The sequence below is a fragment of the Mustela nivalis genome (assembly GCF_964662115.1).
Source record: "Mustela nivalis genome assembly, chromosome: 3".
Lineage (NCBI taxonomy): Eukaryota > Metazoa > Chordata > Mammalia > Carnivora > Mustelidae > Mustela > Mustela nivalis.
The window spans coordinates 75678303-75799489 of NC_139022.1; the positions used below are offsets into that span (position 1 = coordinate 75678303).

Below are 121187 nucleotides of genomic sequence, written 5' to 3' on the forward strand. Positions count from 1 at the left end.
GAGGGGCGCCTGGGTGGCTCAGTGGATTAAGCCGCTGCCTTCGGCTCGGGTCATGATCTCAGGGTCCTGAGATCGAGTCCCGCATCGGGCTCTCTGCTCGGCAGGGAGCCTGCTTCCCTCTCTCTCTCTGCCTGCCTCTCCATCTACTTGTGATTTCTCTCTGTCAGATAAATAAATAAAATCTTTAAAAAAAAAAAAAAAAAAAAAAAATGGTGCAATGATTCCTATGACCTACAAGAAAAGAAGCAAACTGCTTGGCGAGAAAATCAATCTGGTCTCTGCATAAATGCCCAGCCTCAGCATGGTGCTTTCATATACTTTTTAAACCGATCAGTCTCTTTCCCAATTAGAGTTCCTTTGCTCTTATGTATCTGTCTGAAAGGTCCTTCCTCCTCTTGGTCTACCCGGTGAATCTTACTCATCACTCAAGACACAACTTACATGTTTTCTCTTAATCTGAGCAAAATGCTGTCACTGCAACCTGGTGTATAGCTCCATCACGGGGGTTATGGCAAATATCCAACTTACTGTTTATGGGTCTCTCTCCCCCACCTAGACTGTAAGATCCTTCTGGTAGAAATCATTTCTGAATTATCTGAATTATCAGCCTCGGCACATCAGACATCCATTAAGTGCCTGTCCCCTTCCCTCCTGCAGTACGCCCCAGTGAGCCCTGAAGACACAAATGACTAGACAAATGACAGTCCCTGGATGGTAGGTACAAAGAAGAGAGAGGAGCAGTCACAGTCATGAGTAAAAGAATGACACCGATGGGGAACACTAGACACTAGAACAAAGACCCTGAGCTCCTGCTGCTAAAGTCCCAAGAACTCCTCGATCCTGCCCCGCTTCTTCCAAGTGGTTATCAAAACTTCATGGTTTCACTCATTCATTATACTCCCATATTCTAGATAAAAACAGTTCTTTAGTACTACTGTCTTCATCCTTCTATCATTCAACTATTTTCCTTGCCTTGATTCATGAATTTATGATTATTAGCAGAATATAGGCTTCTACTAGGCATGCTCATATCTTAAATTTCAAGGACAAAGATAGGGCATTTTTTATATATTTACTAGGAAATTATTTTTTATAATTAGAAGGAAAAAAATCTAAGACCCTAACTCCAACAAACAAGCAAATAAACAATCTGTTCTCAATAATTTTTAGCAATTTCCCCCCTCGATAGATGAGTACATATTTGACTAAATATAGTTACATCAATTTTATAGGGCCATAAACTACTGTACTTTATAAAGCTGATTTTTTGAAAAATTGGATCTCGTACCAAAGTCTCTTCTAGGACCAGGATTATTCTGCCAGGCGTGGGAAATAGCCCTTGGATGCTATGAGTTTTCAACACCAATACATTAGACTTGAGAACCTGGAGGGGAAAAATAGGTTATACTTATTTTGTGTCTGGGAACTTCTTCCCAAATATTTTTCTATGTATACAAATGCACATAAAGACATATAATTTTACATAAATAGTATGATACCAGATATTTGTTTTGCTGCCTGCAATATAACACCTTTTCATATTAATAAATGTAGATTCTCAGTGTTTATATGCTATTGTATTGCATTCTTACACATTAAGACCTTTATATCATTATTATTTATTAACCAAGTTATGAAGTATCTGTTTTTTTGCCTATTTTTGTCTGGGTTATTTAGCTTCTTTTCAAAAATCAATTTATAGGAGTTCTCCATAGATTCTGAGTATGAACCCTTTGTCAAATATGTGTTAATGGTGTCTTTTGATGAGAGGAGTTGAATTTTGATAAAACCCATTAATCAATTTTTTTCTTTTATGATTAGTGTTCTGTTATAGGAAATCATTGCCAGGGCACCTGGGTGGCTCAGTTGGTTAAGCATCAGACTCTTGATTTTGGCTCATGTCATGATTTCAGGGTTGTGAGATCCAGAGTCCTGGATTGAGCTCCACACCAGATGTGGAGCCTGCTTAAGATTCTCTCTTTCCCTCTCCTCTGCACTTCTTCCCACAGCGCACCCCCCCAATTTTTTTTTTTTTTAAATCATTGCCTTGGGTATGGAAATAGGGAAAAATTGGAAACACCTTACACTTTCATATGTCAATTATACTCCTATAAAGCTGAAATTTAAAAAAGAAATTATTGCCTACTCTCAAGTCATGAAAATATTCTCCTGTATTTTCTTCTAAATGCTTTAATGTTGGGTTTTGTTGTTGTTGTTGTTTTAAGATTTTATTCATTTATTTGACAGAGAGAGACACAGAGCAAGAGGAAACACAAGCAGGGGGAGTGGAAGAGGGAGAAGCAGGCTTCCTGCTGAGCTAAAGGCAGATGTTTAATGACCGAGCCACCCAGGCATCCCTCTTCTAAATGCTTTAGTTTTATCTTTCACATTTGGGCCCAAGATCCAACTCCAATTATCATTTGCATATGCTGTGAAGTAGAGATCAGTTATTTTTTTCCATGTGATTATCCATTAAAAATTTATTTTTCATTAGAATACATTTTACAATTCCCTTATATATTTTTGTTCCCAAGAATGACTTATTTTTTTTTTTAAGTTTTTATTTATTCATTTGAAAGACAGAGATCACAAGTAGGCAGAGAGGCAGACAGAGAGGGGAGGGGGAAGCAGGCTCCCCACAGAGCAGAGAGCCCGATGTGGGGCTCGATCCCAGGATCCTGGAATCATGACCCGAGCCAAAGGCAGAGGCCTTAACCCACTGAGCCACGCAGGCGCCCCGACCCAAGAATGATTTAAAATACACCTCTAAATCTTAACCTAAGTAATAATCAACTGATAAATTTCTTTTTTTTTTCTTTTTAAAGATTTTATTTATTTATTTATTTATTTATTTTTTAAAGATTTTATTTATTTATCAGAGAGAGAGAGGGGAGAGAGCGAGCACAGGCAGACAGAATGGCAGGCAGAGGCAGAGGGAGAAGCAGGCTCCCCACCGAGCAAGGAGCCCGATGTGGGACTCGATCCCAGGACACTGGGACCACGACCCGAGCCGAAGGCAGCTGCCCAACCAACTGAGCCACCCAGGCATCCCTATTTATTTATTTGACAGAGAGAAATCACAGGTAAGCAGAGAGGCAGGAAGAGAGAGGAGGAAGCAGGCTTCTCACGGAGCAGAGAGCCCGATGCGGGGCTCGATCCCAGGACCCTGGGATCATGACCTGAGCCGAAAGCAGAGGCTTCAACCCACTGAGCCACCCAGGCGCCCCTCAACTGATAAATTTCTTAATATAAAAGCATTTTTCCTAAAGATTAGTATTTTAAAAAATATTATCAAGGGTCATGTGTTCCCTGGATGACTCAGTTGGTTAAGCATTTGACTCTTGATTTCATCTCAGTTTGTGATTTCACGGTCATGAGATTGAGCCCTGTGTCTGGCTCCACACTAGGCATACAGCCTGCTTAAAAGTCTCTCTCTTGGGGTGCCTGGGTGGCTCAGTGGGTTAAAGCCTCTGCCTTGAGCTCAGGTTATGATCCCAGGGTCTTGATATCGAGCCCCGCATCAGGCACTATGCTCAGCAGGGAGCCTGCTTCCTCCTCTCTGCCTGCTTCTCTTCCTACTTGTGATCTCTGTCAAATAAATAAATAAAATCTTAAAAAAAAGAAGTCTCTCTTTCTTCCTCTCCTTCTGCACCTCTACCTCCCTCTAAAATATATATATGTGTGTGTGTATGTGTGTGTGTATATATATATATACATATACATACACACAAATATATATGTGTGTGTGTATTATCAAGGGCCAGACAATCAGGTAGCAAAAGTAATCTTCTGGACAAATCAGTTTTATTTAAAACTTCATTAAAAGGCAGTTCATTCATAAATTCAACTCTATAATATAAAGAGTGGTAATTTTAGAAAATTCATAAAGTAAACATTAATTTTTACTATAATTTTAAGAGTTATTCTTTGTTGCTATTGTTAAAATTTTATAATTATAAAATTGCATTTTTCCTTTTGGCAAACAACCATAGAAAGTGAAGTTTTAGGTGTTATTTGATAAATAGCACTGCATTTAGTGGAGCTAAAATTTTAAGTGGAAATATAATTGTCTTCTTTAAATATATGTCTATAGTGTTTCATGTTATACCCCTTACTTCTCTATCTACAATGGACATGATCACATGACAGGTCTAGAAGAAGAGAACTGACTTTGTTGAGTACCTTCTGTGTATGAAGCATTGAGCTAGATGCCTCTATTCCGTGAATCTCAATCTTCGTAACAACTCTTCAAAAGAATCCTCATTTTCCCTCCATTTTTTAGGTAAGGAAACCAAGACTCAGTGGGGTTAAATATTTCCCAAAATCTATAGCTAGGAAGGTTAAGAAGTGGGGTTGTAAGGGAGGTTTATCTGAATTCAAAACCCAAGCTCTTTTCTCTATACACTACTATTTTCTGGGAGAAAAAGTTGATAAACAAAGACAAATTATGTATCTTAGGACATTCATTGGTAAGTTTCTTTTCAATAATGAAAGAAGTAACGTGTTTTTCTGAGTACCTTGCTTAATATTATGGCACACACTATAAAGGACAGTTAAGAACGTTCACTTACCCTGAAGGACTTTATATAACCTAGCTGAGCAGATAAAACTAACATGTATGACATAATTAGTGAATAATATCAAATAGTTACAATTAACTTGTTAAAGTAAGATCTGGAGGCCATTGTTATTGCAGGCATTTTTGAAATGATGACCATGCTGAAGGTCACTGAAGTAATGTTTAGAGTGGACTACATTATGAAAGATCTTGAAAGAGTTAAACTTAATAAAGTGACATTTAAGAGACCCTTGGAGCTTTCTGATCTGGCAAGAGGTGCTTACAAAAGTTTTCTTCAGCAGAAATACTCAGCATATTTCTGAGTAGAATGTGAACAATGAAGTCATGAAGAACTTTTTAAAATTCTCGCAGTAAAACAAGGGCCTGAACTAAGGTGGTCCTGGTGATAAACTTGAAAATCAAATGTTATGTTACTAGGATTAAAATTCTGCTCTTCAGTAGTATTGTACTTACTATAGATAAAATACTACAATTGAAACAAAGAATATAAAAAAACATATATAGTTGTCAGCATGCTCTCAACAATATGGAAATTCTAGATCCATCTAATTTAATCTATATTGTTTTCAGTAAATGGATTTTATTCTGTTACGACAAAGCTGCTCACCTCTGTGAAAATTAGAACATTTTTAAAGCCCTCTTACTCTTCCTTAGTCTTGGAAATAACCAGTTTTTCAGGAAAAAAGAAAGAAGGTACCATAAATTAGTAGAATCTCTGTAATGCAAGGACAACCAAAATGTGATTTATACCTGTATCTCATGGAATATGATTATAGGTTATGACATGTAAATTCTTTCAATTACCTTCAATATATCAAAATTACATTTTATAAAGGGGTTTAAAACATAATCGTCCTAAATTATTATTAGACCAGGCCCACTGAAATCTTTTCTTTCCAAATCTTTTAAATACATACAGTATCATAAGGATATAAGCCTAATAAAATAAGCACTAAGTGTTTTTTGATTAGATGAATTAGAGCATATCATCATCACAATTTATATGGTAATTAATTCAGACCAAAGCAGAGGGTTATGAAACCAAAACATGAAATAATTTAGAAGAATCTTCTTAGAGATTAACTTTGACTCCAATGGCTTGTTTAAATTCATGGTTTTGTGGTTCCAAGATATCATAGAAAACTTGTTTTTTGTCAAAATAGTCTCTAATGCAAAGCAAATCTTCAATGGAATAGTTATCATTTTTTCCAGTCCAAATAGTCAGGCTGTACCTGTGTTAAAATAAAACAGAATTTTATAGTGAAAAGTAAAGATAAGAAACAGTGATGAGGAATTCCAATAAGCCTAAAAATAGTTACTCTCATTTATCTTTAACCCAAATTCACACAGACAAAAAAAAATTAATTAGCAGTGCTGGAACATATAGTTCCTGTTTCATTCCTTCATAAACATCAAAAGAACTAGAGAGAAAAAAATTCACATTGCTATCATCTAAATTAGGTAACTGCTATATCTGAATTATAGGATTGTGAAATGGCTTTGGAAACCCAGACTGGTAACCCTGAAAATGGGCCAAATTTTGGACAAAAAAACTGAAGAGATTATAATGCTGAATAAGGAATTTGTTCCCTACACAAAACCTACAGCTCTAATTTGGGTTTTTTTTTCAGTTGTCTGGGTAGAGTCAAAGGCATGACTGTAAGGGACTATGAAGAGATACAAATATCACTGACATTACCAACATTCATATTCACTTACATGTGGCCCCACTCTCCCTTCTGGGGGTGTTTGTATGAGATATAAGACTGCCAAGGGATGTCACTAAGGATGCCAAACAGAATAAATTTAGATCCATTTCTGGGCGTTAAAGAAAACAATAATAATATATGCAGATTTATCATGGATGTTAAGAATATACTCAGGATTTTAAAGTTATTTAAATTATATATTTTTATTTCTTCCAGTAGACATTACTTCTATTACAAAACTATTGCATCAGAGTCTAAGAAAATGCAAAGCTCCTAAGTAGTTCTGCACTTATTTTCCCCATAAACATTTCAGAATGCAGGAAAAAAAATCTCCAAAGTCCTTCTTCAACTACTACTAAGAAAGTCTAACCACGGTATGTGTTCTTGCTATGTTGGCATATTCCTGTCCTTAAGGATTGTGATACCATTCTAGAGATGCACTTTGAATTTTATGTGGAATTTTATTCCACAGCAGCATTTGGTTTGCTGCACAGTAGCAAATTTTAAGCTACACGTGAGGACACACACAGACACACACACAAATAAGAATTTCTTTAAGATCTATATTTTTACGACTTACAAAGACTGAATCAGAAAGAATTTAAAAATCTGGATAGATTAACTACTAGTAAACAAATTGAATCAACAATTAAAAAATCTCCCAATGAAGAAAAGCCCAGAACCAGGTGGCTTTTGGTGAATATTTCCAAACGTAAAGAATTAACACCTATTCTTCTCCAACTCTTCCAAATAACTGAAGAGCAAGAAACAATCCCAAATTTATTTTACAAGACCAGCATTATCTTGATACTGAATCCAGAGAAGGACACTATTAGTAAAGAAAACTGTTAAGTCAATATCCCTGATGAATATAGATGAAAAAATTCTCAATTAAATACTACCAAACTGTGCAGCACAATAAAAGAATCATTCACCATGATCAAGTGCGATTTATCCCTGTGATGCAAAGATAGTTCAACACAAACAAATCAATGTTATACATCACATTTAATAGAATGAAAGAATAGAATCATATGATCATATTAGTAGGTGCAGAAAAAGCATCTGACAAAATTCAACATCCACTCATGAAAAAATTCAATACATTAGGCTCAGAAGGAACATATCTCAACAATAAAGACCATTTATGACAAGTCTACAGCTAACAACATACTCCATAATGATAGGATAAAAGCTCTTCCTCTAAGATCAGGAACAAGACTAGAGTGCCTACTCTCACCACTCTTTTTTTTTTTTTTTAATGTTTTATTTGATCATGGAATCAAGCCTCAAGTTGGGCTCCACGCTTAGCACAGTCTTCTTAGGACTCTTTCTCCCTTTCCCTCTATCCCTCCCCGCCGAGTCACTCTTTCTCTCAAATAAATAAATAAATCTTAGAAAAAGACTTATACAGTGATGTAATTTCATTTATTTCTCAATAAAACAAAAATACTAAAAAAAACCCTGTATTTTTTTTTTGCTAAAATGGCATCTTTATGATTTTATTTGAACACAGTTGTGACTAACTTTATGATAAACAGATATGAACTCAGGCTAAAAAAAGGAGCTCTCCAGTCTTACTCTGCCTCTTTTAACCCTCTCTCTATTATATTTAAAGTAAAATAGGAAAAAAAATTACCTCAGGGTACCTAAATTGTATTTATTCAAATCAATTCTCAGGTTTCATTTTTAAGCCCTTTTTAAAATGAAATTATATAGGAAAAATACATAATACATAAAGATGCATTTCAATGAATTATTATAAAATGAACTCTAGTTAACCAAAACACAAATCAAGAAGTAGAGAACCTCCAGTACACTGGGAAGTACCCATATGTCACTCTGTAATCACAACATTTCCTCTACCCTGGACTGCTCACAACCTTGACCTTTGTGGTAGTCATATTCTTACTTTTATTTACTACCTATATAGCCATCCCTAACTAGTACAGTTTAATTTTTGCCTGTTACCTAATTTTATATAAATGGAATCATATGATGCATAATATTTTTTTGGTCTTGCTTCCTTTTTTTTTATCCTTTTTTTTTTTTAAAGATTTATTTATTTATTTGACAGAGAGAGATTACAAGTAGGCAGAGAGGCAGGCAGAGAGAGAGAGAGAGGAGGAGGAGGAGGAAGCAGGCTCCCTGCTGAGCAGAGAGCCCAATGCGGGACTCGATCCCAGGACCCTGAGATCATGACCTGAGCCGAAGGCAGCGGCTTAACCCACTGAGCCACCCAGGCGCCCTATCCTTTTTTTTTTTTTTAAGACTTCATCTATTTGGGAGATGGAGAGAGACAGAGAGAGCAAGCACATCTGCACCAAGTGGGGGAGGGGAAGAGGGAGAAGTAGACTCTCAGCTGATCAGGAAGCCTGATTCAGGGATTGAACCCAGGATCCAAGATCTGACTGAAGCGGAAGGCAAATACTTAATCAACTGTATGTAAAGAGGTGAAGAGAATCTGCCCATGTCTGTAGATGATAGAGAAAGCCTACCAAAGACATTGCTAGATGAGGGGCACATTCCACCTAAACATTTTGCAACAGTGGGAATGGCATCCCTGAGCTACAAGTGGAAGCTTTCTTCAATTAGGTTTGGTCCCAAGAAGCTATGAAGATAAGGAAAGAGTGAACACAGAAAAGCCATAGTTGTGGGTATCAGACTATTCCTGTAGTAACTCAAAATTCAAAATTTAAGCAACAGATAAAAGATTTTACTTAGAGGGGTGCCTGGGTGGCTCAGTCAGTTAAGCGTCTGCCTTCAGCTCAGGTCATGATATCAAGACCCTGGAATCAAGCCCTGTATCGGCTCCCTGCTCAGCGAGGAGCCTGCTTCTCCCTCCCTCTGCCGCTCTCCTTGCTTGTGCTCTTGCTCTCTCTGTCAGATAAATTTTAAAAACATTGAAATTTTAAAAAGGGGGGGCGCTTGGGTGGCTCAGTGGGTTGGGCTTCTGCCTTTGGCTTGGGTCATGATCTCAGGGTCCTGGGATCGAGTTCCGCATCAGGCTCTCTGCTCAGCAGGGAGCCTGTTTCCTCCTCCTCCTCCTCTCTCTCTCTCTCTGCCTGCCTCTCTGTCTACTTGTGATCTTTCTCTGTCAAATAAATAAATAAATAAATAAATAAATCTTTAAAAAATAAAACCTAGATAATGGACTTATTTCCTTTTAGAAACCAGCTCTTAGATTTATTCATGTTTTTGATTAATGATTCACTAATTTCTGTCTTTTATCTTTTAAAATTATGTTTTATATAGCTTCATAATTTATTGAGTTGGATGCTCTACTTTCATTTTTATAATTTATTAACGCAAGTATTTAAGACTTTTCTTTTTTCTCTGACCATTGCTTTAGCAGTGTCCCATTGTTTCTTTTGTGTAGGTTTTCATTATTGTCAATTTGTAAGTATCACTCAATTGTAAGTTTTTCCTCAAAAGTTGTTTTAAGAGAAATTTTTTAGGCATCTAGGTAGTAGAATTATTTTTTTATTTTGGGTTTATTATAGTTTCGGGGTTTACTGTATTGTAATCAGAAAACATCTTATTTTACTTTGTAGATTTTCTTAAGGGCTTCATATATAGGTATTTGTATGAGCTTATGTATTGTATGAGAATATAGTTCGGCTGTTATAATAGAAACCTAAATTTAAAATAGCTTAAATAAGCCTAGCTCTCTTTCTCACATAGCTGGGAAAGCACAAATAATTCAGGGCTGATTTTGTGCCTCCACATGTCAAGGACCCAGAAGACTCCTATCTTGATGCCCTTGCTTTCCTTAGGATATTGCCTTCTCTAGTTTATTGTGCATCTAGTTTAATCAAGAAACAAGATGGAAAGCTCAAATAAAGAAAATAAGAAAATAAAGACATAGGAATATGGGAGCCAAGAGCAGGCCACCCCAAGATGGCACATTGTTTTGAGTTAAAAAACAAACAAAACCCCAGCAGATACAGGAAAATCTTTTTACCTCCTCCTCAACAGCCAACTTGTACCAGGAAGAGAGCTATTAACAGAGATTGCTCTTAACAAAACTTACCTACATAATGGGTATTATTTATTATATTATAGTATAGTATAGTAGCAGTATTATATTATACATAATATATAAATTTATTATATTATTATAAAATATAAATTTTTATTATAAATATATTATTAAATTTATTATTTTATTTATTTTAGAAGATTAAAATAGTATATAATCCTATAAACCCATTCATTCTCTGGAACACTTTTTTCCCTGCATTTCTGAGGTAGCTATCTTAATTTGAGCTCAAGTAAAAAAAAGTTTTTTTTTTTTTTAATATTAGACCTCTTTCTCTGGTAACTTTGCAGCGACAAAAGCTTCTAAATTTTGTGCCGTACTAAAAAGGTCTTCTCCACTCTGAAACTACAGAAAATGTATTTTTTCTTTGTGTATTTAATGCTTGATTTTCAAGTCTTTAATTCACCTGGAATTCATTTTGGAAGAAAGATGAATGAAAGGTGCCAGTTTTGTTTTGTTTTTTTCTGCACAGTTGGCCTATTCTCACATACCATACTGAACTTTTGCACCAATGATTTGAAATGCTAGCTTTTCCTAAACTAATTTCCATGATAGATTTGGGTTTATTTCTGGATTTTCTACTGACTAGTATATTAAAAAGACAGTATCAAAATTGTTTCAATATCTGTACATTTATAATCTCTTTTGATATTTAATAGGTGGATCAACTAATTTTTATTATATATTAAAATAATAAAATTTTTATATGGAAAGAACTTCTGAAATTAAGAGAATTCAAAAAGAAACTATTTCATCGACTTAAAACTTTTTGAGAGTGTATAACATAATAGAAAAAGGACATTTACTGGGCACCTACTGTGTTCAGAAACTTTTGTGAGGAATGGAGGTGAAAGACATGATGTTATGTAAGTGAAGATTAATCAGGAGCTTCTTTCAAGTGAGGGGATCTGTTCACTTACACAATCAGTGTTCATTCTCTGTCTCCATCTTTTTCTCACACACACTGTTTTTTTTTATGATTTTATTCATTTATTTTTAAGAGAGAGAGTGTGCATGCATGAGTTGGGGAAGGAGCAGAGACAGAGGGAGAAGCAGGGAAGCCTACTGTGGGGCTCGATTCCACAACTCTGGGAACACGACGTGAGCCAAAGGAAGACGCTTAACCTACTGAGCCACCCTGGCATCCCCACGCACTATCTTTCCATAATCAGTTTTCATCCTCTGTCTCTTTCTCACACATCTCACACGCATATGCTATTTTGTTAAACTTACACATACCTGTTTGATTTCTTTAACAGCCAAAGTAACTGAGAACAAGACTGCCTGACTAAAGCTGCTCTGACAGGAAATGTTACAGGCTGATTTAGCTCCTTACATATATACTCCATTTCTTTTACCATTGTCCAACTGTAACCTGAAATGAAAGAAAGAAATTCAATTTTTATTTTTTAATTTTTTTTTAATTTTTTTTTTAAAGATTTTATTTATTTATTTGACAGAGAGAAATCACAAGTAGGCAGAGAGGCAGGCAGAGAGAGAGAGGAGGAAGCAGGCTCCCTGCTGAGCAGAGAGCCTGATGCGGGACTCGATCCCAGGACCCTGAGATCATGACCTGAGCCGAAAGCAGCGGCTTAACCACTGAGCCACCCAGGCGCCCCAGAAATTCAATTTTTATAACTGGAATCCTAAAAGTCAGTTAAATAAAAAACTAAATTAAATTACATATGAGTAGGTAATTCATAGGTATTTTATAAAAAGCTCCATTCGGATTCAGAGTGAATTAAATTACCACTTATTACATGAAAATATTTTGAATGGAAAATAGAGACAAAAAATCAAGTCTACAATCATGCCACAAGTGACTTAAGAGCAAATTTAATAAAACATTAAAATATTAAAAAGGTTTACTAATCTCTCAAGGACAAAAACCTCAAACTTTTATACTATATTTATCTTAAAGATTCTAAGGCTCTTACCTTAGGTATATCTGCCTCATTTTATTTTTAAAGATTTTATTTCTTTGAAAGGGAGAGAGTGAATAAGAGCACAAGAGCAGCAGGAGGGGGAAGCTGACTCCCTGCTGAGCAGGGAGTTGGATGAAGGGCTCGATCCCAGGACACTGGGATCATGATCTGAGCTAAAGACAGAGGCCCAACCGACTGAGCCACCCTGGCGACCTTATCTCCCTCACTAATATTCTCTATAAACTTAGATTTTCTGGGGGTGTCTGGGTGGCTCATTTGGCTAGGCATCTGCCTTCAGCTGAGGTCCTGATCTCAGGGTCCTGGAATCGAGCATGTCGGGGTTTGTACTCAGTGGGGAGTCTGCTTGTCTCTCTGCCCTTCCCCCTGCTCATGCTTGCTCTGTCTCTCTCAAATAAATAAATATAATCTTTTTTAAAAGGTACATACATAAACTTAGATTTTCCATTGTGTTTGTTAAAACTTAAGTATTTTTTTCCAACAGAAAGATGCCTGCTAGGAAGTAGACGTTTAAGAAACAATTATCTTCATGATTATTTTTTGGCTAGTCCAAACTACTTACATTTTACCTAAAGCAGAAATAGTAGAAAATGACTTTCATTTTTTAAAAATAATTTTATTTAGGGAGCAAGCATGTATGCAAGTGGGGGAGGGTTAGAGGGAGAGAGAGAGAATCCCAAGCAGACCATGCTTTTAGCGTGGAGCCTGATACGAGGCTCGACCCCATGTCGCTGAGATGATGACCTGAGCCAAAATCAAGAGTTGGATGCTTAACTGAATAAGCCACCAGGCATTCCCAAAATGACTTTTATATATGGGTTTAAATCATGTTAAGAGATTGTGAAAAACACACTTGTTTATTTATAAAAGCTTTGGGAAAATTCTGGGGTGCACCTGGGTAGCTCATTCAGTTGAGCGACCAACTCTGGACTTGAGCTCAGGTCATGATCTCAGGGCTGTGAGACTGAGTCCCTTGTCAGGCTCTGCACTGGGTGTAGAGCCTGCTTATGATTCTTTCTCTCCCTTTCCTTCTGCCTCTCTCACCATCTTCTCTCTCTGTCTCTTAAAAAAAAATTTTTTTTTTCAAAATAATAGCCTCTATGGAGCATCTGCACGATGCAGGGGCTAAAATGCCCAATTCTTAGTTTCTGCTCAGGTGGTGATCTCAGGGTTGTAGGACTGAGCCCCATGTTGGGCTCTACACTCAGTGTGGAGTCTGCTTGAGACTCCTATCTCCCTGTCCCTCTGTTCCTCCCCGACAGAATAAATAAATAAATAAATAACAGCCTCTATCAAAAACAGCCTATAAAAAGTACTGGTAAATAAAGGAATGTTTTACAGAAAGTTTATGTGAATATGTTAGTTTTGCAGCTAAATTCCTCATAAAAGAAGGGCAATGTTCTGCTTTCCTTAAAAATCTGAAAATCTTTGTAATTAGTAAAAGGGATTGCTAACAGAAGCTACATTTGCATGACTATAAATTTATAAACTCTTTTCTAAATCTGTGAAACATGGAGTGCCTGGGTAGCTCAGTCGGTTGGGCATCTGACTCTTGATTTCTGCTTGGGTCACAATCTCGGGGTTATGAGATCTGGCTCCAGCTCACTGTGCAGTCTGCTTGGGATTCTCTCTCTCCCTCTTCCTCTGCCCCACCCCTCACTCAAAAGCACTCCCTCTCTTTTGCTCTCTCTCTAAAATAAATAAATATTTATTTATAAGAAATAAAAAAGTAAGGAAGTATAAAGCATATGTTGGTAATAACAAGAGGCCGATGGGAGACAAGCAGACTGGACACATTCAACACCAAAATGTCTTCAAAATCCAGATATAGTCTAATTAGTTAAAACCTAAGGTTAAGCCAGAATTATACTAAACAGTGACAAAAGGAGTTTAGAATCAGTAAGGAAGTTAATAAACTATTTCTCATTTACTTTCTTTGAACACTTTGAATTACAAGCAATATTCTTTAATGAAGCTAATTAAAATTAAAATGCTTAAAAAATTAGAATTATGATAAGCATATTATTCTTTGTCTCAATCACATCAACTGTTGGTCCAGAGGGTTAGAACCTAAATGTCACTACTCACTAGATAGCAGTGACAGATAGCAGTAACTAGATCAGTTACTCTGATCTTATGTTGGACTAAAAAGTTAACATCTAAATACAATAATTGCAGGAGTAGCTCAGTTGGTTGGGCCTTTGCCTTCAGCTCAGTCATGATCCCAGGGTCCTGGAATCCAGCCCCACGTCAGCCCTCTGCTCAGTGGGGATCCTGCTTCTCCCTCTGGCTCTCCCCACTGCTTATGCTCTCTCTCTCTGTGTCAAATGAATATGTAAAAGCTTAAAAAAAACCAGTAACTGAAAATAAATAAAAGGTGAATTCCCTGAACACAGGGTAAAGACTAACATCTCCATAGGCTCTAAATACCTTCTTCATTTATTTTTACCATGTGGACAGGAGCGCCAGAGCATCTGATGGCTTTCGAGCTGTTTACCTGTAAATCACTGCCTAAGGATGTATGAAAAAATAGAAAGATGAACCCAAACAGCATTATCAGTTTCAACTGGGGGGAAAAAAGCTGAGATTCAGGTCCATCCTGAAGTGAACAGATAAAAGGGAAGAAGGGATCCAGCCTAGAGGAGAGTCTCATGGCCTCCCACTCCCCTGTCCAGACAAATAGATGAAACCAGCAAACACTGTGGAGCCCTTTTGAATGTCCATGGAGTAGGAGCTGGGCTCTTCAACAACACTCCCCCTCCTTCTGGCCTCACATACTGGAGTAGTTCTTTATCGTTCATCTGATGTAGGAAGTTTGCTCCAAGGTAAAAAAGAAAAGAAAACAAAAGAAAAAAGAGTATAGAGTGATTTGCAAGTTCAAAGAGACCAATTCAGGATTCGCTTAAATTTTGTAGAGGCAACTTTGGTTAATCTAGACTATGCAAATTTCCCATCCAAGCTTAGTGATACAATGTCACCAACAAATGCAGTCTATCTGAAAGAAAAGAAAGTAGAGGCATACAGATGCCTTAGGGTCAGAGCTTTATCTCCATTAGGCTCTTAGATTTTGGAATAAGAGTTTGATTTTGTATTTAAACGTGTTATTTTTGTATTTTGAGCAGATTTTAATTTGACCGATAAGAAATACATTTTAAAAATTATTACCTTCATTGACTTTCTCAGGATGCCATCCTGTTGTCCAACCCAGAGAAAATGTCACATCTGGAAAGAAGGATGTCACCGTGTCTATAAAAGGTTTTGCATCTACTACCCTGCTATTTCCATTTGGACCAGGAAGAATATCAGCATTAATCCACACAGGACGTTTCAGATGCCTCTTCACATTTTCCAGGAGCATCATGGATGGTTCCACAGCTGCCAGACTAAAAACATAGTTGTTGTCAATGAGATACATTCCTAAAGTAAAAGTAGAAAGTTCTTTTAGACTAGTGGTTTCAATGTTTTCAACTTCCTAACAAAATTGTAATACTATAATGCCTGAACTAAATAAAATCAAAGATCACATTAACACCAGAGGAGAAGTTAACATATGCCATATCTCAAATTGTTGACTTATACTTATTATTCATGAGGATACCTTAAGGGTTCTAAAAACACATGAAGAATGCCACTATTTGTAGAAAGACTGAAGTTTCAAAACTGTATTAGGAACACTCAGTATAAAATAATTTAAGAAAAGACATAAATACTCAGTCTTCAGAGAATGTATACATAAGACTTAAAAATTAGATATACTCATAACCTAAATTCACATTTATGAAAATACCTACAGTATACCTAGGCACTGTCTCTCTACAGGCTCATGACCTCAGAGAAAAGAACCTCAATTCTTTCATGTAATCTTTTAAGTTTGGATGCATAAACATGTTTCTAAGACTGATTGCAAAGTATAAAATTATAACATCCTCTTAAAATTTTTATAAATTTCATTTTCACTTCATAAACATCTTTTCTGGAATCTAGAGACAGCCATATTTTAGTTACTATATTTATTTTTTAAAAGATTTTATTTATTCACTGGGCAGGGAGAGGGAGAGAGCACAAGCAAGGGGAGTGGCAGGCAGAGGGAGAGGGATAAGCAGACTTTCTACTGAGCAGGGCAGGGGTCCTGGGATCATGACCTGAGCGGAAGGCAGACAATTTTTTTTTCTCATATTATTTTTTCAGTGTTCCAAGATTTATTGTTTATGCACCACACCCAGTGCTCCATGCAATATGTGCCCTCCTTAACACCCACCACCAGGCTCACCCATCCCCCACCTTCTCCCTTCCAAAACACTCAGTTTGCTTCTCAGAGTCCACAGTCTCTCATGTTTCAACTCCCCCTCCGATTTCCCCCAATTCACTTTTCCTTTCCTTCTCCTAATGTCCTCCATGATATTCCTTATGCTCCACAAGTAAGTGAAACCATATGATAATTTCTCTTCTTGGCTTATTTCACTCAGCATAATCTCCTCCAGTCCCATCGATGTTGATACAAAAGCTGGGTATTTATCCTTTCTGATGGAGGTGTAATATTCCATTGTATATATGGCCCATATCTTCTTTATCCATTTGTCTATTGAAGGGCATCTTGGCTCTTTCCACATTTTGGCTATTGTGGCCACTGCTGCTATGGAACATTGGGGTACATATGGCTGTTCTTTTCAAGACATCTGTATCTTGGGGGTAAATATCCAGTAGTGCAATTGCAGGGTCATAGGGTAGCTCTATTTTTAATTTCTTAAGGAATCTCCACACTGTTTTCCAAAGTGGCTGCACCAACTTGCATTCCCACCAACAGTGTAAGAGGGTTCCCCTTTCTCCACATCCTCTCCAACACTTGTTGTTTCCTGTCTTGTTAATTTTGGCCATTCTAACTGGTGTAAGGTTGTGTCTCAATGTGGTTCTGATTTGAATCTCCCTGATAGCTAATGAGGATGAACATTTTTTCATGTGTCTGTTGGCCATTTGTATGTCTTCTTTGGAGAAGTGTCTATTCATGTCTTCCCAATTTTTTTATATGATTATCTGTTTTTTGAGTGTTGAGTTTGAGGAGTTCTTTATAGATATCCAAGATCTATCACCTTGTCTGTAGTGTCATTTGTGAGTATCTTCTCCCATTCTGTGGGTTGCCTCTTTGTTTTGTTGACTCTTTCCTTTGCTGTGCAGAAGCTTTTTATCTTGATGAAATCCAGAAGTTTATTTTTACTTTTGTTTCCTTTGCTTTTGGAGACATGTCTTGAAAGAAGTTGTTGTGGCCTATGATGAAGAGGTTACTGCCTATGTTCTTCTCTAGGATTTTGAAAGATTCCTGCTTCACATTAAGGTCTTTTATCCATTTGAGTTTATCTTTGTGTATGGTGTAAGAGAATAGTAGAGTTTCATTCTTCTATACATAGCTGTCCAATTTTCCCAGCACCATTTATTGAATAGACTCTCTTTTTTTCCCACTGGATATTTTCTCCTGCTTTGTTGAAGATTATTTGACCACAGAGTTGCAGGTCCATATCTGGACTCTATATTCTGTTCCACTGGTTTATGTGTCTGTTTTTGTGCCAGCTGGTGATCACAGCTTTGTAGTAAAACTCGAAATCAGGCAACATGATGTCCCCAGTTTCATTTTTCTTTTTCAACATTTCCTTAGCAATTCGGGGTCCTTTTAGTTCCATACAAAATTTAGGATTGTTTATTCCAGCACTTTGAAAAATGCCAGTGAAATTTTGATCAGGATGGCACTGAAAGTATAGATTGCTCTGGGCAGTATAGACATTTTAACAATGTTTATTCTTCTGATCCATGAGCATGGAATACTTTTCCATCTTTTTGTGTCTTCTTCGATTTCTTTCATGAGTGTTCTGCAGTTCCTCAATACAGATCCTTTATCTCTTTGGTTAGGTTTATTCCAAGGTATCTTATGGTTCTTGGTGCTATAGTAAATGCAATCTATTCTCTAATTTCCCTTTCTATGTTTTCATTTTTAGTGTATAAGAAAGCAACTGATTTCTGAGCATTGATTTTTTTATCCTGCCACATTACTGAATTGCTGTATGAGTTCTAGTAGTTTGGGGGTGGAGTTCTATGGGTTTTCCATATAAAGTATTATGTCATCTCGGAGACAGAGAGTTTGACTTCTTGTCAATTTGAATACCTTTTATTTCTTTTTGTTTTCTCACTGCTGTTGCTAGGACTCTTAGTACGATGTTGAACAACAGTGGCAAGGGTGGGCATCCTTGTCGTGTTCCTGATCTCAAAGGGAAGGCTGTCAGCTTTTCCCCATTGAGAATGATATTTGCTGTGGGTTTTTCATAAATAGATTTTCTGAAGTTGAGAAATGGTCCTCGATCCCTATACTTTGAAATTTTAATCAGGAATGGATGCTATACCTTGTCAAATGCTTTTTCTGCATCAACTGAGAGGACCATGTGGTTCTTCACTCTTCTCTTATTGATTTGTTCTATCACATTTATTGATTTGCAAATGTTGAACCATCCTTGCATCCCAGGGATAAATCCCACCTGATCATGGTGGAATGTAATGTTGGATCCTATTAGCTAGGATCTTTTTGAGAACCTTGGCATCCATATTCATCAGGGATATTGGTCTGAAATTCTCCTTTCTGATGGGGTCTTTGCCTGGTTTGGGGATCAGGGTAATGCTGGCTTCATAGAAAGACTCTGGAAGTTTCCCTTCTGTTTCTATTTTTTGAAACAGCTTCAGGAGAATAGGTATTATTTCTTCTTTGAATGCTTGGTAGTATTCCGCAGGGGATCCATCAGGTCCTGGGCTCTTGTTTTGGGGGAGGTTTTTGATCACTGCTTCAATCTCATTACTAGATATTTATCTATTCAGGTTGTCAATTTCTTCCTGTTTCAGTCTTGGAAGTTTATAGGTTTCCAGGAATGCATCCATTTAAAAGGCAGACACTTAACCAACTGAGCTATCAGGTCTCCCCTTAGTTACTACTTAAATAAAAAAGCAGTTTTACTCTTTTTTCTACATCTATTATGACATCTATAGATTCTGAAACAATAAGGTTCTAATCAGCCTACATAAATTTTACTTATTTTTTTAAAAGATTTATTTATTTATTTATTTGACAGAGAGAAATCACAAGTAGACAGAGAGGCAGGCAGAGGGGGGGGGGAAGCAGGCTCCCTGCTGAGCAGAGAGCCCGACATGGGGCTCGATCCCAGGACACCAAGATCATGACCTGAGCCGAAGGCAGCGGCTTAACCCACTGAGCCGACCAGGTGCCCCAAATTTTACTTATTTTTAAAGATATATTTATTTACTTTAGAGAGAGCGAGCAGGGTGAGGGGCAGAGGGAAAGGAAGAGAGAGAATCCTCTTTGCTAAGAGCAGAGCCCAATGCAGGACTCCATCCCAAGACCCTGAGATCATGACCTGAGCTGAAATGAAGAGTTGGAAGCTTAACCAACTGAGCAACCTAGGCACCCCCATAAATTTTACTTTTTTAAAAAATACACATATAAACTTTACTGGACTACTACACTACTTATAATTCTGAATCTCTTCTGAATCTTTAAAGCCTAAGTTTGCTTCTGAGAAAATTAGGTTTTAGTGACTACTACAGTGGGAGGCTAAGAGTTGGGGAGATGGCTGTCAGAGGGGAACATTCAGTATCTTCGCCTCACATTTCAATCTTTCTTAGTGGATTCAAGTCCACCTGCCTATGCTTCCAATGCTCTCCAACTCACTCCTTTCAGGCCTCCTAGTATGAGAAAAAGTAATAACTTCCCTATTTATTAGGTCATATTTATTAGTGAGAAAGGATACTATTCATTAAAACCAGAGGAAGCTAGCCTCCAGCCTCTCTTTCACTCTGCTCCCGTGTACTGAACTTCTTTTTTAAAAATACATTTTATTGGTCAAGATGGTGGAGAAGTAGCAGGCTGAGACTACTTCAGCTAGCAGGAGATCAGCTAGATAGCTTATCTAAAGATTGCAAACACCTGTAAATCCATCGGCAGATTGAAGAGAAGAAGAACAGCAGTCCTAGAAAGAGAAAAACAACCACTTTCTGAAAGGTAGGACTGGCGGAGAAGTGAAACCAAAGTGATGAGAAGATAGACCCCGGGGGGAGGGGCTGGCTCCCGGCAAGCAGCGGAGCAACGGAGCACAAAATCAGGACTTTTAAAAGTCTGTTCCGCTGAGGGACATCGCTCCAGAGGCTAAACTGGGGTGAAGCCCACGCGGGGTCAGCGAGGCCTCAGGTCCCAAAGGGTCACAGAAGGATGGGGGGTGTCTGAGTGTCGCAGAGCTTGCGGGTATTGGAACGGGAAAGCCGACTACAGAGACAGAGCCGGCAGTAAGCTCACAGCTCGGTGTTACCTTGAACCAGTCACAGGCTTGGTGAGCTCGGAGCGCGGCCGGAGGTCAGGCAGACGGGAGTTACTGGGCGCTGTTCTCTGAGGGCGCACTGAAGAGTGAGGCCCAGGGCTCTCGGCTCCTCCGGGCCAGAGACCAGGAGGCCACCATTTGTATTCCTGTCCTCCGGAACTCTATGGAAAGCATTCAGGGAACAAAAGCTTCTGAAAGCAAACCCGAGGGGATTACTCAGCCTGGCCCCTGGTAAGGGTGGTGCAATTCCGCCTGGGGCAAAGACACTTGAGAATCACTACAACAGGCCCCTCCCCCAGAAGATCAACAAGAAATCCAGCCAAGACCAAGTTCACCTACCAAGGAGAGCAGCAGAATTCCAGAGGAGGAGAAAGCAAAGCACAGAACTCATGGCTTTATCCCTGTGATTTTTTAATCTTGGAGTTCACATAATTTTTTTCTTTTTCATTTTTTTTCTCTTCTTCTGCTAAATTTTTTTTTAACTTTTACCCTTTTCTTTTTTAACGTTTTAAAACTAGTTTATCTAATATATATATTTTCTTTTTTATACTTTTCTTTATTCATTTTCTTTTTTTTTAATTCTTTTTTTTTCTTTTTCTTTCTTTCTTTTTGAACCTCTTTTTATCCCTTTTCTCCCCCCTCACGATTTGGGATCTCTTCTGATTTGGTTAAAGCATATTTTCCTGGGGTTGTTGTCACCCTTTTAGTATTTTACTTGCTCATTGATATACTCTTAGCTGGACAAAATGACAAGACGGAAAAATTCAACACAAAAAAAAGAACAAGAGGCAGTACCGAAGGCTAGGGACCTAATCAATACAGACATTGGTAATATGTCAGATCTAGAGTTCAGAATGACAATTCTCAAGGTTCTAGCCGGGCTCGAAAAAGGCATGGAAGATATTAGAGAAATGCTCTCCGGAGATATAAAAGCCCTTTCTGGAGAAATAAAAGAACTAAGATCTAACCAAGTTGAAATAAAAAAAGCTATTAATGAGGTGCAATCAAAAATGGAGGCTCTCACTGCTAGGATAAATGACGCAGAAGAAAGAATTAGCGATATAGAAGACCAAATGACAGAGAATATAGAAGCTGAGCAAAAGAGGGACAAACAGCTACTGGACCACGAGGGGAGAATTCGAGAGATAAGTGACACCATAAGACGAAACAACATTAGAATAATTGGGATTCCAGAAGAAGAAGAAAGAGAGAGGCGAGCAGAGGTATACTGGAGAGAATTATTGGGGAGAATTTCCTCAATATGGCAAACGGAATGAGCATCAAAATTCAGGAGGTTCAGAGAATGCCCCTCAAAATCAATAAGAATAGGCCCACACCCCGTCACCTAATAGTAAAATTTACAAGCCTTAGTGACAAAGAGAAAATCCTGAAAGCAGCCCGGGAAAGAAGTCTGTAACATACAATGGTAAAAATATTAGATTGGCAGCTGACTTATCCACAGAGAACTGGCAGGCCAGAAAGAGCTGGCATGATATATTCAGAACACTAAACGAGAAAAACATGCAGCCAAGAATGCTATATCCGGCTAGGCTATCATTGAAAATAGAAGGAGAGAGTAAAAGCTTCCAGGACAAACAAAAACTGAAAGAATTTGCAAACACCAAACCAGCTCTACAGGAGATATTGAAAGGGGTCCTCTAAGCAAAGAAAGAGGCTACAAGTGGTAGATCAGAAAGGAACAGAGACAATATACAGTAACAGGCACCTTACAGGTAATACAATGGCACTAAATTCATATCTCTCAATAGTTACCCTGAATGTTAATGGGCTAAATGCCCCAATCAAAAGACACAGGGTATCAGAATGGATAAAGAAAGAAAACCCGGGATGCCTGGGTGGCTCAGTTGGTTGGACGACTGCCTTCGGCTCAGGTCATGATCCTGGAGTCCCGGGATCGAGTCCAGCATCGGGCTCCCAGCTCCATGGGGAGTCTGCTTCTTCCTCTGACCTTCTCCTCGTTCATGCTCTCTCTCACTGTCTCTCTCTCAAGTAAATAAATAAAATCTTAAAAAAAAAAAAGAAAGAAAGAAAACCCATCTATATGTTGCCTACAAGAAACTCATTTTAAGCCCGAAGACACCTCCAGATTTAAAGTGAGGGGGTGGAAAAGAATTTACCATGCTAATGGACATCAGAAGAAAGCAGGAGTGGCAATCCTTATATCAGATCAATTATATTTTAAGCCAAAGACTATAATAAGAGATGAGGAAGGACACTATATCATACTCAAAGGGTCTGTCCAACAAGAAGATTTAACAATTTTAAATATCTATGCCCCCAACGTGGGAGCAGCCAACTATATAAACCAATTAATAACAAAATCAAAGAAACACATCAACAATAATACAATAATAGTAGGGGACTTTAACACTTCCCTCACTGAAATGGACAGATCATCCAAGCAAAAGATCAACAAGGAAATAAAGGCCTTAAATGACACACTGGACCAGATGGACATCACAGATATATTCAGAACATTTCATCCCAAAGCAACAGAATACACATTCTTCTCTAGTCCACATGGAACATTCTCCAGAATAGATAACATCCTCGGTCCTAAATCAGGACTCAACTGGTATCAAAAGATTGGGATCATTCCCTTCATACTTTCAGACCACAATGCTCTGAAGCTAGAACTCAACCACAAGAGGAAGTTTGGAAAGAACCCAAATACATGGAGATTAAACAGCATCCTTCTAAAGAATGAATGGGTCAAACGGGAAATTAAAGAAGAATTGAAAAAAATCATGGAAACAAATGATAATGAAAATACAACGGTTCAAAATCTGTGGGACACAACAAAGGCAGTCCTGAGAGGAAAATATATAGCAGTACAAGCCTTTCTCAAGAAACAAGAAAGGTCTCAAGCACACAACCTAACCCTACACCTAAAGGAGCTGGAGAAAGAACAGGACAGAAACCCTAAGCCCAGCAGAAGATTTCTCAATCGTAAAGATCAGAGCAGAATCAATGAAATAGACACCAAAAAAACAATAGAACAAATCAACGAAACTAGGAGCTGGTTCTTTGAAAGAATTAATAAAATTGATAACCCCCTGACCAGACTTATCAAAAAGAAAAGAGAAAGGACCCAAATAAATAAAATCATGAATGAAAGAAGAGAGATCACAACTAACACCAAAGAAATACAAACTATTATAAGAACATACTATGAGCAACTCTACGCCAACAAATTTGACAATCTGGAAGAAATGGGTGCATTCCTAGAAACATATAAAGTACCACAACTCAACCAGGAAGAAATAGAAAGCCTGAACAGACCCATAGCCAGTAAGTAGATTGAAAGAGTCATTAAAAATCTCCAAACAAACAAAAGCCCAGGGCCAGACAGCTTCCCAGGGGAATTCTACCAAACATTTAAAGAAGAACTAATTCCTATTCTCCTGAAACTGTTCCAAAAAATCGAAATGGAAGGAAAACGTCCAAACTCATTTTATGAGGCCAGCATCACCTTGATCCCCAAACCAGACAAGGGTCCCATCAAAAAAGAGAGCTATAGACCAATATCCTTGATGAACACAGATGAGAAAATTCTCACCAAAATACTAGCCAATAGGATTCAACAGTATATTAAAAGGATTATTCACCACGACCAAGTGGGATTTATTCCAGGGCTGCAAGGTTGGTTCAACATCCGCAAATCAGTCAATGTGATACAACACATCAATAAAAGAAAGAACAAGAACCATATGATACTCTCAATAGATGCTGAAAAAGCATTTGACAAAGTACAGCATCCCTTCCTGATCAAAACTCTTCGAAGTGTAGGGATAGAGGGCACATACCTCAATATCATCAAAGCCATCTATGAAAAACCCACTGCAAATATCATTCTCAATGGAGAAAAACTGAAAGCTTTTCCGCTAAGGTCAGGAACACGGCAGGGTTGTCCATAATCACCACTGCTATTCAACATAGTACTAGAAGTCCTAGCCTCAGCAATCAAACAACAAAAGGAAATTAAAGGCATCCAAATCGGCAAAGAAGAAGTCAAATTATCACTCTTCGCAGATAATATGATACTATATGTGGAAAACCCAAAAGACTCCACTCCAAAACTGCTAGAACTTGTACAGGAATTCAGTAAAGTGTCAGGATATAAAATCAATGCACAGAAATCAGTTGCATTTCTCTACACCAACAGCAAGACAGAAGAAAGAGAAATTAAGGAGTCAATCCCATTTACAATTGCACCCCAAACCATAAGATACCTAGGAATAAACCTAACCAAAGAGGCACAGAATCTATACTCAGAAAACTATAAAGTACTCATGAAAGAAATTGAGGAAGACACAAAGAAATGGAAAAATGTTCCATGCTCCTGGATTGGAAGAATAAATATTGTGAAAATGTCTATGCTACCTAAAGCAATCTACACATTTAATGAAATTCCTATCAAGGTACCATCCATCTTTTTCAAAGAAATGGAACAAATAATTCTAAAATTTATATGGAACCAGAAAAGACCTCGAATAGCCAAAGGGATATTGAAAAAGAAAGCCAAAGTTGGTGGCATCACAATTCCGGACTTCAAGCTCTATTACAAAGCTGTCATCATCAAGACAGCATGGTACTGGCACAAAAACAGACCCATAGATCAATGGAACAGAATAGAGAGCCCAGAAATAGACCCTCAACTCTATGGTCAACTAATCTTCGACAAAGCAGGAAAGAATGTCCAATGGAAAAAGACAGCCTCTTCAATAAATGGTGCTGGGAAAATTGGACAGCCACATGCAGAAAAATGAAATTGACCCTCAACTCTATGGTCAACTAATCTTCGACAAAGCAGGAAAGAATGTCCAATGGAAAAAGACAGCCTCTTCAATAAATGGTGCTGGGAAAATTGGACAGCCACATGCAGAAAAATGAAATTGGACCATTTCCTTACACCACACACAAAAATAGACTCAAAATGGATGAAGGACCTCAATGTGAGAAAGGAATCCATCAAAATCCTCCTGTGAGGAGAACACAGGCAGCAACCTCTTCGACCTCAGCCACAGCAACATCTTCCTAGGAACATCGCCAAAGGCAAGGGAAGCAAGGGCAAAAATGAACTATTGGGATTTCATCAAGATCAAAACCTTTTGCACAGCAAAGGAAACAGTTAACAAAATCAAAAGACAACTGACAGAATGGGAGAAGATATTTGCAAACGACATATCAGATACAGGACTAGTGTCCAAAATGTATAAAGAACTTAGCAAACTCAACACCCAGAGAACAAATAATCCAATCAAGAAATGGGCAGAGGACATGAACAGACATTTCTGCAAAGACATCCAGATGGCCAACAGACACATGAAAAAGTGCTCCATATCACTCGGCATCAGGGAAATACAAATCAAAACCACAATGAGATATCACCTCACACCAGTCAGAATGGCTAAAATCAACAAGTCAGGAAATGACAGATGCTGGCGAGGATGCGGAGAAAGGGGAACCCTCCTACACTGTTGGTGGGAATGCAAGCTGGTGCAACCATTCTGGAAAACAGCATAGAGGTTCCTCAAAATGTTGAAAATAGAACTGCCCTATGACCCAGCAATTGCACTACTGGGTATTTACCCTAAAGATACAAACGTAGTGATCCAAAGGGGCACGTGCACCCGAATGTTTATAGCAGCAATGTCCACAATAGCCAAACTATGGAAAGAACCTAGATTTCCATCAACAGATGAATGGATAAAGAAGATGTGGTATATATACACAATGGAATACTATGCAGCCATCAAAAGAAATGAAATCTTGCCATTTGTGACAACATGGATGGAACTAGAGCGTATCATGCTTAGCGAAATAAGTCAAGCGGAGAAAGACAACTATCATATGATTTCCCTGATATGAGGAAGTGGTGATGCAACATGGGGGCTTAAGTGGGTAGGAGAAGAATCAATGAAACAAGATGGGATTGGGAGGGAACCAAACCATACGTGACTCTTAATCTCACAAAACAAACTGAGGGTTGCTGGGGGGAGGGGTGTTGGGAGAAGGGGGGTGGGGTTATGGACATTGGGGAGGGTATGTGCTATGGTGAGTGCTGTGAAGTGTGTAAAACCTGGTGATTCACAGACCCCTGGGGATAAAAATATATGTTTATAAAAAAAATACATTTTATTTATTTAATTTATTTATTAGAGAGATAGAGAGAGAGCACAAGTAGACAGAGCAGCGGGCAAAGGGAGAGGGAGAAGCAGGCTTTCTGCCCAGCAGGGAGCCTGATGTGGGGCTCAATCCCAGGACCCTGGGATCATGACCTGAGCCAAAGGCAGACACTTAACCGACTGAGCCACCCAGGTGCCCCATGAATTTCTTTTTGTTCATTCTTCTAGCTCTGAAGTGGAGGCCCTAAATGTTAGTGGATTACTAAACTCTAATGCTGGACCTTGCAGACTTTAATTCAGATGCTATCATTTCTATGGGGGTATAGCTCAGTGGTAGAGCATTTGACTGCAGATGCTATCATTTCTCTGTCTCAAATGCTTTCTGCCCTGGTTAATATCAGTGCCATGTTAAAATACAATTCTGAGATTAGGCACCCCCATTTTTGGTAGCAAGCAACTTGTACCTGTGACCCCAAAGCTTGCTTATCTGCAAGTCCTATAGCAGCAGCCAAGTTCCTGTGGCGTTCTGCTCTTCATGGGTGGAACAGGAAGCAAACCTGAATTATTTCATACATATCTGCCACCAACATCTGTTTTTCCAGCAAGAATTCTGATTTCTTAAGAAATCTGGTGTCTGCGAAGGTTGGATTAAACACTCATTTCCAGCTTACATTCAGGGAGGAGATTCTTAGGCTTTCTCAATTTAGTAAGGTGATATAGGGCATTCAATAATGGCTTACTACTGGATAACATCAGCAGACAGCATATTCTCCCCAAAATTGAAATCCCACCAGCATACATGAAGGGTCTACAATGGCAAAGCACTGTGCAGTTAAACCTAAGGAGTTATGACATAGAACATAATGAAAAAGGATTTAATATATATATTCTATATGTAAATATTTTAATTATTGCTGACTATAGACTATGCTAATGTTACTTGCCCTTATCAGTAACTTAAGAAAAATCAAAACCTATATTAAGAAAAACCTAAAACATTACTGAAGAAAATAAAACCTTTTGTGTTGTAATTTTTATTTTTCTAGAACAGAAAGCTGACAAAACAATGGTAAAATAAAATCCTTCTTGAAGAGTAAATGTCGAGGAAAAGCCATAACATTTTTGGAGTCAAAGGCTGAGGATACACTTTGCCCAACAGCAACATATGAGGTATACTTCAAAGAATAACATCATGTTTCAGATAAATTTTAGTACTTAGTTATTATTTGTATACCAAACAAAATAACTTAGAGCCATAAAATAAGAACCAGTAAAATTTGACTAATAGATCCATCAACTCCTTTTACAGAGGTAGCACAGTGTCTTCCTTCACAGTGTGAACTCTCCAGCCAGGCTGGCAGATTTCCTACCACCTCTGCGACAATAAGCAGTCTACTGACTCCTCTCTGCCTCTTTCCTCATCTGGAAATGAGGATGATAGCAATAAGATACCTCCTAGGATTGCTATGAGGATCAAATGAATCAACACATTCAGTGCTCTTAGAAAAGTGTCAGACACAGTATACATGTCCATAGAACTGTTAGGTAAATTCATTTCCTTCAAATATGTTCTGACCAAAACATGTGCAAAACCCATTTCTTAGTGGCTCAGCATATGTGTGTGTGTGGTAGCCGTTAGGAATGAATGAGCTGATCTGACTAGTGAGGAGCCACAGAATGTATTAGAGAGAGCAATTCAATGGGCAATAGTAAACATATACATGAAAAGGCAAGGAGAGCTAAAACTCTGAGTCACCAAACATTAAAGATCAAATGCTTTATTTCATGGTATCGAGAAAACTGAACCAGCTCCAGGAAACCTGGGCTCTTGTCCTAGCTCAGCTGTCAAATTCAGCTCTTGTTCTTGAGTCAATTGTTGAACTTCTCTAGGATTAAGTCTCTTTGTCAATAAAACAGAGTTGGGCCATTCACCACTCTAAGAGCTTTAAGATCTTAAAATAGCTCACTCCCGGGGCCTGGTTGGCTCAGTCAGCTAAGCACCTGCCTTGGGCTCAGGTCACGATCTCAGGATCCCAACATTAAGCCATGCTTGGGAGCTCCCCGCTCAGAGGGGAGAGTATGCTTCTCCCTCTATCTCTCCCCCCAGCTTATGCTCTCTCTTGCTTATTCTCTCAAATAAATAAATAAATAAATAAATAAATAAATAAATAAATAAATAAAATCTTAAAAAAAATTAGCTCTATCATTCACCAAGAGTATAGTGAGATTTACTGGCATATTTAGACCTACAACAAGCAGAGTCACGTTAATAATTCTATAAGTAAGATTTCCAAATCTTTATTAATTTCTTGAGAAAATTCCATTTAAAAGCACTGTTCATAAATAAGGTAGGTTTTACCACAAGTCCTAGATTTTTTTTTTTTTTTTTTAGATTTTATTTATTTGACAGAGGGAGGGAGCGAGAGTACAAGTGGTGGGGGAGGGGTGCGGAGGGAGAGGCAAAGTGAGAGGGAGAAGCAGACTCAGCGCTGAGCAGGGGAGCCTGATGCAGGGCTTGATCCCCACACACTGGGATCATGACCTGAACCGAAGGCAGATGCTTAAACCACTGAGACACCCAGGTGCCCTAAATCCTAAACTTTCATAGCAGTCCCCTTTATGGGGCTTATGGTGAGCTTTTGTAGTAGCACAGTATATTCCTGGCTTTACCTATAATTTTTATACTGCTAAAATACCCCAAAAGTAAAATTTTCCACAACAGCCACAGAAAAGGAAATAACACTTAATCTTGCTCTTCACTGTCAATGCTTCCAAAATATAATTTATAAGGAAATCCTGGATTATTGAAAGACTTCTAGATAACTTCCCATATACAAATACAATGTAAATCAGGTAGGATACGCATTAACTACCCAAACTACTACCACCTCTTTCTCAGACTTTTTTTTTTTTTTTTAAAGAGGGTAAGTTGTGGGGGCAGGGTTGGGAGGTAGGGAGAGAGAATCCCTATGCAGGCTCCATGCTCAGCACTTAGTGCAATGCGGGACGTGATCTCACAACCCTGAGATCATGATCTGAGCTAAAATCAAGAGTGTGATGCTTAACTGACTGAGCCACCCAGGTTCCCTTCGGACTACTTTTAGTGAAAGTAGCATTTTAAATTTTACCATTCTATTATCACAATGGTCATTTGTGATAAATTCCTTTATAAAAATGAACTTAATTTTAGCTTCAAAGGGTTCCTAAGAAACAATTTAAGTGAACAACTCAATAGGTCTTAGGTCCCTTCTTGAAACATACTAGTTTGTAATTCCATTTTCAGTTTGAAGTATAAACTTAGTCAACTACAGATATATGAAGCTATTAATCTTTTATTTGCATTGTTACTCTACAGCAACTAAAAGACTGAAAATGTTTATACAAATACCTCTTGAAATCCAGCTTGATGCCTTTATTGCTTTTTATAACTGCAGTCAGCCATTCCTGTAAAGTATTATCACTATTTGTTTCAGGAGGATGGGCCATGATTGGTTGGCTATATTCTGACCCATCACTCGGAAGGAGGACATCAGCCTCTATCATGTGAGCAGTACCTGTCCAAATAAAAGAACTTAAGTTAATGCTAATAAAACAGGGACTGAAGAAGATGTCAGGTCCAGTAGTCTTTTGAGGAAGATAAAAACTAACATTTACTGAATAACTACTAAGTACCAGGTACTGTACTAGACCTTCACAAGTTTGTTTGTTTCAAAGATGAGCAAACAGACGAGGAGTTAAATGCCTTTCTGTAGATCTACAGCTCTCAAGCTGATGTTAAAATATTAATTTCTTTCCAGTACATAGCAAAGTGAGTATACAAAAGAAAGGATTAATATGTGTTCATTGAAGTTTCTGAGAATAAAATAGTACTTTTATCTTCTCACTCCTCACATTAGAAATTATAGATATTTATTGCTTATAGTAACACTTTTCCTGAAGATATTACAAAAGTTTTTTTAAATACATATTTTATTCTCAAAAAGACTCAATGTTTTCTGTTTCTTACCAGGACATTTTTAAATATGAATGTATTTAAAATCTAAATGTTAAAAAATAAATAAATTTAAATGCTAAAACCATAAAATAAAATTACATTATATGTAATAACTTCTGTAACAACTTTGACTATTCTGAGCTCTACATGTGTTGACAGTGCAATAAATACCAAGTGGTACTTTTACATTGTTTCTCCTGTACTCTTTTTAAAATCATAGACATTGTTGAAAATCCAGTTTCCCATGTTAACCAAACTGAAACAGATGTATTATAATAGTTATACTATGTTTACATATTCTGGGAGAAATGAGATGAACCACTGAAATATAGCCTTCATATCTCTAGTATCCTCTCTCTTTTCCTTTAGCCTAAAAAGAAATCACAAAACTAACCACGGCTGAGAAAAGGGATTTGTGAAGAGCATTTCCAAACTATAAAATATGGGGCTCTGGTTTTGCCTAACAGAATGTAAAAAGGACATTATCTGAAGACTAAGTAACCTATGAAAACTTCCTGGATCAATATATTGATCTATTGATCTCTATACTATTTTTAGTAAAGTATAATAAAAAATACTATATTTTTAGTATAAGATTTCAGCATATACTATTATGAATTATAAATTTTTAACAAATTTTTCCAAATTTTTAGCTGCTATTCCATAGAAATAAAATTTATTTTGTTTTGACTTTGTATCCTGAGATTTTTCTAAATTTACCCATGAATTTCAATCATTTATCTGTGAGATTTTTTGATTTTCTATATATACAACCATTATGTCTGTAAGTAGTACTTTATTTCTTCCTTTTTTCCATTTTTAAAAATTAACATAGGGGTGCCTGGGTGGCTTAGTTGGTTAGGCATCTGCTTTTGGCTGGGATCATTATCCTGGGGTTCTGGGATCCAATCCCGAGGGCTCCCTACTTAGCAGAGAGTCTGCTTCTCCCTCTGACCCTTTCCCTTGCTCATGCTCTCTTTCTCCCTCTCTCTTTCAAATGAATGAATAAAATCTTTTAAAAATTGACATATAATTCACAGACCATAAAATTCCACTTTTAAAGTATATATTCAATAATTTTTTATTTTTTAGATTTTAAAAAATTTATTTATTTGACACACACACACACACACACACAGAGCATAAGCAGGAGAAGCAGCAGGCAGAGGAAGAGGGAGAAGCAGGATCCCGCTGAGCAGGGAGCCTGATGTTGGCTCCATCTAGGACCTTGGGATCATGACCTGAGCCAAAGGTAGACACTTAACCAACTGAGCCTCCCAGGTGCCCCAATTCAGTGGTTTTCTAGGATATTCAAAAGGCTGTGCAACCACCACCAGTACCTAATGCCAGAAAAATTTCATTATCCCAAAAAGAAACCCTGTATCCATTAGCATTCACTCCCTATTCTCTACTCCCACCAGCTCCTGGCATCCACTAAACAACTTTTTCTTCAGTGTTGCTTTTGCTAAAATTCATTTATTACACAATCACTGTGTAGTTATTATGTGCTAGGCACTGTTTTAGGTATCAGGGATTCCATATTAAACCAAAGTTCCTCCTTTTGAGGAGAAAGAATAACATTTAAAAAATATCTTTACAGTAAAAGAAATATATATTCAGATACATTATCCAGATACATAATTGAGTAGGATGCAAAAGATGCATTAATTTTTATAATAAAACTTGGGACTGTGGCATTTTCCTTGTTGTACCAGGTCACTTTGAGCTATGCCCTAGACCTCTTGGGTGATATGCTTTCAGTCTCCTGTGCTGCTGCAGCCAACATGGGTAGTTCATAGGAAGTAGCTAAAAAAACTGCTATAGTGTTCATCTATAATGAAGGCATATATATAACTATATATCCTATAGAGATATATAGAGAAATAGATAAAAGATAGATATAGATATAGACAGATAAATACATACATGTGAGATATATATATATATATATATTTTTTTTTTTTCTTCAATAGATTAAGTTAGTAAACCAAAGTCCTGGTTTCTAGTCCAAGGCAATTAATTATAAATTAGTACATAATGGCTTCATCCATCCATTAACATACTTGTTGAACTTCTCCTTAGTACACTATGAAGGACACAAAAATACGTAAGATATACAACACTGATATTAAAAATTTGCTCAAATAACTACAATGTATTAGCAAGTGTAATAATATATTGAGAGTTTCAAGTAGACACAGAAAAAGTAAATCACTTCTGGAAAATAAGAAAATTCTTCCATTATGCAGATTTGTTCATTTTGTAAACAAAATGAGATCTTTTATAAAAGTACTTATGTCAGCCTACAATTTTCACTTTGATCATCTAAGTCTTTGATACCCAAAAATATGCCTACATATCACAAAAAGACCTGAATCAATCTATTATCCAGTATAAATACAAGAAACTGTATTGACTTACTTTTCAGTGCCTCATTCAGTTGTGCCTTATGGTTAGCTGCATGATACCAGACGATCTCAGCGCCATCTTCTGTTGTGATCAGGTTATTTCTCAGAAAATATTCTAGTACATTTTCACTCCAAGATCCTAAAACAACATTTAAATCAAAATGAATGGATTGTTTTTCATGGGGCAAACATTTTTTAATAATATTGGGCAGAGTATATTTTTGTGGAGAATAAAAAGTAATTACACTGGAAATTATACAAGATTTCAAAAATTTAGAACAAACAGGATGTGGCAGGTGTATATTATATATATAAACTAGCTATATATAAGTAATAATTAGTAAGCATACAGGATAGTCTATTTGAAACTCAGAAGCATGAGGAAGTAGGGAGGAAGAAAAACAAATGGTAAGAAGCAGTTATTTTTAAAGATTTTTTTTTCATTTATTTGACAGAGATTACAAGTAGTCAGAGAGGCAGGCAGGGAGTGAGAGGGGGAAGTAGGCTCCCCGCTGAGCAGAGAGTCTGATGCGGGGCTCGATCCCAGGACCCTGAGATTATGACCTGAGCCGAAGGCAGAGGCTTTAACCCACTGAGCCACCCAGGCGCCCCAAGAAGCAGTTATTCTAAAGCAAGAATTTTCACATGATATTGTTTCCAACCTTGGACTATAAATAAGTAAAATGAATGTGAAGTCATATTAAAAGCTATATTAAAACTTCTTAAATTTTGTGCAACTTAATTGTTTTTTTCACCTGAGGCCCCATTCTATATTCATATAACAATTTAGAATCTTAAACAACACATGTTAAGTATAATCACCTTCAGATTATGAATCTCAATAATATTTATATGAGTGACTAAGCTTCTGAATTAGTAATTATAGGTTTATCTAGCATGTAAAAATACACATAACTCCCTATCAACTACTTTTTGGCTCCCCATATTTTCTATTAATTAAGCCTTAAAATATGTGAGTTAAGACTAAAATACTTGAATCCAAGTCTACTACATTCTATGTCATATCCCAATATAACAATGAGAAAAATAGTTATGTACCCAATTCTTGTTTATTCACTTAAACATTTTAGTGCCTACCAATTGGCTGCAAATTCCTTATGCATGAGATTATGTCTTCTGTTAATTTTTTATTAACTCTGCCTAATAAACTGTTAAAAACCTACAAATGGCCAGCAGAAACTGCCAATTAAGACATCAAGGAAAAGGCAAATTTTGATTACAGAATGGAGGGACATAAGAGAACTTCTTAATATGCATGGAATATAGCAACCACTCTGTATACTCAGCTACAGAACAAAGGTGAGAGTTAGCTATAGCATCCACTATAATCCAAAATTACATGGTTCTATTTAGCATATGCAACAGTCACAGACTATTCAGACTCAGATGAAAATACATAGCAATTTTTTAAATACTTGAGTTAGGCATTTTTAGAAGGCACATTAATTATAGGCTAAAACAGAAATGTCCTACAACGGAAAAACAATTAAAACATAGTATATCTTCATGATAAAATATGTGACTGATATAGTTGTTTTAAAAGTTTTTGAGATGGGATGCCTGGGTGATGCAGCTGGTTAAGAATCTTCTTTTGGCTCAGGTCATGATCTCAGGGTCTTGGGATCAAGCCCTGCATCCCCACTTGGCAGGAAGCCTGCTTCTCCCTCTCTCAAGTGAAAGAGAGAGGCGGGAGAGTGGTGTCAGAGTGATACAATGAAAAAAGAACAAAAAACAAAAAAAACAAAAAACTTCACTAGCCATTGTTGGCTCTGAAATGGGGAAGAGACCAAAAGCCAAGGAACTCAAGCAGTCTCTAGAGGAGGGTGAAGGCTAAAACACAGATTCTCGGGGCGCCTGGGTGGCTCAGTGGGTTAAGCCGCTGCCTTCGGCTCAGGTCATGATCTCAGGGTCCTGGGATCGAGTCCCGCATCGGGCTCTCTGCTCAGCAGGAGCCTGCTTCCTCCTCTCTCTCTCTCTCTGCCTGCCTCTCTGCCAACTCATGATCTCTCTCTGTCAAATAAATAAATAAAAATCTTAAAAAAAAATTAAAAAATTAAAAAAAAAAAACAAAAAACAAACAAACAAACAAAAAAAACACAGATTCTCCTAGAGCCTCCAGAAGGAATGCAGTCATGCTGCCACTTTGATTTTAGGTCAGTGAGACCATTTTAGACTTCTGACCTACAGAACTATAAGATAATAAATGTGTGTTGTTTCAGTAACAAAAACTAATGCTCTAAAAAAATGTAGTCTGCATATATTTTAAAAAGTAGGAGAAAACAAAAAAAGACATACATAGTATACGGTGGCATGCATGTAGACTGTGTTCTTAAAATTCAGGATTGTTGGGACGCCTGGGTGGATCAGTTGGTTAAGCAGCTGCCTTCGGCTCAGGTCATGATCCCAGCATCCTGGGATCAAGTCCCACATCGGGCTCCTTGCTCAGCAGGGAGCCTGCTTCTCCCTCTGCCTCTGCCTGCCATTCTGTCTGCCTGTGCTCGCTCCCTCTCTCTCTCTCTGATAAATAAATAAAATCTTAAAAAAAAAATTCAGGATTGTTAGTGTCAACAAAAAGAGGAGGCAGAACTGAAATAAAAGCATTTAGCTGAGGTCTGAGAATTGCAATTTAGGGAGTTTTAAAAAAATTCAAAGGGGTTTTTTAAGACAAAGAATGCTTCTATATGTTGTTTTACAAAAAATTTTAACTGGTGTTGAGGGCAGAAAATTAATCTTAGCTAAACAGAGTTAGTTGCTAAGTCTATCAATAAGAAAAAGTCTGTTACTGTAGTAAGTTGCAGGTACTCCTGCAGAGTCCTTGGAATATTTGCAGTTTAGCCCAGTTCTAAAAGTTCAAGGTTCTACCTGATGAGAAGGTGCATAAGTACCTCCTTGCCTTATGGCCCCATTTTATAAGCCCTTGATATAAGTTATTCCATTTTATTTTACCAGTCACATCAGAAAATATATCAAAAAGTTACTATTGGCATTGTGTGGACATTTTTTCCTACTTCAACATATTCTACAGATTTTCTATAATGAGCATGTATTATATTTACAATCAGGAAAAAATTTAAGCTGAAAAAAGAATATGTCACCAAAGCTGCCTAATGTGACTACTTAGGATTATGTAAAAAATACTGTAAGCTTCTGGGCGCCCCTGTGGGGCTTGATCGGTTAGGGCCTCTGAGTGGCTCAGTCAGTTAAACATCTCACTCTCGATTTCAGCTCAGGTCATGCTCTCAGGGGCCTGGGAATCTAGTGTTGCTCAGCAGGGAGTCTGCTTAAGATTCTCTCCCTCTCCCTCCCACCTCTCAATCTCTCTCAAATAAATAAATAAATCTTAAAAAAATAACAAAGATACTGTAACCTTCTGGAGTAGAGCTGCCTGGTTTAAATTTTTCTTTTTCTATACATTCCTTAAAAAATATATTTTATTTATTTATTTGACACAGAGAGAGAGAGAGAGAATACAGCAGGGGGAGTAGGAGAGGGAGAAGCAGACTCCCCACTTTGGGGTCAAGTAACAGGGACACACTAGTTACCAGCTTCTGGAAGTTGTATAACAAAAAGCTGGAATAATGCTTGGCCACATCTCTTCATCTTCATTTCTCACTCTTGCCCAATTCCAGGAGAAATCAGACTAACCAAAACTACTCTCCAATTCGATCTACTGAAATTATAGATCAGGTAAATGTCACTTTCAATCAGGACCTTAAGATGCAACATTTCTATCCCCCACCACTCCTTTGCAACATCATACTAGAAATATTAGCTATGCACTAAGACAATAAAAGTAAATAAAAAGTATATAAATTGGGGAAGAAAATATAAAACAGTCTTTGTTCACAGACAACATGATTTTATATGCAAAGAATCTGAAGGAATCAACACAAAAACTCCCAGAATTAGTAAGTGATTTTTGCAAGCTTGAAGGATACAGGGTTGGTATTTTTTTTAAAGGTCAACTGTTTTTCCGCTTACCAGCAAAAAACAAGTGGAATTTGAAATGAAAAATGCAATACCATTTATATTAGCACCCAAAACCCAAAAATACTTAGGTACAACTCTAACAAAATATGTACAAGATCTATAAAAGGAAAACCACAAAACTCTAATAACGAAATAAAAGAACTAAATGGAGATATTCCATGTTCATGGACAGAAAGACTCAATACTGTCATGACATCAGTTCTTCCAACTTGATCTACAGATTGAGCAATCACAATAAAAACCCACTAAGTTATTTTACAGATATTAAGAAACTGACTCTAAAGTTTATACGGAGGGCATAAAAACCAAAGTAGCCAACACAATCCTGAGGGAGAATAACAAAGAGGTGACACTACCCAACATCAAGACTTACTATAAAGCTACAGTAATCAAGGCCAGGCAATACTGGTGAAAAACAACAACAACAACAACAAAAACCCCAGAAAGATCAATGGAATAGAACAGAGAGCCCTGAAGTAAATGCCCTGTAAATATAAAGCCCTGATCTTTGGCAAAGGAACAAAGGAAATACAATGGAGTAAAGAAAATCTTTCTAACAATGATGTGGGAACAACTGGACATCCACCTGGAAAACAATGAATCTAGAAACAGACCTTACATCCTTCACAAAAATTAAATGCAAAATTGTAGAACTCCTTTAAGATAATATAGGAGAAAACCTAGATGACCTTGGGTATGGTGAAGACTCTTTAGATATAACACCAAAGGCATCACCCATGAAAGAAAGAATAGGTAAGCTGGATTTCACTAAAATGAAAAAAATTTTTGCTCTACAAAAGATAGTATCAAGAAATGAGAAAACAAGTCACAGACTGGCAGAAAATACTTGCAAAAGAACATATCTGATATTGGACTGTTATCCAAAATAGACAAAGAACACTTAAATCTCAACAGTAAGAAAAGAAACAATGTGGTTTTAAAAGTAGGTCACTTTACAAATCGTAAGAGACTCTTAATCTCACAAAACAAACTGAGGGATGCCGGGGGAGGGGGTAGGGAGAGGGTGGTGGGGTTATGGACATTGGGGAGGGTATGTGCTATGGTGAGTACTGTGAAGAATGTAAAGTTGGCGATTCACAGACCTGTACCCCTGGGGATAAAAATACATTATATGTTTATAAAAAATAAAATAAATTAGAAAAAAGGTCACTTTATCATCATATATAAAGAAACGCCAAGCATTTGAAAAAGTCATAATATGTCATAATATGTCTTCAGAGAAACAGAAAACAATGAGGTACAACAACACACCTACTACAATATCCAAAAGCTGGAACCCTGACAACACCAAATGCTGGTGAGAGTGGAGCAAAAGGAACTTTCATTCACTGTTGGTGGGAATGCAAAATGGTACAGCTACTTTAAAAGTTAGGCAGTTTCTTACAAAACTAAACATATTCTTATCATACAATCCAGCGGTTGTGCTCCTTGATATTTACCCAGAGAAGTTGAAAACTTAAGTTTTCAAGTTACAAAAACCTGCACGAGGATGTTTACATTGGCTTTATTCATAACAGCCAAAAATTAGAAGCAACCAACATGTCTTTCAGTGGATGAATAGATCAATAAACGTTGGTATATCCAGACAACCACCAGGAATATTACTCCAGTGCTGAAAAGAAATGAGCTCTCAAGTCGTGAAAAGAACCTTAAATGCACACTAGTAAGTGAAAGAGGTCAATCTGAAAAGGCTACATACTGTATGATTCCAACTATATGACATTCTAGAAAAGACAAAACAACGACTCGTGGTTATAGGAGGTGGGTGCGAATAAGTGGAGCACAGAGGATTTGGGGATCAGTAGAATTATTTTGTATGATACCATAATGAGGGATACAAAGCATTAAACACCTGTCTAAACCGAAAGAACAGACACCACCAACAGTGAACCCAAAGGTGAACTACGGACTTCGATTATGATGTGTCCATGTAGAGTCACAAGAATCGGAAATGCTGGTATTAAGCGGAGGCTCTGCACGTATTCAGGTAAGGGGTATATGGAGAATCTCGGTGACTTCCAGCTCAATTATCCGATGAATCCAAAACCACCCTAAAAAAGAATTCCTTTTTTTAAAAGGGCCCAATAGTCTTGCTATTCTTGGCCGCATCATAGGCTTTAACACCCACGCGAGGAACCAAGATTCTAAGCCAGACCACAGAGCGCGCAGTGAGGACTCGGACCCCCAAGAGCAACAGGGCGTGGTGCTGCCGCAGGAGTCTCGCAAAGCGCTCCAACTATAGGTCGGAGGCCAGAGAGAGTGCCGGACTGCGAGCCAATCGCGGGCAGCCCTTCCGGGACCCACAGAGGCGGGATCCGCGCTTACCGGGGCCCCCAGCGGTCGCTGTCATGGCGACGGCCAACCGCAGTCCGCAGAGGCGCGGAGCTGTGGGCCACCGCGGTTGACCTTCACAGGTGGCGTGGAAACCCTGGAAACCCGACTCAACAAACCACACACAAAGGAGCCGCCTCCCTCGGGCCACGGACCTCCTAGGTGAGGTTTCCAAGCGGAGGCGGAAAGAGAAGCGGTGCGCACGCGCAGAGGCTGAGGCTCGAGTTTCTCCAGCGCGCAGTCTCGAGGTTGGCGTGCGCCGTGCAAGTGTCGCGCGAGTTGCTCCTCTGAGAGAGAGTCAGAAAGCGGGTAGTTCTGAAGAGCTCTACGTCAGGGAAGGCGGAGGATGAAGCTCGGAGATTGAAAGAAGTCACTGGTGTGGGGTACGATTTTCCAAAGTTGAATATATTTTCTCTTTTTTATTTTAGTAACATCCTAAAATGACATGGAATCATTTCCTCTAAAAACGAGTGTTTCTTCACAAGGGTACCAAAGTGATAACGTGCAAGTTTTCTGTCTCCCTCTTCCTCCCTCACGAAACACTTCCTCCCTCACGAAACACTTGTAGCAACTGGATTCTCTCACGCGTTGCCTTTTTTTTTTTTTTTTTTTTTGCCCACAACTCTTTACTTTCCGCAGCCAAGCTGAAACTAGAAAAAGACCTCAGTGGGGGTCTCAGTCAGAGCACTGACATTTTCTCGCCCTGTGACTCTAATACATTTCAGTCAGTCGTAAAATTAGGATGACACATCACCCGACACATAACGCAAATGGCAGCCCTTCAGATTTTAATATATTGGAGTCTCTCCCCACTTGGGTTGTAATTATTTCAGTTTGTCTCCAGTCAGGCTTCCAGTGTTCTCTGGAGGTTCTCCAGCCGAGTCAAAAAGATTTCTAGAGTTTCAGAAAACGCCAAATTCTAATGATTTCAGTGTGTGTGTGTGTGTGTGTGTGTGTGTGTTTAAATCGTTGAGATATACAGTTGGTTGTCTCCTCTATTTGATTTGCAGTTCCCTGATGATAAAAATGTTATCCATTTAAAGTGTCCAAGACAGTGTATTCATAGAATTTTTGTAACCACACGACAATCAACTTAACATTTTCGTCACCCCAGGGCAGTGGCTTTCCATTTCTTCCCCAACGCTGTGCAACCACAAATCTACTCTTTGTCTCTGTAGATTTGCCTATGCTGGACACTTCACTTAAGTGGAATCATACAGTGTTAGTCTTTTGTGACTGGCTTCTTTCACTTGGCATGTCTTGGCAAGGTCCCTCAGTACTGTAGCATGCATCAGTACTTTATTCTTTGTAGCCAAGTAAAATTCCATTTTTGTATATACCACACTTTATTTGTCCATTCATCAATTAATGGACATTTGCATTGTTTCCGCTTTCTGACTGCTAATAACTAATACTGCTCATAAGTATTCTTGCATAGATTCTATATGGAAGTATGTGGAAGGAATTTCTCTTGAAGTAGAGTTGCTGGTTAATATGGTAACCTTATGTTTAACTTTTTGAGGAATTGCCAGTTTTTATTTATTTTATTTTACTTTATTTTATTTATTTATTTGAGAGAGAGTACGAGCGGGAGGGGCAGAGAGAGAGAGAGAGAGAGAATCTCAAGCTGACTCCATGCTGAGTTTGGGGACTGACACAAGGCTTGATCTGAAGACCCTGAGATCATGACCTCAGCTGAAATCAAGAATCGGATGCTTAACTGACTGCATCACCCCGCTGAACAGTTTTTAAAGGCAGATCTCCCGTTTTTGCATTCTCTCCAGCAAGGATTAAGAGTTCCAATTTCTGGGGGCACCTGGGTGGCTCAGTGAGTTAAGCCTCTGCCTTCGGCTCAGGTCATGATCTCAGGGTTCTGGGATTGAGTCCCGCATCGGGTTCTCTGCTCAGCAAGGAGCCTGCTTCCCGCTCTTTCTCTGCCTGCCTCTCTGCCTGCTTGTGATCTGTCAAATGAATAAATAAAATCTTTTAAAAAAAAGTTCCAATTTCTCTATATCCTCAAGAATAATTGTTATTATCTGTTGATTTTTTTAAAAAAAATTGTAGCTATCTAAGTGAATAATGAAGTAGTATCTCATTCTGGTCTTGATTTGCATTTCCCTAGTGATTAATAATGTTGAGCATATTTTCAAGTGCTTATTGACTATTTTCTTTGGATAAATATTTATTCAAATCATTTGCCCATTTTTAAAAGAGATTTTATTTACTTATTTATTTGAGAAAGAGACAGAGAGCAAGCTGGGAGAGCAGAGGGAAGGAGAGAGAGAGAATCCTAAGCATGTTCAATGCTGAGTGCAGAGCCCGATGCAGGGCTCAGTCTCAACCTGAGATCATGACCTGAGCTGAAACACCAAGAGTCGGACACTTAACCGACTGAGCCACCCATGTGCCCCTTTTTTCTCATTTTTAGTTGGGTCATTTGTGGGCTTTCTTTGTTGAATTATAAAAATTCTTTATTAGGTCTGACTCCTAGTCCCTTAACATACATGATTTGCGAATATTTTCTCCCATTTTGTAGGTTGTCGTTTCAGTTTCTTGATGCTATCAGCTGCACTTCAGAAGTTTTTATGGCCTATTGGTTATGGTATTAGGTCAGTTTTCGTAGACTTTACAGTTATGAATTGATTCAATTAAAATTACTCTTTACTGTTCATTTGTGAGAGCTGTACACTGAAGTATGTGTGGCATGAAATGATGATGTCTGAGATTTGGTTAAAGGTACTCCAACAAAGAAATAAAGGGATAGATGAAGCAAAAGTAGAAAATCTTGAAAATTGTTGAATCTGAGGTTTGTCATAGAATGGGCACGTGGAGTTATCTCATCCTATTTTCTCTACTTTTGTATAGGGGAAAATATATTTTTATACCAAATACATATCTGATTACTTTTTTTTGGCACAAAGGAAAGGTTTCATATGTTAAGAGTATATGGTACATTGAAGGAAGAATAGATAAACAGAGCCTTACATGGTTAGAGTGTGAAAATTAAGCATTGACCTGAGAATTTCAAGATACTTTTGATGATACATATGTATAAATAGGAATAAAGTGTGTACTGTTAGTACTGAGTACTACATTGATAGCTTCCACTTACTTTGATATCCTTTTCTCAGGCTTCCTCTGCAGTTCAGTGTAATTCAGGGTAATTCAGGGTTTTGAGAATTGAGAAATTAAATATATATAAAACTTGGTTCCTTTTAGCTGCTTAAAATTTTTTAAAAATTTAATGGATTTGTCACACATTTTTGCTACTTCACCCAATTAGCTGTGTTTACTTACAGTTTTAAACAATTCATGAAAACACATATATTTATGGAATTAAAAATAAACCTTACACATCATGTAGAATATGAGCACTGGTTATAGTGAGAAGAGCAATGGTCAGAAGGAGACCATTGGGTCCTAGTTTCGGCTATGTGACCTCTAGCTATCTAAGTAGTCTTTGTGCCCTTGAACTAGGATTTCATTTTGTTAGTGAAAGTAGGGACATTTCAATAGATGACCTTAATGCTTTTTTTCTGCTTCTGAAATTATAAGCAGAGCCATCAAAACTCTGCATAAATTTAATAGAGATTAGTTTGGAGAGTCCTAATTGCTAAAAAGTTTCTCCTTAAATTCCAATAGTTAGTTCCTAGATGTGTGACTTTAAGCAAGTTATTCTTTTATTATCTTGTTTGTGAAATGCAATAAAGAAGCCACAGGTAAATTTCCTTTTACTGAAGTCTGTTCTCTCTGGTAATCACCAAAGCCACTCCAGGTTTTTTTTTTTTTTTTTTTGTGTGTGTGTGTGTGTGTGTGTGTGTGTGTGTGTTTAATTTAAGTGCCTGCAAGGTGTATTTTTTACTCTTCTTTTTACTTTTTAGTTTTAGTTTAGTTACTTTTTACTTTTTAGCCTATATATTCTATGTTTCAGAAAGTTTCTTGTAGATAGTGTATAATCAAGTCTTGTTTTTTTAGCTAGTCTGTGTGTTTTAATTACTATACTACACCATTTCAGTTTAATTTTTTATTTTGTTGGATTTAGGTCTACCACTTATCATTAATTGTCTTTCTCTCTGCTTTCCAGTTCTGTTTTTCTTTCTGGCCTCCTTTTGAATTTTTTAAAATTATTTTATAGAATTTCATTTTAAGTTATATATTGGCTTATTTTTTTTAAGATTTTATTTATTTATTTGATAGAGAGAGATCACAAGTAGACGGATAGGCAGGCAGAGAGAGAGAGAGGGAAGCAGGCTCCCTGCCGAGCAGAGAGCCCGATGCGGGACTCGATCCCAGGACCCTGAGATCATGACCTGAGCCGAACGCAGCGGCTTAATCCACTGAGCCACCCAGGTGCCCCTATATATTGGCTTTTTAAAAATATCTCTCCATGCTATATTTTTTTAGTGATTACTGCAGAGTTTTATTTTTTTTTTTAAGATTTTATTTATTTGAGTGAGAGAGTGAGAGAGAGTACCAGTGCGGGGCAGGCAGGGAGAAGGAGCAGTTTCCCTGCTGAGCAGGGAGCCTGATGTAGGGCTTGATCCCAGACCCCAGGATCACTACCCAAGCAAAAGGTAGACGCTTACTGGATTAAGGCACCCAGGTGTCCCTCTAAACGTTATTATACCAAATTTTTTATAATCTGCTTAGAATTTTTTACCACTCCAAGTAAAATTTAGAAACCTTACTACCATATATGTCCTGTTACTCACCTCCCATTAAGATGTTGTTCTCAGGGCGCCTGGGTGGCTCAGTGGGTTAAGCCGCTGCCTTCGGCTCAGGTCATGATCTCAGAGTCCTGGGATCGAGTCCCGCATCGGGCTCTCTGCTCAGCGGAGAGCCTGCTTCCCTCTCTCTCTCTGCCTGCCTCTCCATCTACTTGTGATTTCTCTCTGTCAAATAAATAAAAAAAAAAAAAAAAAAAAAAAAAAAGATGTTGTTCTCATGTGTATTAGATCTAGTTCTGTTAAACATCCCACCAGACTGTTACAAATTTTTTATTTCAGTTAGTTATACATATTTTAACAAACTTAAAAGGTGAAAAAATACTCTATTCTATTTATTCAGATATTACCATTTCTGTTGTTCTTTCGTGGCATTTTGGTGTTCCCTTTGATACCATTTTACTTCTCTATGAACTTTCTTTAGCATTTCTTTTATAGCAGTTCTACTGGCAGTGAATTATCTTAGTCTTCCTTTTTCTGAAAATGTCTTTATTTCACTCTGATTCCTAAAGGATGTATTTGCTGGTTAAGGATTCTGGGTTGATAATTATTAGTATATTTTTTAAGCACTTTAGAAGTAATGTTCCACTGTCTCTGGTTTCTGGTGAGAAATACAACATAATTCAAATCTTTGTTCTCCAAAAAGTAAACAGTGTCATTTTTCTCTGGCTGTTTTCAGATCTTTTCTTTATGTTTAATTTAATCTGTGTGGTTATGATATGCCTGGGTATGGTTTTTAACTTTTTAGCAATTTGCTGTGCCAGTATAAATGCTGTAAATATAATTTCATGTAAACATATATAAATTTATTTCTTTCACCAAATTTTGGAAGTTTTTAGCTACCATTTATTTCTTAAAATGTTTTTTCTTCCAATCTTTCTCCTCTTCTTTTGCATCTCCTCTAACATGAATATTAGATATTTTTTTATTTTCCCATAAGTCCCCAAAGCTTTTCTTTTTCTTCTACTTTTTTCTCTGTTATTCAGACAGGATGATTTCTACTGAAATATCTTTAAATTTGCTGACTCTTCCCTTGGTTGTCTCCATCCTATTAAGACCCTCTGGGAAATATTTTTATTTGTGTTTTTCACTTATAAAATTTCAGTTTGGTTCTTCTTTAAGACTTATTTATTTACCTGAGAGAGAGCAAGCTAGAGAGAGAGCACTAGTGGGGAAGATGGTGAGAGAGGAAAAAACTGCTTCTTCCTCAAGGAGCAGGGAGCCTGATGAGGGGCTTGATCCCGGGACCCCAGGAGCATGACCTAGGCTAAAGGCAGACACTTAACCTACTGAGCCACCAGGTACTCCTCAATTTGGTTCTTTTTATAGCTTCCATTTTTTTGGTGAGCCTTCTTCCCTTCCATTCATTTAAATAGTGTTTACCCTTGCTTTATGGGACATAATTAAAATAATATGTTAAGTCTTTTTCTGATGATTCTTAAATTTGAGAATTAGCTTTTGTTCCTTATCTTTTCCCTTGAGAGTTGTTTAGATTTCCTTTTGTTTTACATGTTGAGTACTTTTGAATTATTTCCTATATATATATATATATATATATATATATATATATATATATATTTAAAGATTTTATTTATTTATCTGACAGACAGAGATCACAAGTAGGCAGAGAGGCAGGCAGAGAGCCCGATGTGGGGCTCGATGCCAGGACCCCGGGATCATGACCCGAGCTGAAGGCAGAGGCTTTAACCCACTGAGCGACCCAGGCGCCCATATTTCCTAGATATTTTGAATATAATGAAACTGTCAGTCCTGTTTAAGTCTTTAAAAGAATGCTTTTGTTTTGTTTTGGTTTTAGCTTGCAGTGATCCAATTAGTTCAGAACACATATCCTGGGCAGCTTTAAGTGGGTTGAGGTTTCAATTATAATTTAATTTTCAACACCGTTGCAGTGCAGTTCCAATCTGCCCTGATTGTGCACCACCCAGTGGCCACTCTGAAACCTGCATACAAGCATACCTCATTATTGCACTTCACAGATACTGTTTTTTACTAACTGAAGGTTTGTGGCAGCCCTGGGTCAAGCAAGTCTATCAGTGCCACTTTTCTAATAGCATTTCACTTGGTTTGCTCACTATGGTTTACTGAGTATCTTAAGCTCACTGTTGGGAACTACTGCTTAGAAAAAAAGATTTCTTTCAAAATGACTACTCACTGACAATGCACCTGGTCACCCAAGAGCTCTGATGGACATGTACAATGATACTAATGTTTTCATCCCTGCTAACACTGTATCCATTCAGCAGCCCATAGATCAAGGATTCATTTCAATTTTCAAGTTTTATTTAATAAATAAATACATTTTGTAAGGCTATCTATAGCTGCCTAGATAGTGATTCCTTGGATGGATCTGGGCAAGTCAACTGAAAAGGTTCTGGAAAGGATTCTCTGGTGTAGATGCCATTATGAACATTTGTGACTCATGGAAAGAGTTCACAGTATCAACATTAACAAGTTTGGAAGAAGTTAATTCCAGCCATTTTGGATGACTTGGAGGGGTTCAAGACTTCAGTGAAGTAACATCTGTGGTGGAAGTAACAAGAGAACTAGAATTAGTAGTGGAGCCTGAAGATATGTCTGAATTGCTACCATCTCATGATAAAACTTGAATGGATGAGGAGTTGTTTCTTAAGGATGAGCAAAGAAAGTGGTTTCTTGAAATGGCATCTACTCCTGGTGGGGATGCTGCAAAGATCACTGAAGTGACACTAAAGATTTAGGTTAGGTGTGATTTGGGAGTGTTGACTCCCATTATGAAAGTTGTGGGTAAAATGCTATCAAACAGCATCACACACTACAGGGAAATTGATTGTGAAAGGAAGAGTCAATCAATGCAGCAGACTTCTTCATTGTCTTATTTTAAGAAACTGCCACAGCCACCTCAACGTTTAGTAACCACCGTCCTAATCAGTCAGTCGCCATCAACATTCAGGCAAGACCTCCTACCAGCAAAAAGATTATGATGTACTGAAAGCTCAGATGATGGTTAACAACATTTTTCACTAATAAAATATTTTAAAATTAAGGCATGTACTTTGTTTTTTAGACATAATCATACACTTAGTGAACTATAATATAGCATAAACATAACTTTTTTGTATCTACCGGGAAGCCAAAAAATTCAAAGTTGACTTGCTTTATTGCAATACTCACTCTATACAGTAGAATACACAGAATCTCTGAGTTATGCCTGTAGTGACCTACAGTGTAGCTTGGTGTTTAAAACACTTGCTCAGCTGCTTCTGGTCAGTTTCATACATGCAGAGGTTGGGGGTGGTCCCAGGATTTTTTTTTTTTTAAGATTTTATTTATACATTTGACAGGCAGAGATCACAAGTAGGCAGAGAGGCAGGCAGAGAGAGAGAGAGGAGGAAGCAGGCTCCCCGCCGAGCAGAGCGCCCGATGCGGGGCTCGATCCCAGGACCCTGAGATCATGACCCGAGCCGAAGGCAGAGGCTCCAACCCACTGAGCCACCCAGGCACCCCTCCCAGGATTTTTATACACAAATTTGGAGGTTCACTTTCTTTAGTTCCTTCCTATGCTCTTCCCCCACACACTCTGGTCCAAGATCTTCCTCCTAAGTCTTCTGTTAGAAAGTCAGGGCTTTAAGGCTCCCTTCACCATTCCCAGTATTCCACCCTGTAGTGTCTGACTGTGTGCCCCCACTGCATCTGTAGGTAGGGAGGAGTGATGCCGTTTTGTTATCTTTAGCTTGGTGTACAGCAAAGTTCTTCTTCACAGGGGGTGTGTGAGGAGGGGGAGGGGGATGCTGCCTTTCTGCAGCTCCCCTGGAGTAAGTCAAATAAATTCCAGAGTCTGTCTCTCACAGCCCTCAACCCCCTTCCTGTTTCTTTGACTAGAGAGAACAAACTGTTCCTTGGGCTCTGTGCTAGCTGGCAGTTCATTTTCCTGTTAGGTATCTATAATTTTTTTTAAGATTTTTAAAAAATTTTTTATTTGACAGAGAGAGAGAGAGATCACAAGTAGGCAGAGCAACAGGCGGGTGGGGGGGAAGCAGGCTCCCTGCTGAGCAGAGAGCCCAATGTAGGGCTCTATCCCAGGACCCTGAGATCATGTGGAGTAAGGTCTTTCATTGACTTTGAAAAGTTTGTATTTAAAAGTATTTGTTGTATCCTTTCTCCTCTCTCCTGCAGCTAATTAAGCATATGTTAGGGCTTCTCACTATCTGCTCTGTATGTCTGTTTTTCTCCATCCTTCCATCTTTTTGTCTTTCTGGCTATACTCTGGATAATTTCTCCTGATTTGTATCCCTGTTTATAAATTCTACCCACTGGCTGTATTATATTCTGCCATTTAAATCTATTTAATTAGAGCTTAACAGTCCAGTTTTTACATATTCTAGCACCATGTATATTCACATCTTTCCCCAATTAGCTCCATCACTTTGTATGGTTTCCCATTCCCTACAGGTACCTCATACTTGACTCTTTCTTAAAACACAGAAAGTGAAAATCTAATACTTGTCTAAAGGAGTTTTTCATTATTTCTACTAATCTACTAACTTTTGGCTCTGGAGTAATTTCCTTATGTGACTGTTTCTATTTTAACTGTGTTGGTAAATGTTATATTTGAAAAGTAATCTGTGGCCTGCATTGAAGTTACTTTTCTAAGGGAGGATCTATGTTTTTTTTTTCCCTCCTGGCACCTAGAGGAATCACCAGTGCGGAACCACCCTAAAACAAGTTTAAATGCTTATGATTCTTTGGGTGATGTAGGCAATTCCAAATTTGACTAGTTTTATAATACTTTATACTTCTGGTTCATCCTCATCTAAAGGCTAAAAACACTTTGGCGAGCTGGGGGTGGCCACGGAGAAGTAGCGATTAGGTTCATGATACTGATTAGATTTGCAGCATTGTATGGGCCTTAACTTTTGGTCTGTTCTCTCACCCCATAAGATTGTCTCAATAGGACCCTATGCCCACTTCTCTTTCTCTTTCCTTTTGGACTGAACATTCCTTACTGTCTTAATATCTTGATGCTTTCAGATGATTTTTGTATTTTAATCACCTTTGGGTTATTTTTAGCAGGAGTATAGATCTAAGTATCCTAGCATACAATTCCCAGAAACAAGAAGTTTCCCACAATTGCATGCTTGTTCCTACTTGGGCAAACCCTACTCTTTTAATTGGTATTCTCTGCACTTTGCACATGCTACTTGTGGCATATAATCCATAAGTGTTGATAGGAAAAATGCTTAATTTTTTCAGCAAGTAATTACTTTTAGCAATTTATATGTATAGCTGCTTAAAAAATATATGTATCTTATATTAATTATTTAATATTACTTGCTGCACATAAATGACTAGAAAACTTAGCAGCTTAATACAACATTTATTATCTCACACAGTTTCTGAGATTCAAGAATCTGAAAATGGCTTAGTTTGGTGGTTCTCATGAGGTTGCAAACTTTGGAAGGCAGCTACTATTGGGGTTGAAGGATCCATTTCCATTGGCTTCAGTCCCTTGCCGGCAGGCCTCCCCAACAGCCTGGCAGCTAGCTTCCCCAAGAGTGAGTGATCTAATAGGGAGTGAGAGACAGAGGGAAGAGGAAAGGATAGGAAGAAAGGGACAAAAGACAGAACGTGGAGAGAAATGCACCAAAGATGGAAGTGATAGCTTTTTACAACATAATCTAAGAAATGACATCCCAACCCCTCTGCCGTATTTTTTTGGTCACAAAGACCAATAATGTTATGTGGGAAGGTACTACACAGTATGAACACCAGGAGGTAGGGATCACTAGGGACTTATCTTGGAGGTTGGGAAGCACTGTATTTTACCAAAAGACCAAAAAAAAAAAAAAAAAGAGAGAGAAACTTTATTATATTCAGAGGTTCCTACAAAGCACTTGCGTTAAACCCACTTCTTCATTTGTAGAAAGCATGAAAATATGGTTGTAATTTTATCAACACAGATGTGCAAAATATTTCCTAAACAGTGTTATATATTAAATTTGTCCAAGCTAAATCCAAAAGAAAGAATATAAAGATTTAAAACTAAAAATCTGATGTGAAAAAAATCTCAGTTAAATGGTAAAAGATAAATTTAGATGGCAAGCCTTTGTGTCTGGTAGGGAAAAAAAAAGGTTTTAAATATAGCTAACTAAAAAATAAACTTGCGAGTGTCTTAGTAATAAAAAATTCTGTTATGAGAAAAACAGTCCTCCTACTGAAACATATAGTCACAATTCCAGTAATATGCTTTTATCAATCAAAAGTGGTTTCAGAAGGAATGAAACCTTTAAGATTCTCAGTATGAGCCTCATAACTCAAAGTAATTGAGGGAATCAATGTGTTCTTTAATGTAAACACCATGCTACACTTTGTATAAATGAGAAGAGAAAAAAATACATATACTATTTGTATTGCTGCTACTACACCTAAACCAGGGGAAGATACGTAAGAAACTAATAAAAAGGATTACTTGGTTGAGACTGGAGGGTAGGAAGAACAAGGTAGATACATACAAGGTAGAAGGTAAAACTTGTATTGATAAGTTTCTTATTATTTTTCTGATTTCTGAAATACACACACACACACAAACACACACACACACACACCCATATATATATATATGATTGAACCAATATAAAACATTTATTTAATCACAAAGAAAAAATTAAAACCTAAGATGGGTTTATAGGTTTCTGGTTTATTTCAGGATATCTTCGATTAAAATGTGAATTAGGTTATCAAAGCTATGCTTGTGCCTAAAAAAAGAAAAGTCTGTTCTTTACTTATAAAACAATATCAGAATCTAGGCTGTTATAAAATTAGGCAGTTGAGACACCATAGTCAAGCTTTTGCTTTTATGATTAAATCACAGGGTAAGATACTCATTCAACACAGAGGACTCTCTAAAGCAAATCGCATTAAAAGATAAAGTTCAGTCTTTTTACAATTACCTACTTTTCAGATTTTTATCTTTTACCTAGCCAAGTTTCATGCCCACTATCCAACAAGTTCTCAGGTAGCCGCCGTCTTATTGGTATGACCAGCCTTCTGAGTTGTTTTCCTTTTTTGTTTTGTTTTGTTTTTGGTGGGCAGCAAAGTTTATTGAGTGATAGTATAAAGCTCCTGAAGGGGGAGAGGACCTGAGAGGGTTGCCTCCTGGGTTGTTTTCCAACCATATCTCTATTATAGCAGAAACTTTTACTTCATTAATTACCTGACTCACACATTCAGCTCCAATAGGGAAAGAACTATTTTACTCATCTTTCAACTAGTGAAGCCTAACAAAATGCTCTGCACATAGCAAGTATATAGACAAAGTGTGCTGGGTGGTTGCACAGAACAAGTGGGCTAGATTTTACTTCATATTTCAGAGTTTAGAGAAAGAGACCAATATTAAAAAGCCTCAGATCAAAAACAGATCACTGCAGACTGAATACAAAGAACCATTCTATTTCTTTACATTTAAAAAAATTTAAAAGTACCAATGTGAAGAACATGACCAAATAAGTAACAACTGCATTCAGAAACCTACATCTACAAAGAATACTTTAAAATGTTTCTCCAAAGACACATTATTCCAATTTTCATTAAATGTAGAGACTTTTTGGAAAGAAATCTAAAGCTATCCTATCATGGGAAGAGCTCTCCACCATTTGGTTATTTTTAAGTAATTTCAGGGGTGCCTGGCTGGCTCAGTCAGAAAAGCATGTGACTCTTGATCTTGGGGTCATGAGTTTGAGCCCCATATTGGGTGTAGAGATTACTAAAATAAAAAAGAAATAAAATAATTTCAGTATTCATAGACTGTGCAACTACTTATACTGCAAAATAAACACACACTATGTAAGGAAAACATAAACTGATAAAAATAATCTTACACCATTTCAATACATTTCACAGGTTACTTTGTGTTGCCATTTTATTTAATAGCCACAACATTTTACATTGCTTATTAAGTAGCTACTTCCAGAAGACTGATATCTCCTTCACAGGATATTTTTGGTTAGTACTACAGATGTGATTCAGTACAACCATGTGACCAGTGGAGTAAAATTCTCAGTCTCTCCTAGCCTGAGACCTCAGATCCTGAGTTATAACCCTGACTTGGTCTTCATGTTGAGATGCTTCATAAGTATTTTTCTTACATCAGGGCTATTTAGTGTAGTTTCTTTTTCTTGAGATATATAATGAGTGTTTTTGATACAAAAACATATACCATATAAGAATTTAAAAAGCATCAAAATAATGGTTGTATTTTATTTATATAATGTAAATGACAGAACTAAAACATCCCCTACACTTTTTTTAACACAACATACTTCTTAAAGTTTTGCTGTTTGAAGAGGAAGGTTCTGTAAGTTTCAAATACATAGAATTTAACTTATGTTAATATCCTGTTATAAAAATAATTACCATATAAAGAATTTAAAATATGCAAAAGTAATTAGTTCATTAAAATGTGTATTTAATACATCAGTGTCAATGAAAATATGCAAACTTGCCAACAAAGTTCTACGATTTAAAGAAGTTAAAAAAGCCTGTTTTAGGCTTCATTTATTGCTACATAATGACTACTTCAAGGGTCATATGGCCTGTTGTCAATCCCTATTAGAAGTGGTAAATAATGTGGGGTATATTTTGAAGGAAAAGAGGAAAATAATGCACTGCAATACAAAAATATTACCTATTTATAAATTATTAGACTTATAAAACACATACTGAATCACATATTCTTGCTATAAAAACAATGTACTTAAATATAGAAGCACAAAATTCTGAAGCACCCACAATTATTTTAGGAATACCCATTTAATCAAGAAAAAAAAACATATATATATATATATATATATATATAATAACTTGAAGAGAAAAAAGGCAAAATTCTGATTTTTAATCCAAATAATCAGAGTTTATGTAATCATGGAGGTAGATCTCCACTCCAATTATACAAATAAGTTATTTGCCTTACTCGAAGAATCATCATATAAGACTAAGATCTGAAAACTGTGTCCTGAAGTTCATTTTTAACAGACTTTAGAAACCAGCAACTGTACTGGCATATGTAACAGCTATTTCCCTCATAAGGTTACACCTGAAAAGAGCCTTCATTAAAGTCATTCTTGGCATAACGAGGTATACATAAATGCAGATACTTTGGCTTTGCATTTAAATAACACGGTAAATGCTACAAATTTATTAAAGATAGAAGAAATCCTTATCTTAGTACTTGTATTAAGTCAAAGCTTCAAAAACTGTGGGTCTCTTAAATTTTTAGAGATTTAAATATTGTGCTAATAATTTAAAAAGACAATTTCCTGCCTAAAAAGCAAAACTTACATGTTTCAAATAGCAAACATTTAGTGTTTGTGGCATTTCAGCTTTAGTGAATTTAGTTTTAACAAATTAGTATGTAATATATGACTCATATCTTTCATTAAAAAAGATTTTCTATAATGAAAAATACTAATTCTATTTCTAGTGGTAAACTAGTAGAGTTGGAGGTCCCACCATGGATCACAGGGATTAGAGCACTATCAAGATCATTTAAATAATGTTGAGGAAGAAGTTGGCCTTCAGATCCTGCCTGAAATTCAACCTGGGGAAGAAAAGAATCTTGATAAGTCAACCTCAGAAAGTAAGCCATCTTGTTTAGCTCAGCAGATAAATATGAATTATTTTAAAATATATCATTCATTTTAAGCATGTTAAGAAAATACTTGATATTTTACTCATAAATTGTTTCACATTCTCCTGTACTTCTTTTATCCTTTACATAAATTATCATTCTTTCTCCCACAGATATCATAAAAATTGTTTAAATGCCACTACTTCATACCTTAGGTTTCTTCTCAATGCACACGTAAACACTAGAGAACCAAGGTTTTATTTTTTTATTTTTTATTTTTGTGAACCAAGGTTTTAAATAATTACCAACATGACTTAATAAAAACCTATAGTATTAAAAAATCTACTTAAACTGTTTTGTATTTGTCGTTGCATAAATATTTAATATTTGAACTTAATGTTGCTGGTGAAAATTACATTTTAATGCATTTGACTAAAAAAATTAACAGGGCTGCTGAAATAAGAAATTATTACCTCCCTGAAAAAGGAACTTTTAACAGTGAGATCAAAATGTAAGTTCTTTACAAAAGAACTAGGAGTTTAACACAACCTAATTAAAGAAAAGCAAACCCTCAGTATATGACCTGATTCATGTTTAGATTAACCATTCTAATGAAAAACTTGCTTTGAAATAGATTAAATTGGATGCTGGAAACAAATGAACATTAAAGTACTACTAGAGTACCATTTTTCACCTATAAAATTCATGAAGTTCCAAAGTTTGATTACATATTGCTTTGGTAAAGATGTAGGAAAAAGAACTTTCTCAAACAAATTGTGGTAGAAACCCCTATTTGAGACAATATAGTAATATCTATTGAGTACATTCTTAGACCTGGCAATTCTACTTCTTAGAATGTTATACTCATACTTATGCAGAAGCCAAAATACTGTGGATAACCTAAATGTCAATCAGTGCATACTAAATTTATATAAAAACTAGTTAAATAAATTATGGTACATTTATATAATCAACAACATTAAAAAGAATACATAATAATATGAAGTATCTCTAAAATATCTTAAAGAAGCAAGGTCAAAAAAAAAAGTAAGAGTGGGGGGAAATAAAAAGGACTTACCTATTTATTTGATAATATATGCAAAAAAAATCAGAGACTACAGAGAAATGGGTAATATTTGATTGCCTGACCAGGAAGGGAGGATGAGGAAGAATATGGAGACAGATTTCAGAGTTGGGAGTTAAAAGTGGGAAGGAGATCTCTCCAGGGCTATTACCTTTTATAACTCTACTGGGAACCATGTACATTGTAGCCTGGGGTCAGAATCTCAAGGGGCTACCCATTACAGAGATGACAACATGAGTATTGCTCTTTGGAAATGTTGGATAAGATGGTCCTATTATACACACACTTGTGAGATAACAGAAAATAATAATATTGTTCTCTACATCTGGATTCTGGTACCCAGCTCTTGAAACCCTTGTAATTTCTTAAATGATAAGAACACTCTAAATATCTCTTGTTCTAATATTTGCATAGGGCTCCTAAAACCCTTGTACATTCCCAAGTGATAAGAGCACTAGGAATATCTTTTGTTCTAATGAGGTGACTCTGGGTGGGCTCCTGGATGGGGACTGGTCACCAGAAAGACTAAGCCATAATTAGAAGCTTTAGATTTTTCAGTCCTACCCCTCATCTTCCAGAGAGGGAAGAAGGATTACAAAATGGGGTTAAATCATTCCTACATGAGGAAGTCTCCATAAAATATCTATAGAGGGAGGTTTAGAGGGTTTCAGGGCAGCTAATACACCCACAGGAGGGTGACATACCCCAATTCTAATGGGACAGATGAGAACCTCACCCTATGTACATGTCTTCATCTGTATATAATAAAGTGGTTAACAAAAGTGTTTCCCTGTGTTCTGTGAGTAGCACTAGCAAAGTAATTAAACCCAAGGAGGAAGTTGTTAGAACTTCTGATCTATAGCTGGTTGGTCAGAAGCACGGCCATTAACCAGGGCTTATGATCAGCACCTAAAGGCATGTGCAGGCAATCTTATAGGACTGAACCTTTAACCTGTGGCATCTGATGATATCTGGGTAGAGAGTGTCAAAATGGAGTTGAATTCCTGGATATCCTGCTGGTGTCTAAGAACTGCTTGTTGGAAAAGGGAAACCCTCTATATATTTGGTAACCAGAAGTGTCAGAAACGAAGTATTTTGTGTGAGTAGTAAAAGAGATTTCACAGGAAGAAAAAGCCAAGGTAGGGAAGAACTGCTTTTTCCTTAAATGGGAAGGAAAAGACTAAGTTTTTCCTTTTTTAACACTTTTGGACTTTTGTAATTTTAAATCGTAAATTTAGAATAAAGTCAGAATGAAGAAATCAAAAACCTACTTATCAAGCAGGACTGCTATAGTGCAGAGGTCAGCAAACTGGCCTGTGGGCCAATGTGGATAAACAAAGTTTCATTGGAACATGGTAAGCTCATTAGTTATATACTATCTATGGCTACTTGTGCACTCTAATGGCAGGACACTGAATAGCTGTAAAAGATATCATACAGCCCATAATGCCTAAAACATGTACTGTCTGGCCTTTTACAAAAAAGTTTGTTGATCCCTGTTGTGGAGAGTAAAGGTGATAATGTAGAGCAAGTATGTAGCACACACTGATGTTCAACATTTTAGTTCTCTTCATTCATCCCAAATAAAAATACCCCATTGGGTTATTTTAATATATGATACATTCATTTCAAAAATACATCACAAAAACATGTCTCACCATATCAGTGTCAATGGAAACTCTCAGGCCAATTTTATTCATCCCGTCTCTCTTTAGAGTTTTCAAGTGAGGGCACAGTGCAGCACTACAAGCCATGGCTATTTCTTTTGCAAACTGATAACGAGTTGCTGAAACAGATAAATCCTGGTCCTTAAGAAAGTAGAACACCTGAAATGTATTTAATTAGAAAACAAGTCATGATTAAGATTAAAAGCAGCTTTAAAAATACAATTGCTACTTTCAATTTAACTTTATTAATAAAATTCCAATTTTTTAAAAAGATTTTATTTATTTATTTGACAAAGACATCACAAGTAGGTAGAGAAGCAGGCAGGGGGTGGGGGGAAGCAGGCTTTCCATTGAGCAGAGAGCCTGATGCGGAGCTTGATCCCAGGACCCTGAGATCATGACCTGAGCTGAAGGCAGAGGCTTAACCCAATGAGCCACCCAGGCAGCCCAAAATTCTAATGTTAATGCCATAAAATTCATTAGTTAAAAGCAATGTGTGGGGGACACCTGGGTGGCTTAGTCATTTAAGCATCTACCTTTGGCTCAGGTCATGATCTCAGGGTCCTGGGATCCAGCCCCATGTCTGGCTTCCTGCTCAGTAGGGGGCGAGGGTTGCTTCTCCCTCTTCCTTTCCTCTTCCCCTGCTGGTGCTCACTCTCCCTCTCTCAAATAAATAAAATCTTTAAAATTAAAAACAACAACAACACTGTGTGTGTAAATATATATTTTGATCTGTGAGTATTTTTTTTTAAAGATTTTATTTATTTATTTGACAGAGTGAGATCACAAGTAGACAGAGAGGCAGGCAGAGACAGAGAGAGCGAGAGAGGGAAGCAGGCTCCCTGCTGAGCAGAGAGCCCGATGCGGGACCTGATCCCAGGACCCTGAGATCATGACCTGAGCCGAAGGCAGCGGCTTAACCCACTGAGCCACCCAGGCGCCCCTATCTGTGAGTATTTTTAAAAGCCTAAAACCAAAGATTATGGACTATGGCATGACTTAGCTATTTTGACCTAAAATTAACTTGCTGCAACAAAAGCCCTATTAATTCAGTTTAGAGAAGTGTCCTAATGAGTCCACCCTGTAACATCACCTTCCTGTAAGGACATCTATAAAGTTAAGATCAAACAAAGAAATAATGTTCTATAATTTCTTTTTATTGTTGTTGTTAAAGATTTTACTTATTCATCTGACCAAGAGAGAAAGCACAAAAAGAGAGCAGCAGGCAGAGGGAGAAAGAGGAGACTCCCCACTGAGCAGAGTTTGACCAGGGTTTGATCCTAGGGCCCAGGATCATGATCTGAGCCAAAGGCTGACGCTCAACCAACAGAGCCACACAGGTGCCCTGATGTTCTATAATTTCTATATCCTCTATAGTTTCTATCTATCTTGTAATGCATAAAAATCACATAGAATACAAAAAATATTAGTACCAGATTGCCTGACCCAGGAGGCAGAGTGAGTAGGAGTACAGAAGTACACTAAGGGATTGGGAGTCTATAATTTCATACACTTTTAGTTTAAAAAAAGTTGGAACATGCAAAAATAATTTTCATATGTGAATACTGACTATAAACTGTTATCTATAAAATATTTTGGGGGGTGCCTAGGTCATTCAGTCAGCTAAGCAACTGACTCTTGATCTCAGCTCAGGTTTTGATCTTGGGGTTGTGAGTTCAAGCCCTGCATTAAGTAGGCCCAGCATGGAGCCTACTGAAAATAAATAAATAAGTAAATAAATAAGGTTTTAAAAAATTTACATATATATTTTTTGTAAATTAAGAGCAAAATGAAAATAATATGGTCAAATAACATATACTGTACAAAGATGGCAATGCTGCCAAAACTTAATTGTGAGCTGGAAGGGAGTACCAGCATACAATAGCCTGAAATAATCTTATAGAAACCCAAATCTGGTATATAAAAGGCAGTCTAGGCTGAAAGTAAATGTGTGTTTCAAGATGTAATGTAAAAAGTATTAATAAGCTGCAATGAGAAATCTCCTAAGTTAAAAAAAATTTAAAAAGCCATATCCAAATATAATATGTAAAGGGAAGGAATCCTCTTCTCAGTTACCTCTGTACACTTTACAGTTTTCTCATCAGTTTCAAAATCTGCTTCCAGTCTTATTTTTTCACTTGGAAATCCTTGTAATGATATTCCATCCACTGAACTAATAACACTATAGAATAAAATGTAATTCAGTAGTAGTAATAATACCAAATTGCTTTCTATGAAATATTAGATTTGAACAAATAAGGAGAAAATATATGAAAACTATATAACACTAGGATAACTCAATTACATACAAAATAATTAAAACTACAGTCCATTCATTTACCAAGACTTACTGATTGTATAGCAATTTATATATACTCTTTCATACGCCCAATTCAGACCTGAGGTTTAAAATGCCTTAGTTTCCTAACAGAAAAGCAGTCTCATGAATTTTAAAAACTTTATCTTAGAAGCCCTCAGCATTAGCCCTCTTTTTCCTTATTTTCTGTAGACCCTTTAAACAATCTCCAAAAAAAAAAAATAATAATAATAATTGAAAAGAAGGAGTGGCAGTAATATTCTATGAGGCCTCTAGTGTGTGTATTATTTAATTCAGTTGTTGTATTTACAGTGAATCAATAAAAAACAGACTAAACACTCAAAGGGAATCCTTTACCTACTTCACAAAAATAGATACGAAACAACAGAAAAAGTACACTGGCATCAAGGTCACACTGCTATACAATGCACATTTTATCACGATCTCCTCCCAAACTGACCACCCTTTAAAAGTTTATAGTATTCTGGCCAAGAAAATACACAGGAGGCTGGTTAGGTACATGTCTGAAAAAACATACTATATTCATTAGTGTGTAAGCATTTAAATTAATGGTATAATTCTACATTTACTCATAAAATGTTTAATTTGTTAGGACATTTTTATCCTTCCCCCTCCATCAAATAAATTACATTTTAGTAACAGAAAATTCTTACCCTTTGTTTCCATTTTCTTCAGAATCTACCCAGCAGATATCCACATATTCTCTTAGGTCTACGGCATCAACTTTCCCACATGTAATTTTAAAGTCTTTTTGTTCTCGTAGAGCAAGCCGCAAGCCATCCATAGTCTCTGGCGTTATTTGTACCATCAAGCCATCTAATAATGAGGTATGTTTCACATCCCTTTTATTAAATATCAATTTATATGTCTAATCCATAAAATTTGCTATCAAAATATGTTCTGCATAAGATACAAGGTTTATATCATCTGTTAAATAATCTTAATGATTGTTTTCTACTAGGAAATATGAAAAATATTTCAAAGTTAAGGATTCTTTTTTTAAAAAACAGTTAAATAATGGTGAGATTTTTCATTACCAACTATAATGAGATTACTGATGCCAAACTGTCCTTTCATAACAACCAGCCAAAAAACGAGACAAAATGTATGAGGCAGTTGTTTTCAGATACTGAACAAGAGGAAGTGCAATACTGTGACTCCTAGAGGAAAACTCAACAGGTAAGCCTACAACTGCCCAGGCTCCTTGCTTTAAGACAATTCTGTCTGGTGACCCATTAAACCTCCAATGGCCACATTGGCCTGAAAAATCAGAGGTAAGTTTGGGGAAGTCTGGAATCTGGAATCTGGGGTCAAGACACTGAAGAGGAGGAAGGCACCAGAAGACGGTGTATAAGGGTCTCTTTGGGTCCTTGGATTAGAACTTGGGACACAATTGGGGACACGTTAATAGGGTGAGACTAGATGACTCCTAAAAGAGAACAGCTATTAGGTTTGGGAACAGAAAAGAGATACTAGAAATCAAGCAATGCTGGGGGATATTGGCAGTATGGGCCAACCACAGTAGAGAGACTTTATGAGGACTTGATTAACTTACACTGTGGCAAAGCAAAATAAAGCCCTTAAAAAATCTGTAGGCAAAATGGATTCAAAGAATGAGTCCTGCCAGACTGTAAACATCTTAGGAGTTCCAAAGACCCATCTGTTAACAAAGTGAAAAATATAGACTACACAAGCTCAACATGATATGCTATGAAAATGCCTGCTTAAACATAAATAACCCTCCTTCAGAGAAAGCTAACAGAATCTAAAGTCTTAAAACCTATTAACAATGACAAGTACATAATCAAAAATTACCAGAGAGAACTATAAGAAAATATGAGCCTCCATACAACTGTAACCAACCATGAGATAGCCAAGACAGTGGATTAAATACACACATACTTTAAAACATCTATTCTAAAATATTCAAAGAACTAAAGCAAAACATTGAAAAAAAAAAAAAAAAGAAAGCAAATATGGGCTAAATGAATAAACAGATTTACAAAATCTTAACAGAGAAATAGAAACAAAAAAACCTAAAGGTACATTGTAGAACTGAAAAGTCTAACATGAAATTGAAACCTCAATGGATAGGCTTAACAGTAGACCGAACATGGCAAGAAAAAGACTCAGAGAACATGAAGAAAGATCAATAAAAATATTCCAATCTAAGGAACCTAGAGGGGACTACCTGGGTGGCTCAGGTGGTTAAGCATCTGCCTTGGGCTCAGGTCATGATCCCAGGCTCCTAAAATCAAATCCTGCATTGGGCTCCTTGGTCAGTGGGAGCCAGCTTCTCCCTCTGCCTTCCCCTCCCCCAGCTTATGCTCTCTCTCTCTCTGACAAATAAATAAATAAAATCTTAAAGAAGAATGAACCTAGAGAAAAATGATTAAAGAAAAATAAACAGCATCAAGGACCCCAAGGAACGATATAAAACAGGTATATCTATAAATATAGATACACACATGCATACATACATATATAAATATATAGATATCTCCTAGGAGAAAAAGATTGGGATTTTAAAAAATTAATAATGTAAGAAATTCCCCAAATTTGAAGAAAAATATTGACACACATATCCAGAAGTTCCATAAATACCAAGCAGGAGAAATACAAAGAAAACCACACTAGGGCATATCATAGTAAACAGGTGAAAACCAAAGATAAAGAGTGTATCTTGAAAACAGACTGCAGAAAAGGGCACATTAAGTACAGGGAAAGAAATATAAAAAATTATACTGACTTCATTAGAAACAACGGAGGCCAAAAGAAGAGATGACATCTTCAAGGAAAATTAAAACTTTCAGAGAATTCTAGAACTACCAAAAATATCCTTCAAAACTAAGAATGAAAAAAGGACAGCTTCAGGTAAATGAAAGCCAACCAACTTATATTACAAAAAATGCTACTGACTTCTTGTGTCTGCTCCAACATATAAAGAGCCTGGATGTTGTCCCTTCCATTCTCACAAGACAAATGCTGAACAAACTGAAAATGAACAACTCTTAGATCAGAGAACTGAGGTCACAGGGCAAACTCTCTCTCTCCCCTAAATAAATAAATTAAATCTTAAAAAAAAAAAATTAACAAAAATATGTCAACACAATAACATAATTATTTAAAAAAATATTTTATTTATTTTTATTTGAGACAGACAGAGAGAGAGAGAGAGCAAGCACACAAACAAGGGGGAGGGGCAGAAGGAGAAAGAGGGAAAAGCAAACTCCCACTGACTAGGGAGCCTGATGAAGCGCTTGATCCCAAGACCCTGAGATCATGACCTGAGCTGAAGGCAGACACTTAACTGACTGAGCCATCATCCAGGTACCCTGGCTAATTATAGCTGGTTATAAAATAAAAATACAGAAATAAAAATTAATTTCTATATATCAAAATAGAAAAAAATTTAATTTAAAAAAGATAAATTTACATCAGTAATAAAATCTATGTTATAGAAATAAATCAAAAGATATGTGGGGCTTGTGGGTGGCTCTTGGTTAAGCAACTGACTCTTGATTTCAGTTCAGGTCATGATCTCAGGTTTGTGGGACTGGCCCCAGAGTCAGGCTCCATGCTTGGGATTCTTCAGTCTCTCTCTCTCTCTCTCTCTCACTCTCCCCCACCTTCCATGTCCCCTCACCCTGCCCCTCCTCTACCCCCCTCAAATAAATAAAAGATATGTAAGACCTATACAAAAACTGTACAATTTTTATTTTTAAAAATGTTTCATTTTTAAGTAATCTCTACATCCAGCATGGGGCTCAAACCCACAACCCTGATATCAAGAGTGGCATGCTCTACTGATTGAGTCAGCCACGCATCCCTATATCCCTATAAAATTTTATTTAAAGACACTGAATATTTTCTGAATTGAGGATAGCCTGTTTTTATGGATAGGAACATTGAGAATGGAAAATATACCAGTTTTTCTCAAAATTAGGTCTGGTGACTTAATGCAATTCCAATAAAAATTCCAGTGGACCATTTAGAACCTGTAACTTGATCCTAAAATTAATATGGAAAATCAAAAGGCTTAGAGACACTACTGAAAAAAGTAAAGAAGTATGTGTATGGCATCAGAGATGGAAGGTCTTCCCATAAAGCTATGTTTGAGATAGTATGGAGGATGACATTAGTGATAAGGCAGACTTAACAATTTCCAAAAATACTCTCCTCCTAAAGAACAATGAAACTAATAAAAAGTCAGTAGAAATTTTTTCAGAACCCTGGAAATTAAACAAAGGCTTGCAGCAATCTGGGGAGTATTTATTTAAGAAAAATGGCTGGATCTTCATAAGAACAGCTTTGTTCTTTTTGTCATTTTAACCTTCCTATTCCCATTCACTCCTCTATAGCTCAGTGGAAGCCTTAGAAGGTGAAAACCAACAGCCTGGAATCATGGTGAAAACCAACAGCCTGGTAGCCACTGGAAAGGGCAAATGGAGGCTGGAGCTCCTTCAAAGCCTCATTATCAGAGAATTTTTTTTTGTTTGTTTTGTTTTGCATGTTGAGTATTTTGCCCAGTGCAAAAAGTTTTTTCTCAGGGAGCATCTGCGAAAAACAGTTTAGAAGCCAATGATTAACATCTCAGCTACCTATGGCAGCAGATAATAGCAGAGGCAAACAACAGACTAACCAAGGACTTAAAAAAAGGAAAAGCTGGTGAATAAGAGGTCCATAAGGGTTCTGAAAAGCTCTTAACATATTTCTGGGAATTTAGAAGGCCACACACATGTACAATACTGTATGCAAACATAGATGTTTGAAAAAGAAATGCCCTAGGCTCTTACCTCAGGCTGACTTTTAGGCTTCATACAGGCAGGAAGTACAGGTTATGGCAAAGTTGTTATGCTTAACGTAGACCCAAATATTGACCATGTTCTACTTCTTGAGCTGGGTAATGATTTCATGTAAGTTTGTGGTACTGTGTTTTGTAACTGACATATTTTTTTTTTTATTCAAAGATTTTATTTATTTGGCAGAGAGATGGGGAGCACAAGTAGAGCAGCAGGCAGAGGGAGAGGAAGAAGCAGGCTCCCTGGGAGCCTGACGCGGGGCTTGATCCCAGTACCCTGGAATCATGACCTGAGCCGAAGGCAGATGCTTAACTGACTGAGCCACCCAGGCACCCCCATATGTTCTTTTATAAGTATCAAATTCATTTTCAAAGGAAATGGAAAACATCTTAACATTAAAACAATCCTAAAGATGAAACTCATACCTTCAACTATGCTGGACTTAGCAAGAAATCCTGAAGATGTTTTTAGAGCTCCATTGAATACCACAAAACTTGCACCTGTCACTGATAAGAAAAATACATTTATGTTTTAACTTGCCTTTTTTTAATGCTATGTTTGTTAAATGTATAATGTGGAGCATGGCATATTTAAGTACTTGATAAATGCTCATACCACTTATATTAGAAAGCTAATAAAAAAAGCAAACTAAACCAAGTCAAGATAAAATATGGAATAAAGGTTATGGAATGTTTGTATATAATAACTGATAGCTACTGTACTACTTAAAATGTTTGTGTCTCTGTCAGTGGAAATATGGGAAATCAATATATACTACTGGTAAGAGCATAAATCAGAGGAATCTCTATGGAAGACAACTTAATAATTACCTATTAAAATGATAAATATATCTCTCCTTTGACACACCAATTCCACAACTAGGAATTGCACATCTATACAAGGTTATTAATAGTGCATTTTTATAAATAACCAAGAATTGGTAATACCTATGTCCATTAATGAGACAATGATATGATGTACACAGATAAAGTGAAAAGTTATGGAAAATGCAGAAGTTCTTTTTATACTAAAAGAATCATCTCCAACGTGTGTTAAAAGGCAGGTGCAGAATGGAACAAATGTTATGACTTATTTTAAAAAAGTGGAAGAAATTTGCTAAAAATTATTTTTAAAGTAAGAATTAAAAAGTAGAAGAAAAGATGTGTGTGTGTTTGCTTAAATATACATGCAAGCAAAAATGTTTCTAAAAGGATATACAAAAAAATGATAACATTGGTTTGGTGCCTGTGGGGAAGAGGAGAGGGTAAACTTGGAGTCAAGGGAAGAAAGGAGATTTCATACTATAGATACCTATACCTTTCAAATGTTGTAACACATATACCTATTTAACAAACAAATATTAAATAGTTGTTACATTTTAATTACAAAAGTATTAATGACATATTAAGTAAAAAAATATAAAAGTGTGAATATCTAATATAAAACCATCTACTTAATAGATATATACTAATATAAGAAGGAAATATATTCAAATGTCCATAATGGCCGTATCTTGGCACTTTTTTTCTTTTACTACTTTTTAAAACTTATTTCTCAAACTTACGAAGTAAATATACATTACCTTTATACTCAGAAGCTGCTAATTTTACTAGCAGTCAGGATGTCAGACTGTGTTAAATATGTTATTTTAAAATGTATTAATTTTCTGAAATACTCACTTCTACTTAAATTTCAGTATGTTAGGCCCCTCACTGCAAGGATTTGACAATCACAGAAGTCACTGAGGCCATTCAGCCAGAACTGAGAGTAATGTCACTCACATGTGCTACTCCACCATCTTTACCATTTCTATATCCCCAGCTACTTACAGTTATTTATAAACCATTCTTCATCCTTATCCAGGCTTTACTCCCCTAAGAGGAGTTGAAGCAGAGAGCAAACAAAGGTAACATACATCTCATTCCAGAGAGAAATTAGTGAAAATAAGATTCATAACAAATAGGATAAATTAGACCTGAAGGTATCAAAATACAGTGTTCCAAGTCTTTAAAAAACCTAAGTTTTTGATTGATTACCATCAATCAGCAAAAAGTAAAATATATATATTGCCCCTTTAAAAGGAATTCCATTTATTGAGGTAGTATTATAGATCAATACTAGAAACCAACACTTACTTACCTTTTCTAGGATGGCCAGTGGCACTGCTGGCCTGTGTTTGATAAATGCCATCGTTTTGTATACAGACTAGGTGAGAATCTGCTTCAGTACTAAAACTAGCTCCAATGCTAATGACATGCTCATTGGAAGAATTTATAACCTTTATTACCTAGAGAAAAACAGCACTCATTTAGAAACACTACTAACATGTTATGTCTTTATTAGTTATAGTCATTCAAAGGGCCACATTTCTGACCAGCTTCAGAATTATCAAGCTTTGGTTTGGATAACTCCGAGAATGTGATAGAAACAAAGTTTTACGATAAAATTACCTTAATTAATACATAAAACAGTAAAGAAAAAAGTTTTAAAGAACAGGATAAAACAAATCCATTAGGAAATAAATCTAAAATTTCAAAAATAGTATTTTTTTGCCATTATGTATTAGACAGTCTGATTCAAAACAAATTAACACACTTTTAAATAAGTCTAATGTTCAGTAATTATCTTCAAAATCTGTATGAAGAAATTAAACTTACATCGTTGTATTTTTTCCGAGGTATTTTTATGCAGCTCTTCCCCATTTCCATATGAATCAATAGCTGATCTATATTATGCAAGGTATACTGGTAATTTCGAAGGTCCTACATATAAAATAATGATATTTCCATAAATCTTAAACTATCCACGAACATTTTACCCATTCATTAAATCCTTTTATAAGACTGTCCAGCATTTTAAGACTTCTGATATATAACTATCAAAATGCCATCTAGAAAGCACTGCCAACTGAAAAAAAACAACTAATCCTTCTAACCACTCCACAATAGTAATAAAGAATATCATTCTCAGGAAGAATTCTGTAGTATCTGGGGGTGAACTCACTTTCCAATTACAGATCTTCCAAACTAGGTCTTCAAAGTAAACATGTGTTCAGTCCACTAAAATACTTTTCTATGGTTATAGATAAAACAATTACAGAAAAAAGAGGTGGAAGGGAACCTGAGCTTATCTAATCCAATTCTTCCTATTACAAATGAGGAAATCTGGACCGCAATTTGCTCAAAATCCCCAAAATGATTGACTTAGTGTACTAACACTTTTGCTACACTTCAACAACTGTGTAGATCTCACATTACCTACAAGTGAAAGCACTGCAGCAGAATGAATCAAAAAACATTTACAGTCAGGTACATATGTATTAGGAGATGTGTTCCAAAAAGCAATTCATTAAAAACAGAGCCCATTTATGCTAAATAAATTAAGTTATATTATAAATGAACTTCCATTATACCAAATATGCCAAATTAAAATCGGAAAATATAAATATGTAGAACATGCTAAACAAAATTTTTAAAATAGTAATGTAAAGACACTTAATAGTTTGATTACTCACAACAAGTAAGTTCATAATAGTATGTCCTATTTCTCCAAAAAGAGGTTTTCGGCCTCTAATACTCGTTAGAGGAGCAGGATATGCTATACACAAGAAGGGAAAACTAGTTACTGTCAAAAAAAAAAAACCCACAAAAAACCAAAAAAGTCTTGAATTTATTACTTTTACTTCTCATTTATCAAACTTTATGGCTAAATACCAGCCAATCAGTTCTTTGGGGAAAGCGAGAGATACATTAACCTACAGTGTGCATCTATTAGATGCTACACTGAACTGGGAACTTTATATACAACATCTTATCTAAGCCCTAAAACAACTCAGTGAGGCAAATATGTTTACTCCTACTTTACTAATGGGAAAGTAGAGACATAAGAGATTAATAAACTTGCTTATGGTGGCTAAGTTAATAACCAGTGAAAAAGATTTGAAATTTAGGCTTGCCTGATTCCAAAGCATTTCATCTTTTCATTATACATGTTGTTTCCACAAAAGGATGATGACAGGAAAATTATAGTAACTGGACAGAACCCTATAAAGTTCTATAATTTAAAAAGAAATATGAAGAACTCAAGATTTTTAAAGCATGTATAATTAATGTTAAATTGTGCAAATTTATAGACAACAGTAAACTTTTACAGTTCCTGGGTCAGCCTGATAAAAGGGTCACAGAGAGTAAGAGAAGTCAGTGCAGAGAAATAGAAGGAACATGAAGTCTATCACCTAACTACTTTTCTCTTTCTTTAGGGCACTCTAAGTGTTATTCACCAAAAAGGAAAAGCTATTTGGTTGGCAAGGAAGGTAAGACAATTTCTGTAATGATAAAAAGCAGAAATCTTTTTAACCTTCAGTTCTCAGCCTAGATCACTAAGCAAACAAACCTCTCTCATATCTTTTATATGAATACATATCCTTAAAATTCTAAGAAAACACAATACCTGACATATATTTTAAAAATTTAAGTCAGGGGGCACCTGGGTAGCTCAGTGGGTTTAGCCTCTGCCTTCAGCTCAGGTCTCAGGGTCATGGGATCGAGCCCCACGGCAGGGTCTCTGCTCAGCAGGGAGCCTGCTTCCCCCTCCCACAGCCTGCCTCTCTGCCTACTTGTGATCACGCTCTCTGTCCAAAAAAAAAAAAAAAAAATTAAATCAGAGTGACTCACATCTTTGTTACTACCAACATATTTTTTTAAAGTGTTTTGTTTTTTGAAGATTATTTATTTATTTGAGAGAGAGAGAGAGAGAGTGCACACAAGCAGTGGGACAGGCATACTCCCCACTAAGCAATGAGCCTGACATGGGGCTCGATTACAGGACACTGAGATCATGACTGGAGCTGAAGTCAGACACTTAAATGACTGAGCCACCCAGGTGCCCCTATTTTTTAGTTTTTATTTATTTATTTATTTTTAAAAAGATTTTATTTATTTATTTGACAAAGGTCACAAGTAGGCAGAGAGGCAGGCAGAGAGAGAGAGAGAGAGAGGGAGAGAGAGGAAAAAGCAGACTTCCTGTTGACCAGAGAGCCCAATGAGGGGCTCGATCCCAGGACCCTGGGATCAGACCTGAGCCGATGGCAGAGGCTTTAACTCCCTGAGCCACCCAGGCACCTCTATTTTTTAGTTTTTAAAAGGACAACTATGTTATTTAGAAGACAGAGGTTGCAGACTAGAAAATACATGGGGCATTAGTGGTAAAAGACATTAAAATGATAAGATATGATTAAGATAAATGATGCCTTCTTACTCCATCTTTTATGAATAGGGAACATAACATCCTTTACAACTTGACTGAGGTAATTTTATTTGAAACAGTATTTTCAAAAGGTTATGACTTAGATATTCTGTCAGAGTTATAAAGGACCTCATAAATCATTTAAACCAACAGTGAATGGTATTCCAAATACCTCAATGGAAGTGTAGATAATCCCCATTTGAAAATTACTAATTTCAGACCACTATTTTCAGTCTCTAATCTTGGGACTCTAATTTTTGCCATTAAGTCTTCCATACATCCATTATCTCTAACAAACACATATACATACATACATACATATTTGCAAGTTCATATCTAGAGGCATGGGCACCAGTAACATCAAAATGTCAGTATATCTAAAATCCAGCAGTACACAATGAACTCAAAAAATAGCGAAGACTAATTAATTTCTATGTACAAGCTTCCTCCCATCCAAAAGTTTGCTTTATACCACTTGCTTTTACAAAAGACCCACGTTAGAACCTGTTTTCACTAACTGAAAGAAATATGAAATAGGTTTTTGTGTTTATGAAATGGTACTGGCTGGGGTGCCTGGGTGACACTGTTGGTTGAGCTTTCGGCTCTTGGTTTCAGCTCAGGTCATGATTTCATGGGTGGTGGGATGGAGTCCTGCATCTGACTCCATGCTTAGTGCAGAATCAGCTTGTGCTCCTCTCTCCTTCTGCCCCTTGCCTCCTCAAATAAATAAATAAATAAATAAATCTTTAAACAACAACAAAAAAGAAATGGTAATGGTTTCTTTGCTTTATGCCATTTTGGCTTACAAAAGGTTTCACAGGAATGTTCTATTTTTGGACAGTGGGAAAAACCTGTATAACGGGAGATTTTTATCTTTATCATCACTAAACAGCATCATAGCTTTGCAGCTCCAACCCCTGTGATCCTTTGAGAAATCCCACAAGTTGCTACATGGTTTTCCTTCTTTGTGTGTGAGAAAAACAGATTTAGTATCTAGAACTGATACTGACTAAAATACGGGGCAAACTTATAAATTATATGTCGATATAATATGTGATGACTTGAGATTATATACTGCCTTAACTTTCCATAAAAATAGCATTCAAGTATTTATAGCAGAGACAAAATATCAGGCTGAATGGATGAAACACTTGATGCAAAATAAACTTTCATAAGCTCTGTAGTTTACACAGTAAAAAACCTGCGATGACATTTCCATTTTGATACTTTTTACACAACAGCATCACATATTTAAAACCTAAATGGTGGGCTACCTGGGTGGCTTAGTTGGTTAAGCATCCAACTCTTGGTTTCAGCTTAGGTCATGATGTCAGGGTTGTGAAATCAAGACTGGAGCTGGGCTCCATGCTCAGTGGGGAGTCAAGCATGCTTAAGATTCTGTCTCTCACTTTGCCCCTCCCCTGGCTCCCATGCACTCCCCTCTCCTCTCTAAAATAAATAAATAAAATCTTTAAAAAAAAATCCTAAATGGTAAAGACATTCCTCACAAAATCAAAGAGTTTACTAAATTTGCCAAAGAGATTTATATCTCTTTCACTGAATTTGTCCATTTTGAAATATTTATAAATTTTATAAATCCCATCCATCTTATTTTCCTCCAAGGAAATACCTATTTAATTAGAATCAAATGCCTAAAACTTCATTCGATATGCTTTATATGCAATAAATAAATAATTTCTTGAAAAAAAAGTCAAGGATAAAAGGTGGGAATTCAAAAATTTTAACACGAAAAATGATTTCGACTTAGAAATAAACATATACATAAATTGGGACCATTATTTCACAATCCTTCATGTTTGGCTTTATGATGTATACAAATTCAGAGGGAAAATCTTTAGGAAATATAGGAAACATAACAAATATAGGAAGCATAACAAAATGAGCTCCCTACAGTACATGCTTTTAAGAAAGCCTTTCAATGTTTTCTGTATTTTGTTATGAGATTAAAAAAAAATTTTTTTTAAGGTAAGTTAATATAATTATGAACATCTAGAAATTCATGACATACCAAGGTTGTCTAGATGACTCATTTGGAAGTAGAAGAGGGCTGTCTTGGAATTTTAAAAGTTTATCAAAACAAAGGTAGTCCCCTTAAATTCATTAAAAATTTTATTTTAATGATATCCCTGAAATTCTTATTTTACATTTATTACATCTGAACCTATGTTATTTATTATTCTAAAACTTACCTTTATATTCGGCACCCAGTCTTAACATTAATCGCATAGGAAACACCTTAGCCCAGGGAATCTCTAGCTTCTGAATAAGAATTCCACAAAGAAAAGGATTACTTGGCAATAGGAGATCATCAAGTTTCTGAAAAGTAGGTGTAATAAACAGAAATCCTCCATGATCCTTACTACTGAGAAAACTCTCAGTAAAAGTAATATTGTCCAAGTTTTCTATGTACTTTCCTGGAAATAAAACCATTAATAAAAAGACTTTAAGTTATTTTAAAGGCATTCTGAGTTTGAATGTTGCAGTATAAACTTTCTTAAATAACATCAATGTGGGATTTCTTTTTTATTTCCATACTTGAATAAGCAGCTATTGAATAACTTGTTTGCACAAAGTTCAGTTATTCCTGGAGGTTGGAAATTGTGAACAAAAATTTGAAAATGTTTCTAACCATAGGGGGTTTTAAATTTTTCTCTTTACTGCATGACCATGTGAAAATTCATCATCTCTCCCAATCTTAGATAAGTATACAGAACGTATTAAAAAAAAAATCAAGAAGGCAAATATATTTCCATCTTTAACATTAAAAAAATTAAAAAAAAAATTTTAACTTTCCATTTCTAAAATAAAAAAAAATAAAATCAGTATAAAGACACTAATCACATAAAATGCTACATTTAAGGAGACTGAAAATGATAACTAAGATCTTTTAAGAAATCAGTCTCTTCACAAAACAAATCTTTAGTATAGTTAGCCTAGCCAAAAACATAAATGCCTGTAATTAATCCATCCCCCCATTCTGAATAGTTCAAAATAAAACGCTATACCTTTTAGAGTATCCTTATAGATGGTGATAAATAATTTGAAGATGTCCTTTGGAATAGTATCTTCATTTGGCAAACATAATAAAAGAATCATAATTTCTGCCTGTCCCAAGCCATGCAGTCCATTGGTCGAGAAGTACCAATATTTGTCTGAGGAATCTTAAGCGATAAAGGCATACAACTATAAATATCAACTTCTGTTAGCTTAAGAAACTAATACAGTTGTCTTTTCCATGAAGCACAACTTTTCAAATTCCTTATTTTCCCAAAGTTCTCCTCACAAAAAACCTTTACAACTGAATTGTTTTAAGATTAATGTAAAAAAGAGAAAGGATCTTTGGAGTCAATTAGTAAATAACACCAAAATAAAAATAAAAGATGTAATAAGATGCTGACATGTAGTGTGGATAAGAATCAAGTTTGTTTCAGGCAATGAAAAGCTGAGAGATTCATTGATGAGTACTGAGGATTATTTACTTCCTTATTTTTAATTAAAAAAATGCTTTCTTTAAAACTGTCTTTATTGTTACTAAATCAAGATTCTTGCTTAAGTTTCAATTTATCAAAAAGTTATATTTCATATAGCTATATTTCATATAGTCAGTTGTATCATGAGCACCAGGTACAGCTAGGAGCCCATGAATGAATGGGCACTAATAAAAATCTTTAAGTTGGTTTTAAGTCCCACTGCATATAAATTTGCAAAATATATTCACAGGTGGCTGACAAACCAATATCCACAGGTGATTACTTTTCATGGTTGCCAGTCAAAATTTAATTAATTTCAGAAATCCCACATAACAATTAGGCAAAGAAAAATCAATCATTACTTACAAAATACTAACTTGACATTCACCAGTAGATTAGCATTTAGGACAAATGTAACAGGATGAGAACTTTTGCCTTCAAGAAGCAAAATGATCCGCTCATGAGATGGGTGTTCCTCTACTACAGGCACTAAATCATGAAAGTAATGTATTAGTTAGAATATGACTTCCTGTTAAATATGCTTGCAATAAAAAAATTATAAATTCACTAATGGCTTGATCAAACTTAATAACAAAAGCAAATCCATTTCATAAAAATCAGTTAATACCTAGACAATTAATATATACTCATTTTTACTTTTCTACTTAAAGATATTACTATTGTAATACATATAAATCCTGATATATTAAATTACATATATGACATATATGCAAATATATTGATTAAATAGTATATTTATATAATTTTAGCCCCTGTACAATTTTTTTTAAAGATTTTATTTATTTATTTGACAGAGAGAAATCACAAGTAGATGGAGAGGCAGGCAGAGAGAGAGAGAGAGAGGGAAGCAGGCTCCCTGCCGAGCAGAGAGCCCGACGCGGGACTTGATCCCAGGACCCCGAGATCATGACCTGAGCCGAAGGCAGCGGCCCAACCCACCCAGGCGCCCCGCCCCTGTACAATTTTAAGACAAACATTTTTATAAAGTGGATTTGAGACTGCCAGCCACTCCAATTATAAATTCTGAAATTTGGGGCGCCTGGGTGGCTCAGTGGATTAAAGCCTCAGCCTTCGGCCCAGGTCATGATCCCGAGGTACTGGGATCGAGCCCTGCATTGGGCTCTGCTCAGCGGGGAGCCTGCTTCCTCCTCTCTCTCTCTCTGCCTGTCTCTCTGCCTACTTGTGATCTCTGTCTGTCAAATAAATAAAATCTTTAAAAACAAAAACAAAAATAAATACATAAATTAATTCTGAAATTTACAACTCTTGAAGTAGTCTAGACTCAGGTTGTACATACTGCTTGCTGCCATGTGCCCTGTCACTGACCAAGAATCAAAAGGATCTTGAAAATAACAGGAAAATATGTATGCCATGAGAAATACAGGGCTTAAGGTTTTTCTGTCACTATAGCTACGTTCATGAAATGGCTCCCAGTGATGGAACAGAGAATCCTCAACTTCATTCCCCTATATTATCATGCACAGAACACAATCGTTTCGGTTTGCACGATACAGCATAATGCCTGGGGTGACAAGGATGTATCCCTAGGGAACTACTCTGAGATGGGAGCTAGTCAGAGAACCTCCAGCTTGGAAAGGATCATAGAGATCAAATAGGTGCTCTTCCTTTACATAGGAAACTGAAGCCCAAAGAAATTAACATGCTTCAGGTCATTGATGTATTAAGTAGCAGATGAGAACGAAAATTCCTAGCTTTGCTGTCCAATCCAATACGCTCTTTAGGCACTATGCTCCTTTCTTTATTTAAAAAAAAAAAAAAAGAAGGTGCTATGGAGCGGGAGCCTGAGAAAAAAATGATATGGAGTTAAAACTCTAATAAATGGAAAAATTTTCAGGTTTAAAGTGTATGAGTTTCCCTGTCAAACTAAACTTTTGCCTCATTCTAAATTAGGGACTCAAAATGAGATAAATGAGTCATATTCAACTTAAAAGTTCAGATCTTTTTAGAATTTGGTTTCACACCAGACTTCTTGTAAACTAAAGATACCAAGCAATAGTACATATTTCAACCAAACTATCTCAGCTTAAAAAACATGAATTTCACATGTCACAAAATTTACCAGTACATTCTTTGAAAAAAGAAAGAAAGAAGACCATCTTTAAAATTTAAATAACTATTAACCTACCTGATCCCTTTTCTCCAGATGCAACCAGAAGAGGCGGCAAACTGTCCTCATCATTAGGGAGAAGACTAATCTTATTGCAAACCTTCTTGTCAATACCACACAGTAACCTATAATCTGAAGTACTAGCAACAGGTAAATGGCTGTGAACTAAGACACCAGTAGGACTAGGTGGTCCCTCAACTTCCGCAAAAACATCATCACTTAGTGTAAAAGAACAAGAAGTAGGTAATCCTTCAATGCCTGTGCTTATAGGCAGTTTTTCCATAGATGGAACCTGAGAAATAGGACTCCGAATTATCTCATTTCTTGTAATATCTCCTATCTCATTGTTTGCTTTTTCCACTGTAGTAGAATGGGCATGATCCACTGTGTTTACTGTCTGTAAAATATGGAATTTTTAAAAAACCATCAGTTCATGTTATCTATTCAACTATGAAATGTTGATCTCTATAGCCAAAGATACCTTTTTAATAAGAATAACTAAAACCAAAATGGGCTTAGAAACTCTTCAGAAGCCAAATTTGCTAACAAACAGTACCACTTTGCTCCTTTAAATTCAGAAAAGTAAGGTTTAGCTTTACCATATCATATACTTATGTAGATATTAATGACTTTAATTTTATAGACTAGGAGGAGGAGGCAAGGAGAACCTCAGTATCCTGTACTGTATCACACAGTAAACAAACTTAGTTGAACACAACTCTCCTTCAGATACCAGCCAAAAAGCCTGGAGTGGAGATAAGTAGCAAGGGACAGATCGGGGTGGGGGGAAGGCAAGAAGGGGAATGGTTAGGAAGCAAAGTGGTAGGTGTATTCCTCAACAGTAACCACAAACACTTCAAGCCGGCTTCAGTTAAGCCCCTTTCTTTTTAAACTGGGCAAACTTGAGTTAGTATTAAATAAAAAGCATTTATGAACTCAAGTAAAATTTATTAGGCTGTTTAGAACTTTCATTTTGTTAAAATATCAATTGAGGACAGGTGCTTATGGTAATTAGGGCTATTTTGTAAATTCTAGCTCATGAAACCTGACAAAATGCATAGGTTTATATGGTATGTGAAGCAGAGCAGGATACATACCTATCTTGTCTAATATATACACACAGGATAAACCAGGCAACTGGCACAGAGTAGATGCTCAATAAATATCTGCTTACTGAATAAATACATTCCTATTTCATGTATGAATACTCGCTTCTATGAGTATTTTGCTACTTTACAATGAAAGTTCTTAGTGGGGGGGGGGGTTCTGTATTACATATCTTTAACACCAATCTCATTTGTGTAAATGCAAACATAAATACACTATCAGATACTTTAGTGAATGTTTAAAATCATTAAACAAATATTATCTGGGCATCTGGGTGGCTCAGTTGGTTAAAGCATCTGTCTTCAGCTCAGATCATGATCCCAGGGTCCTGGGATTGAACCCCTGTCCCCAATGGGTTCCCTGCTCAGTGGGGAGCCTGCTTCTCCTTCTCCCTCTGTTGATCCCCCTGCTCGTACTTGCTCTTTCTCTCAAATAAATAAATAAAATCTTAAAAAATTAAAAAACTCCACAAATATTAGTCTAAATTAAATTACTAAATCTAAGTTCTATTTCCCTACACCAGGGGTTCTTAAAATATGGGTCAGGGTTCTCTGAGGTCCCCAAGACCCTTTCAGGGAGTCAGTGGGGTCCTAGGATTTTCTTCATATAATTAACCAAACAATATATCACAATAGACAGAGTGTAGAAGCAGATGTGAGGATCTTTTTATTACGTCAAGCATCAAAGAATTTTGCAAAAATATAAAACAGTGTTATTCCTTTCACTAAACTCTGGTTTAAAATATGGCTCATAAAAATATTATTTCTATTAATATAACTAATTTTTAAATTAATTTTTCCAATTTTAATTTAATTAGATAATAAATTTATTTATTTTTTAAATGGGCTCCATGCATGGAGCCCAATGCAGGGCTTGAACTCACGACCCTGAGATCAAGACCTGAGCCGAGATGAAGAGTTGGACACTTAACTGACTGAGCAATCTAGGCACCCCCACACAATTTTAATTTTAATATGGTAATTATCACTAGGTATGACCCACATAATCTATAGCTCTTTGAAGTTCTTAATAACTTTATGCTCTTATCCCTTTATGCTTCTAGGAGCATAAACGGATCTTCAGATCAGTAAGTTTGAGAATCATTACCTTAAACTGACATTAAAAAAGGTAAAATCTATAATATACTACTACATTGTATGTTTGTCATTTTAGGAAGGTATTAAAACAAGTACTCTAATAATCACACACGAAATATATTTAAAATAAAATGTTATTAAATTAACAAGTCATTCTTTAGATTACTTACCAAGGGCATATCAGGTAAGAGAGGGCTCATGTCTTCAGAACATCTTTTATTTCCAGATGATAATTTTGTTGTATCTGCAACTTCACCATTGGGCAGTATACCATCCGCAAACCATACTCTCTTCTGTTCTTTGGAGCATAATCCTAGAATCAGTTTAAAAAGTAAAGCACTTTAATTTGGTATACTGCAATGGTTTAATACTAAATCAATTGGGAAATGTTTTCAAAACCTTTTTGCTATCCACTGGGAAGACCTGCCTTCTCAGGGCTGCAAAGGCCTAGAGAAATGGCCTTTTGTGATTCATCTAGCTGGAATGGAAGGAAGTCTTTTCCTTTTTTTATACAAAAGGCAAGAGTAACCCTAGGAATCACATATTCAGAAATAGAGTGGATCGGAAAGGTTATATCTTAAGACACTGGGGGCAGACTTAAAGCCCATATTACTAGGTAGTGAGTGAAGAATGAATAAAATTTAAAGACGAAGGCACAAGGTAAAAAAAAATGTAGACTGGAAGATGACAGATAAGCGAAGAAAAACATAGGAAGAACAGAAAAAAGTATAAAAAGATTTAAAAAGATATAGGATCACTTGTGCATCAGAGGTCATTTTCTTAAAATTCTTTATTTAAATTAGGTCATTTCTTTTTAAAAAATTTAATAAGAGAAACATGTTATTTTTTGTTTTTATAATGTGGATACAGAACTTTAATATTTTCCTCCCAAATTTGGAGGAAGTAAGTAGGTATCAGAATAAATGTGTGTTCTCTTTTGTTACTAAGCATCCATCCACAGAGGAAGGTTATGAAAATAGCTGCCAGATGGTTTTAGGACAATATAAAAATCAAAGGATCAACATCTGCCTTCCAGAACACAATACAGATAACACTGAGAAAATTGGCATTACATACAATTTTTGCAATATGGGTAGACATACTAAATAAGGTATCTTTCAGATATTTGCAATCCTTTTATAATTTAGTAATTTAGGATGTCAATATGAAAGAACATGTAAATTAAAAAAAATTTTTTTTGGTTGTTGGTTTTTTTTTTTTTAATGTATTTATTTGACACAGAGAGAGATCACAAGTAGGTACAGAGGCAGGCAAAGAGAGAGGGTGAGCAGGCTCTTCACTGAGCAGAGAGCCCAATGCGGGGACTCAATCTCAGGACCCTGAGACTGTGACCTGAGCCAAAGGCAGAGGCTTAACCCACTGAGCCACCCATGTGCCCTGGTTGTTTTATTTTTTAAGATTTTATTCATTTATTTGTCGAGAGAGAGAGAGAGCGCACAAGCAGGGGGAGCGGAGGGAGAGGGAGAAGCAGGCTCCCCACTGAGCAAGGAGCCTGATGCGGGACTTGATCCCAGGGCCCGGGGGATCATGACCTGAGCCAAAGGCAGAAGCTTAAAACTGACTGAGCCACTCATATGTCCCAAGGACATGTAAATATTTTTAAAGCATATTTATTCATTTTAGAGTTGTAACATATAACCATATATACTGAATCTCCTTATCTGAGTTATAATGACAGAATACAGCTACATTAGATAAAATGAAGTCCAAAGTAAGTATTAGAAGTATCTGAATTTGTTTTTAACTGACATTTACAGTTATTTTATGGCAAGTTAGAGACTAATAGTTTGTATTTTAAAATGTACACAGGCTTGGTTGGGGAGCCTGTGTGGCTCAGTCACTTAAGCAGCCAACTCTTGGTTTTAGCTCAGATCACAGTCTCGGGGTCCTGAGATTAAAGCCACTTTGGGCTCCACACTCAGTGGGGCATCCTGAGAGATCAGGGCACCACTGAGAGAGTGGATTCTCTGTCTCCCTCTGGCCCTCCCCCAACTTGCTCATTTTCTCGCTAAAATAAATAAATAAATCCTTAAAAAAAAGTATATAGGCATTACTCAAGGTCCTAAATTACAACAGATTATATAAAAAGAACAGAGAGCCCAAAAAATTTTAAATAGATTAAAGAAAACATATTTATTGTGGTAAAATATAATTTTAAAAACAGATTTTTAAAGAAAGGGAGGTATGCCAGTTATTTACCTATTGTCTCTCAAACCCAAGCCCACCCTTTTATAAGGTGCTCTTTGATGCCAGGTCTAAGTCTGGAAAAGTACAACTCCCAGACCCCCTTGTTGGCTGGCTCTGGTCACGTTCTGCCAAGAGCACTGGTGGGAGACTGGGAGGTGGGAAGAGAAATAATTCTGTTTCTAGTTCCTGCCAGGATCCTTGCAGCAGTGGTACCACCAGATATAGGTGCATGCCCTGTGATTTGCAGTACTCCATACATCAAGGCTGGAATACTCCTTCATTCAACTGAACACCAATCCTATGAAGCCCCTTGATGGTTCCAGCATTTGCTATTTGGTGTTCTTCCAGAAATCATAACACCAGGCACACCCTGAATCCCAGGTCTGAGAACCAAACACCTCTTAGTACTCCGGAACTGAGTTCTAGAATATTGCCTTCCACCTTTCATTACTCCAACTCTAGGAGCAGTGGTTGCTTCCAATAGTTAGTAGTCTCTGACTCACTCTCTGAGTTGCTCTTCCAACCTTCTAACACACATACATACCAGTTCCCTGTACCTACCACCAGGCTCACCTAATTCCTCATCCCTCTCCCCTCCAAAACCCTCATTTTGTTTCTCAGAGTCCACAGTCTCTCATGCTTCATCTACCCCCCAATTTCCACCAGTTCACTTTTCCTTTCTTTCTCCTAATGTCCTCCATGTTATTCCCTATGCTTTACAAGTAAGTGAAACCATATGATAACTGACTCTCTCTGCTTGGCTTATTTCACTCAGCATAATCTCCTCTAGTCCCATCCGTGTTGATACAAAAGTTGGCTATTCATCCTCTCTGATGGAAGCATAATATTCCATCGTATATATGGACCATATCTTTTTTTTTTTTTTAATTTTTTTTTTTTTAAGATTTTATTTATTTATCAGAGAGAGGGGGGGAGAGAGCGAGCACAGGCAGACAGAATGGCAGGCAGAGGCAGAGGGAGAAGCAGGCTCCCCGCTGAGCAAGGAGCCCGATGTGGGACTCGATCCCAGGACGCTGGGATCATGACCCGAGCCGAAGGCAGCTGCTTAACCAACTGAGCCACCCAGGCATCCCTGGACCATATCTTCTTTATCCACTCGTCTGTTGAAGGGCATCTTGGCTCTTTCCAAAATTTGGCAATTATGGCCATTGCTGCTATGATATTGGGGTGTAAATGGCCCTTCTTTTCATGACATCTGTATCTTCGAGGTAAATACCCAATAGTGCAATTGCTGGGTCATAAAAGCTCTATTTTTAATTTCTTAAGGAATCTCCACACTGTTTTCCAAAGTAGCTGTACCAATTTGCATTCCCACCAACAGTGTAAGAGGGTTCCCCTTTCTCCACATCCTCTCCAACACTTGTTGTTTCCTCTCTTGTTAATTTTGGCCATCCTAACTGGTGTAAGGTGGTATCTTAATGTGGTTTTGATTTAAATCTCCCTGATGGCTAATGATGATGAACATTTTTTCATTTATCTGTTAGCCAAATTTTTCTGATATCTAGTCTGGTCTCTCTGTCTTCACTAAACCTTATCAGACTAGAAATTCCATTAAAAAATTATCTTTAGGGGGTGCCTGGGTGGCTCAGTGGGTTAAAGCCTCTGCCTTCAGCTCAGGTCCTGATTCCAGGGTCCTGGGATTGAGCCCCGCATCGGGCTCTCTGCTCAGCAGGGAGCCTGCTTCCTCTCTCTCTGCCTGCCTCTCTGCCTACTTGTGATCTATCTGTCAAATAAATAAATAAAATCTTTTAAAAAAATTATCTTTAGTCTAAGACACATCATTTTCTTCTAGTTACCTTCAACATTTGGTTGTTTAAGTGCTGAGATCGGTAAAGTTGTAGGTGAAGATACACTGGATGTTTGGGTCTCCTGAAGAGGCTGGATGGTGGCACATTCATCAGAATGATTAGATTTAAGATTAGAACCAGTTGGACTCATCATCCTTTCAAATGCTTGAGCTAGAAAGGGAAAAATATTAAAATATTGAAATACTTTTGAACTTCAAAGTAAATTATGATAAATTATCTATTTTTCAAGTTGTGAAGAGAAAGAAATCAATGGCTAAGCAAGAAAAAGTAGTACTTGGCAAAAATAATGTCTTTTCTCCAGTTGGCAGCACTCCACTTCAGTATAAGCTACCAATTAATTACTTCAATATTATATTTGGCAAACGTTTATCTACTAAAGAAAGTAACCGTTATTTAATATGACTGTCTCTATTTTTGTCCTGGTACCCCTATAGTTTATTTACAATACAGTTCACAGTGATTTCTTTAAGACATAAACCCTCTCACATCATTCCTCTGTTTAAAATCTTTTAATGGCCCCCAAGTGGAGTGAAGATTTCAGTTGTTACAGTGGCTCTCAAAACCCTACATAGTCTATATCCCTATCTCCTCTGCCTTCCCACTTAGCTCTCTCTCTGACCTCATCTGTCACTACTATCCCATTATTCATTATGATCCAGCCATCCAGGCCTTCTGGTTCTTCAACAAGTCAAGCAAGCACTCACCTAGTCTTTGCTCTTGCTGTTCTATTTGGACTGTTCTTCCCATAAAAACTCACATAGCTTTATTTTCTCCCTTCAGCTCTCTGCTCACATGTCATATTATCATAAAGCCTAACTCTGCCTATCATTAAAAAATACTACCTCTTGAGGCACCTGGGTGGCTCAGTGGGTTAGGCCTAGGCCTTCAGCTTGGGTCATGATCTCAGAGTCCTAAGATCAAGCCCTTGCATCAGGCTATCTGCTCTGTGGGGAGCCTCTTTCCTTCTCTCTCTCTCTGCCTGCCTCTCTAACTACTGTGGTCTCTGTCAAATAAATAAATAAAATCTTTAAAAAAAAATACAACTCTTGCCACCAATCTGTTACTATCTATCCCTCTTATACTCTAATTTAGGATATTATCACCATCTGATATTGTCTTTGCTTACTGTCCATCTCTCCCCACATACCTAAGCTCCATGAAATAAGCTCCATGAGAACAGGACTATATTCTGTTCACAGCTGGAACTCCAAAATGCAAAATAGTGCTTGAATACTGCTGAATGATTTTTCATCCAAATGACATGGAACAGCACTGGTAGCTTTCCCCTCATTATTTCTCCAAATAAATCTGCTATAAATGTCACCATTGCTAAAGTAATCCTTGAGTACCCCTGAATGATAGCACTGTCATGAAATGGCTTCAACTCACAAAATAAAATCCATATACCTTACCCTGGGTTTTGAGTAATGTCCAACTTGCCCCAAATCTACCTAATGGCACTCACATGCAAGATTCCCTGAAACTTATACAGTCTCAGCACAACTTCCTCATTATCCATAAGCTCTAATTAAACTATCTTTTTCTTTTAATCCTTCATGGAATTTGTCTTACAAACCTTGAGCCATCTTTCTCAACTTATTTAATAACATTATTTTAAATGATCACTTCTACCACCTTCCACCTTAAGGTTGATATTAAAATAACTGGTATTTTTTTTTTTGTAGTATAGAAATTAGTGTTAAATAGAACCCTAAGTGAAAATACACACTATAAGATATCATAACACAATAAATAAAACAGACAACTAGATAACCAAATTCATTTCAAGATATTTTCTTTGATAAACCAAAGCATGATCTCAATATCCTACTGCGTCTCTTTAATGGCTATACTTTCTCCTCTCCTGGACCCTTACAGTTAAAATGTTTTAATGCTCACCCAAAAATCTGAACTGTCAACTCAAGTAATGTTTCAAATCTTAATGGCTAATTATTTTCAAGTGGGGAGGGAGAATTATGTGGGAACTTGCTCTCATATTTCTGAATTCCAGCAGGTTATCTGGCTAATAGCACAGGAAAAAAAAAAAACAACTATAAAGTCTTAAACTAATCTCTTCATAAACAAGGTTGGTAAGATGGAAATATAAAAAGTTTACACTCTATTATCTTCCAGAGCAGAGGTCAACAGCAGGGAGAAAAGCAGCTTACCTCAGGCTAATAGACTCACATCAGAGCTTTTTGGAGAATTGCTGAAAAAATTTATCTTCATTCAAAAGAGAAAAACAAATTATTATCAGGTATTTATTCTCCTGGCTAACAGGAAGCAGTACCTGAGCTACTATACAGGTCTGGTATTGAAAAGTCCCAAGTACTATTTGCTGGGAATTAAACTGTCAACAAATCTTTGAAAATGCCAAGTACTCCAAAGGCCAAATGTGTCTTTGAGGGAAAAAACCCACAATATGATGCATACACACACATACACACACACTCTGTGAGAACACAAGTAAGACCACCAAGATTATTGCTGATAATGGTAGCTAAGCTAGGGAGCCAAAAACAATGGGAAATACATACAAACAAAATTCAAAATTGAGAAGGGAAAAAATATATGAGACAAAATGTGCCAATACTGTAACAGTCCTATGAACTTATCTATAAAATCATAAATATTATTAACTTATTTTGCATTCCCATTTAGGGTATAATTTCCAAAAAGGTGGGAAATATTACCTTGCTTTATGCTATTAATTTATAACACTGAATTCTACTTATTGTTAAGTATTCTGTAAATTTTTAGATTAAGATGATAAAGATGGCAATGATGATGACAAAACAAATAGGAAGATGAAATGCAGCATTTAGGGACTTGGTACCTGTTAAAAGTTAATGAACTGCCACTCCAGAAACTGAATGCTTCCTTTCCAGACTGGTAGTATTAATTGTGAGAGTAGAACAAAAAGAAGAGAAACCAAGCCATGGGATGTCCCACCTAAGCCAGATAAGTCAACACTAGGTCCTCGCCTTAAGAAAATAAAGAAGTTTATCTTTGTCACAATCCGATTGTTTTTTTGATATATTCAATTACTGGAAGAAAATATGTCAGGTTAATACTCACCTTTACTAATAGTCTCAAAGCAGACTACACATACTCTTGCTTCCTTTTCCAGATATTGTAGTTTACATTTCCTATTACAACAGACACCACAAAATACCTATAAAGAATAAAATATCAAATTTGGTTTTGTGTGAACCATATTTATACCTATGGAAGGCAGGGGAAGAGGCAGCCCAAAATCTAATTAACCAAACACCATTTTTCTGATTACATAAATAATTTTTCTAATCACTGTAATCACAGGTAGTTATTAAAATGGTTCTTTTTTGTTTTACTTCAGTGAGATTCCTGAATTTAAAATTGTATCTCTGACAAGAAGAATTGCTTTAAATCAATTCTGTTAATTAGAAAAGAACAAAAATTTTCTTTAATGAATAAGTTTGTAAATTTAAAAAGCTTTCTGTGGTCCTTTATTTAAAACTTTTAAAAGCAGAGTATTATTATTATTCTAAAAGAGAGGAGAGTTGATCTGAGACCAATATAATACTGGAAATTGCTGAATAAAAAAATGCAATGTTATTTCTATAGGCAGCCCTTAGAGTTTACAGACAAAGCAGTCAGAATGCAAACAGGTCAGCTTCAACATTCTGAAGCTGTGGCAGCCAATTTGCTTTTTCCCCCTCTATGTTTCCCTAGACTATAGCACTAACTGCAGAGTGGTCTTGAAATTAATCCAATGACACAGGGGGATATGACTGAATTTGGGACATCTTGTGTTAATGTTAGAGGGATAAAAACATATTCTTAGATATCACAAAAACTAGTAATAAGCATTCCTCATTTCCAAGTACATTATATTCAAGACAAGGTAACATTCATTCACCCTCAAGCAATCTGTAAAATGACAGTGGTTTATATATTTCCACGTAGGTGAAAAATGATTTTAAACTAGCCAAAACTTTTAATCATCTCTTAATCAGCTTTTCTGTCACATTAAATTTCATTTAAAATGTCTGAAAAGAATAAAAGACAAAGATTTTTATAACTCACTTTCCCACATGCTCGGCAGTGGTGTCGCCGTTTTGTAAATGTAAATTTGACTTGGCAGTTCATACAGTTTGGAGCTTCTGAATCAGGAACCCAAGTAGGTTGTTTCTGGCCCAAAACCATGCCTTCTTTGCAAGTGTTTACAGGTAGAGATTCTTCATTCACAGTTACAAAAGTGGATCCACCTTCAAAATTACTTTCTATATCGATGTAATTAGAGTTGAAGCTAACCTGAGGATCAGTTGTAGAATCGGTAGTACAAGTGGTTGGAACAATCATATTTGCTATGCTGGGCTCACTTTCAGGCGTATTTGGAACATCTGGTTTATTTGGTTCCTTTGAACCCCTTGGTCTTGATGGAATGTTAAACAACTGCTTTGGTCTGGCCCCTCCAACATGAACAGATTGACTGTTAATATCAGAGACTGATAATTCATTTGTAATCTCAGGTTTACTGTTAGATAGCCCTTGTTCAACTGGAACTGTACTTTTTTCCCCTAAAGAAAGGCCACCATTTTCTGTAGTATTCTGTTTATCAACTGTTTCACAAATCATATTAATGCCAGGACTTTCTCCAGTAGCGCCTGTTTCAGCATTGAAATATGTATTACTGATGTTCCTATCATCTGGGCCTTTCATGTCTATCTGAATCATTTGAGATTTTGAGTCATTCACACTTTCTTCAAACGATTTTACGTTACTGGTCTGAAGATACTGTTCAGTCAGAAAGGCATCAAGTTCAGCATCACTAATTAGTGCACCACTTTTCATGCCTTCATCAATATTAAAATAATCTAAATCTTGCCCATCAATATCATTGCCTGAAAAAGGGAGACTATCACAATGATCAGGAAACTCTGGGGCATTAGCACCAGAAGGCTCCATCTGAGATTCTGTAGCTATAGAAGAATTTGCATTACCAGGGTGATCCAAAGACTCAACTCTGATTATCATCGGGTTGGATTCTACCTTTCTATTTCCCTGTTCCATTATGCTTTTACATTTTTCTTGTTTCAAAAGATTAGTCTCCTCCAATGGTTCCCCACCCAGTATAACACTCTTCTGTATTTCTTCATGTACTGGCACTGCATCTTGTATGTTGTCTTTATGTTCATTCTGTGGTAAACAATCACCATGTGCTTTGCTTTCAATTAATGATCCACACAAAGACCCAGGTACTGGAAGACATGTCAGTGAGGAGTATATTTCTTCACCTGAAACATGTAGAGCTGGAGAGGAATCTTGAGTTATATCTTGATTATCATCTTTAAGATCCGCATCTCTTGAACCTTCTTTTGCAGACTGTTTTATAACTATAGCAGTCCTATCTTCCTGAAAGGCAAAGTCTGGTAATTTCAAACTTTCATCTTTTGCATTTGAATCATTTAAGTATAAATCTTCATTTTTTGGAAAACTGCAAGGCAAAGCACTTGTGCGGTCTCCTTCTACTAAACATTCTGTGGCAGCTATGACTGCCACATCTACTTCCTCTTTTACCAAACCATTATTGGCTTTCAGTAATTCACATGGCTGGTCCTTGTGCTGTAGACTGTCTTTGGCATCAAACATTTTGGAACTTTGTTGAGTCAAAGCAGATGGCATGTTAAAATCAACAACTGGTTCTAACTGATTAAAGATCTTTTTATCCTTTAAATTCTCTTTCACACTGTAATTACATGAATCTGAAGTTGCTGTATCTACTTTTGTACCCAATTCTTCAGCCTCACTAATTTCTCTGTTTTGTAATTCAGAGTTGACATCATTCTGTTCCTCTCTGACACGGTCTGCTGAAGCAGCACAAAGAGTTTCTGGCGCTGAAGATAAATCCAATCCAATCAAAGAATCTGCACTAGATTTAAAATCATCTGGCAATAACTGTTTAATATCTTCTTCACTATTAGTTACATGAACTAAGTTACCCATGTCACTTATCAGATCACAGACAGGTTTACTACATCGTCCCATATAGAGAGGCTGGATTTCATGTGAAGTGCCACCATCCACAGAAGAAAGGAGATCAAGTCCTGTTACATTTTTTTCATTTTGTATGGAAGCTAGTCCCTCAAGTGTTTTGTTAAGGGAAATCTGATTTGTTTCATAGCATGTTTCTGATGAGGCACAACAATTAATGCACTGTTGATCCTTTGGTAGCACTGAAGTCAGCTGTGAGGAAGCCAACTCTGAAGAAACTGAACAGTGGTTAGAATCATAGGCGTTTTGCTCATCTTGGTGATAATCTTGTTCATCTAATTAAAATAGAGATATAATGTTATTCAGAAAAGCCAAAGCAAAATTATCACAAATACGTTTTTTAAGACTCCTAAACTAACTAAACTTTTGTTTAGATCAGAAATAGATTACTCTCTTACAAAATTATAATAACTTCCAAAAGTAGTTTTATTTAAACTACTTGGGGCTTTTACTTTTCAGTGTAGATGTCACAGTGTGATAGAAGTTCCACTCAAAATAACTCAGTTGCAATATAAAAACCAGACTGAAGAAGAGCTCAAAAACAATCCAACCTCTTGGTTCTCTCTCTGGTTTCCTAGTCTTCATTATTAGATGAATATCTCATATTAATGAAATGCCAGTTTATATATAGTTTTTAAGCTGCTTTTAGCTGGCTCATATGTTGATTTTTTAAGATTTTATTTATTTATTTGACAGAGAGTAATCATAAGTGGGCAGAGAGCCAGGCAGAGAGGAGGGGGAAGCAGGCTCCCCTCTGAGCAGAAAGCCCACATGAGGCTCAATCCCAGAACCCTGAGATCATGACCTGAGCCAAAGGCAGAGGCTTAACCCACTGAACCACCCAGGCCCCTAATATGTTGATTTTAAAGGTCTTTTAGTTAAATTTGTGTCTGTAGAGAAAAGTTTTACTTTCTTTATTTCTATTTTTGGCTATTGGTTCTATTCAGTGTAAGAACAGACTAGTATGTTGTAATGAAATGTGAACTTACACAATATAACCATGTGACCAAAACTGAAACCAAATTTTGCTAAGAGTACTCTATATCTGGATAACTGAATCACAGACACTTAAAATTTCTTTAGTATCAAAAATTAAAAACCAACAAACCTGGATTCTGTTCAAAGTCATCAAGGAGTTTGTCCAAGTCACTGACTGCTGCTTTAAAATAACTATCCATCCTTCTTGTACACTTATTCAGAATTTAATCCTTATATGCCTAGAAAATAAAAAGTTATGAAAGTTTGTTTAATTCTCTAACATATAAATATTAAGCCATCTACTGAATACCAAGAAACATAAGAAAAAGATACAAATTGCTTTGAGTAATCTACAATTTGTTTGGGGAAATTGCCTCCTTATATACAAAATGACATGAAAACCAACTGTAACAACATAACATACAACATAACATACAATACACTATTGTAAATTTTAAAAGACTTATCTAAGTAACTCATGTTATATAAGTTACATAAGTCAAAGAATTCATAATTGAAAGTTAAAAATAGTTTTAAGTACCATATGCCAAATATAAGACAAAAATATAAAACATACTACATACAAATAAAAATACTTCACACAAAAACTTGTTTGATTCAACAGAAGTGGTACTTCAAATGCTTAGAGCTTTAGATGCTTATATCAGAACAGAAAAAAGATTAAAGACTAATAAACTAAGAGCAGGAGTTAAGGAAATAGAAAATGAACATACGAAAGAGGTACAAATAAATTAGTTTTACAAATAAAGTAGATAAACCAACTCCACAAATGAGCCTGACACCTTAAAGGAATCTATCAATGACTAAAGGGATAAAATCAAAAGGGCAAGGAGCCTAATTGATAGGGGGCTCTTACCATCTTAAATGGGACAACCAAACATCAAATGAATGAAGGCTACAAAGTACTGAACACAAATCAAATAGATAAAAAAACCAAGAGATCACAATGATACTAAAAACAAAAACAAGTAACACCACTCATTAGAGGGTTGCCAGGGCACAAACTCATTACTCTGAGAGTTCATATATTAAGGGAAAAGAGCCAATAATTTATCCACCTCTTTATTTACAAAATGTACTTTAGAATAATAAAGTAGCTGCTGAGGGAAATTTTTTTAGATAAGAATTCCAATCAATAAATACAGATGGGTATTAAAATTTTAAAAATTATCTCTTGGAAATCCTTAATGCAACTAACAGACTAGGCAATGGTTATCAATATATTCTAGAAGTGTGAGATGAAAGGTTGGAGGGTAACTTTATAATGGTGGGAATAGGCAAAGACATCTGACTTCCACTAATCAATTTTACCATCAATAAATGTGGAAGACCCAAACATTATGTGCCTGGTGTGGAGATACAACATCACATGTAATGTATTCCTGTCCCAAAAAACTGAACCTGAATCTAATCAAGCATTTAGAACTGCGTATTTATAGGAAATCCAAGCATAGAGGGACAAGTTAGGTGATATCAAAATAAAGCTATCAGCTAAACCCAGAAAGTGAAAGACTCTACAGCAATGTCCCTTACATGGTCTCTGGCGAATGACCTTTAAAAAAAAATTTTTTTCCAATCTGTTCCATACTGTTACCTTTGTAAAGCTCAATAAAAACAATAGAAATTTTGCAGTAATACATACAAACAGAAAAACAGACATTATGAAGCACATGTGAACAGTTGCCTGGGATGAGGAATAGTAAGAAGTGAGAAATAGGGGTGCCTGGGTGGCTCAGTGGGTTAAAGCCTCTGCCTTCAGCTCAGGTCATGATCCCAGGGTCCTGGCATCAAGCCCCGCATGGGGCTCTCTGCTCAGCGGGGAGCCTGCTTCCCTTCCTCTCTCTCTACCTGCCTCTCTGACTACTTGTGATCTCTGTCTGTCAAATAAATAAAATCTTTAAAAAAAATTTAAAAAAAAAAGAAGTAAGAAAAACAAACAAATGAGAGTGTTTTACAAGATAGTTGCCATAAACTGAAAATACCTGAGGTCCAGAAAAAATAAGGATACTTTAAAGTGAGTTAAATAGATGTAACAATAGCTTAAGAGAAACCTGAATGAACTGGAAAACCCAACTGAAGAAATGACCTAAAATGCAGCCCAGAAAGACAAGAAAAAGGAAAATATAACAAGTGAAGAGACATGGATGTAGAAGTCATCCATCATGGGAATGGAGTCCTGTACGGAAACTACAGAGCATGAAACAAGGATGCTTGAAAAGATAATCCTAGGAATTTTTCTAGACTTGATGAAAAACACAACTCAACAGATACAGGTAACTCATAACAAGCAATTTAAATAAAGAGAAATTCACAAGTGGCCACTCTGTAGTGAAACTTTTGTACTCCAAAGATTGAGTGCCCTTAGGAAAAGTTTACCTTAAAAGGAACAATAATTATGCTGGCAACAGGTAAACTTCAGAAGAATTTTCAGTAACAATGGTATGTCATCCTGATTTAACAAAGCACATTACTTATTTTACCTCTATTTTTAAATTGTGGTTATACCCTATATAATAGTATACAAAAACACAGACACCAAAACAAACAAAAGGAACTTGGAGAAAAAGACAATGCATGAAACAGAAGAAAACTTCAAAGAAACTAATTAATATTCTCAGAAACATAACAATGCAACTATGACACAAGGATGGTAAGCCACAAATAAAGAATATATGGAGGGGGGAAAAGTGATCATGGAAAGTGATAGCAAAAATCTTAAAATTCAAAGTGGAGCTGTTCGATGCAGTGAAAGCAGTGCTTAGAGAAACATTTATAACATAAGTGCACAGGTTAAAAAAAGAAAGATCTAAAAATCAACTGTCCAAGTTTCCACCTTGGAAAACTAGAAAAAGAAGAGCAAGGAGAACTAAACAAGTAGAAACAAAGATGACAAAGAACAGAAGAGAAACCAATAGACAAACTGAAAAGAAAAAACACCCAAAAAACAAAAATACTGAAACCGAAAACTTTTTTCTTTGAAAAAAATCAGTAAAATTAATAAACTAGGCTAATCAAGAAAAGAGAGAAACACAAATTACCAGTATCAGAAAGAAAGAGGGGATATAACTACTGATACTATGGACACTTAAAGGAAAATAAAGGAATATTATTAACAACTCTATGCCCACAAACTCAATAATCACATGAAATGAACCAATTCCTTGGGAGACAAAAGCTACCAAAACTCACACAGGAAGAAACAGATAACCCATGGGCTGCCTGGGTGGCTCAGTCAGTTTAACGTCTGCCTTCCACTTGGGTCATGATCCTACACTGCAAGGGGCCTACTTTTCCCTCTCCCTCTGACTCCTGCTCTCCTTGCTTATGCACTCTCTGTCTGACAAATAAATAAAACCTTAAAAAAAAGAAAAAGAAAAAGAAAAAGAAACAGATAACCCAAACAGCTCTGTATCTCTTAATGAAACAGAACCAATAATTAGTAACCTTCCATAAAACAAATAACCAGATCCAGGTGGCTTCACTGGTGAATTTTACCAAACACTGAAAGAAGGAAGAAAAATATATTTCATAATCTCTTTCAGAAAAAGGAAGAAGAGGGAACCCTTCCTAATTCACTTGTAAGACCAGCATTACTCTAATACCAAAACCAAATAAAAACATTACAAGAAAGGCAAACTACAGACCAATATTGCTCATGAACACAGACATAAAAATCCTCAACAAAATATTAGCAAGTAGAATCCAACAATGTATAAAAAGAATTATATATGACAACCAAGTGGGATTTATCCAGGTATGCAAGGTTGGTTCAACCTTTGAAAATTAATTAATATAATCTACCATATCAACAGGATAAGAAGAGTTATATAATCATATTGATGGATGCAAAAAAAACGAAAAAAGGCATCTGACAACCTAACATCTGATAAAAACTATCATCATGATAAAAACTCTCGGCAAATTATGAGCAGAGGGGAACTTCTTCAATTTGATGAAGAGTATTTAGAAAGAACCTATTGCTAGCATTATACATTATGATGAGAAACTGGATGCCCTTCCACCAAAGACTGGGATCAAGGAAAGGATATTTTCTCTCACAAATCCTATTCAACACAGTACTGAAATCAAATACCCGCCCCCCAGTGCAACAGGAAAAGAGAATAAAAAGTACACCATTTGGAAAGGAAGAAATAAAATTGTCTCTATTTGCAATGACATGATTTTCAATGTAGAAAATCCTCAAAACTCACCCCCTGAAATAGAGTAATGAATAGAGCATGGATACCAACTTAATAACAAATATCAAATGCATTCCTATATATGAGCAAGTAACAACTGGAATTTGGAATTTTTTTAAAAAATGCCATTTATGATATCACCTGAAAAAAATTAAATACTTAGGTATAAACTTAATAAAATATATAAAGGACCTATATGTGGAAAGCTACAAAATACTGATAAAAAAATCAAAGATCTAAATAAATGGGAGATATATTCTATTGTCAGGGATAGGTAGACTCAATATTGTCAAGATGTCAGTTCTCAGTGCAACCCAATCAAGATGCTAGCAAGCTATTTTGTATGACTTAGGAAACTAAAAATTCTCAAGTGTATATGGAAAAGAAGACAGAATAGCCAACATAATGCTGAAAAAGAAGAGCATATTGGGACAACTCACTCTGATTTTAGATTTAGAAGGCTACAATAATCAAGGTAATATATGACTGGCAAAAGAATAGACATATACATCAATGGAAAAGAATAAAGAGCTGGGAAATAGACCCACACAACTACAGTCAATGCATCTTTGCCAAAGGGGCAAAGGCAATTCAAAGGAGAAAGGGTAGTCTTTTCAATAAGTGGTGCTGAGAAAACTGGACATCCCTATGCAAAAATATGAGCCTAGAAACAGACCTTACACCTGAATGTTTTTAAAATGGATAACAGACCTAAATGTAAAGTGCAATATTGTAGCACTTCTTGAGGAAAACATAAGAGAAAATCTACATTAGCTTGGGTTTGGTGATGAGTTTTTAAATGTAAAAATGGCATGATCCATGAAAAAAAATGATTAAGCTGGACCTTCTTAAAATTAAAAACATCTGCTCCAAAAAGGGCACTGTTAAGAGAATGAGAGGAAAAGCCTCATCCTGGAAGATAATATTTACAAGACCCCTATCTGATAAAGGACTTGAATCCAGTCTACAAAAAAACACCTCATGTTAAATAATTAGAAAACCAACGATCCAAGTAAATGGGCAAAAGTTCCAAATAGACACCTCACCAAAGAAGATACACAGTTATCAAAGAAACCTATGATAAAACGCTCCACATCATTTGTCTTTAGGGACTACAGATTAGTAGTAAAATGATACCATTTTACATCAATTGCAATGGCTAAAATCCAAACAACTGACAATACCAAATGCTGCAAGGGTGCCAATCAGCAGGAACTCTATTTACTTCTGGTGGGAATGCAAAATGGTACACCCACTTTGGAAAACAGTTTGTCTCTTACAAAACTATAGTCTTACTATATGATCCAGCATTCATACTACTAGATATTTACCCAACTGGTTTATAAAGATTTACGTCCACACATGAACTTAGGTGTGATTGTTTATAATGGCTTTATTTATAAGGGCCAAAATTTCGAAGTATTCAAAATGACCTCCAGTAAGTAATTGATAAACTATGTTACATTCATGCAATGGAATACTATTCAGTGATCTAAAGAAATGAGCTAACAAGCCACAGAAAGACATAGATAGTTTTAATTATGTATTGCTACGTAAAAGAAGCCCATTTTAAAAAATCTACACCCTGGGGCCATCTGGGTGACTCAGTCAGTTAAGCATCTGCCTTTGGCTCAGGTCATGATTTCAGGGTCCTGGAACTGAGCCCCGAGTTGGGCTCCCTGCTCAGCAGAGTCTGCTTCTCCCTTTGCCCCTTCCCCACTGCTTATGCTTGCCCTCTGTCAAATAAATAAAAATCTTAAAAAATAATTTTTTTTAAAATCTACACACTGTACGCAGGACTCCTGAGTCGCTCAGTTGGTTAAGCATCTGATCTTTTGGCTCAGGTCAGGATCTCAGGGTCATGAGCTTGAGCCCTGCACTGGGTGCCATGCTGGGTGGGAGCCTGCTTAAGATTCCCTCAGCTCTTCCCCAGCTGCTTGCTCATTCTCTCTACAACAAAAACCAAAAACCAAAAAACATCTACATACCATACCATTCTAATTGTATGACATTCTGGAAAAGTCAAAACTACAAAGAGAGTAAAACATGTAAGTGATTGCTAGTGGTTTGGGGTAAGGGATAGGATGAACAGGTAAAGCATAGTGGATTTTTTTAGGGTGGTGAAACTATTTTGTACGATACCATAGTGATGAAAATAAGACATTAAGCATTTGTCAGGTTATAGCACAAAGAATAAGCCTTAACATACTCAAATATTAAAAAATTATTTAGAAGAAGACTGGGTGATCTCAGAATGGAATGCAGAATGTGAGAAAAGGGCCAAATTTATTACAAACATATAAAACAACCTTCCTGAAAGGGGTGGAGGAATACAATGCTACCTTTGGAAATGAGTGAGTCTGTAAAGCTGAAGATAAAAGGAACACAAGCATTGTGCTCTAGTTCATAAAGCTGTTTCCCAACGGGTATGGGTTAACAATTCTGAACCACTACACACGTATACTGGATTTAAAAGGAACTGGATGGCTGATGACAGGAGCCAGGTTTCTCACTGTTGGAAGGGAAGGTTAGATAAGCCAAAGAGAAGGAACCTAAAATGATCCACATGGTAATGGATTTGAACTGGAGACATTGGTATAAACTCATAGCTAGCTTTATATGGATAGAGATGGTTACATATCTGTCCTAATTTTTTACTTGAAATACTTACAGATATTAGTATAAACATGTATATCTCTTGCTCTGTTAGCTGACAGGGCCTAGAACCAAGACATCATACTTAGCACCCAGAACATGGTTTCTCCAACAAAAGGAGCCAAGGCTCCTTGGAGAAATGGCTGATTCTATGACTGGGGCAGAAAATATACAAGATGAGCATGGAGAATCTTGTAATCCCAGAAATAAAGTGCATGTACACATTCATGCATGGATGTATACATGCATACAATGAAGGAGGTATGTCAAAAAGATACAGGAGTCAACTGGAAGAGCTCCCAAAGGCCAAAGGTAGATATCTAAACAATAAAACATATAAACATATAAACCAGTACAGGCTTTTTATCCATATCATTAAAAAAATTTATCTCATACTGAGATAAATAAACAGGGAACAAGATAAATCTCCCACACAGAAAAGTTCTAAATAATTTGCATAGATACTTTGCTCTCAAGAAAGTGCAACATAACTCCCTGCTCCTTAAGTGTGCTGCACATATTTTCTTCTTAAGAGTACAGTACAGAAAGGGAGAAAAAATAACTTTACAGTGGAGAAACCTGACCAACTCTACCTCAAGCCATTGGATCAAAGAAAACATCAACAGTGTTAAGTCATGTTGACAAAATGTACCCTTGATATGATGTGATGACAATGGCATTTTATCTTGTTGTCTTCTTCCTAAAACACAGTATCCCAATCTAATTATGAGAAAAATCTCAGAGAAACCACATGTGACATTCTTCTCAATAGTGGACTAGTATCAAAACTCTCAATAAAATAAAAAATAGAACATCTGAGAAACTGTCACAACAAAGAGGAACCAAAGGAGACAAAACTAATCAGGGTAATGTGGTATCTTGGGGAAACTCCTAGATCAGAACACATTAGGGAAAAATTGAAGAAATGTGAATAAAGTATGGACTTTGGTTAATACTAAGGTATCAATACTGGTTCATTCATCATGATAAGTGTACCATATTAATGTAATATGTAATAATAGGAAAACTGGGTAGGGGGGTAAATGGTAACTCTCTGGACTATCATCCCAATAATCCTATAAATCTAAAACTGTTCTAAAATAAAAAGATTTTTTTTAAATGAAGTGAAGGCATTGGAAAATAAACGAGAAAATATCCTAGAGAGTAAAACAAAAAGAAAGGGAAAGAAAATAAGAACAAAGATTAGAAATTTAATCTAATGAGTCTGATACTCAAGTAACAAGAAGTCTAGGGGAAAAAAAAGTATAGGAATAAACAAAGGAAGAAATTGTCAAATACAATACCTCAGAACTGAAGGATATGATCTCCAGGTGGAAAAAGCCCAGTCAGGGCCCACACAATGAATGAAAAATCCTTATAGAGCCTCATCATTGTGAAATTTCAGAATACCTGAGTGGTTTACAGAAAGATCAACCCATTTCAGGCTGTAACAGCATCCCCCACCTTTCCCCTACACTCTTGACCTCCCCATCCCATCCTGCTCACCTTTGTCTCTGTTCTAAAGCATTCATTTAACTTTGCAACCTTCTAACTTTTTGTATAATATATTTATTATATTGTTTACCATCTGGAACAACTCGTCCCTCCAAGAAATTACGCTGCATGAAGGTAGATATCTTGTATTTTTGTTCACCAATATATTCAAAGTATCTTGAGCAATGACTGCCACAAAAATTATGCTTACTACAAACCTAGTGAATAAATATAAAAGCTTCCAGAGAGCAACAGCAGGTCACATATAAAGGAATGGTTATCATATCTGGCAATGGACTTCTCAGTAGCAACATTAAAAGGTAGAAAACAATGGAACCATGCATCCAAAATTCTAAAAGTAAATTATTTACAACCTAGAATTCTATATTCAGCTAATATGAGGGCAGAATTTTAAAAAACATGTTTAGAAAGGAAAGAATCTAAAAACGCTGCCTCCCCTTCAGTCCTTCTCAGGGACCTACTAAAATATGTACTCTATCAACATGAGGGAGACAACAAGAAAGAGGAAGGGCTGAAGTCGGAAACAGGCTATTCAACACAGGGAGAGACAAATGCAATGCAAAGATCATAAAAGGACATACCTCAAAGACAGCCGTGCAACAACAGGCCTAGAGAGCAAGGCAAGAAGACAGATGCAGAGTGGTAGGCAATTACAGGAAAGATGTTACAAAACAAACAACAGACATTTTGAATCTACCAAAAGGAGATTTACATATCTTGTCTGAAGGGTTGTTAATAAAGTTATGGGTGCCTGGCTGGCTCAGCTGGTTAAGCAACTGCCTCCAGCTCAGGTCAAGATTCTAGAGTCCCCGGATAGAGTTCCGCATTGGGCTCCCAGCTCCATGGGGAGTCTGCTGCTCCCTCTGACCTTCTCCTCCCTTATACTCTTTCTCACTGTCTCTCTCTCAAATAAATAAATATAATCTTTTTAAAAGAAATTTAAAAATTAATTAAGTAATTAAGTAATTAATTAAAGTTAAAAAGGAAGGGTGCCTGGCTGGCTCAGTCAGTGGAGGGTCTTAATCTTGGGGTTGCAGGTTTGAGCCTCACACTGGGGGTAGAGATTACTTAAATAACATCTTAAAATATATAGGATACATTAAAAAGATATAAAACATACATTCATAAAGATACATAAGAGGTAGATAATACAGAAGAACTAAGGTAGGGACAGCCGGGTGGCTCAATCAGTTAAGCGTCTATCTTCAGCTCAGGTCATGACCTGGGATGGAGTCCAACATGGGCTCCTTGCTCAACAGGGAGCCTGCTTCTCCTTCTGCCTGCCATTCCCCCTGCTTGTGCACTCTCTCACAAATAAATAAATAAAATCTTAGAAAAAAACAAAACAAAACTAAGGTAATTATAAACTCTAGGGAAAAAACCCAAAATATTATATGACAAACAAATAGTACAATATACCTGGCTTACCTGTACACATTATGCACATGGTTAAATGATGTAAACACTAAATAGTCATTTAACTAAAAATTAGCATGGAACTAATCTGCAAATAAGAGGTGATTAAAAGTGCAGTGTTTAAAGGTGGAGGCTTGTGTAACAAACCTAAATTCTCATCTCCTATAATAGGAAATTGGTAAATAATACTTAAAACTGCAGTAGGATGGGGAGATAGCTGTGTAAGTAAGCAGGTTATTTAAAAACCTAGAGGTGAAAAAGAGTTGAACAAAAAATAAAGAGCTGAATAGTCTATTCACTCTGCAGGAGCCTTTCTCAGCAATGGTTCTTTAAGAGAATGAAGCCTTAATACCCTAAGGCATCCATTTTAGGTAAGGAACTACCTTCTTTCCAATGCTTGAAAGTGTTACTAGTTTTAAACCATCAAGGGGGGAGTTAAGGAAACAGCACTGCAACTTATGTTCCAGATGAGGAACACTGATTGAAAAAGGCTGCTTCTGCAGAGTGGGATTCAGTAGAGAGGACTGGGGCAAAAGATAATTACTTTTCATTTTAAGCCCTGTAGTCTTATTTTACTCTTTAAATTACATACAAGTATCCCTTTGATAAACATTAACATTACATTAAGAAATAAAATAGCAAAAAGTAGTAAAGGAACTCTGAATATAGAACATATTAAAAACATAAAGCACAGAAATGAGAATCATAGGAATCTAGAAATAGTCTCTCATTAGGAAAAAAACAATTTTTCTAAAAAAGTATGGAATTCATGAAATACCTATTTACAGAGTTATCTCTATACAGCACTGTACTACTAAGCTTTATGTCATCTGAGATGCCTAAAAAGGCACAGAAAAGGTAAGATAAATAATAACAGATTTCAACAATTTATATAAGATATAAGTACTGTATATGAAACCTTTTAACATGAAATTTGAAGCTACACATACTTCCCATTTCATTCAACTAAGATGTACTTAGTGTGCCAATAATCTACCACATACAGTAAGAATACAAAAGGAATATAAGATATACTCCCTATTCTGAAGAAGTTTATGTGTACATATGATAACCTATTTTATTTAGGTAATATTTCTACTCACCTGACCATTTATGTACTCTCAGATTTACAATAAAAAATTTACAGCATTTTACAAAAAATGGTTTTAAAGCATCTCTTCATGATTTAAAAAAAAAAAGTGGCAGCAACATAGAAGATTAACCAGAAAACCAACAAAACCAATAGGAAGGAGACTACTAAAATGGTTCAGATGAGAGATGATGAGGGCAAAGCAGAAGGAAAGGAGATTATAGCAAAGTGGCTAAGGAGTGGGAAATTCTTGAGGGTGAAAGCAAGGGAGAAAGCTAGCATTACTGCCAGGTTTCCATCATGGGTGACTAGGTAGACAGTGGTACCACTGACCATGACAGGCGATACAGAGAAGAGCAGGACTGAGGGAAAACATGAGTTCACATTTGGACTACTGTTTGCAGTACCTTGAGAACATCCTGGGGGAGATGTCCAATAGGCAGTTGAATATAAGGATCTGGAATGCAGGAGAAAAGTCTGAGATAGATAAAAGATTTGGGAACTGGCAACACATACCTGTTAATGGATGAGATCACCTAGGAAGAGAATATAGAAAAGGACAGGAACCTGACATCAGGTAACTAAAGATTACAATAAATGTCCCTCTGGATAAAACTTTCCCAGAGTTATATGTACTTCTATAGGATAATAGCCAATATATAATGCTAAATGACAAAAAAAATCAAACTGCAAAACATCATGCACAGTACAAACCCATTTTTACAAATAAGTTGTTAAAAAAAAAAGTATTAGCAAAGACACAGAAGAAAAATATGGAGGGCCAACACCAAACTGTTAACGATGGTATCTGTGATTATGCATGCCTTTCACATCCTCATTATGTATCTCTACAGTATTTTAGTTTTGTTTTGTTTTTGTAAACAAAAACAAAATGCACTCTCACTAAATGCACTACTTCTGTAAAAGGAGAAAAGATAATTTTGTTCCTTTCCTAAAGAAAGTATAGTGCATATCCTTAAAATATTTAAAAAAAAAATAATGAAAATCTGTTAGAAAAACACATTGACACTGGACTATAAATGGGCAAATAGTACAACTAATAAAATTATGAAAAAATATTCAAAGCACAATTGGTAGTATCAATGTAATATGAGTTAGAACACGTATCATTTGTTGCCTACTAAATCAGAACACAATTTTTCTTTTTAGCAATCTCTAAACCCAACATGAGGCTCAAACTCACAATCAAAAGTTGCATGATCAACTGAGCCAGTCAGCCACCCCCATAATTTTTTTTTTAATAGTAAAAGTGCTCAGTGTTTTTAAGGGTACGATAAAAAGAACATCTCAGATACTACGGATAGGAAGTAAAAGGGTATACCCTCTCATTAAAACAATGTGACAACATGTATCTACAGTTCCAAAGAGATTCCATCTGATATTAACAATTCTTTTTAAAAATTTAAGAAAATAATCCAAAGCAACTGAAAACATGCAAAGATATTTCATCAAATCATTAACTGAAACCATCTAAACCCCAATATTAGGACACAAAAGAAAATTACCCAGGCATCCAAAGTAATTCTACTTTTAGAGAAACAGTAGCAATTGTGTGGGGGAACACATCACAAATAACTTTCAACTTGAAATGTTCCTAACAGTGCAAAATTGCAGAAGAACCTAACAGCGTATTAATACAATAATTAAATCATCTTTCTCAAACTGATCTGAGGACCCCTGGAAGACCTCAGAACTTTTTAGGGGGTCAGTGGGGTCCTTCCTTTTCCAAACACCTATCTATGTATGGCTGGATTTTGCTAATGTGCTTTAGCAGACAAGATAACCCACCAGATTAAAGGGAGAAGCAAATAAGAGAATCCAGCTGTCTTCTACAAAGCCAGACATTAGTGATCTGCAAAAATAAAAAACAATGCCACCCGTCTCACTAAATTTTAAATACATTTTTCAGAAATATTATTTAATTAAACATGTGAAGGGCTTTTAATGCATAATTTTTGGAAACTTTCTGAGTTTTAATTTATAAAATACTAAATATATTGCATTATAGAGAAACTCTTTTAGTTCTCAATTTTTAAATTTGTAAAGGGATACTGAGACTCACTGGGTTAAGAAACTGTGATACTACCATATTATGTAACATTGGGATTATAATTAAGTGGGAACGGAGCTTTATCTGTAATGTAACTGTTTCAAAAGATATTTTGCTCATGCATTACTTGTATAATCAAACATCAAGTTATACTTATTAAGACTTTTAAAAACATAGGAAACACTTAAATTTAAGCAAGAAAAGCACGTAATCCAACTCTATAAAATCATTGTAATTAAGAAAATGCCATGAGAAAAAAACCTGGAAGGTAAAAAGTCAAAATATTAACTGTGGCTGATTATCTTTAAATAGTGAAATTATGGCTTATTATTTTTTCATAATCTTTATTATGTTAAGATTTTGTTCTGGACCCTAAGCATGCAGTTTAATATCTACGGGAGGGGGAAAAAAGGGAGAAATGGGGTGAAAAAAGTACATAGTTTTCCTGGGTCAAAAACCATTACACTTCCGCCAATTCAGAAGACAACAGGCTCAAAATAATAATTTAAGGAAGCTAAATCGACGAACCAATTTCCTATTTTGTTAAATGAAAAAGATGAACTTATCAAGTGTATGGACTGACTGGTTTCCATACGAGTCAAACAAGAACACTCAGTCTGGAATAATTTGCTATCACGGTAGTACAAGTACGTTAATAGTTTAAAAGTTAGGTCATCTTTCAGAATTTTTCAGAGGTACCAAAGAAAGGGGAGAAAGAAGAACACCGCCGCATCCTTCTGTACAAAATGATGAGAAAATGCATCGGTGCGAGAATAGGGTTTGCGAAAGAGCAAGGGCAGTGATGACAGATTCTGCTAAAGCCGAGTCCTCCCAGTGCATAAACTACCTCTCCGCGGGAACCACAGTCCCTTCAGGTAGGCACAGCCCCTCCCCTGGCGGGACACCCTTCTCCCTGCACCCGCCGCGGCCCCCTGAACGCTCCCCTGCAGCCGACCACTCGGGGCGACTCGAGGCTGTCCGGGTGGGTGGGACCCGGCAAAAAGCCGCTGAGATTGCCCTCCCTGCCCGGTCCGGCCCTCCAAGCTCTACAGAGCGGACGCGAGGTTTGAGGGTCGTGATTCCCTGTTCAACTCTGCGGCCTGGGAAAGAGAACAAGTCGGGGGCCCAGGCTCGGCCCTTGGAGGAAAAGGAGGGCCAGAGCCGGCACCCAGGTCGACGGGTCCATCGGCCACCCCGCCCCCTCCGTGAGTGCAGCAGGAGTGAGGAGAGGCCAAGTTGCCTGTTAATGGGGCTCTTACCTCCCCACACCCCAGAGGAGCTCTCTGGGGACTCGAAGCGACGCCGGGCAGAGGAATGAAGAGCGACCCCGGCCGGGAACCCCGGGGTGCGCTACGTCGGCTCAGGGTTTGTTTTTCCCCCCGACCTGTTGGGGCGGGGGGTGGGGGGGGGGGAGAGCTGAGAGCGCAGGCGCACAAGAGGCTTTCCTACGGCTCACAGCCCTCCTCCCTCTGCGTCCACCGCCTCCGCCAGGTCCCGAAGCGCCTGCGCGCTGCTCTGCGGAGTCCGGGCTGTGGGTGCCGAGCTTCTTACCGGAAGTGCCTGGGAAGGTTGTGGGATGATGAGGCAGCTTGAAGACCGGCTTTAAACGAGGACTCGGTTTCCCACTAGACGCCTGGAAGCCGGAATCGGGAGGCAGACTGCGTCAGTGTCCGGCTTCCTTTGCCCTTCGTTGACCTAGACTCAGCTTCCCCCGCCCCCCTCCGCAGCTGGCGCGGCGCACCGGCCTGTACCGGACACGCCTGCCGCCGGGCAGCTAACCAGGCCTGCTCCCCTGAAAGCCTTTTTGCTTCACACTGGCCACCCTCCTCTTCTCGGCGGCAACAAAAATGCTCCCACCCACCCCTGAGCTGCAAGCCTTTCAGCTGACTGCCTGTTCCCAGCGCGGCTGCCCTTCCCTCTCGTTGCTTTAGTTCTGCTTTTCTAACAGTGACCACAAGGACAGCTGCCTCCCCGCGTCTAAGAACAAAAGCTAACCAACTGGAGAAATAAATGCTACTCATGCGATGTATGTTTGTGCTTGTTAAGCTTTACTATTTTTACAAGTTTTCTATAAATTTAAATGAGGGAAGAAGAGATAATCTCTATGGTAAGAATAATCCATCTGTTGCCAAAAAGTTTTACCAGCTCATAATTCATACTAGTCTTTAAAAAAAATTTCAAGAGTTAGGGAGAACGGGGTACCCAATTAATTCAGGGGAGGTCATGATTTCGGGGACCTCCCCAGGATCCTGAGATGGAGACCCGTTTGGGGCTCCTAGCTGAGTGCAGCGTGGGCTTGACATTGTCTTTCCCTCTCCCTGTGATCCTCCGGTTTGTGCTTGAGCTCTCTCTCTCTCAGCTCTTTTAAAAAATTTCAGTTATATCAGGAGAATTCCATTCAGATGTGATTTATGGTGAAGGATTTAAGATTCAGTTCAAATTCTAAATCTGCAATTTGCAATTACAGTTTGTGATTGTTCAGAAATACTAAATCTTGATTTTTTTCTCTAGCCTTGATTTTACTAAAATGGAATTGTGTTGTTTTAGTCTAACAGTAAAACTTACTGATAGCGTAAAATAATTTATTGAACATCTACTATGAGACAGTCACTGCATTAGATGCTTTGCTTACATTATCTCATTTATTCCTAAGCAAGTCTACAAGTACAGTATGCATTTTCTGTATGTGTTAGGGGTTATTTACAGAGAAATAAAATGGGGTAACTGCCATTATGGAATCACCGTATATACCAGAGACTCATATATACAAATGTTTATTTGGGATAGAAGGATTTATATAGAACTATTCATATAGTATAATACATACTTACATATGTAGTGTGAGGACAAAGAATTGAAACAAAACTGAGATCTTAGAGATTAATAGGAAAAATATACACATGAATGGTCGGTTCACAAAGCAGGAAATTTCAGTGCCTACTGTATATTTTACTAATGTTCAAACTCATTAATAATGAAATGCAGACAAAAGAGATATTATTTCCAGTAGATCTAATTAGCCAGTTCATTTAAAATGTGCATATATTCCACTGGTGAAGATAGAGTGAAATGAGCACTCATCCTTTTGGGGATATAAATTAGGACAAAGATTTTGGAAAGTTATTTGTCAAATCAGAGCAAGAAATGTTCACATGATCTAAATTAATAATTTCCCTTCTAGAAATTTTAAGAACATATTGCAGAATACAAAGATTTATATGAAATAACAATAAAGTAAGCAAACTCCCCCAAACTAGAATGCCTTTCATATAAGAATGCAATTATACTTTGTATCACATTTGTTTATGGGTATTTCCTCTGTGCAGTGCATTGTGCTGGGAGTTGTAAGGATTACAAAAATGGATAATTCATGAAATTTGCCCTAAGAAGTTCACAATTCCATGTCATTCTCTTATTTACTAACATAAATAGTTGAGAGGTTGCTGCAATATAATAAAATTGCAAGCTCTTCTTGTAGCTTCTTTGTCAATTTAATTTCCTATGATTTCTCTCGATTGAAATGAAGAAGAAATCTGCACATGGAATGCAATGTCAACTAAAAATATTAATGAAAAAGAGTCCTTGCAAAGTTTGAGTAATACTTACTGGAAAACTCCATGTGTCATATTTGACCTCTAAAGATCCCAATTTATAACTAAATGGTTTCGACTTCAGGAAATCATTCTAGTTGTAACTTTTTTGGCCAATTTATTCCTTAGACTTTAACTAATCATCGCTTAGACCATAGCATTTTTTATTATTTTGAAAGGTAACCAGAATCTTGATTATTTTAAGAGGCTTAAATTCTACAGTAATGTGAGCTTACAAAGCTCTTCCCTTTCCATTAGTAATCTGGATGGCGAAAATACCAGAAACAAATGAGAATAACAATTACAATTATTCATTTGTTTCATGGCTGGTCTTATACTAACAAGCAATTTTAGAACTAGGGGTTCATTGCTCCAAACATGACATGGAACTGTTAACCATTAGGATTTAATGCTATCTAAACATGTTAGATAGCATTAAATGTTATAAGGAAAATAACTTTTTAAAAAAAATTATCTGCTTAGGGCCACTTAGATTAGCTATGTGGAGCAACGTCACTAATGAAGAAATGGTTATAATTTTGGTGATTATGAGAATCAATTTTTTTTAATGAATAGAAAAAGTTTGGAAGGAAATCCACTAAAATACTGATTATCTTTGGAAGGTGAAATTATGAGTGATTTCTCCTCTTTCTTTCTAGTTTTTTATATTTTCCAAGTGTTTACAATGAGAACATATTACTTTAATAATCCAAGGAGAAACTAGAACACTTTAAAAAAGTATTTCTAAATTTATAATTGAGTCAACCAATTATTTCACATTCCTTATGCAATCAATACATTGCATACTGGATACAGTCTACTGCATGACTATGGGTCATTAAGAGTGAAATGACCCCAAAGGATGTTAAATGTCTAGATACTGTCTTAGAGGTGGCAACAAGATACAGTTATCCCCAGGACTCATATATGATACAGCTTCAGCGTAATGACACAGGTTCTCTTAGCAAGGAAGTCAGAATTCTTTGCCAAGTATTTTTAATTGTCTCCTCTGGGCAAATGATGGCAATGTATTTCTGGGCCCCTTGTGGTTGAATAGAGCCATGTGACTGATTCAGGCAAGTGAACTGTGAAAAGTGAGTGACATGTGTCTTTCTAGACTGGGTTCTTTTTACCCACCAGTGTAAGATATTCTAGAACTCACTTCCCCTCTGGCACAGCAACAAACAAGACTTGATACTGTGGCTTCTCTATCAGTGTGAGTGCTTGAGAGACTCCAATGAACAGATCACTTTTAGAATAAGAAGTAAACTTGGTTATATGCCACTGAGATTTGGGGAGATGATTTGTTACTGCAGCATAGCTTAGCCTGGAGGCAGAAAGAGAACTGAAATTCAAATCAAATAAGTGAAATTAATTATTCTCCTTGTCAGTTGCTTGAACAATATTTTTTGAGAATAAGTTCAAAACAAATGTTAATGTGCTTTTTGAGTTACATAAGTTTAACGCTGTGTCATAATGAGGAGGAAAAAATGAACTGTGGTTATCATCTTCTCTCCTTATGAATATTTGAGAAAAGAGATCACATTTCCAAACATTGGGAGAATTTTAGCTTCCTTTGGCTGGAGAAAAGACAAGGAACCCACTCCTGGTGGCAGAGAACAAATCTTGCAGGCATATAATGACCCTCTCAGGAACTTGGTGATGAGAAGCAGGATCTGAAGTGAATGAGAAATCCCCTGTGAGATCCATCTCTGAGCCAAGAGGCAGGCTCTGGGGCTCTACAGCAGCATTTCGCAGGCAACAGAGCAAAGGCAAAGATGGCTAAATTCTGAAGAAAAAGGAAGCACGACCACCTTATTTTGATGATACAGAAGTCCAGGATTATTGTAGGACCTACCCAAGAAAGGGAAGGGAGTTTCAAAAATGAGTGGTTGAATTTTCCTTCCAACTTCAGAACAGATTATATTTGATTTAGGGAATAAGAGAATGTAGTATTTCTTTTATCCTGGCATTGTGGAATAAAATTCGTGCCCAGTGTATGTAATTTTATAATATTGATCTCTCTCTCTCTCTCTTTTTTTTTTTTAAAGTGACCTCTACACTTACTGTGGGGCTCAAACTCACAACACCGAGATCAAGAATTGCATGCTGTACTGACCCACCCAGCCAGATACCCCTCTAATAGTGATCTCTTGGTTAAAAAAAAAAAAAAAAAAAAGTGTATAAGCAGAATAGGAATCCTAGCCCTTATTATGAGAGGTAATAATGTTTTCTTCAGGTTTTCCCCCCCTTTTTTTGCAAACAGATTGGGTAGTTAGTTCAAAGTGAACTTTTATATATACTTTTTTTGACTTCTTCAAATCAAGAAAGAAATAGTGAAAACCAGAAGAATCTTTTCTGCACACTTTGCAGTGTGCCTTACTATTAAAAAAAAATAGAATTATGGGGTGCGTGGGTGGCTTAGTCAGTTAAGCATCCAACTCTTGATTTTGGCTCAAGTTATCTCAGGGTTGTGAGATTAAGCCCTGTGTCAGGCTCTCCGTGGGGTGTGGAGCCTGTTTAAGATTCTCTTCCTTGGGGCACCTGGGTGGCTCAGTGGGTTAAGGCCTCTGCCTTCAGCTCAGGTCGTGATCCCAGGGTCCTGGGATCAAACCCCATATCGGGCTCGGCTCAGCAGGGAGATTGCTTCCCCCCTCCAACCCCTTGCCTCTCTGTCTGCTTGTGATTTCTGTCTGTCAAATAAACAAATAAAATCTTTTTAAAATTTTATTTTTTATTTTTTTTAATTTTTAAAATTTATTTTCAGCGTAACAGTATTCATTATTTTTGCACCACACCCAGTGTTCCATGCAATCCGTGCTCTCTCTAATACCCACCACCTGGTTCCCCCAACCTCCCACCCCCTGCCGCCCCTTCAAAACCCTCAGATTGTTTTTAGAGTCCATAGTCTCTCATGGTTCACCTCCCCTTCCAATATCCCTCAACTCCCTTCTCCTCTCTAACTCCGCTTGTCCTCCATGCTATTTGTTATGCTCCACAAATAAGTGAAACCATATGATAATTGACTCTCTCTGCTTGATTTATCTCACTCAGCATAATCTCTTCCAGTCCCGTCCATGTTGCTATAAAAGTTGGGTATTCATCCTTTCTGATGGAGGCATAATACTCCATAGTATATATGGACCATATCTTCCTTATCCATTTGTCCTTTGAAGGGCATCTTGGTTCTTTCCACAGTTTGGCGACGATGGCCATTGCTGCTATAAACATTGGGGTACAGATGGCCCTTCTTTTCACTACATCTGTATCTTTGGGGTAAATGCACAGTAGTGCAATGGCAGGGTCATAGGGAAGCTCTATTTTTAATTTCTTGAGGAATCTCCACACTGTTCTCCAAAGTGGCTGTACCAACTTGCATTCCCACCAACAGTGTAAGAGGGTTCCCCTTTCTCCACATCCCCTCCAACACATGTTGTTTCCTGTCTTGCTAATTTGGGCCATTCTGACTGGTGTAAGGTGGTATCTCAATGTGGTTTTAATTTGAATCTCCTTGATGGCTAGTGATGATGAACATTTTTTCATGTGTCTGATAGCCATTTGTATGTCTTCTTTGGAGAAGTGTCTGTTCATATCTTCTGCCCGTTTTTTGATATGATTGTTTTGTGTGTGTTGAGTTTGAGGAGTTCTTTACAGATCCTGGATATCAACCTTTTGTCTGTACTGTCATTTGCAAATATCTTCTCCCATTTCGTAGGTTGCCTCTTCATTTGGTTAACTGTTTCCTTTGCTGTGCAGAAGCTTTTGATTTTGATGAAGTCCCAAAAGTTCATTTTCGCTTTTGTTTCCTTTGCCTTTGGAGACATATCTTGAAAGAAGTTGCTGTGGCTGATATTGAAGAGGTTACTGCCTATATTCTCCTCTAGGATTCTGATGGATTCCTGTCTCACGTTGAGGTCTTTTATCCATTTTGAGTTTATTTTTGTGTACGGTGTAAGAGAATGGTCGAGTTTCATTCTTCTACCTATAGCTGTCCAGTTTTCCCAGCACCATTTATTGAAAAGACTGTCTTTTTTCCACTGTATATTTTTTCCTATTTTGTCAAAGATTATTTGCCCATAGAGTTGAGGGTTCATATCTGGGCTCTCTACTCTGTTCCACTGGTCTATGTGTCTGTTTTTATGCCAGTACCATGCTGTCTGGGTGATTGCAGCTTTGTAATAAAGCTTGAAATTGGGGCGCCTGGGTGGCTCAGTGGGTTAAGCCGCTGCCTTCAGCTCAGGTCATGATCTCAGGGTCCTGGGATCAAGTCCCGCATCGGGCTCTCTGCTCAGCAGGGAGCCTGCTTCCTCCTCTCTCTCTCTGCCTGCCTCTCTGCCTACTTGTGATCTCTCTCTGTCAAATAAATAAATAAAATCTTTAAAAAAAAAAAGCTTGAAATCAGGTAACATGATGCCCCCAGTTTTGTTTTTGTTTTTCAACATTTCCTTAGCGATTCAGGGTCTCTTCTGATTCCATACAAATTTTTAGATTATTTGCTCCAGCTCAACAAATAAAATCTTAAAAAAAAAAATTCTCTTCCTCTCCCTCTGCACCTTCCCTCAAAAAAAAAAAAAAAAAGAATTATGGATGCAGACTTTTACAACACAAATTAAACTGCATGCATATATACACATATAATGTGTGTTTATATATATAGTTAAGCAAGTTAGATATATATGTATAGTTAAACAGGTTAAAATATATACACACAGTTAAATAGCTTAAAACAAAGTATGAAAGTATGCATTAAATATGAAGAGGAAATCATCATCAGCTTCATATTCCCTCTTAAAGTAAGGTTTTCCAAGATTGTCTACTATGAATCGCACTACTGGGTATTTACTGTAAAGACACAAATGTAGTGATCTGAAGGGTCACGTGTACCTGAATGTTTATAGCAGCAATGTCCACAATAGCCAAACTATGGAAAGAACCTAGATGTCTATCAACAGATGAATGGATAAAGAAGATGCGGTATATACACACACACACACACAATGGAATACTATGCAGCCTCAAAAGAAATGAAATCTTGCCTTTGGCAATGACATGGATGGAACTAGAGGGTATTATGCAGAGCAAAATAAGTCAATCAGAGAAAGACAATTATCATATGATCTCTCTGATATGAATAATTTAGGCAGAGTGCAGGGTTTGGGGGTAGGCAAGGAAAAAAATGAAACAAGATGGGATTGGGAGGGAGACAAACCATAAGAGACTCTTAATCTCACAAAACATACAGGGTTGCTGCAGGGAGAGGGATAAGAAGAGGGTGGTTGGGTTATGGACATTAGGGAGGGTATGTGCTAAGGTGAGTACTGTGGAGAGTGTAAATCTGATGATTCACAGACCTGTACCCCTGGGGCTAATAATACATTATGTGTTAATAAAAAAAAACTAAAAATTTAATTAAAAAATTGTCTGCTATGATTAACCAGTGATACACAAGGAGACTGGATAACACAGGACCACATTTCCTCATGTGGCATTTTCTCTCTATTATGGTCATTTCCATGCCCATTTCCTTCTTAACCTCAAGGACTCCTGGACAGGATACCTGGTCTTAAATTAACCCTATTATTTTTTTCTTCAATGACTTCTAATCCATCTGAATGATGGTTTGTCATTTCTATTGCAGTCTGGGCTTGTCTTGCTCTCCTTTTATATATAGTTAGATTTAGATTTGGCTAAGGATATTAGTAGCCTTCAACATATTAATGGCTTAAACTAGATGCTTATTTTTCTTTTGCATTAACACCCAGATACCAGTGGTCTAGAGCTGCCATGGAATTCTCTTCAATGAAGTCAATGCAGACCTTGGATACTTCTAGTTTGTCACTCTATCATCTGTGGCCACTATTCTCAAGGTCACCTCATGGTCCAAAATGGATCTTCAGCTCCAGCAAGAAGGCATGGTGGGTCAAAGGGTTCATGTAAGCTGTTTCTTAAGGAAAGGTATCTGAAACTGCAACAGGATATTCTTTCTCAGATCCATTGATCAGAACTTACTCTCTTGGCCACATACAGTTGCAAGGGAAGAATGGGGAATTGTCTTCATTTTGGGAACGCCTGTGCCCAGCTGGAAAATCTAATGGAAGAATGGCTATTGGAAGGAATTAGCAGTTTCTGCCACCCTCTATTTGAACCATGGTGCCATTGAGAGCTCCCTTGCTGCAAGAACACAGTAATATTTTATCAAACAGCATGGATCTGTGCAGGATTGGAGTGATTATTGTAACTCCAGAATAAAGGCCAACTTTTCAGTCACACTGGAGCACATTATTAATGATTACATTGTCAGCATTTAATCTTCACCTGCAATATTAAATACAAAAACCTTTCCTCCACCCTTCTCTTTCTTCCTCTCTTCAGTTACTCTTTAAAAGTAACTGCTCTTGCTGACTCACTTCTTCACCTCTTTTATTTATCTTCAACCTTATTCAGAATGGATTCTCCCTAATTAATCCATTATTCTTGATAAGGCCAATAGTAAACCCATAAAAATAAATTAATCAGGTGTTTTTCTGTCATCTTCCTTGGCTCCTCAGCGTCTAGCAATGCTGGTGTTTTCTTTTTCTAGAAATCCTCTCTTCTGTTGAATTCCATGACACAAATCTCTTCCAGAGTCTCCTTGTAAATACCTTTTGTGAGCTTTTCCTTGATCACAACACAAAATAATGGATCTCTAAAGTCCAGTTCCAAGTTCTTCTCTTTTCTGCTCTTAGACATAAATGAATTTATCCACTGCAGCCTTCAATAGTCACTGTGTGTTGAGGATTCCCCTAGGCTTAGCATGTGAGTAGCTATTCAAGTGTTAGAGGAAATCCAAATCTACTTCCTAAGGAAAAGAATATCACTGATTTTGTCTACTAATACCTACTCATATGACCTACTTACATGCAGAGTTGAAGATCTTCTATGCTACCATGCATACCATGTTCTTCTACCAATCAGAACCCATCATCAGCTACTGAATACCTATATTCCTAGGTCTTTCTCAGATTTTACATTTGAATTTTCTGCTAGTGAACACTTCATATCTTAGATTTAGTTGAGAGAAGTAGTTCTTGAGAAATCATGTATGGTAATTTTTTTCCCTTGGATTAAACCACATTTTGAGAAGGCACGCTTCAACTAAATTACTTAGCCCCTTGCAAAATCACCAACATGACATTGAGTTTTAATTTTAAATTCCCAGCTTTTATTAAAGTTATTATAACAGTCATAAAAAATTGTATCTTGTTTTATTAAGAAAAACTAGGCCATTTTATTCCTCAGTGAGGTCATTTTATTGTTCTTTATGTCTTTTGTCAGAAATTGCTATTAGAAATTTAAAACCTGAGTGATATATGTATTGAGGAATAGGAATGCTTCTTCCTATCTGAAAGTTATGAAATCTGACTTATTTTGGTCCTGTTTGAGTTTGATACTGGCTGCCAGGAAGTTAAAAGGCAAATCAAATGATCAATCACACTAAGTCCATCACCATTATAATCACTTTCTACTTTCTTTCATGATTGATTTTCTGTTTCTATTTTATTGTATATAAACAGATACATGATAGATAACAGATAGATCTCCCTTAGGATAAGCCACATAAAAAATCTGTTAAGGAAAGATTTTCTTTTCTTCTCCTGTGTTGTATATGTTTTTTAATGTTTATAGAAATTTCTCATTTCAGAGAGTCATTGTAAATATGTAAGAAATATTGGAATGAGGATAAAAAGTTTAAGAAATTTAATAAGATACTTAAGATTACTCTCTTGGAATTTGAATACTGCAATAACAAATATTTAAAGTATTCTAAATTTCCATTTAATCTTCTTAGAAAATTATCAACAAATAGATTTAAAGTGTGATTTGATTTCCATTACTAATTTACACGTCATGAATTCTATTGAATAGGGTAGATTAGAATGGTTTTATATATTGAAGACTTAGCAAAGACACAATCTCTAAAGAATATGAACTGCTTTCTTTAAATTGCAAGATCTTTTCAACTGTAATTTTCTTCTCCCAGGCTGTTTTTTATTTTTCCTAGGAAATGCAAAAAAGCTCAAATTCCCATAAAATTTTCATGGGTTTATAAAGCTAAAAGCATTTTTTAAAGGGTTATTGCATTAAAAATGTCTTAAATTAATTAGACCATACATTTTAAAGCAGTTTTTAGATTTACAGAAAAATTGAGCAAAAAAGTACAGAGTTCATATATATATATATTCCTGTATACTCCCTCTTCTCTTACCTACAGCAATATTTCATTTTTAGTAAGAAGAGTTAAAAAATTTTAAGCCAAGATAACTTTATGTCACCCTTAAATGTTCCCTCCACAATCACGTATTTTCAGTATTGGCTAAATAAATTAGATAGATAAATTCAGCTATGGGTTTTGTCAATATTACCAATATCATTTCCTTCTGGAGAATTCTCTCTCTCTCTCTCTCTTTTTTTAAAGATTTCATTTTATTTATTTATTTTTTAAAAGATTTTATTTTAACTGAGCCATTCAGGTGCACCCATAGTTCTTTTTCTTGATGAATTGTTGTTCGAAGGCAATTTGGAGAATATCTGCCATTATATTAACTCCTCTTTACTCTTCTTCAGAGTGTTTTATTTTTCCCAACTATATTTCCTACCATCGTAACCACGTCTAAGTGTACAATTCAGTGGTACTAAGTACATTCACATTGTTGTGCCACCATCACCACTATCCATTACCATAACTCTTTTCATCTTGTAAAACTGAAACTCTATATCCATTAAATCCTAACTCCCCATTCTCCGCTCTCCCAGCTCCTGGAAACCACCATTATACTTTGTGTCTTTACAAGTTTAACTATTCTAAGTTTTTCTTTTATATAGAATCATACAGTATTTGTATTCTGTTTTTAATTTTTTAAAAAGTTTGTATTTATTTATTTGAGGGAGAGAGAGTGAGAGAAATCATGAGTGGGTGAGAGGCAGAGGGAGAAGCAGATTCTCCGGTGAGCAGGGAGCACAGAGAGCCTCTCGCAGGCCTGGATCCTAGAACCCGGGGATCATGACCTAAGCCAAAGGCAGATGGTTAACTGACTGAGCCACCCAGGTGCCCCAAGTATTTGTTTCCTTATGACTGGCTTGTTTTACTTAGCATGATGTCCTCAAGTTTAATCTATATTGTAGTATTTATGTCACCATTTCCTTCCTTTTTAAGGTTGAATAATATTCCATTGCATGAATGTTCCACATTTTGCTTATCCATTCATCTATCAATGGACATGGTATTGCTTCGATGTTTTAGCTATTGTGAGTAATGTTGCTATGAACATGAGTATACTCCAACTGTTTTTGAAAGAATGCTTATCAGGTGTCAGGGACAAACGCAGAATAATCCTTGCCTAAATTCTGAGACTGATAAGCAGATGTGGTCTCCTGGCCTGCAGGCTCAGGGTCTAACACTGTGCTTAGGGAAGTCTGTGATCTTTGTCCATTCATATACAATGTGTGAAATTAATAATATGAAGGACATTAGAGCTTGGGGTTTATGAGGAATTGCTTTGGGGTGATTGTGGACTCAGAAATTCCTGTGGGAAATCCTAATTTATTGGTATCTGTAAGGATTTTCTTTTGAGCTAGTCATTTATCCCGAAGAGTAATATGCCAATTTCCTGGTGTTGGTGGAAAGATTGAAGGACAGGGAGTGGGTAAATCTTTGCTGCCAGCTTTCTCAGAATCAAAGGAGGGAAGAAAGATGGGGTTTTATTATTAGATGTGCAGACTTTCACTTAATAATTTTCCTAGTTTCACTCCTGAGCCTCCTGCATTATGTAAAAAATTACAAAAAGAGCAGTTTTTTAAAAGGACTTTTGAAAATAAAAAATTGGGGGATGCCTGGGTGGCTTAGTGAGTTAAGTGTCTGCCTTCAGCTCAGGTCATGATCAGGTCATGATTCAGATCAGGTCCTGGGGTTAAGCCCCACATCAGGCTTCCTGCTCAGAGAGAAGGCAGTCTGCTTCTCCATCACCCTCTGCCTCTCCCCAACCTCCTCTCTCTGCTCCTTCTCTCTCTCTCAAATAAATAAAATCTTCAGGAAAAAAAAGAAAACAAAAAAAGTTCTGAAATTTAGCATATTAAAAACTGAATTCTGAAAATAGAAAATAAAATGAAAAAAAATTAAAAATAATAAAAACCTAATTCTGAGGGGCACCTGGGTGGCTCAATAGGTTAAGCAACAGACTCTTGGTTTCGGCTCAGATCATGAGATCCGTTTCTGCACTCAGCGGAGAGTCTGCTGAAGGTTCTCTCTCTCCCTTTCTCTCTGTCCCTTCCTCCGTCCCTCCCTCACACTTTCTCACTTTTTCTCTAAAATAAATTAATAAATTAAAAAAAAAACAAAACCCACAAATTCTGGCTATTCTATCCAATCCTTCTCTTCTCACAGTTTGCCCATTTTGACAAACAGTGACTTTATCCTCCTGGTTGCTCAGGCTAAACTTGGGTGTCATCATTAACTCATTTTTTTTTTCTTTTCCCTCACATTTACACTTATCAATCAGTCAGTCTCCTTGCTTCCACCCTCAAAATATATCCTTGTCTCACGATCTGATGCAAGCCACCACAATCTCTAGTCTGTCGCGGATTGTTCTACTAACATTTATTTTTGGTCTGCCAACAAAGAATGTATGTTATCTTCTCAGATGAATAAGTCCCACTTGCCTTTGTTTTTTCCTGCTATAGCCTTCTACTCTGGACGTGACCATTGATACTCTGGTTTATACAACTCCTTCCAATCTAATCACAATTTTGAAGCTCACTACCTTAGGCCTACCCTATATCAAATCTAGGGAAGAAGGGCACTGATGGCAAGGTAAGGAAAAAAACAAAAACACTAAAGTATCTGCCTTGTAATTCTGTTGCAGGCTGTGCAAACAACTCCTCAGAAAATAGCTGTGACTGTTACTGTGCTGGTCATTTGTCTATTTTTCCTCTGATTTTTTTTCCCTTTCCCTGTGCTGGTCATTTGTCTATTTTTCCTCTGATTTTTTTCCCTTTCCCCATTCCACTCTGTATTGCCAGGCCCTGACCCCTGCAAACTTTCATTCCCAGGTTCTTGGTCAACTGGTTTTGAGTTAAGATGAACCACTGAGGAGACAATGACTAGAGATTGGAGGGTGACAAGTTGGAAAACCAGGATATTTCTCCTTTCTCTCTCTGCTCTGTATAATATCTCAGGCAGGACTCCGTCTCCACCATGGTTCCATCTCTCTCCAGGCTCCTTAACTTCTGGTTCTACTCCTTCTCCTTTGTCCCTCTGGTTGTGGGGGCAATAGTAGTTTCCTGCCATTGGTAAATTCCAGAGTATTGCCTCACTGACCTTTGATTGCCTTCTCAGTTCTCCCATCATTTTTGTGACTAGATCCCCACATTAAATTTTCTCTTCTGGGGAACCTGGGTGGCTCAGTGGGTTAAAGCCTCTGTCTTCAGCTCGGGCCCTGATCTCAGGGTCTTGGGATCGAGCCCTGCATTGGGCTCTCTGCTCAGCAGGAAGCCTGCTTCCCCCTTTCTCTCTGCCTGCCTCTCTTGTGATCTCTGTCAAATAAATAAAACTTTGGAAAAATCTTTAAATTTTCTCTGCTAAAATACCTTGGTTCTGTTTTTCTGCCCGGGCCCTGACTAATACCTCCACCTTTCAAATTCTTGCCATATTCTGCTAATACCTGCTCTAGTTTTATGTTTATAACCAGACCCCCCCCCCACACCCCATGCATTGCTAATATTTGTTTGCTTTCATAACTACTCTGAAGGTTCAAAACAAAATTTTCTACCTTCCTTAAAACTGAAATAGGTTTAGAATCACAGTCTAAGCATTAGTTCTCAAGACCAGGGATAGCAGTGTTCGTTTTGGTAAATCCCTATCACGTGTTGGATACTGAGCTAGAGACTTCACAAGTGTTTTCTCAGATCTTCATGATCACCTGTAAAGTGGTTACTACTCCCTGTTTATGAAAGGAGAAAACTGAGGCGCAGAGAAAAAGAAATGAAGTTACTTGATCTAGATTATATAGCTCATACTTAGTAAAGGTTGACTTCATACGTATCTGCCTAATACAAACAAAAACTGTCCCACTCTACTTTTCCAATACGCTCCATGCCCACCTTCAAGTTAACCAGTGTTTGCTCATCCTCATGATGTTAAAGTACAAATAGATTTTATTATGTACTTATATAGCAATTTTAGGACCACATGAAAGAGACATGAATTTAGAAAATATCAAATACAAGCATAGGAAACTAATTGTGTCTTGATTAGGTCAGCAATTGTACACGGCTTCAAACATTCCAACTACTATTTCTCCCTTGAACCATGGAAACAATATCTAATCAATGAGTTAATTCTATCATGTAAAACTAATTATATGTTTCAGGATCCATTGAGCTCCATAAAGAAGTTAGTCCAGAACAGGTACTTTTTTTTTTTTTTTAAGATTTTATTTCTTTATTTGACAGAGAGAGAGAGAGGGAACACAAGCAGGGGAAGTCGGAGTGGGAGAAGCAGGCTCCCCGCAGAGCAGGGAGCCCGATGCTAGACTCGATCCCAGGACCCTGGGATCATAAACTGAGCCGAAGACAGATGCTTAATGACTGGGCCACCCAGGTGCCCCCAGAACAGGTACTTTCTTTCATTTTACAAAAAATGGAAAAACAAAACCAAAATGTCTGTTTTACCTAATTACTGAACCCCTGTTTTGAATGGAGGAAGCTACTTCCTAAGAAGCTGCCACATTTAACAAAGAAACAGAGGATATAATGGAGCCACTTCTTAAGCACTGCAAGATTTAATTCCAAAAAAAAAAAAAAAATCCTATTTCTTTATTGGCTTACAATCTTGAGGGCGTGCACACACAAGTCTGTATAATATTTTTCAAGCATCATGTCCAAAGAAACGGGAAAGGAAAGTATGACACAAAGGAGTGCTGAGGCCAGGATTTCAAGCGAGAGTTAACAACTGAGGAAAGAATATATTTTACTCGAAATAGAAAGTGAGGGCGCCTCGCTGACTTTGAGTCCGGTCGTGATCCCTGGCTCCCTGCTCAGTTAGGAGTCTGCTTTCTTCCTCTTCCTATGTCCCCCAACATCTCCCTTCCCCACTCATCCTCTCTCTTTGCTCTCTCGTTCTCTCTCTCTCTCTCAAATAAATAAAACCTTTGAAAGGGAGCACCTGGGTGGCTTAACTGGTTACGTGGCTGTCTTTGGCTCAGGTCATGATCTCTGGGTCCTGGGATCAAGCCCCAAACGGGGGCTCCCTGCTCAGTAAAGGGCCTGCTTTTCTCTCTCCTCCCTGTTTGTGTGCACTCTCTCTGATAAATAAATAATTAAATAAGATCTTGAAAGAAAGAAAGAAAAGAAAGAAGAAAGAAAGATGAAAGAGAAACACAATCCTACCTTTCCTCTTTTGCTGTTAAATCTCAAGTCCTTGAGCCCTGGCATTCACCTTCAGTAGTTACAAATCCTCAGAGAGAATTTGGCCCAATTTCACAGATAACATTTGGGTATAATCTGTATGTAGATTTGTACTTTGCAGGATTTTCTGTGACAAATTAACATTCCATACCAGTTTCTTGCTGCTGCCTGGCATTCACTGTTGCCAATTCCTTCCAGTGCTGGCTGCTATATGTTAAGAAATGACAAATGAATTATAATACACAGTTGATTACAACACCCTGGAATTTACCAATGGCAGGAAACTGCTATGATTCCACACCCCAGGGGGTAAGAAAACACCTCACAGTCCACAGTTCTACCATACGTTTTAAGATAAAAAGAAAAGATTTCTTGGATGATCTCCTCTTCTAAAAATACTTGTGCCCCTAATCCCTTATATTAGCGCAGGAGGTCAGAAGGTAATGCTGTACCATTGTTTACCCCAGTGAAAAATAAAGGTACATGGAATTTAGTTCTAACTCACCAAAAATGTGATAAAAATAAAAGATCCTTAAAAAAAAAAGGATCCTTCATTTGATACTCACTTAACAACCATAATACATTTTTACTTGAAAGAAATTCTGATTTCTACCATTTAATGGGGGACTTTCTGTCCACCCTTTTAGGCTATGCTTATAAAGTTTCAAGTACTTTCATGTGGAACTTATTATAAAATTATTTTCTAGACTTTTACTGGCTATAAAATATATTTGTTATAAAATAGATGGACTTATTTTATATCTTATTTTTAGATACTTCTAGGGAAGACTTTCCATAATTTCTCATGATTGAGCATTGCCTCTAAGAAAGTAGCTAAACCTGTTTTATTTACTCTAGGACTTTTTTTTTTTTTTTTTTTGCTGACATTTACTTTCTTTTCAGAGGGCCATATAGTATTAAGGCACTTAGCATTCCAGGCAGGAGTTAACAATGAATTCTTTTTTTTTTTTTTTTTTTAAGATTTTATTTATTTATTTAACAGAGAGAAATCACAAGTAGGCAGAGAGGCAGGCAGAGAGAGAGAGAGGGAAGCAGGCTCTCTGCTGAGCAGAGAGCCCGATGCGGGACTCGATCCCAGGACTCTGAGATCATGACCTGAGCCGAAGGCAGCGGCTTAACCCACTGAGCCACCCAGGCTCCCAACAATGAATTCTTTAAAGATCCAGCATTTGGTCCGGAGTCAGCAGACATGGGTTTAAGATCTGGCTCTACCACTATGCCATGTCACCTTGAGAAAGTGTTTTAACCTCTCTGAGCTTCAGTTTCCACATCTGTGCAATGGAATAATGATCACAGCTACATGTCATCCACAGGCTTCATGTGAAATAATGAAATGTATATTAGAGTACTTACAGAATCTACCCATTCTCTCTCTAATGCTTGAGAACCTTATGCATGACTAACATGCACCAGTGAAGGAGGAAGTACTCACCAATGCCCTCAGTCCCAAATTTCTTTTCTTTTCTTTTTTTAATATTTACTTATTTATCTGAGAGAAAGAGAAAGCATGCACACAGGTGGGGCCGGAGAGGCAAAGGGAGAGGGAGAAAGATTCTCAAGGAGACCCCACAGTGAGTGTGAAGCCAAATGCAGGGCTTGATTTCACGACCCTGAGATCATGACCTGAGCCAAAATCAAGAGTCGGTCACTTAACCAACTGAGCCACCCACGCACTCAGTTAAATAGTTTCTAAGTGGTGTTATCTTAGCTGCTCCAATGAAGAATAATTTCTGATAGGAAATGCACACATCATTTATCATCAACCAGATCTTGCACCCTAGAATTACATCTTAAAATTTGTATCAAATGAGAACTCTGAGTAATGTGTAGAATTGTTGAATCACTACATTGTACACCAGAAACTAATGTAACACTGTATGATCACTATACTGGAATTAAGTGTTGTTTTTTTTTTTTTTAAGTTGTATCAAATGAAATAATGTGAAATGCTGGGCTTTAAAAATAAAAGGGGAAATATTAAAAGACAAGCTATTGAGGGACCTGGGTGGCTCAGTTAGTTGGATGTACGACTCTGATTTCGGCTCAGATCATGATCTTAAGGTCATGGGATCAAGCCCTGTGTCAAGGTTCGCACTCAGCTCAGAGTCTGCTTGGAAGTCTCTGTTCCTCCCCCACTGCTCACTCCTGCTGTCTCTCTCAAGAAAAAAAGGACAAGTTATTTAGAGAATTTCAGGATGATGGAAAATTAATAACTAAGAAATTTCACGGGGATTCCTCAAGCCAAGCTTTTAATTCTTGAGGCAAATTGTCTTTTGGATAGCAAACACTCTGCTTTTTTTTATGGAGAGTAAGAAAGTAAAGAAAAGGAGAGAGGATTAATGATCAAAGTTTCTGAGACACAGTATAAGGGACTAGATTTATGCTCTTATTCTAAACAACTGAAAAGTCTAGCAAAAAGTAGTCGTCAATGACCAAACAATGTTCAAGAGGTTGGATATCAGGTGATGAAAGCCGGTGATCCCTTAGAGATGGCAAATGATAAAGCAAGCCCTATGTTTTCCCAGACCCCTGACTTGAGAAAGTTTCTAGGCCACAATGTAGACAAGGAGCACCCATATGGAGCCTCGTGGAATCCGCAAGTTACAGAGACAGAGCTGAGAGTGTGGGGAGCACAAGGCAGCTGGAACACGTAGGTCAGAATACCGGAGAGGACAGAACTGCTTAGAAGAGAACCCTAGAGATCAGTTGAGGGGGTCCCCTCAAAGATTCAGGCAAAGACTGACAAGAGTGGGTATTTGATGAAGCTACCTGTAGTGGGCAGATAGGATTCAACAGAACAGAAGCCAGAGCTGACACAGGGCCAGGAGTAGGACCTACTTCTACCAGTCAGGCTGGAAAACCTCATAATTTACTGAGCATTAGAAAGAGTACTTAAAAGAGACTTGCCTGGATGGTGGCGAATAATTAGCTATAGAATAAATGCTCCTTTGGTCCATATGTTTCTCTCTTTTTAAAAAAGATTTATTTGAGAGAGAGAGAGAGAGCAAGCACAGGCAGGCAGAGCGGCAGGCAGAGAGAGAAGCAGGCTCCCCAACCAGCCATGAGCCTGAGGCAGGACTCGATCCCAGGACCCTGGGGATCATGACCTGAGCCAAAGGCAGATGCTTAACAGATTGAGTCACCGAGGTGTCCACGTTTCTTAAACATCATTTCCTCTGCCAGATAGCTTTACATTTTGTACAAACTAAATGATGCATTTTAGTCTTCCATCATTTTACATTA

General features: G+C 36.9%; 2 protein-coding genes and 2 long non-coding RNA genes across 14 annotated transcripts; 2 read left to right on the forward strand and 2 right to left on the reverse strand.

Annotated features, from left to right (window-relative positions):
* Window positions 1-212: 212 nt before the first annotated feature.
* LOC309861669 lies at window positions 213-4351 on the forward strand. The gene is made up of 2 exons (XR_014310122.1): window positions 213-2782; window positions 3221-4351. It is a non-coding gene; the product is annotated as an uncharacterized lncRNA (long non-coding RNA).
* Window positions 3788-39780, reverse strand: FAM151B (family with sequence similarity 151 member B). 2 transcript variants are annotated; one of them, XM_082724758.1, is made up of 6 exons: window positions 39706-39780; window positions 33201-33326; window positions 30174-30339; window positions 15439-15656; window positions 11570-11705; window positions 3788-5811 (listed from the first exon to the last, which is right to left on the reverse strand). In XM_082724758.1, the coding sequence occupies exons 3-6, from the start codon at window positions 30326-30328 to the stop codon at window positions 5652-5654; spliced, it is 669 nt and encodes a 222-aa protein (XP_082580884.1). In that variant the 5' UTR covers window positions 30329-30339; window positions 33201-33326; window positions 39706-39780; the 3' UTR covers window positions 3788-5651. The 2 variants fall into 2 exon arrangements, with proteins under 2 accessions (XP_082580884.1, XP_082580883.1); XM_082724757.1 differs by lacking the exon at window positions 39706-39780 and adding an exon at window positions 39545-39674.
* Window positions 39781-39808: 28 nt separating this feature from the next.
* Window positions 39809-110750, forward strand: LOC309861668. 7 transcript variants are annotated; one of them, XR_014310116.1, is made up of 8 exons: window positions 39811-39933; window positions 53750-53905; window positions 57424-57596; window positions 59749-59812; window positions 68046-68099; window positions 101577-101768; window positions 102385-103000; window positions 110246-110750. It is a non-coding gene; the product is annotated as an uncharacterized lncRNA (long non-coding RNA). The 7 variants fall into 7 exon arrangements; XR_014310118.1 differs by lacking the exon at window positions 57424-57596 and having other exon boundaries at window positions 110246-110398; window positions 110511-110750; XR_014310117.1 differs by lacking the exon at window positions 57424-57596.
* On the reverse strand, window positions 52163-102836 carry ZFYVE16 (zinc finger FYVE-type containing 16). Of its 4 annotated transcripts, none has more exons than XM_082724734.1 (19): window positions 102445-102836; window positions 99230-99279; window positions 88057-88165; window positions 84981-87223; window positions 83991-84087; window positions 80901-81062; window positions 77046-77188; window positions 74690-75068; window positions 72889-73011; window positions 72058-72213; window positions 71242-71466; window positions 67302-67384; window positions 66445-66549; window positions 65927-66074; window positions 64213-64293; window positions 59639-59801; window positions 58724-58829; window positions 56639-56806; window positions 52163-53866 (listed from the first exon to the last, which is right to left on the reverse strand). In XM_082724734.1, the coding sequence occupies exons 3-19, from the start codon at window positions 88124-88126 to the stop codon at window positions 53705-53707; spliced, it is 4614 nt and encodes a 1537-aa protein (XP_082580860.1). In that variant the 5' UTR covers window positions 88127-88165; window positions 99230-99279; window positions 102445-102836; the 3' UTR covers window positions 52163-53704. The 4 variants fall into 4 exon arrangements, 3 of the variants coding, with proteins under 3 accessions (XP_082580860.1, XP_082580858.1, XP_082580859.1); XM_082724732.1 differs by lacking the exon at window positions 102445-102836 and adding an exon at window positions 102153-102385; XR_014310094.1 differs by lacking the exons at window positions 58724-58829; window positions 102445-102836 and adding an exon at window positions 102153-102378.
* Window positions 110751-121187: the final 10437 nt, after the last annotated feature.

Excerpts from the sequence above, each read along its gene's own strand:
- ZFYVE16 (XM_082724734.1), bottom strand. The coding sequence starts at position 88,126 with ATGGATAGTTATTTTAAAGCAGCAGTCAGTGACTTGGACAAACTCCTT. Across the intron at positions 66,075-66,444 it reads CTCGGAAAAAATACAACGAT|GTAATAAAGGTTATAAATTC; the intron begins GTAAGTTTAATT and ends GTTTTTCTCTAG. Across the intron at positions 59,802-64,212 it reads TAAGTCCAGCATAGTTGAAG|ATGGCTTGATGGTACAAATA; the intron begins GTATGAGTTTCA and ends CCTCATTATTAG.
- FAM151B (XM_082724757.1), bottom strand. The coding sequence starts at position 39,569 with ATGACAGCGACCGCTGGGGGCCCCG. Across the intron at positions 30,340-33,200 it reads ACTGAATGAGGCACTGAAAA|GTACTGCTCACATGATAGAG; the intron begins GTAAGTCAATAC and ends TTATTTGGACAG. Across the intron at positions 15,657-30,173 it reads ATCAAGCTGGATTTCAAGAG|TCTGGCAGCTGTGGAACCAT; the intron begins GTATTTGTATAA and ends CTATGTTTTTAG.